The sequence below is a fragment of the Ambystoma mexicanum genome, chromosome 7q (genome assembly GCF_040938575.1).
Source record: "Ambystoma mexicanum isolate Mex_15411 chromosome 7q, UKY_AmexF1_1, whole genome shotgun sequence".
NCBI classification, from domain to species: Eukaryota; Metazoa; Chordata; class Amphibia; order Caudata; family Ambystomatidae; genus Ambystoma; species Ambystoma mexicanum.
In genome coordinates this window covers 857,113,054-857,257,232 of record NC_090941.1, presented here as the reverse complement: position 1 = coordinate 857,257,232, position 144,179 = coordinate 857,113,054, and positions in this window count along the sequence as shown.

The window sequence follows — 144,179 nt, the reverse complement described above, 5'->3', positions numbered from 1 at the left end:
ACCTCTCCTGTCCCCTCCCAGGCCCTGCACAGCACTGGCCTCTCACTTCATTTCAAAAACTCAGGACATCCTGTCCTCACTCTCCTCCTATCACCTCCCCTCCCCTCCCCTATTCCCTGCTCTCCCTCTGGCCTTTCTGCAGCCACCCTTCCTCCCTCCTTCCCTGCCTTTCCCCTTTTTTCTGCTGACGAGGTTTCGAGACAAGTCTGATCTATGAAAGTCTCGTCAAAACAGGTCCACCCCTGTTCCTCCAAAACTATCAAGGACCACATCTACTCCCTGGCGCCTACCCTGGCTGACTTCTGCAATCACTCCTTCGCCTCTGGAGTCTCCCTATCCCCCCTCAAGCACTCCGTTGTGCACCCCCTTCTTAGGAAACCCTCCTCCGACCCCTCCTGCCCAGATAACTATCGCCCAATCTCTATCACTCCCTTCCTGGGAAAGCTCCTGGAGAAACTGGCCATCTCCCAGCTTAATCTCCATGCTGAATCTGTTGGTAGTCTTCATGACCATCAGTCTGGCTTCAGAGCTGCCAGAAGCACGGAAACTGCTCTCCTGAACATCTGCAAGGACCTCCTCTCAAACCTTGACTCTAACATCCCTTGTGTTCTCATTTTGCTCGACCTCTCTTCTGCCTTTGACACTGTCAACCACACCATCCTGCTCAACCGTCTCCGTGATAACCTGGGTATCACTGGTCAAGCTCTGGCGTGGCTGTCCTCATTCCTCTCCAATCGACCCTCCTAGGTCCAACTGGGTTCCTTCCTCTCTGACATCTTTTTCTCTACCTGTGGTGTCCCCCAGGGATCTAACCTCTCCCCCTGGCTGTTCAACCAGTATCTTGCACTTCTGGCTCACCACATCGCCGCTCTCTGTCCCAACTTTCAGTGCTATGCGGATGATACCCAGCTCATTTTCAGGCTACCCTCGGCCTCCTCTTCCACTTCCCTCATCTCTGACTGTCTTTCTGCTATCCAGGAATGGTGTGCCGCCAACAACCTCTGCCTTAATGCCAGTAAGACTGAGATTCTACTTATCGGCACACCCACTCCCTCCTTCCCTGCAGCTCTCTGGCCAGCCTCCCTTGGCCCTCTTCCTGCTCCTACCTGCACGGCAAAAAACCTCATGGTCATCTTCGACTCCACACTCTCCTTCTCTCCTCATATCTCTGATGTCTCGAAGAAGTCACACTACCAGCTACACCTCCTCAGAGGTATCCTTCCTTTACTCTCCTTCCCCCAGAAGCTCACTGTCTCCAGAGCACTGGTTCTCTCTAGGCTGGACTACTGCAACAGCCTCTATCTAAATCTTCCTGCCTCCACTCTCCGCCCTTTGCAACTCATCCAGAACAGGACTGCGAGACTTGTACTTGGCCTCAAGCCCAGGGACCGTATCTCTCCAGGACTGAAATCACTACACTGGCTCCCAGTGGCTGCGAGGATTAAGTTCAAAACCCTCTGCATTGTCCACAAGTCCTTCTGGGGCCTTGGGCCAAAATACCTGCAACTCTCTCTCCCTAAATACCTTCCTTCTCGAGCTCTTCGCTCATCCACCTCCAACTACCTCAGGGTCAGCCGCTTCTCCAAGCAACGAGCTGGGGGTAGATCTCTCTCCGCAGCAGGGGCCCCCTCTGGAACAGCCTTCCTGCCTCCCTGAAACTTGAGGAGAACCATCTCTGGTTCCGGAAGCACCTCAAAACCTTCCTATTTGCCTCCGCTTTCTCTCCCTCTCTCCCTTGCTAAAATCACTGAACCTGCATTGAATCTGCAACTGGGCCACTCACCGATCTCGGTCCTTGGTCCAGCCACTCTTCCCTGCACTGCCACCTGCACTACGGGACTGTCTCTGTATCCTACAGCCCCTTCTCCCAGCACTTACCTTGCACTTGCCACCAGCTGGCCCTATTATTTATCTTGTATTCTTTAACAATGTACTGCACTTTCCTTGCACTTGCCACCAGCTGGCCCTATTGTTTATCTTGTATTCTACTAACCATTTACTGCACTATCCCCTTGCACTTTTCCCAGTCCTCCTACCCTTGCACTTGCACGATCTGAATGACACTTGGCCTAGTAGGATCGTTGTCTGTCTCCCCTTGATCCATGTCATGATCTCTGCTTCCAAGAGGTCAGGACTTGCCCAACTCCCTTGGAAGCAGACCCATAACCCAGGTTCCGAGCGCCAGCCGGTCCCAATTGGGACCTTTTGGACTCTGTCCTGGCGCCGGTGGCGCCAGGCTCATAAATGTGCCCAGTCCCAGCGCTGGAAGCGCCGGGCTCATAATGCTTGGGTGGACTTACCTGCGGCAGACCATGCTGCTTACTTACCTGCCAGTTGAGCCTCTGATCCTCTTCTGTTCGGGACTACTTTTCCTGTTGGGTGGGGCAGGAGCCACTCCCTAGGTTCAGAACCCTGGAACTCTTCTGGAAAGCAGGGACTCTTTTCTTTCCTAGGCGTGGCTGTGGAAGGAGACACCTAAGCACTACAGGAGGCTATTTAAACCACACCCGATGGATGAATCTTGCTTTGCGTTATTCTGCATCCTCTGCAGCAGAACGCTCATCGTGTCTTCTGCATCTGATCCTGGGCCTAAGGAAAAAGGCTTACCATCCTGAATCCAGTCTTCAGCAACACCTACAAAGACAAGAAAGAACAGGTTAGCATTACGGTCTTCAGTGACAGCTCTCCTTTTACCTGATCCATCGGTTGTCATCAACGCTCCACTGCATTCCGGCATCTGAAAGACAAAAGCTTACCAATTCTGCGCACGCTCCGGAGGCCTTCGGCGCTGCATCCCGCATCTGAAAGATAAAACAAGGTGCGTTTAAAGACTTTGGGGAACTTAAATACTCACGAGCCATTACTCCATTCACATCTAACCCAGTGGGTATTCCGGCACCCTGCAGCCACTCCGAACTTATACCTGCAAAGAAAAAAGACAGTTAGAGCGCGCCGTGAAGCAGGCAGCAAGCGCTTACTTACGTGCTTCAAGGCGGTTCTATTCATCACACGGGCTCCATCTTCGCCATCGCCGGAACCCTGCAAAACAAGATACAACATTACTAAAGACTTTTAAAGACATTTGAATTACTCGAAACTTACCGTGCGTGAAGAAAACGACGGACAGCAGTCCTCTGAAGTCAAGAGGCCTGCTTCCCTTATCCAGTGAGGAAACTGGTTTCAGCACCCTGCTCCGAAGCAGATGGAGAGCACGGCGTTCACTTACCTAAGGTGAGCGCGTTAACCTTTGGGGTCCTACAGGAGAAGAGAAAGGGAAGAAGAGAGAGACATTCAATAACCCAGTTCATTAATCCCATATTTTCTATCTGCAGACACCTTACCCTTCAAGTCAGCCATACAGTGCAAAGGGGTCCAGCCCAAAGAGCCAGCCGTGTGTTACACATCACCTTAGAAGATACGGTATACGCCCAGTCAAGACCGGCGCCTCTACGGGAATCAGGTGAGCGTTACAGAACGCAAAGCCTACCACAAAACTCCCGTCCAGGCGCTATGGTAACCTCGGATACCGACCAGCTAGCCCAGTTGCTTGGGGAACTAAGGGCAGAAGTGCATGCAGCCCGTCAGGAAACCAACGCTCTAAAAAGGGAACTGATTATTTCCAAGGAGCGAACAGATGATCTCGCTAGGCAATTGCTACAGTCACAAGCCGGACAGACCCCGTTACCTGCATCTGGGGAAAATCTTCCTTCTACATCCTCTATGAGTCCAGTGCAGATCAACCTACCTGGGAATGTACCTCTGGCTCCGCCCGAATGATTTTCTGGTGACCCAAAGAGGTTTGCAGTATTTATCAATCAGTGTCGGTTGCATTTCTTATGCCGGCCAGCAGCATTTCCAACTGATCAGGCTAAAGTAACTTTCGTGCTTTCGTACCTTAGTGGTAATGCGGCAGACTGGTCAATCCCTCTAGTAAATCAAGATGATCCGGTCCTCCATGATTTTCAAGCTTTTCAGCTCAGTATGGAAAAACTTTTCGCAAGACATTCACAGGGGCAGGCTTTGGACAATGAGCTTCTTTCGTTGCGACAAGGTAATCAAGACCTTTTGGCTTATATTGCATCTTTCAACAGACTGATAGTGGAAACTCAATGGCCTGAGGACAAAAGGATTACGCTGTTTTATAGAGGTCTACGTGGAGAGCTCAAAGATGTGTTAGCCCAAGTAGTGAATCCCCCACAAGATTGTTCGGACTATATAGATTTAGTTGTTCAAATAGATCACAGACTGCAGAACAGGAAGGCTGATCGTTCCAAGTTTGATGCTCGAGTATTTTCCAAACCGCCAACTCCTTCCAAAGGAGTAGACTCCGGGGAACCCATGCAAGTAGGGGGCCTAAAAGGTCCTCTAACACAAAAGGAGCGGGAAAGAAGAAAACAGTTGCAATTATGCCTCTATTGCGGAAACTCAGGGCACTTTCTTCGAGACTGTCCGGTGAAACCTGCCAAGAAGGCAGTAGGAGCTGCAGTTACCAAAGTTACAAACTCAGAGCAGGGAAACGACCTCGCCCGACAAGAATAGAGGTCCTCTTGCCGAGCGTGAAAACCAGTTCCGTGACCTCGCATTTCGTGATACCTATGGTCCTCATTAGCCCTGATAATCCGGATCGATTACATGCAATTGAAGCTTACGTCGACAGCGGTGCCATCGGCAATTATGTGGATCATGCAATGGTTTTGAGGATGAATCTAACTCTTTGTCCCAAGGCTGTAAAGGACGTCATTACTACGGTGGATGGAACGGAGATAGCCTCCGGACCAGTAACGCATACCACTCAAGAAGTGACGCTCGTAAGTCAAGATGGACACCATGAGAAGATCGTGTTCGATGTGATCAAGGCCCCTCAGTTTCAGGTTATTCTAGGAATTCCTTGGTTAGAGAAACACAATCCTCTGATCGATTGGCGAGCAAGAACGGTCCAGTTTCCAGAATGTGTCTCTACTTGTCATCCTCCACCTGGTGTTGCACTGGCAGCTACTTCTTCATAGACGACTCCCCAGTTACCTCCCGAATACCAAGAATACCAAGATGTTTTCCGGAAGGATCAGGCTAACTCTCTACCTCCTCATAGGTCTTATGACTGCCAGATAGACCTGATACCTGGATCTACTCCTCCTTGTAGTAGAATTTATGCCCTCACCGAGCCTGAGAACCTTCACCTTCGTCAATACCTGGATCAATACCTGGCAAATGGGTTTATTCGTCCTTCCAAGTCCCCTGCTTCTTCAGCTTTGTTCTTCGTTCCAAAAAAGGAAGGAGACCTTAGAACTTGTATAGATTATCGCTCCCTGAACCAGATCACCGTCAAGAATAGATATCCGTTACCTTTGATCCCTGAACTCCTGGACCAGGTTAGAAAAGCATGCACATATACAAAGTTGGACCTTAGAGGAGCCTACCATTTGGTTCGAATAAAGGAGGGCGATGAATGGAAGACGGCCTTCCGCACCAAATATGGGCTATTTGAATATCAGGTCATGCCCTTTGGACTTTGCAATGCCCCAGCAGCCTTTCAATATTTTATGAACGATGTCCTCAGAGAGCTCATAGATGTGTGTGTTGTTGTTTACATTGACGACATCCTCGTTTATTCTTCATCGGAATCTGAACATCGGAAACACGTAAAATTGGTCCTCGAAAGATTGCGTCAACACAAACTTTTCGCTAAGTTGGAAAAATGTGTTTTCAACGTGACTGAAGTTGAATTCTTGGGATTCATATTATCACCTAGCGGAGTACGTATGGATTCAAAGAAGGTCGATGCAATTCTCAAATGGCCATCACCATCCTCCGTAAAAGGTGTGCAAAGCATGTTAGGCTTCGCTAACTTTTACCGTAGGTTTATCCCCGAATTTTCTCGAATAGTCCAGCCCATCACTGCCTTGTTAAAGAAAAACAAACGTTTTGAATGGTCTACCGAGGCGGAACAAGCTTTCCAGGATTTGAAGACTAAATTTATCTCTGCACCAATCTTAAAACACCCTCGCCCCGAACTCCCCTACATCGTGGAAACTGATGCTTCAAGCCTTGCCATGGGGGCAGTTCTATCACAAAAGGACCCGGTAACCAATCAGTTGCATCCTGTGGCATTTTGGTCCCGCAAATTCTCGCCTCCTGAAATCAATTACACGATTACTGACAAGGAACTTCTGGCTATCAAGTCTGCTTTTAAGGCTTGGCGGCATTATCTGCTGGGGGCCCGACACACCGTTACTGTGATCACGGATCACCGAAACCTGCAATATTTGAAAACTGCAAAAGCCCAATCCTCTAGACAACTCCGTTGGGCATTATTCTTTGCCGAATTTGACTTTATAATTACCTATCGACCCGGTACAAAAAACGGTAAAGCCGATGCCCTTTCTCGAATGGGAGTGGAAGAACACTTGATCAACCCTAAACCTGTACCTATCATTCCCGAACAAAGAATCCTGGGTGTAATCGCCACACAATCCGTAGAGGAAGTTAAGGATAAAGCCAGGCAACTTGTAACTCCAGCAGACATACAGAGTTGGCATTTAAAAGGAAAGGACTTTGCAGTAAAGGACAACTTGTTGTATTTCCAAGAACGATTATACCTGCCCAGCACAGATTTACAGAAAAAAGTAATCTCTTGTTATCACAATTCTTTAATGGAAGGACATCCCGGTATGACCAAGACTTCAGAAAAGATCAAGCGCTACTTCTGGTGGCCGTCTTGGAAAAAAGATATCAGAGACTTTATAATGTCCTGCGGAGTATGCGCCCAAAACAAGAGTCAAAAGGAAAGACCAGCAGGCCTCTTACGCCCTATTGACATCCCACCTCGCCCTTGGCATACGCTTTCTATGGACTTCATCACCGATCTACCTCCATGCTCCGGATACAATACGATTCTAGTAATCGTGGACTTATTCTCCAAGATGGCGCATTTCATTCCGCTCAAAGGCTTGCCAACAGCAGCAACTCTGGCCCGTGAATTTCTGGAAAACATCGTCTGACTGCACGGTTTTCCTTCGGTTCTAATATCGGATCGTGGTAGTCAATTTATTTCTCATTTTTGGCGAAGTTGCTGTCGGTCGGCTCAAATTGATGTGAGACTATCGACCAGTCACCACCCTCAGACCGACGGACAAACCGAGAGGACCAATCAAACTCTGGAACAGTATTTACGCTGCATGCTGCAACAAACTGAAAAAACTTGGAAAGACATCCTTTGGATAGCCGAATATGCCTACAATAACTCTGTCCATTCGGGAACTGGGAAAACCCCGTTTTTTCTTTTATACGGCAGTCACCCTCGAACCTCGGAGTTGGATCCCCTCCAAGATCTTGAAACACCAGCAGTAGAATACCTGCATGCTACAATCACCCAAGCCTTTAAGGAAGCTGTTTCTCACCTTCAAAGGGCTAAAGAACAATACAAGAAAGGAGCAGATCAACATCGGAAGGAAGTCCCTCAATATCAAGTAGGGGATCAAGTCTGGTTATCTACCAAATATCTACCTCTAAAAGGGCCACGTACATTCAACCCAAGATACCTTGGTCCCTATTCCATCACTACCATAGTAAACCCAGTAGCGGTCAAGTTGGACTTGCCCCCGCACATGAAGATTCATCCGGTCTTCCACGTCTCTCTATTAAAACCCGTGCAACCTCAAACCCGACTAACTAAATCTCCAAAACCTATCCTAGTTGATGGAGAACTCGAGTTTGAAGTCAAAAGCATTCTGGACTCCAAGATCTCCAAATCTAAACTATTTTACCTAATTGACTGGAAAGGCTACGGCCCCCAAGAGAGATCCTGGGAACCTGCTGAATATGTCCACGCTCCTCGCCTAATCAAAAAATTTAATCGAACATTTCCTGACAAACCCAAACCCCCGGAGAAGCCCGGTTTAGGAGGGGCCTTGAGGGGGGGTACTGTCATGATCTCTGCTTCCAAGAGGTCAGGACTTGCCCAACTCCCTTGGAAGCAGACCCATAACCCAGGTTCCGAGCGCCAGCCGGTCCCAATTGGGACCTTTTGGACTCTGTCCTGGCGCCGGTGGCGCCAGGCTCATAAATGTGCCCAGTCCCAGCGCTGGAAGCGCCGGGCTCATAATGCTTGGGTGGACTTACCTGCGGCAGACCATGCTGCTTACTTACCTGCCAGTTGAGCCTCTGATCCTCTTCTGTTCGGGACTACTTTTCCTGTTGGGTGGGGCAGGAGCCACTCCCTAGGTTCAGAACCCTGGAACTCTTCTGGAAAGCAGGGACTCTTTTCTTTCCTAGGCGTGGCTGTGGAAGGAGACACCTAAGCACTACAGGAGGCTATTTAAACCACACCCGATGGATGAATCTTGCTTTGCGTTATTCTGCATCCTCTGCAGCAGAACGCTCATCGTGTCTTCTGCATCTGATCCTGGGCCTAAGGAAAAAGGCTTACCATCCTGAATCCAGTCTTCAGCAACACCTACAAAGACAAGAAAGAACAGGTTAGCATTACGGTCTTCAGTGACAGCTCTCCTTTTACCTGATCCATCGGTTGTCATCAACGCTCCACTGCATTCCGGCATCTGAAAGACAAAAGCTTACCAATTCTGCGCACGCTCCGGAGGCCTTCGGCGCTGCATCCCGCATCTGAAAGATAAAACAAGGTGCGTTTAAAGACTTTGGGGAACTTAAATACTCACGAGCCATTACTCCATTCACATCTAACCCAGTGGGTATTCCGGCACCCTGCAGCCACTCCGAACTTATACCTGCAAAGAAAAAAGACAGTTAGAGCGCGCCGTGAAGCAGGCAGCAAGCGCTTACTTACATGCTTCAAGGCGCTTTTATTCATCACACGGGCTCCATCTTCGCCATCGCCGGAACCCTGCAAAACAAGATACAACATTACTAAAGACTTTTAAAGACATTTGAATTACTCGAAAACTTACCGTGCGTGAAGAAAACGACGGACAGCAGTCCTCTGAAGTCAAGAGGCCTGCTTCCCTTATCCAGTGAGGAAACTGGTTTCAGCACCCTGCTCCGAAGCAGATGGAGAGCACGGCGTTCACTTACCTAAGGTGAGCGCGTTAACCTTTGGGGTCCTACAGGAGAAGAGAAAGGGAAGAAGAGAGAGACATTCAATAACCCAGTTCATTAATCCCATATTTTCTATCTGCAGACACCTTACCCTTCAAGTCAGCCATACAGTGCAAAGGGGTCCAGCCCAAAGAGCCAGCCGTGTGTTACACATCACCTTAGAAGATACGGTATACGCCCAGTCAAGACCGGCGCCTCTACGGGAATCAGGTGAGCGTTACAATCCCCCCTGCCTCGTCGCTCCTTGAAACACTTGTGTATAGGCGCGTTACAAATGCCATATCATATCATATCATAAGGATAGTCAGCTAAAGACTCTGGGTAAGTCTCTCATAAGCAGGACTAATGTGTGGCAGAGGGACTCCTAGGACCCCCTTTGTTAATTTGCTTGCATTCATGGAAGCCACACCAATAATATGTGTACTTCATAAAGGAATGCCTCTGAGTTTAATGGTACCACTCTCTGTGCTTTCTGACCATAAAATGCTCCAATGACCTCGCAAGCATTCACATAATGAATGCCTGGTATAGAACAAATTATCTCCTCCTCACTAAAAGAAATGGTCATATTTATTTTGCTCATCAACTCGCTCCCCAACATGTTCACTGTTGTTCACTGTTGTCTTCTGAGAGTACAACCATGGCATAGCCACCTAGTGGTCTGTAAAAGGAAACTAATGTCAAAGCTGCAGAGAATCCTTATTTGTCCATTGATATTCCTGGCATAGGGAATTTCCCCTCTCTAACACAGGATCTCGTCCACCCTGTGACTACCAAGAAGGAAAAGGTCCTGTCACCTATATTCACCCTGACACTCAGTTCTTTATGGGATTCTGGGTTAATCGATAAAATGGGACACATCAAATTGTCCTGTGGGCTGTCATATTGTGGATACATGTACAGTCCTGTTCCCGTGAAGGGATTCTCTCCCACTACTGTCACACCCTCTGCTCTGGGTGCTGCTGGTGCCTGTGGCAATACAATTGCATCCCACTATGCTATTGTATTCTGTGGTTCTTGTGGCTGTACATGTGAATGCTGCATCTGAGGCTGCCCCACCTGCTGTGGTTGTTGAATTTGCAGTGGTACCATCTGCTGTGGTTGTAGCAGGTGCTGTGCATGTGTTTGCTGATACTGCATGTAATCTTGAATGTTATATTCTGGTGGGGCATCATTATACTGTAGTAAACAGTCAGACCCCCAAATTGTTGCCAGTGTTTTTGCATAGCTCCCCTACTTCTGCAAACCTGTGAAATGTGTCCCAGCTCCCTGCATGTCCACAACTATGCCAGAGGTCCTCCAAATTGGGGTTGCCCTCTATTAAACACTCTTGCCTGTGGTGGTTAGAACCCAAACCCTTTTCCTCTGGGTGCAACCCCTCTCTCTGTAGCTAATAATTATATTCTACTCTTCCTGCAAAGTTTCCATTAAACCCTGGCTGTATCTACTGTGCCTCCTACACGTTTTGATTTTCCCCCACATTTGTTAACATGGCTCCTTCCATTGTCAATTTTGACCGTTTCATTTACACTAAATTTGCTTTTCTATCTTTCTCTTCTCAAACTTCTTTCTATCCTTCTCTTGTTTTAGCCTACAACGATGGACAATAGTTATTTGTTTCTCAGGCAATGGTTTTGCTTCAACCCCCACAATTTTCATTAATTGTCTGTGTACCTCTTTGGTGGAAACCTAGAATAAAATGAGATAAAAATGGTTATGTTTTGTCCTATGCTTCCACAGACTCTAAACGCCATTTCTCCAGCATGCCTTGCATGTAGGCAGTGGGGTTTTCGTCCGGTACCATTTCTTGCATCATTATCACGCTCATGCCAGATGTGTATGGACATTGTATTCCAAGTGCCCTCCAGACATCTAGTTGACAATTGTTAAATGGGACACAGTCATGTTGAGCAATATGTGCTATCACCCAAGGATACCCTACCGATTTCCAAATATCGCCTGACCGTTCACCTAATATGGCAGCATATAAGCTTTTCATGTCTCCTACAGCTAATATCATGCTAGCAGTCTCTCTTTCTAGCTCATAAATCCACTTTCCTGCACCTGCTATAAGTGACGTTAATTTGTACGTTGAATTATTTGTATCTATCTGTGTCAAGGTATGTACTGTGCTAGTCATCTACCTTTCTGTAATAAAGGAAATTGTGTCTGTTTGGTTCTTCATAAAGGTGCACCTCCCATTCTCTTTAGTGCTTCTGTCATGATTGCTTTCTTTCAGTCAGGTAAATCCCATAGTTTATTCACAAATGGGGTCTTCGTTTCTGCCCCCCTTGAGATCATCTCTGGGAGCAGCAGATATTTAGCAGGTTCTTGAGCTTATCGCTGGTTCCTCTAAATCTGACCATGCCACCTCTCTCCCAATGCAAGAGCACACAGACAGGGCTTGTATAGCTTCCTCCTCTCCGCTCTCCTCAGCATCTTCGTTGTTCATCAATATTTCTTCTTCTTCCTCATCCTCTACATCCTCAAACTCTAGTATTCTAAGGAGATTTTTCCTATGAGTCCTTGCTTAGCGCCTCTTCCAATTCATCCATGCCTTCCTCTTGCTGAAATGTTCCCCAACTTTCTCTAATACTGGTGTCACCCCTGCTGTTCCTTTATAGGCCTTCACTTTTTCTTCTCATTACTTCTTCTTCTGCTTTGTATAACACTGTGTGTCTACTCATGATAAGATACACTTTCTTGCAGCATCTCTCTAAACTGCTCGCCCTTTCTCTTTCCTCATGTCTTTTTTTTGTTCTGTTCTTCCTCTCCTTTCCTTGCTTTTTCCCTCTCTTCCTGTTTCTTTTCTTCTTCTGTCTTCCTCACATCTGCTATCTCTTTCCTTCTCTGCTCTTTGTCTTTCCTGTTTTCTCTCTTACTCCAACCTCTTAACTTGAACTACCTATTGTTTATTGCTGTGTCTCCTCACCTTATTTTTACCTTCATCATTGCTCTTCCATCAAGTTTGAATAAAATATTCCCTCCTATCCATTTGTCTGGCACAATCACAGTCGCATCTATCTCGTCACGTGTGCTTTTTGTGCTCTGACGCTCCTCATCCGATTGCACTCACTTTGCTTGCACTCAGATTCTTCCTATAATTCTTCCTGTAATAGCACTGGTCTTTGCTTGTTCACGGTTTCGCCTCTCATACTGTTTACATCACTGTATGCTGGGGCGCATATATGGGGTCAGAACAACAAGCCACAGCCTTTAATGGATGGAATGCCTGTACTATTGGGGATGGATCACTGGTTTGGGGAAGAAGAGGGGGATGAGCCATGGGCTCTGCACCCATTCCGTCATGCTGGTTAAGCATCCATTCTTTTTTAATTTTGCTCCTCCTCCCCTTCTTCCTCAAACATTGTTCATAGTCCTAACATACTTTATCTGTTCAGCAGTTGATTTCCCTTGTGTGGCATGTAAATATGTCCACACGTGTTGCAGCACCAATTTCAAATGAGTGCCCTCTTGAGGCCATGGCATAAACATCTTGCCAGACATATTTTTAATCTACTCGACGTGGTACTTAAGTATCTTGTTTTTATATCTTGGAATTGTTTTACACAAATGAAAAATTGGCATATTTGCCATCGTTCCAATATAAAACAGAACTTACCAATGATCAATGAACTTTGCTTCATCTCTCGCTTACCTTTTTTTGCTCCTTTTCAAACCTCTCCCCACAATAGTTCCCCCAATGTTACCACACCCATATCTTTCTCTCGGACCAAGTACCCAGTAACACAAAATCCTTCTTTTGAGCACCACCAAAAACACAGCTCACTCTCAGGACCTTTTTTTCTGGTCTACAACACCAATTTGCCTCTTCTACCAGCACAAAGGAAAAACAGTTCTCCAATTCTAAATGACCCCACAACACAAGGCTGGCTCCAGCAAACATTAACACAAATCAAAATACGTCCATCTTCCCTTACAACCGAGGGATTCCTCTCTTTTATCACTGCCCCCTAAATAGGCTTATCATATGATCTTCCTCAACCTTTCTCAAAGTGAGTAAATCCTTTGTTATCTCTACTTCTTATAAATCAATGACACCCAAAAAACCCTACTCCCCGATGTTGGTGTGCACTGTTCATACTCACATCCAGAGATCTTCTGTCCCCCCTAACTGCCTGCTCACCATCACACCCAGTGGTACGGCCTGGGGGGAACGTGCAGCACTTTTAGGTAATGGGGTACCTGGTGACCTTTCTTCTCAGATTCTCACCTGTGTGGTCTGTTCCTCTCTCCACAGACCACCCTTGCTGTCTGAGGCGACACCATGGGGGGCACTTGATTGTCAAGAAGCCCCTAGAAAACCATCCTATGCTACCACCTGTGGGCATGAAAACAATTGCAAGCTAGTATTGTTACAGAATTAAACCAGAAATTAAGTCACATTACACTTATCATTTTACAAAACCTACCGGGAAATAAAGTTGGTTAATGACTCAAACTATGAATGATATATAGGGTTTAGTCACTCAATTGGTGGATACCTATTTGATGGCTCCACCTGGGCCCATCCTACCACACTTACTATTTTGGTTTCATCATTATATGGACAGCTAATTGGTCAACACTATCTGCGATAGCTGGTGTGGCAAAGAAACCTTTCATTGGTTGGCATTCAACCTACCAACATTGGGCACCTTATTGAGACATCCAGATATAAGTGAGACATAGCGGGGGAAGAGAACTCTGTAGTCTGCCATATTTCTATTTTAAGAATACTCCTAATCATCCCGAGACAATGAGGCCTTCCCTGTCCTTTGAACTTAACCTTGTGTGCCAAGGCACCTATCCTCCCTCTCTTATGTCCTGAGGGAGGATAGCTCAGGGCCAATGCGTTTGTCTTGGAAGCGCATCCGAAGTGGGCTCCCAAGTGGCTGTTTGGCTGTGATGGACATGTGGAAGTGTGCCGCTACGACTGTTTACTCTGCCACAACTCGAACTCTGTTCTGCTTGCCATCTGTGAGAGGAATCCTCCTGTGCCGCCGTAACACGGACTGCTGTTTACCAAGTAATTGGACTTTCATTATTGGTGTAAAGATTCTTTTAGTGACTATTCTGTGAACCGCGGTTACACCGCGGTTCACTTTGCTTGAGAAGCCGTGCTTGCGAAGTACTTATTGGAGGCTTTCTCTCTCTTTCTTTTCTCTTTTGCTGCAGCTCTGCCTAATCCCCCCCTCCCAGCCCACACGGCCCGCCCCCAGCTCCACTTTCTATATCCATCGAGGGCACACGCATCCGCGTGTGCGCATCCAAAGTGGGCTCCTAAGTGGCTGTTTGGCTGTTCGGGTACGCCAGGGAGCGGGGGCAGCGGGACACTAATTCGGCAATTATCCTTGGGGTAAGCAGCATTTATCGTATTCCTCTGTATTTATATTTTCTTCTTCTGACAAAGTAATCTCTCAGGACATCATGGCAACTGCGTTGCACAATGGAAAAATATGTGCATTAAAGACCCCAGGGCCTACACTGACCCTGGAACATAATTCGACCTCTCAAGGCATTGGAATTGAGATAAAATCCTCTTCGGGTATGCATGAATTGCATGAAAACATTCATATGGGGGAGGGGCATGAAGCACAAAAACCTGTGACCCCTTCTTTGGCTACCATTACTAAAGAGGAAAATCTAGAGGGGGTGAACGTGGAGGAGAATGTAAGGGCAAAAATGGATGTCATTAAACAGGAGGTGCAATTTTCCTACATGCACTTGCAAATACAGACAAAAATGGGTGCCCAATCTTTGGGGGAAGAGGATATATCCTTCGTGGTGCGGGTTTGTACTTTGCTCTCAAATCCCAATTCAATCAAGTTTTTTGAGTGTAAGAGAGTCATTAAGTCAAAAACGAATTGAGGGAGTAGAAAACATGCCAGAGGAGATAAACCTTGATTTATCTATGATGGGGCAAGCTGTGAGGATGGAATTGGGGAAGCATGCTAGGCTCTCAAGAGGGCCATCTATGCCTGTAAATGCGGCTAGAAATGGGATTGACCATGTGCACCTATTTAATACACTTCCCCAATTGAGGACCTTAACACCATATAGAGTCTTCTCAGCAAATGCAAAATTCCCTCTACCATCTGCCGCAATGTTCACAAACACACAAGAGGGCTGGGGTGTGGAACATAATAACGAAATGGAGGAGCAGGGGGGGCATATACCAATGGAAAATTTGCTGAAGCCTGCATCACCCATTCACATCAATAATCCCCCAATTTCAGGGGTTTCTCTCACAAGCTCCCCGATTAACGACAGCAATGCTAAATTCGAGGAATCACTTCCAGTGATTTCTAGAATATTAAACCTTTTAGATAAAGGTCATGAGCTTACGCACTGGGAGATGAGAGATCTGAAAAGGATTGTGTTAGACACCCAACTAAAACTTACTAAAGTGGAAGGCTTCCTTATGGGTAAAGATGATAATAAGGTACCTCTAAGGAAGGAAGACAGATATCACACCAATTCTAAAAACAACTAAATCACAAGGATCCAAACCTTGGCTAGTGGAAAGGAAGGTTTGAGCTTTGCAAGTGTGATACCCCTGGGGATTGCGATGAATCTGTCGAAGGAAAACAATGGGAAAAATGCCCTGAAACCTGACTTAGAGGGGGAAAAAAGGATCATGGAGGCCCTCAAAGAGTTATCAGTGAAAATGTCCACATTGAAAAAGGCATGCAAGTGCTGATAGGGAACCCTCCCCCATAACGCCTTTGAGACTGGCAATGTCAGCTCAGGAAGAGGATTCCACTCCCACTGTCACCCCTGACAGTCCATGTGCCCTAATTAAAATAATGGACTACTCTAAAGGCATAGGGGTCAGAGAAGATGTAACAAAAAAGCAAGAGGAGGAGGGAAGTCTTAGTGGAAATGGTTTCTTTCTTATAAGGAAACAGAAACGATTGGCTTTAAAGGCAAAGAAAAGTCTGATGAAGAAGAAGGGACTGACCACCTCTAAGTCAGAAATTTCTAAGAAAGAAATCAAGGCGCCCTTGAACACAGTTCCACTTTCTGGCCTAATGCAACTTAATGAGGAAAGTAGGATGGCATTGCAACTAAACAGTGTTGATACTTTGAAATATATCCCGGGAGTAATTCAGGGAAATAACAAATAAAAATAAAAATTGAAAAAAATAAAAAATACAAACATGAAACAGGGGGAAGATCCTAGACCAAAGATAGATGATCAGACAGAAGGAATTGATCATGAGAAAGTACAGCCACAACAAATGGAAGGGGAAAACAAGGAGACAAAACAGTTACAACTTTCTAACTTCTACATGGTACTAGAGAAATCAACATCCCACCAGATGTTACCACAAGACATCCCCAATCCTATGGCCGAACGCCCAATGACCTCGGCAGATTCTAATAGACTGGGCTTTTTCTCTTTACCTTCAGCTCTAAATACGGCACCCACACCAACAGGGACCCTAAAGATCCGGGGGCAGATGCAACTGAGGCGAAAATGAAATCTAACCTTGAAAAGCCCAAGTCTGATGGAGCTATGATCGAGGGCTCTATACCATCCTTGAAGGGAGATCAACAACCCCTGAAAGGGATTGAAGGGGAACTTGTAAGTCTCCCTGATACCATAAAAAGGATCATGATCGACCTCCTCCCCGACCTGGCACGGCCGGGAAATAAGAATATGATGGGAGGGGACTATGAGAAAAAGGGAAATCCAGCTTGGGCCACTAATGAAATGTCCATTTCTTCCTTAACTAGGGGAGAGGGCATAGATTGGAGTTGCATCACGATCGGTGGGCAAAGAGGGAGGAATGTGAAAGGGGTCCTACACAATTGACTGACGAGCAAGGAAAGCCCAACTCCAAAGTCCCACAGGAAACGCGGAATACTTTACAATGTGAACCGGCTAGGCCCCTGCATGTTAAGGATAGTGACTTAAGGAACACAATATGGTGAAATGTCTCATTCCCGGAATATCCAAGTATCCTTCTCTATAACCTGTGTGACATTGGAGGACCATCCTCTTTGAATAGACCTTGTGTTTTGTCACTGTTTAACGAGATCCCCCGACTGAGGCTGATTGCATCTGCTGATATTTGTTTAGTGGATTTCATCCACCCCTCACGGCTTGATCATGTCCGTATTGTTCCCAACTCACAAAAGATATTTGACATGATAACACAGGAGACAGAACAATTTAATAGAATGGGTTATGATATCCTGATTTTTAGTAATGGTGGGAGAATGGTAATGCCCAGGGTATAGATAAAGGAAACTCTAACAAATCCAGGGAGGAAGCAGACATACGAAAGGAAAATACCCTGGCTCATAAGGGAGAGGAGGGTCAGGATTGGATTTGGATTGTTCAAATGCTTACAGAGTCAATATCCCATATCCAAAAAATGAAGCAAAAGCTTTAGTCTCACTAAAGGAAAAGACCATTGGAAATTGCTCTCATGGAACTCTAGGGGCCACTCGAATCTGGTGAACTCGTGGGCACTCTGCGCAAAACTTAAATTATTCAACCTCTTCTGTATACAGGAAATGTGGCTCACTTCCCCTATAAAACTTGTTGGTTTTATATGTAAACATCTCTTAGCTAAAATGGGGCTACGTGGAAGACCAGCAGGAGGTTTACTTGTTGCGGCCAAAGTTGTATCGGTTACACGAGTCCTGGAATCTATGGAATTAATGAATTTTGCACTTGCCGTTGTATTGGAACATGGAAGTGATTTACAATCTGAATTGATACTGGTGCTAAATATCTATTGGAACTCCCAAGTACCATTGGGTAATGTCATTTCGCACATGAATAATTGTATATCTGCCATGTTGCTCAAATGCAGAGGAATGGATATTATAATTGCGGGTGATCTCAACTCAGAAAACAAATATGGCCAAGGCATTGGGAAAAATGTGGGTGCTTCAGTATTAAGGTCTAAGCTGAACACAAAAAATCTGGTTGGGTCCCTGTAAAATTAAGCAAAAGATTATCAATGGTGAAATCTGGAGAAATCTGTTTGATTACTGCGGACTGGACCATATTAATGGTCTATTTAATTCCTCTTTATATGAGCATACATGGTCGAATGGTATCCAGAAATCGCATATTGATCACATTTTCATGTCAAAATCTTTATCTGCCCTATGTTTAGAACTTAATATAAACGATACAAACATGACCGATCACAGATTCCTGGAGATTAAAATGGCATCCAATACGGTACCCGCCAAACAAAGCACAATGCAGATGTAATCAACAGTTTCATGTGGCGAAAATCGTATAACCTGGCATGAGGGAAATATTAACAAATTCAACATCGTCTTTGTTCAAGACTACAATAGAATACTATTCTCCTCTAGACTCCAACTTTTTTCGGTATTGAATTTTACAGAATACATCAAAGATATTATGGGGAGATCCATAAAACAAAGTAAATATGGCACTATGAAACCAATTCATATACATGCATACGATCCTTTGGTAAGGCAAAAAAAAATCGTAAATTTGGACCAATACTGAAAACTAATTTGACTGAGATGGAAAAAAGAGACAAATCCAACAAATTAAAGAAACCAAAAATGAAAAATCACAAGATGGTTCTGTAAAACAATGATAACATCAATATGATAGCAGCTTTAAGGGGTTCTTCTGGTCGTGAATTCTGGGGCCTGATAAATGCACTTGAAAAAAGAGGTCATACATCAGTCGGTTAATGTACAGGCAGATACTTGGGGAAAACACTTTTCAATCCTCTATAAAGGCAAAATGGTAATGACGAATGAACTACTGTTCATAAAAAAGGTGTTCTGGGATTTTGATTTCTCGATTGAAGATATTGAATCCCAGATTAAGAGGGCAAATAATTCAAAGGCGGCCGGCCCAAATGGGTTGACAAATAATACCCTGAAGAAGACGCCTGAACACTGGGCAAAATCGATATTTATCTTCTTTAATTCCATCATACAGTTCAGGGTAATTCCTCAGTCTTGGAGGATATCGTATTTCGTGCCGATATACAAAAAGGGGCGTAGAACCTGCCCGACAAACTACCACCTGATTTCGATTATGGATGCTGACTCAAAGATCTTTGCGGAGTTGGTATTACAGAGAATAGAGGAGTGGGCAAATTCTAATAAAATCTTACCACTCCAGCAGTTTGGCTTCCGAAAAGGGATGGGAACCGAGATAGGGGGACTGATTATCTGTCTACTCTTGGAGAAGGCATGCAAGAAAACTGCAACCCCAATATACCTGGCATTAGTCGACCTTTCGCTTGCCTTTGATAAGGTAGACAGGGTGAGACTTTGGACAAAACTAGCCGAAATGGGGTTTCCGTCTCACCCCTTGACAGTCCTTATTAATCTCCATGAAGACTCTGCAATTCAAGTGAGATTGACTATGTCTGGTGATCTCTCCAAAACAATTCAGACTAATAATGGTCTCAGACAAGGGTGTTTATTTGCCCCAACCCTTTTTAACCTCTATACTACAGACATAAATGTCCCTCTTACAACCTTTTCTCTTGTTTCCCCAAAGATAGAGGATATCAAAATATGCTGGAACGCCTAAGCTGATGAGCTTCTTCTGGTTGATAACACTCCCGTTGGTTTACAACGAAAACTTACAGCATTGGTGATATATGTGCAAGATAACGCACTGGTTGTAAACGAAAAATAAAATCGGTTGTAATATCCTTCACTACCAGAAAGAGGAATCCAAAATACAAAAGGCGAATAAATGCTTGTCCCCTAGCAAAATTAAGATCACTTTGTTATCTGGGTTACACGGTATTTGGGAGCGCTTATATACAGTCTTACTGGAATTTCTATTTGGAGAAAGCAGATAAGCTTATCCTCCAAACGAGGAAGGTCTTTGGCAAATACTGCAAATTTTCTAGCACTACCCTGATCAGGTTTTATAATCTGAAAGTTGTGCCAAAATTACTACACAGCCTTGAAATTCTCCCATTTGAAACATTGCGTATGGTACAGAAAATGGAATCCAAAATATGGCAGAAAATCATCTTCTATCTGCCCCAGAGTGTTCCTTTATCTGCAATTCATTACAAATTAGGTCTTATCTCACTACATATGCGAATAAAATGCAAGAAAATTGCACTATATCACAATTTGGTAGTATCCAAAAACAACTCCCTCTACACTTTGCTGGGAGGTAGATTGAGAAGGGGAACTAGCGAATCAATGTGGATGCTGAAACTACAGAAAGACTGTGTAGATCTCCTTGAGACCATCAATGTATCACATGAAATGTTAATTTCTAATCCAATGGGAGTGAAAAAATGGTTACAATGGTTGGATTGGGCCAACACCACGGAAATGGTGGCCGCTTCTAAGATTTATAAACAACTTATTGCGGAGGGGAAAGAATTAGGCATGTTGGAATCCTACCTGACTTAATTCCCAGATCCCACAAGGAGAGCAGTATATTTCCGTTTCCGTTTCAATGTTCTCTCTACGGGGGAGATACTCTAAATTAGATGTGGTACGAGTCAAAAAATCCCCTGTCGCTTTTGCCATTGTAAAACTACGACTGAATCTCTGGAACACCTACTCCTACACTGTGTAACAATCGCCCCACAGAGATTGTTTGAGAAATTTGCCCATGACCCCTCGAGGGTATTTAGTAAACTATTACGGTGGTATATGCACCATGGTACGTTAAACGCATTCATGGAATTAATGTGTGCTGAAATTTTCGGCGCAAGCATGCGAAAGCGTGCGAATCGCAGCGCAAGTGCGAAAATCGCAGCGAAACCCGCGCACAGCGATTCATGGAAGTCTGTGTGGGTGTAAATCCCTGGATGTGCGCTAAAATTCTGCGTGGCGCACGTTGGCGCACACGTCTCCTAACAGCGTGCGCTAAGCGCACATAGCACAGCGCACACAACAAAAGTAGGCGGAACAGGGGGTGTAACACGCGGAATGGGGAACAATGCATGAAAATGTGGCCGTCAAGGGGGAAGTAAAGGAGGCAAATGCGCGCAACGCCCACACGCGCGTCTACAACACATATTCATGGAATCGAATAGGGCTAATGTGTCCGCCAAAAAAGACACGCTAATCTGTAAACACGTATGCCAGCAGGAAGCAGGCGTACGTGGACCCGCTCAGCATAAAAGTGCGCGCAAACAACAAACAAGCTCAGATGCCAAGATGAACATACCGTTCCTAGCAGCAGTGGTCGTGGGATACCGCAGGAGGAGGAGGAGGATAGTCAGGCCCAGAATTTTTACACCCAGAACCAGCCTTTTGGGATGCCTGATGACCAGGTGTATGGGAGGTACAGGTTTCCACCTCACGTAATACGGAACCTGGTGTGAGAGTGGGAGGATGACCTCACATCACCCACCCTGTGCTCCCAAGCACTCAGCCCCCTGGAGAAGGTCCTCAATGTACTGCACTTTTTGTCCACTGGATCATTTCAGCGAATAAGTGCTATAGTGGGGGGGGGTGTTACAGGCCACGCAGTCACGCTGCCTACACCAGGTGTTGGCCATCATGACTGCACGCCCATCAGTCCGCAGGCACATATACCTGCCCAGAACACCTGCAGAAAGGCAGGCCTGCTGTCCAGGATTTCTACGGGGTGGCACAATTCCCCAAAGTGCTAGGTGCCATTGATTGCACCCATATGGCTCTACGTCCCCCCAGGGCACCTGAGCACATCTTTACAAACCACAAGCACTGGCATTCCATCAAGGTGCAGGTAGTATATGATGCCAAGGGAATCATCACCTCAGTATATGCCAACTATCCAGGGTCCATCCACGACAGTTTCATTTACAGAATGTCAACCCTAAACCGGGACCTAGAAGCTGGGCGGCATGGCGATACATGGCTGCTTGGTGAGTATAAATGCCACTGCACATGCATGTATGTCAGATACTGAGTAATGTCACAACCCCAGTAATGATACCCATCACCACCTCCCCAGGGGGCAGCGCCTACCCTCTGAGCACCCACATGATGATGCCAATTTGGAACCCCACCACACCACCCGAGGTAAGATACAACACAGCCCATATTGCAACCTGGGGCATAGTGGAGCGCACATTCAGAGTGCTCAAGTCACTCTTTCGCTCTCTTGACCGTTCTGGTGGGCAGCTGTTATACGCTCCCCCAGTAGTGTGCAGGATAATAGTGGCAGCATGTGTCCTGCACAACGTTGCAACACGGCGGGGCCTGCTGGTGGACATGGTGGTGCCCCCACATCCCCAACCACATGCACGCCCGCTGCGCATGGGAGGGGAAAGGGCACATGGTGAGGCAGCCCGTACGCAGCTGGTGGCTAATTAATTCACCTAAAATCACACCCCTGTGGAGTGCACTCAGCCCTGGCACATACCAGCTGACAATCAATGACGATGACATAAGGGACAGTCAACTGTCACAACCATACCAGCCTGAGATTAGTCACCTGGAAGTATTACATTGTGTGCATCCCTACCTACCCAAACACCACCAATGCTGTGTCATCAAAAGACATACAACTATGCTGCTAAATTCCTTACCCCCTTGCTAAATACAACATGAGAACAGCGCCATGTCACCAAACCCCTCCCCAGCTCCACCACCAAACACACCATGGCATGTCATGCAATATGAAAGCAAACAAAGCAATGCACAAGACCTGACACAAGTGTCACAAAGTACACTGTCCCTAATGGAAACTGCCCACACACAATATGCTCCCAGTAATGTATAACTAACAGCACACATTACCAAATACTTACCACCAACACAATTCTGCAACACACCATGGAACAATGCAAAAACATGACAGTACTAAGTTCAAGTAGGGGTAGTCTTACAACCTGAATATGCCAGCACATCGACCCCTTCCAACTGTAGAGTGTTGCTGCCACGCAAATGTCTCAGTGTACTGCATACAACATGAACTGTATCTGCAAAGTAGATAGCCTTGTGAAGACATGAGGAAGGAACCTGCAAATTAGGAGGAAGACATGGATGCACAAGCACATATCAATACACCACGCAGTGTACAATACAACAAAAATATCCAGTAGGGATGTCTACACATTATTGACTACAGACTGCCCACACAGCTCATGGGAGCCCAACGTCACTGTGTAACTCACTGTCACTTGGCCACACCCTTTGCAAGCCCATGGAAACGAGAAGCAGGAGGGGTGTGTGTCTCACAAACCCAAGCATCTAACCCAAACTCAGGACAAGCCTGCATGTGCCCAGCCGGAAAACAGTGGATGCCCACGGGAGCCACACAAGGCAACACACTTAAAAAAAAAAAATCCAAAATCAAAAATGGCCATGTGGGGGGGGGGGGGTGGGGGAGGCCACCCAGGAGGTTCGAGGACAAAGTGCACACCAACACCCACCTGCGTGGATGTTGTGAAAAAAGAAATACCTCCTTGGTCTGGAGAGGTGCACCCAGAGACACCCCTGGACAGTATGGTCTGCAGTAACATTGGGTTTTCACCCACCACCACACCACATCCCCCACTGGTGCCCCGTTGTGTCTGAGATTCCTCCTGGGTCTGTACCATCTCCTCAACAGCATCAAGTGCGTCATCACCTGCAAAAACATGAAAGACAACAAATGGAAACAGGCATGAGCACCATAGCACACACATAGGCCGTGGCAAGCCAGAGATCCAGTACATGATTTACACATGTCCCACATGACCATAACCCTGCCATGCATGCACTGTCAAAAAGTTGGAAGTGGAGTAAAAAAGGCAGACACTGGGGAGAGCAAGATGGAAAAGCAACACATTTGCAGCATGTTGGGTAGCACTGGCATCACACATCAGGCTGTGAGTGGCATGTCCAATACACATACATGACACATGCCACCACACAGATGTCATGTAGCATAGCCACGTTAAATTACAAAACTACAGCAATATGTCAGTGAATGAGTACTGTCACACATCCATGTCACATCGACATGATGCGAAGATTAATGCGGAATAGTGTTGCTAAATATGCGTGTGCCACACACTGAAACACATCAAGTGTCCAATAATACAGTCATTGTGGGCTGATGAATGGTTGGTCACTTTAACATTACAGGAAACATCTGTCATGTTCCACATGCAAACATGCCCTAATAAAACATATCTACAGCCCAATGCTCCATCGGCCTGAATGGTGTAATCATTAACATAACCAGGTAAAAATAGTGGGCCAGTGTGAGCTGTAAACAATGACCGAAGCATATTACAAATGTTGCAATAGGGCAGAAAAATGCGAAGTAAAATTGGGAGAGTGGAAACAATCAGCCTGAATGAAAACTTACAAAATCTGAACAATGTAGTTGCAAGATGATATTTCAAGGTAAAGTGCACTAATGTGGGCCTAATTGGCAACTGTGGGCAGAAGGGATACAGTCATACCCAAATCCAAGGCACGTGAATGTATGGGAGGAAGCAAATGGGTGACCCATGACACTCAGAGTACACACCCTCACCTGGCAATCAATCAGAACCCGTCACCCAAACAACATACACATGGATTACACACACACACGCATGGCCACTCACCAGACAATGCGTCGTAATCAGGTAGATCTCCCACACCTTGGATCTGTTCCTCTGTGACGAAGGTCCCAGCAACAGACTCATGTTCAGTGAGTTTGTTGTCCTCTTGTGGAGACCCACCGGCAGTCACCAGAGAAGCGGCATGATTTGAGTCCAGCTTGTTCTTTGCTCTGCGTTTCAGGTCATTCCACCGCTTGTAGCAATCATCAGCTGTGCACCTCACAAATCCAAGGGCACTTATGCGGTTCGCGATGGTCTGCCAGTGTGCCCTACATTGACCAGGTGTGGTCTTGCACTCTGCAGTCACCAACATTCCACGGCTATGTGCCGACACATAGTTCACAAGTGCATCAAGTTCAGGGTCATTAAAGCTAGGCTTCCTTGACATGCCGGACTGTGTAGCCGTGTCTGGGGTCTCAGCCTGTAGTGCCAGAGCACCCTTCTTCCTCTTCTTCAAAGGTGGAGCAGAGAGTGAGTAGCTTGTGCTGCTCTGGTCAGTAGGGAAAGAAGAGCAGGTGGACTGGGTACTGGGAGTGTGCGAATGCACAATGACCATACGGCTTGGTGCAGGTATTGGCTGAAGTGTGATGTTGGCAAGGTCAACGTCAGTTTGATGGACCATGACCGACACTGTCCCGGCTGGGAGACTCAGAGCTGGGGTGGATAGAGCTGCAGCTGTCCCTGCAGCCTCTCCACCCTGCCTAATTGGGACAGCAGATGACATTGCTGCCCCAGATCCATGTGGCCTGGTGACACCAACTTGCACCGTCACACGTGGCTTAGACTTACTGACCTGGAAGTCAGCCTGGGAGTCATCCTGTGCCGGGTCAGGTGCCACAATGGGCTGGTCCAAGAAGGGCTGAGCTGGGATGGTGTCAGCTATGTTTCCCTCAACCATAGGGGGGCATGGGTGTCCCTGATTGGTCCTACACACATGGGGGTCTAGGGGCACCCTGCAAATCATGGCCACGTCCCCTACTGCGTCCATCACGCCCACCTTTTGGAGGTCGGCCACCTTTGCCTCCCTTACCGCTTGGTAAGCTGCCAACCATGGCACGAATGTTGTTGTGCGTATGGGAGTTGCAGTAAACAATTGTCCTGGGCAATTGGGGGTGAAAGGGTTAGGGTACTATATGGAATTCGGACCCTAGTGCTCTAGCAAAGCTGTCTGTGACCCCTGGGGGAAGATGACGGGTCACGCTACACACAGGCACCCCAAAAACAAAAGGTAACATGCACGCAACCCCTCGTAGACCACGTGCGTGGAAAAATGAACCCGCACTACGCTGTGGCACCCAGAAACACAAAAACAAGTGTACGCGTGTTACACGCAGCCTACAATGACCTCTGAAGGGATACGCAACACACGAGGCAAGCACAGTTGGTAAATGCGTGCGCGACTCACCGTCTGCCTGGAAAAAAATGTGAAAAAACACAAGTGTGCACGTAGGCAACACCCCCGCCAAAAGAAGAACTGTACGCTGTCTGAGGAGACAGGACAAAAGAAGAAGCGAATGCTGTTTGAGGAAACAGGCCCAAAATAAATAAAGAACGCTGTCAGAGGTAACAGGGAGTACAAACTTGAAACACTGTGATGTGAACCGACAAGAAGTACAGAATTCACCCACTCGCTCTCCACGAAAATCACGTACAAGGGAATGGGGTCGTACACATACCTTTTAAAGCGGCCAACACGTACAGCGTCAATTACGCGTGCACGCGCTAAGGCCCTTTCCTCCAATTACATGAGCTGACACTCGGACGTGCAGTTTTTGGACGTGTATGATGAACATGCACCTGTGTTGATGGAAACGCCCGCGCGCATCAAGTCACTTACGTGCATAGGCCCTTTCCTCGGATTACACGCATCCACACGCGGATGTGCAGTTCTTTCACACGCGCTGAACCACTATGCCCACGTCACGAGGGAAACGCTTGCGCGAGTCACGTCACAGAAGCGCTTACGCGCTAAAGGCCTTTTGTCCAATGAAACCGCTTATGTGTGCTGACGCGCTTACGTGCGAAGGGCCTTTCCTCGAATTACATGATGACATGCAAGATTTTCATGTGCCAAATCACTCCATATCAAGCTAGCCACGCAACAACATACGGAACACCACGCTCCTGCCCATAAGGCCGAATTACTGCCCCCAAGAGCCCCGAGCACGCTCCCACCTGCCATCTGCTGCTACCTGACTGCCTGCTGCCCACATGCCCTGCTATATGCTGCCTGCACGTCAGCCAGGGGTGCAGTTACTGTGACCACCCCTGCTGGAACCAAAGACTCCCGACTGGGATACCATCGCTCCACAGCCCAGCCCCAGGACCCAGTTGCCCACCCACTCCTGCCTCTGGGGTTGCCATGTCAGGCACAACACCATCTGGCACCAATGGCAACCCCCAGCCAGAGAGGCAGAGGCCCACCAGCTTCAGTGCCAGGAAAGTTTGTGTCCTGGTGGAGCAAGTCCTGGGGCAGTATGATGCCCTCTTTGGAAGTTCACGCGCCGACGATGAAGGACAGACCAGGATCTGGATGGACATCGTGACTGCCATCAATGCGGAGGGTGTGGCAGTCCGCAACTTACAACATGTCAAGAAGCGCTGGGAGGACTTCAGGTCCAGGACCCTCAACAAGGCCCGGCGCCTCTTGAAGGCAGCGGATGCCAAGGGGCGGCAGGGCCACCTGTCCTACCACCAAATGAGGGTCCTGGAACACATATGCCCAGCGCTCCACGTCCAGGTCCTTGAGAGGCAGACCTGTCTTGAGTCGAGCGATAAGTGTACATGCATACTGATTGGACGCTGTGCATGTGGTGGTGTGCCAGTAGTGTGCAGGTTGCACGTGTGCTTTCATAGGGCCATGTAGGGATGTGTATGAACAGGGGCGTGAGGCTGCCACATTTGAGTCCTCTTAGGTGTGAGACACACAGATGGTGTATGTGTTGGTAAGCATGCTGTGCAAATGCAGGTGTGGGAGCACACATGTTTGAATTTTTGTGTATGTACGTTGGCATGGTTGTGGTGTCGCACATAGATGGTGGTTCCTGCTGCATGTATCTGCACTGTGTACATGTGCATGTGTGTGTATTTGACAGGTGTGCAAATGTGATGCAACATGGATGCACGTGGCACTGATATGTGGAAGGCTGAATGCCAGATGTGACATGTATGGCGATCGTATCACTGCGACAGTTGGAGGAGATGTAGACATGCATGTAAGTGCTGTGGAGCACAGCGGCAGGGATCGCACCACCAGCCGGAGACGCAAGGCCTGGCTCCCCTCCCAGATTGTCATCTCGTCGGGGAGTGAGGAGCCTGGTGCCGCGTCCCAGGCCGCAGCTGCCGAAGGTAGGTCCAAGAGGCAGAGGTCAGAGGTGGACTCCTTGGCAGCAGAAGGGGCCGCTGAGCCCCCACAGGGTCCAACAGAGGAAGATGGCACGGAGTTATCCAAGTTGGTGGGGGTTTGGTGGAGGAGGAGGCAATGGAAGGGACACACACGGGGTCTGGAGGTGGGGATTCCACTGGTGCTAGTGGTGCAGTGCAGGGGCAAGGACAGGAGGCAGCACAGGCAGCCACGGAGGTGCCTGTGTGTAATCCTGTCCCTGATCCTATCACTGCATCATCTGGCACCAGCAGGGATGCCTACGTCCAGACCCGTTTTCAGGGAGGAGATGAGCGCACAACAACTGGCCTTCCTCCCCCTGCAGACGTGGCTATCTGGGACCGTGTTCAGCCTGTCCTGAGTGGGATAACATTGCGTCAACGGGGCATGCAAGGTGACCTGCAGTCTTTTAGTGGAGAGACTGCACGTCGTCTCGCATGCCTCTTTAACTGCGTTGACCTTCTGGGACGGGTCACTGGTGCTGGATTCCTCTGTGTGCTGGACCTTCTTGTGACCCCCTCCTCACCTGAACCCCTATGCGCCAGTCGACCTCCATGCCATCTTCCCACCCATGTATCACCTGGGGATCCTGTGGAGCTGCCTCTGACCCAACGGCCAGGCTGGTGGAGGACACATCCCTGCCACAGTCGGGAGTCGGACGTCCAGCAGGGGTGGCCACCACGACAATTGCACCCCAGCCGGAGGAGGACGTGCAGGCAGCAAGAGCCAGGGCGCAGGCACAGGAACAGCAGCAGCAACATGGTGGGAGCAATGATGGCTCGGGGCCTTCAACATCGGAGGGGCAGGCATTGGCCATAGGGCAGGAGGACCCCGGATTTCAAGTGTCTTCCGTGTGGCAGCGGTTGGGCCACGCCATAGATGCAGAGCGGCAGCGGGCGGAAGAGGCACGGCTCACAATGGTCAGGGTGGAGAACTCCATACAGAGGGCCCTGAGGCCGGCTGAGTGCCTCGAGGCAATTCGCAGGGAGTTGGAGGTGAACATGTCATCGTCCCTGCGAACCCTCGGGGCCATGGAAGAGGACCACCTCCAGGACATTGAGCGCGAGTTCGATGATGCCCTGGCCCGGGGCATCAAAAAGTGAGCCGTCGGACTAGCCCGCTGCCATTGTAAATAGTTAGATAGTGTTAGGTTTCCTTTCTGTTTTTGTTTATTTTGGGCCGCTTGGACAATGCACCACATTTATGTATATAGTTCTTTATTAGGTAGTGTTTTTTGTAGGTTTCATTTCAATTGTTGGGTTCATGGACCCTGGATTGGTGATTTGTATATAGTTGAACAGTGGATGTTTCTCGTTTTTATTTTAATTTCACCATGGCGCAATGGATTTCATATATTTTTTCCCTTGGATTTGCTTTGTTGGAATGAGACTTTGGACACATTTTCATTTGGATTTCTTTGGATTCTGATTTCATATATTTTGTTCTTTTCCGGACATGCTGCATTTTATTTCCTATTCCCATTATTGAGTGTATTTTTTTAATTACATTCATGTTGTGTTCGTTACATTTTTGTTTCATACTTCGATGTGTGGTGTTCTCTCATTGGTTTTATGCATGTCATGATATGGGTTTTTACATTCACTTGCACCCATTGTGTGTGTGTGACGGACATGTGTTCATGTAAATACTTGCCATTCGGGTTGTATCATGTAATGGCCATTTCTCTGTGGGTGGATGCAATACTTGGTTGGGTCTTTGGGCTGGGGTGGCGTGGGGTGTGATGTGAGTGGCCATGAGGCCCATGATTGAGGATCGTCATGACATGGGTGCTGGGGGACATGTGTGGGACATGAGTGGGGGCCTGCTGGCAGGTGCCCCTGACTGCTGGGGGATGCTGGGGGACATAAGTGGGGGCATGCTGGCAGGTGCCCCTGACTGCTGCAGGGTGCTGGGGGACATGAGTGGGGGCCTGCTGCCAGGTGCCCCTGACTGCTGCGGGTGGAGGTGCTGGGGACATGAGTGGGGGCCTGCTGCCAGGTGCCCCTGACTGCTGGGGGGTGGGGGTGCTGGGGGACATGTGTGGGACATGAGTGGGGGCCTGCTGGCAGGTGCCCCTGACTGCTGGGGGGTGAGGGTGCGGGGGACATGAGTTGGGGATCACTAGTGCAAGGTGACATGTGGCTTGGCTGGGGGGCATGTCCATGGTGGATGGGCTGCCTGCGGGACATGACCAGGGGTGCAAGGTAGTCCCCTGTGGTGTGGGCTGCCTGCAGGGGCTGTGGAGGGTGTAGAGGGAACACCTGGGAGGACCCACACTGTCAATTCACGTGTAGGACTCCCCGCACACCCCCGAAATTCACGTACCCCGCTCTGACAGCAAAATCGCATAAGAAACTTCCCGCAAAGCCCAGTTATTCACGTACCCCACTCACACAGGGCCAATCACGTGTGAAACTTCCCGCAAACCCCAGTTATACACGTACCCCACTCGCACAGGGCCAATAGCGTGTGAAACTTCCCGCAAACCCCAATTATACACGTACCCCACTCGCACAGGGCATTTTGCGTGTGAAACTTCCCTCGAACCCCAGTTATACATGTACCCCACTCGCACAGGGCCAATCGCATGTGAAACGCGCACCCCAGGAATACATGTACCCCACTCGCACAAGGCATTTCGCATGTGAAACTTCCCGCGCACCCCCGAAATACACGTTCCCGTCTCGAATTGCGTGTGAAACTTCCTGCGCACCCCAGGAATACATGTACCCCACTTGCACAGGGCCTATCGCGTGTGAGACTTCCCGTGAACCCCTGTTATACACGTACCCCGCTCCAATTGCATGTGACACTCCCCGTGCAGCGGGGTACTTGTATTCGGAGGGGTGCGCGGGGAGTTTTACAGGCGTTTTTGTGGTTGGTGGCCTGTGCACCATGTATGGGATTTGTGTGCTGTGCATGGCGCACGGGGAGGGGTTGGGGGCGTAACTGGCACTGCTGCAGGGTCACTGCGCCACTCTGTGCCACGGCTGGTTTTGGAAGCTAAAATCCATGAATACGCTGTGCACGGAAAAGGAGTTTAGCGCACGCGGCTGGCACAGAAATTCACTTGTGCGCTGAATTCTATGAATTACCCCCTAAAGCTAGCGGTGGTAAATTCTTTGCTAGAAGTATGTGGTCTGGCAACCCTAGGAAAAATAAATTAGCATTGTAGAGAACCCTCACTGGATCTCCAAGTACACTTAAAGACAATGTGTGGGTCTCTTTTCCTCCTTTTGCTTTGACCGTATGTTAACAACTTCAAAAATTTAAATTCCTGCAGAAGTTTTACTTGATTTATGAACCCAAATGAATGAAAAGGTGCCTCTCTTTTTTTTTTTTTCCATACAATGTCTTAACTTCAAAAATGTTAAATATTGAAAAGAGATTCTATGCGATCACAGATTGGTATATACTGAAGGTATACTGTATATTCGTTTTAACGCCTCTAATGTCAGATTTGTAATAATACTGCATATTATTTTAGATTGGTTAATATGTGGAATGATACTGTAATTTTCTTTTAACTCTTAAGTTTTGAAAATGTTATGTCAAATTTTGTAAAGGTTTAATTTGTATAAACCAGACACAAATAAAAAAAATTAAAAAAAGATAACGCAGTGCAACACAGGTTTAAATCCCTATCCTACACTTAGAAACCACTCATTGGTATTAAGCGTGTTATAAAAGAACAATTAAAAAAATAATGTATATATATTTGGTGTCTCTGTGTGTGCTGAGGAAGTTCTGCACGTGTCCTATCTTTGTTTGGCTCATAATGAATTGAATTGGATGGGGATGCAGAATAACTGACACCATATAATCGAATTAACTCAGGAAGATGCTAAAGGTGGTGTTTTATTAACAGTTATCTAAAACAGGTAGTCACAACAGACATCAACGGACGTTCGCTCGAGCTATCAGTGCCTTTCTCAGAAAAACATCCTTATATGCAAAAAATACATCAGACATGATGTCATACTACGAGGAAAATCATAGAAAACATATGAGCCATCTAAGTATACTTGCTATGAGGGCTGGGATTGTGATTGGCTATGTACTGTCAGGTAGACAACTTATGCCTACTTCTAAAACATGTCATCTTTAACACTATTAAGTCCACGGTATATCATTGGCTCTCAAACTATAAGGCCCTTTTTTATACTGCCTTCTACAATTGGTTGGCATGCTCGTGCCATGTCTGGAACATTCAGTTCATTTAGCAGCACGTAAGCGCATACCAAGGTGCCAGGAGGTGGACTTTACTTTACCTCCCCACCCAATTAGCCCAACATCTATCATCACCCAAGCCTTCTGCCATGCAGAATGTCTTTGAACTTGGCCTTGCAAAATATAATTGTCTGTGGAAATATATGGGCTTTCACTATTGTTTTTCAAGGACTCCACGCTGCACTCTATTTCCATCCTTGGTTCACATGACAGGAGACCATGATTTGGTCCGTTTTGCAGCATTTAAATGACTTAAATTAATAAAACTTGACATGCTTGGTGTTCTTTCTTTGCACCTTAACAAGGGATGATTCAGCTTCACATGTTCACTGCCTTCAAGAATAGATAACTGAACTTGGCTGCTTCAGCTTTTCATACCAGGTGAGACAGCCTCGCCATTCGTTTCCACAATCTCAGATTATTCTTGCTGCAACACTGTACCCAGCCTTTCCTCTTCATGGGTCCTGTCTTACTAATTTCATGACACTGATGTCCAGTTTCTATACAATGGCAGCTCCGCCTGCAGTCTGTTCACTACATATAATCAGCTTCTATAATCATTTAGCCTACTCGTGTTTTAGAGTCTGTACAATCATTGAATGGTTGCATATTCTGCAGTGCTTCTCACACGTGCAATCTTCTTTTTGCATATGAAAGTTTACTTGATTCTTAACTTCGTCATCAGTTTCTGTAAGATCCATTACAACATTTCAGCCAATATTCTCAGGGCGTCATGCTCGAATTCCGTGATCACACAAGCTCCTCTTTTTACTCTTTTACATATTCCTTCAGGGAGTTCCTCCCACTGATTGTCATATCTTCTCTCAAACACTCACTGCGTTATGGTCACAACTGCTGGTGTGAAGCATGGCACAATCTCGGGCTTCCAACATATAGTAGGTCGGGGTGCAGATTTCCTGCTGAGGCATGCAACTGCTCCTCCACAGAATGACTAGTGTTTTCCATATCTAGGTCACATGTTAGGGTACTGTGTTTGATACTGGATTTCCGTCTGTTTATTAAGAGTTTAGATTATTCTAATGTGCATGTTGTGTTCTTTGTGGCCACTCATGGCTCTAATCAGTTACTTTCTATTAATTATTTTGGCTTACTTCTCTTGTGCTACTGGACACCAATGATTTGTTTGGGCTCTTGTTAAAACTGATAAATCTGGGAGTCTACCGCTGCTGGTCCTGGGAACCGTTATCTTGTGCCTGCATTTCTTTCATCCACTGCTCCCTTCCTAGTTTCTGACCTTGGCTATGATCGTAAGCTACTGCTTGGCGACGGCCTGAGTTTCTCAAATACACATGTTTCTGTAAATATAGCATCTTGGGTTCTGAGGCCTTGCTAATTCTGAGACCCACTGAGGCCTGTGTGTTAGAAAAATGGCTGTGCCTTGGTTAATTATTCACCATGTTGTGCACTAATCTCCTTCATGTCAATATTTTTGGGGACTGCATATAGTCGTGTATATATTCTACAAGTCTATGTAAAAATACCTTTCATGTCTACATGCATATGTCCTTCATGTCTATGTATTGTATTGTATTGTTTATTTAGATAGTGCCTATACACATGATAGTGTTTCAAAGTGTTCAAGTTGGGTGGAAACAAGGGGAAAAACAACAGTCGCTCAGAGTCCTTGAATTTCTGAGACAATAAAAGCCTGTACATAGTAAGCGTAAACACAATTAACAAGTTCAGACACAACAAACAGGCCAAACAGCAATTCGGCCATTTTATAAGTGCAGTTCAGGGGGAAGACAAGTGAGAACAGACAGAAGCATTGCATTTAGGTTGTGCAAGTGCATAGAGGGTCAACAGGGCGGGAAGGTCTAAGTGCACCTGGCCGGTGAAGGTTGAGGTAAATGCAGAGAGTGCCATTCTCTAGTGTTATTCTAAGTGCAGTGAAGGGTGGTGGGAGTAGGGCCATGACACAAGTGTGAGAGGACTGGAGGGGGGGTTCCAGGGACTGGTGAAACTCTGAGGTACACCAGGCGACCAGTCAGCAAACTGTAAGAAAGAGGTGGGAGAGATGGAGAGAGTAGAGGGCTGGGTTAGCAGGGTAGAGGGAGTGAGAAGGAAAAGGAGAAGAGGAAGATCTTGAGGAGTTTCCCGAACCTATGAAGCTCAGGCTCAAGACCGAAGGTGGCAGGGAGGATATTCCAAAGGGAGGCACCTTCTGAGGATAAAGATCTCCCTCCAAATCTTTGCTTGGAGAACCAGCTCACCCACAGAAGATTGGAGGAAGATGAGTAGAGGGCTCATGGTGGACAGTATTTAGGTAAGCAACATTGCAGGTAGATAGAACCCAGGACCCAGAAAGCCTTGTGGACAATGCAAAGGGTCTTGAACTTGATCCTTGCAACCATGGGGAGCCAATGCAGTGATTTCAGCATTGGAGACGAGCTGCAGTCCCTGGGATTGAGGCCAAGGATAAGTCTTGCAGTTCTGTTCTGGATGAGTTGCAGAGGGCGCATGGCCAAAGAAGGGAGGTTGAGGAAGAGGCTGTTGCAATAATCCAGCCGAGAGAGGGCTCTGGAGACAGTGAGCTGCTGGGGTAAAGTGAGAAAAGGAAGGGTACCTCTAAGGATGTGTAGCTGATAGCTAAATTGTTTAGAGATATCATTGATGTCCAAGGAGAGAGTGAAGTCAAAGATGACCCTAAGGTTTTTTGCCTGGCAAGTGCGTGCGGGTGCAGGGCCAAGGGAGTCAGGTCAGAGCAAAAGTGGGAAGGTGGGAGCAGGGGTCCCAATGAGAACAATCTCAGTTTTACCGCCTTTGAGGCAGAGGTCGTTTGCAGCACACCATGACTGAATAGCGGACAGACAGTCAGATATGAGCGAGGAGGAGGTGGCTGAGGGTAGCCTGAAAGGCAGTTGCATGCCATCCATGTACCACTGGATGTTAGAGGTGAAAGTGGCAATCACACATGCTAAGGCAGCCATATAGATCTTGAAGAACCAGGGGGAGAGGTTAGATCCCTGGGCACCCCACAGCTAGAGAGAGCAATAGTTGAGAGAAAGGCTCTGAGTTCCACCTGGGATGAGTGGTAGGAGAGAAAGGAGACTAACCTGTGATTCCTGGGATGTTGTGGTTAACCGTGTCAAAGCCAGAGGAGAGTTCAAGGAGAATGAGGACAGAGTGTTAGTGTCAAGATTTGAGAGCAGGTCCTCACGGGTGTTGAGAATAGCAGTTTCCGTGCCTCTGGATGCTCTAAAGCAGGCTGATTGTCATGGAAGCAGCCAATGGATTCAGTGTGGAGGGTCAGCTGACTGATAGCCAACTTCTCCAGAAGTTTGCCTAAGAAGGGAGTGATGGAGATAGGGTGGTAGTTTGCCACGATGGTGGGGTCGGCAGAGGGTTTCTTAAGTAAGGGGTGCACAATGAAGTGCTTAAGGGCCTTTGGGAAAACTCCAGTGGAAAAGGAGAGATTGAAAAGATCAAACAAGGCTGGAGTGAGGGTGTCAATATTGTCCTTAATGGTTTTTGAGGGGCAGGGGTCCACCTGTTTGGATGAGACCTTCATAGACCGGACTTGTCTGGTGACCTCATCAGATGAGATGGGTGAGAGAGAGGAGGAGGTAAGAGGAGGTTGGTCCAAGGGAGGCTCCGGTGTAGGTGTATGCTGTGGGTTAGAAGAGAGGGTAGACAGGATGTCTTGGGTTTTTGAGATGAAGTTTGTAGCCAGGGCCGAACAAAGGTCCTGGGTGGGTGTGACAGAAGAAGAGGCTGCTGCAGGATTGGCCAGTTCCTTGCAGACTTTGAAAAGTTTGGCCATGTTGTTTGATGCCACAGAGATGCTGGCTTGAATATAGACTCTTTTGTTGGACCGGATGCAGAGTCGATATTGTCTCTGAAGGAGGCTGCAGGCCAGTTTGTCAGATGGTCCGCCCCATGAGTTCCATTTCTGTTCAGTTGCCCTACACTTGCGTTTAAGGGCAGCTAGGACAGAGTTTCTGTAAGTCTGAATATTCTTCATGTATATATGTACTTATGTCTACTACATGTACTTTGTGTATGTGTATAGTCATCTAGTTAGTCTCTCTTTATATATATATGTGTATAGTAACAACTACTTGTCACCCTACTTGTTACACTATCTATTATTATTCAGAATGGCAACTGCATAGTCTTAGTTGGTTCCGTCTTCCACCCCTAGACTCTTGGGGTGGTAGAGCTGTCTCAGATGGTATTGTTTCTCACCTGGATAGTACTCGCAAGGGCCAGGGATTGGAATCAGTACTTGCATGCTCAACTGAGTAGGGGCAGTGGGTATTACAAGCTTATTGATCTGTCCCATTGCAGTACACTCTTACAGCGCAGTACACTCTTACACCGCAGAGATGGTAGCTTTGGTTATATTGGGGTTATGATTTTGACCAGCTGATACAAAAAGGCTGTGGGTTGAATGCCCCTGTATCTACTGAGCAGTTTTTAAGGAGATGCCACAGTAAAAATATTGAATACATTCTTGTAGGTAGTGATTTAGATGCAAAGTGTATCAATTATGAAATTGTCAATGAGGAAGCTGTTCTTTCGCCATCAGTTGACTGGGTGGAAAGACTGCCATGTCGGTGCATTGCTGGGTGGAAGAATTTAATAATTTAGAGTTATAGAGGATGAACAGTCAATTTGAGGGTTACACAACAAGATGTTTGCGACTATAGATGACTTACTGTGGAAATACTAAACAGTGATGGCTTATCTTTAATAGATTAAAGCATGAGGTGTGCAAAATGCTGGTGAACAGTATTACCAAGGATATTTGGTGCAATTTTTTTCATAGGCCGGATACGATTCCAAAGGGGCACATTAGTTTAGACTTTGATTATGATGGCATTATAGATATAATTCAAGGTTTAAAGCACTCAAGAGCCCCTGCTCCTGATGGTGTTTGGAACGTGCTAATGAAAGCAAACCCTAAGATATTGGCTGATATTCTACATACCCTGCTGAAAAGGTGGTAAGACTGGGTGCAATTCCGAATCCTTTGAGGATGGTCCACCTCATCCCAGTATTGTAGAAGGGAAAGAGAGCAGAGCCTGAGAACTATAGATTATTATCCTTACTGGATGGTGCGAGTAAAATATTTTCAGTCTTCATACTACAAAGTATAAACAGCTGGGTACACAGCAGACAGACCAAAAAAACACCTTCCAGACAGGGTCCAGAAAAGGCCTCTTAACGACCAATAATATTTTGATCTTGAACACTTTAATTCATCAGGCTAGAACTGAGGATTCATCTCCATTGTATGCTCTCTTTTTTGACTTTTCAGTACCTTTCGATTCAATAGACAGAACTAAATTGTGGGCTAAGTTAGTGGCGTTGGGCATACCTGAGGGACTGTTGCTCCCCTGTAGATTGTTACATCATGAGGCAAGAGTAAGAGTGAATGCGATGGGGGTATTTTCAGTCCTGGGGGTCAGACAGGGATTTGTGCTGCCCCCCATGTTTTTGAACCTTTTCGTTTGTGATCTAGGAGATGCATTCACGGGTCTCACTATCTTTCCGCCTAGGTTGGGTCATACAGAACTAGGGTGGCTCACCTACATCGACGATGTTGTAATCTTTGACCGTATCATTCTAAGCATTAGCAGGTGTGCTCAAACAGTACTGGACTATTTCAAAAAAGGTAGCAGGCGCTCCTCTCCAGAAAGAACATGGCATGATAACCTGCTCTGAGATGAGAGTTTGCAGCACACGCTTTTTGTTCACTGTACCTTTCACTGATGGGAAATATTCATTTGTATATCAGTCTTTGTCCCGCCCACATGGGCAGTCCAGCACCGAAATGCTATGGCAATTGATCTCTGAACAAGAGTACCAACAGCAACCCCATACATGTGTTTCAGCCTTGTTGTGCCTCATCAGTGAAGTGAAGCTGTACCTCTCTGAGCACAGTGAGCAGGGAGTCCACGTCTGATTGTCCCCAGGTAACTCAGGGTGACCAACCCTAAGTTCCTTGCAAATATTTCAAAAAAGGTAGCAGGTGCTCCTCTCCAGAAAGAACATGGCATGATAACCTGCTCTGAGATGAGAGTTTACAGCACACGCTTTTTGCTCACTGTACCTTTCACAGATGTGAAATATCCATTTGCATATCAGTCTTTGTCCCGCCCACATGGGCAGTCCAGCACCGAAATGCTATGGCAATTCCTCTCTGAACAAGAGTACCAAGAGCAACCCCATACACGTGTTTCAGCCTGTGTTTGTGCTGCAAACTCTCATCTCAGAGCAGGTTATCATGCCATGTTCTTTCCTGAGAGGAGCGCCTGCTACCTTTTTTGAAACAGTACTGGACTATGCTAACATCAATGGGCTGACCTTCAACATGAACAAGACACAATTCATGAGATTTGGAAAATAAAACATAGACAGGAAGTAAAGTCATACCCTGGATGGTAGCATTGAAATGGTTGATAGAGATGTTTACCTGGGTTATGAGGTTGAAGCTACCAAGGGTGAAGTGGAATTGCTTCGAAAAAGAACAGTGAAGGCAAACGGAATTATGCTCACGATCAAACAGTGTGTTAATTAAACAGCCGACTATGGCCTTTCGAGTGTATTTATGCTTTACAGGCAAAAGCTGGTTGCACCAATGTTATATAAAAGAATCAGAAAGCACAGAAGACCCGAGCAACTACATACCGATATCCAACCTGCCCTACCCAACAAAGATCCTGGAGAACCATGTGTACAAAATCCTACTTAAATACATAAAAACAAATGGAATACTCGACCTGCCACAAGCTGGCTTCCAACTAATCAGAGGAACAGAATCAGTACTCCTGTTGATATGAGACAACCTGAAAATAAACACAGACAATGATGTCCAATCAATGATGTCCTTATGATGTCCTTATAGTATTATCATACTATAAGGCATATCAACGGCATTTGACACAATCAGCCACACAACACTAATAAAAAGATTGATGGAATGCGGCATACAGGAATCCGCACTAAAGTGGCTTACCTCATTCCTAACAAACCGAACCAAAAGAATCTACCTGCCTCCGTTCACCTCAAACACCAACAATATATCCTTTGGAGGCCCACAGGGATCCAGCCTCTCTCCTCTGCTGTTCAACATCTAAATGTGCCCACTGATGAAAATCATTTGAAACCCACGGATTTACCACCTACAACTATGCAGATGACACACAACTGATTGTGAAAATAAACAGAAACCAGGAACAAAATAATATACGCAACAACTGCCTCACAGACATCTACAATTGGATGACAACTAACAACCTTAAACTGAACCCGGCAAAAATGGTAATAATGCTCTCACCTGCAGGATTCCACAGAGGGAACCCACAACTGCACTGGTCCAATGGCATAGGAAAGCAACTAGAGACTACCGATGCATTAAATAACTTAGGAAATGAATGTACAATGTACTATCCTTGTAAACACAAGTCGACGCAATCATCAAAAAATTCTTCTTCCTCCCTTGACTAATGAGAGGATTACTCCCCTACCTCTCCTTCCCACACGGAACCCTCACAATCATATCCCTGATACTCACAAGAATTGACTACACAAATAGCCTCTACCTAGGAATGCCAGAAAGACTCACCAAGAAACTCCAAGGGTGCACAATACAGCAGCCAGGATGCTGTTAGGACTAAAGAAGGAGAGGCACATCCTCCAGCATTGAAACGCCTACAGTGGATACCAGCAAAAGAACACATCAAATTCATAGCACTCTGCATCACCCACAAAGCCTTGCACAGACAAGGAGCTGGATTCCTCCAAGACAAGATTAGCCGGTATCACCCAGGAAGGCACCTAAAATCCAGCAACAACCTACAAACAGAGGCAAAACATTACAAGAAAATGAATTTAGATGGAGCAGTGTTCACCCATCTAATTGCTAACATCTGGAACACCATGCCCAAGGAAATTGGAACCAAATAAGATCATATCACCTTCAGGAAACGACTCAAATCCTGGCTATTCAACAGACAATGACAACCTCGAAGGGACACCAGCAACAATAACACCACAGACCAACAACTAGAGAGGAGATGAGATGGGCCAAAGAACCACAACCAAGAACCTGGCTATATAGTATCAAGCAGCAACCAAAGAGCCGCAGCAGAGGCTCCAACAAACCAACCGATTTACTAACTCATTTCCACTTTCTGCTCCCCCACCATAACTGACGTCACTACACCAGACCTGGGCTAACTGCACTACACATAAACCAACCAAGAATGAATTCTATGTTCACACCCAGCATCTCTAGAGTGAACCACCCCACGTAGTCCATAAAACCATCAACATCACAATTACACACCGGATAATTTCACAGCTATGGACACCCATGACACCAGATCCCTTATGGACACTAATCAGTGCACACAACCAAACCCACCTCAACCCCACACAACACACTAATATCAACACAAAACACTTGTAAACTACCAGAGGCACTGAGTCTTACCCATACGGTTACAACACATGGGGCATCCTGCATGAACTCCCACATGTAAAACAACACTCACCAACGCCACTTCCTCTGGGTTCTGAATCTATCATCTCACCTTATCTTCATTAACCTCTCCACCTCACTATCTTGCAGAGCCACGCGAATACCTGGAGACTGCCCCTGGGTGGTAGCAGTGCGCGGTACAAATCAGTATAGCATTACATAACATGAAATATGCTTTAGAAGCAACATTTACTAACCTTGATTCCTGGGCAAATAAGCTTGAGGGCTTTGTGTGGCTTTAAAATACTGGGGTTAACAAACTCACCCCCGATTGGAGCGATAAGATTAGAGCTGATGTTGACATCCTTGGCCGTCATAGTTACGATACGCAGAGGAAACCTATATAGTGAATTAATGAAGCAAACTCTATTTTATCTGTACTTAAAAATGCTATACTGGCAGATTCTTGTCAATTACTGCAAGAATGTATGGCTGATAAAGAGAGATGTTTTTATTTGATTGCCTGATCTCCGGAATGGCAATATGGTGTGGGGGTACTGCTGAATTCGCTTAAAAGTTGTGCAGAGAAATGGGACTGGCAGCCAATCACGATTACGTGGGGATACTGAAATCCCCAAGCACGTTTTCCAGGATGGTTTTTCCATATAAGAAACCTCAGCAGTACATATGCCAGTTCCGATCTCCATATTTAAGAATAGTCTACAAGCAAATGAAATGAGGCTTACAAATTGAATGTGTTGGCAGTGAGAGGGGCATGGCGGGAATTCCAGTACAAAAACGCATTTGTAAACTGGGTGGGGATACATCTGAAGTGGATACAGCTAGGCAAGTGCTAACCTCTTGTCATGCTTTGATAAGTACGTGAGTGCTATACTATGAGAAGCATGTAAATGATATGAATAGTATCAGGAAGGAGTCCTTCGGGTTGTGCCATTATTAGAGCGTGGTCGGTGACGGAGGACATACTTGCTCTGCATCCTTTTGTGTGGATCCCTATTAGTGGTGGACACTAGTTGTAACTAGGTTACAATTTCCTGGAATGGCCATTGAGATGCTATTGTGCAGTTACGTGCTGTAGGTGTATTAACACAGGCAATGCATAGATGCATTAAAGGTGGATGATATGAATAGGATAAGGACGTTTTTAGGATGTATGGATTGAGGTGCTTTGTAACACTAAAAAGGAGGGGGATAAAGCACCCGGAAAGTTATTCTTGGCTCAAAAAAGCATGTGTAATGAGTGTTCTAGTCAGGTAGGGATAGATAGAAACTTCTCTGTCCGCCCTTTACCTTTCTTTTTCCCTCTCTGATTCATGACAGGACCTGATGAGTATTCTTCATGTTTGCAGACATTCTAGAAAGACACATCTGGCTTCTAGACATATCGCAGGATGTAACCAGTCTCCTCTGCTTTTCTCACTTTTCGAGACATCCCAGATCATAAGATCACTCATGAACATTTTACATGCTTTTCTCAGCCAGGAATAACGTTCTGGGTGTTTTGCCAGCCTCCTTTTTCGTTACAACACAGTGCTTGGGCATAAACCATTTAAACACTGTCAAGCAAGTTCACCCCCCTCTGGCCATTCAGTGGGTTGAGGCGCTGTCATGGAAATGTAGAGATTGGTGTTAGAGCAGTTAAATCGCACTGATAGGATTGTATATGGACTTGTATTGCATTTCTTTTGAATTATCTCTGTTTATTTTAATTATTTGCTATGGTTGCATGAATATTGCTATTAATATTGGATACAACGTGTTAAAAAACGGAAACAGACAAAACATTGGATTCATATAAAGACTTTCCCTTCAACGCGCTAAATGCCTCATGGCTTTAAGAAATACCATGGGCTTCCCTTCATAGACTTCACTGAGAAGTTGAGAAGGCATTATAGACAAGCCTCATTATTGTTTAATAAACACCTCTTGTTGTTCACAGCTGCATTCTTCTGCTCTGAATGCCCAAATACACTCGCATGCCACAAGGGAAAATTGCGAGTTACATGTCTTGTGTCCCTCAGGCACAGCTCGTCACACACACACACACTAAATTCATCATCGATAATATAAGGCGCGAAGGGAGTACACTTCCAACCGCATCAGGACGCACTGATGTCCATTGCAATATTCCATAGCAACTGGACAGCAACAAATTCTCCATAGGCGTAATTATTCCAGTCTCTGCAGAGTCTGAAGGGAATGCAGCACTACTTTCTCTACCCCCCTCTTATGGTAACCTCCTTTCTTACTTTACTTGCCTGCTTCATGTTTATATTATTCACACCTTCTCTGTGAAGGTCATTGTTTCAGTTTTTGTCATAGGTCCGGGAGGATAGCTCAAGGGCAACACGTTTGTCTTGGAAGCAAGCGAACGCCTAGCAAAACAACGCATAGCCGCACAGGTTTGAGTTCTGGTTTCGCCCTTAGAAACTGGTCTCTGGTATTAAGCGCGTTGTAAAAGAAAAATTGTTATGTTAAACGTGATCTTTTTGAAATATAACCTACCCCACATTACAATAGCGCCCAGTGCGTTTTGTATGACGTTGCTGGTGCTGTTAATAAGTGCAGTGACTTACCTAACACTTTAGACCTCCCATCCACATTTCAAGTATTAGTTTGCCCTGCTCACCTTTGCCCTGTCACTGTCTTTGTAAATTCTAATCAAACAGTAAAGGCACTATTATGAATTCTGGGTTGGCAGCTGCACACACAACATACCTACATCGTTGTGTTGGGAATCATTAATAAGACAAGGGGCCTCGTTTAGAGTGTGGTGGAAAGGAAAATCAGTCAGTTCTCATTGGGCCTCATTACGGGTCCGGCGGTAACCCTGCCGGTGCTACCAGCGGGTTGCCGCTGGACCTGTAAAAAATTACCAGCGCCTGACTTCCCGGTGCCACTGGGCTATTCCAAGCCCGGGCCGCCGGGAAGTCGGCCGCCGGTATTTTCGTTAATCCCCATTCCCCCAGAGTCCAGTAGGACTCTATGGGATTTGTCCACGGAAGCACCGGCACTGTAGTTAACGTTGCCAGTGCTTCTGTGACGGCTTTGCCTACCATGACCACTGTGCCCAGCAGGCTCAGACCTGTCGGGCACAGCGGCTCCGACAGGCAGACATGTAGTTTGCCGGTCCGGGAACAAGGGTTCCGGTGAGTTTACCGCACCCTTGTTACCGGACCGGCAAACTTGTAATGAGGCCCTCAAACTTATTAAGTTGTCTGGGACAGTTTAATCAGGGTTCATTTTTTTGCAAAAATAAAAAAGTATGTTTAAAAATACTTGTTTGGCTGAATGTTTTGATGTGTACATATGTGTAGGCATGTGTGTCTGTGGTAAATGTGCAGTGTGTGCACATTGAGAACAACACAATGCAGAACATGGGTCAGCATGTGCATATATTGAGATGGAATGATGGATTTGGATCGGGCACTAGCAGCAAGAAAGGTGGGCAGGGTGGGCCTATATTGTTAGAACACGCCTTTTTTGTGCACTAGCAGCCTACAAATGGGCTTTACAGGGGCAATTCTGGCATGCTTTTTTGAGACCACCCTCATTAATTTCTTTGGGCAAAATATGCTGACAGGAGTCCGAACTTACTTGGTTTGGTCAGAACCTATTTGAAAGTGGGGCAATGCTGACAATACATTGTTGAGAAGCCAACATCAACACCTGTTTGAAAGTGTTTTATGTGTGCCCTGCATAGCACAGTTTGCATTATATACTGTTGCTCAATTTAAAGTGATATTTATGCTGTAAAATGAATGATTTCAACTGTTTATTTAAAAAATGTTTAATGTAAAATGGCCAAAACCTTACTGGATTAGCTCGGCTGTGCATACCTGGTTTAATTCCGGGAACACATTTACACCCCTCCATTTTACAAATTCACCAGCTGCAATTACTTGACTGTAGTGGTATTGTCGAGTGGGCCATGGAAGCCCATGACGTTGGCTAGTTACATCTTGCTACCTTCCTTGACCACACATTGGGAGAACCTGATTTCCCCCACCAAATATACACACATCTGGACATTTCCCATAGCCCCCCTCCACTTTTACCATGCTGGATACTCCCCTGATCAGCTAACAATAGAACAACTCAATCAAATTGACTAATTTGGCATCCACTATTTAAATATTGCATGTGAACACAAAAGGTAATTCTCTAGACTGGTTGCTCCTTACAATGATTGATGTCTACATTTAAATGTTTACCTTGTTTGGTTTAAATCATGGACCTAGCTCGAGAGGAGCAGAGCTCTCTACAGGGTGTGGGTAGCCAGTGTTTGGACTGGCATGTTTGAACAGTAGAGCAGTAGTGTGATTTACAGGCTGTGTGTCCATTGGGATTTGTCCACGGTCAGGTGCCTTTTAAAAGAGAGATTTGCAAAATTGGAGAGTGGAAATTCTGAGCTGTCACCAGGATCAAGTCCCAGAGGGTGGATGTGTGATAATAGAAGGATTGTTTGTGGGTCCTTTCTTTGCAGGCTAGTTGTGATTACAGCCAGTTGGTGGAGATGCTGAACAATTAGATTTTGCCTCCAGATATGTGAAGCTTAGCTACCAGGTGTGCAGGTGTACTACTCGTAGCTGCTTTGTAGATTATACATGTAGTCTTTAACAGTATCCTGGTATAGAGAGCAAGCCAATGTAGATTGAGTGGGATGGGGATAACTCTATAGCATTTCCATGCAGCCTTAATATGACATGCTGCATGGTGGTGGAGTCCTTTTCGGGGAGCCAAGTCAACAGCTGGAGCACTGTCAGGAAGGCATGTCCCTGATCAATTTGCAAGCCCACAAGGGCCTGCGTTGTGGTCCGGAAGTCCTGTGGAGGAATGAAGGGTTTGGTTTTGCAAAAGGTGGAGATTTGAAGCCAGGCTGTTTGGGCCTTCTTGGCTATGTGTTTCTGGAAGGACAGGCTGCAGTCAATGGTGAAGCCTAAGGATTTTGCTGAATCCAAGAGTTTTGGATCAAATCCTTCTAGATGCATATATTTGAGCCATTTATGGACCAGTTGTTGTTTAGTGGGGAGATCGATGAGAACAAATTCAGCCTTGGCCCAGTTAAGTTTGAGGTAGGCAGTAAACATCCAGGACTAGATGATGGCTAGGTAATTTCAGAGATGACTGATGTCCTGCAGGCTTTTTTTCTAATGTACTATTGAGTATTGTACACATATTGGTAGATGGCTAGAGTCTTCCGGGAGTGTACTCACATGATCCATGTGAAGGTTAAAAGGATCTGTGAGAGAATGGAGACTTGGGGAACTCCAAAGGCGACTGGGAGTCGGTTAGAACACAGTGTTCATCTGAGTGGCTTGGTGTCTGCTTGAAAGATATGAGCTAAACCAATTTAGGACAGTGCCAGAGAATCCCATTGTGCCAGTGAGGAGCGAGAGGAGGATGAGATGGTTGACTATGTTAGGTGCAGATGAGTGGTAAAGGAGGACATCATCCACTATCTGGATGGGCACCATCTCGATGCTTCACTTACGAGAGAACCCAGACAGATAGTTGTTTAGGAGGCGTAGTTGTGTTTAATCCTTGGACTGTATTGACCATCTTCATTACAAAGCCAACCAAATTTTAACCTCTTCAGTTGCCACCTTCTTTAAAAGTGATGTGGCTTTTTAAAGGTCTTAAAATCCAAACTTTTTAAACTTTTCATACATAAATCTATCAAACACCTCCAGAAAATATAGCACAAATATGGGACCAACTATATTGAATTACCACATCTTACTGACAAAGTGAAAGCACTTAAAGAGCCCCGAAAACCTTCCCCAAAAAATGTTAGACCCATGAACTTTCAAGTTTATTTATCATGTTAAGAACACATTGCTGCTTAATTTCTATTCAGGAGAAAACAACTATCGGATGCAATATACAGCAGTCACTGTACATGCAAAACACTATTTCTCCAAAGTCAATTAGGATGATACCAGTCCTCTACGCAAGTCTTTTCAAATCTCATAAAGCTAGAAAATGTGCCCTTGCTATCCCATCTTAACCTATTATATTTGGTTGTCTCTCGGAATTAATGCTTTGTTTGAAGAGAAGAATGGCATTATTCGTAATAGGTTCTCAGCAGTAAGCTATTTGCTGCTTTCCATTCCACTTTTTAATCCTTAGCCTACTCCTGAACACCATCAGAATAAACACCCTTTCCTGCATGGTTCATTATTTTAGTTCAGTAAAGTCTCTGTGGGGGATATATGTTTGACAGTCACAAAAGAGAATGTCCAGCAAAACCACGGGCCTCATTACAAGTGTGTCGGTCCGGTAACAATGCCGGAAATTATCCCGGTACAACTGGCTGTGGCATTGTTACCGTACCGGCTCACCCCGAGTCTGCCGGTAGGGGCAGTAAACTACCGGCAGGCCTGACCTGCCGGTAGTTCAGGCCCCTACCAGCAGATAATTCACTGAAGTATCAGCACTGTTAATAACGGTGCTGGTGCTTTAGTGGTTCCCATCCCATGGAGTCCTGTTGGATTCCATGGGAATGGGAACTTACTGTTAGTCCGCCGCCCATAATATCCCGGTAACACCAGGATATTGGGCTGCAAAAACGGTAAACTGAGATTACTGGTAAACCGCTGGTACTACCATTGGCTTACCAGATCAGAAAGGCACAAAGGGGTGAAGCATGAGAATGGGCCTCATTCCGAGTGGGGCAGTAAGGGATACCGGGGACCGGTAAGGAGACCGGTGCCGGTAATCCCTTACCGCCCTACTACGAGTTCCCTTTGCGGGTCCCTCCTTTAACGCCTGGTTTTGCCAGGCGTTATGGACAGGACCTGTTAAGGGAAATCAGATCCAATAACGGTACCGCAAATTGCGGTACAGTTATTAGCTACTTCCCCCTTCCCATTGAGCCCTATGGGGGCTCAAATGGGAATGGGGAATGTTTTTTTCACCAGTAAGTCCCCATTGAACGGTGCCGGTACCGTTATTGGAGGCAGTCATGGTGCAAATAGCGCCATGACTACCTCCAATCATGGAATGAGGCCCAGTAAGTCTTAAAACCAGATGTGTGTAAATAAGAGGTGCGTAGCGGCACAGGCAAAACTAAAGACAGTGCATGCGGAGCATGATTTTGAAACAAGGAGGCCATGCAAGAAGAGACAAATAGAGTGCAGGTCATGCCACGTAGGTGCATAGACTATGTGCAGGACTGCATGTAAAATGTCATATTCCTTTGACCAGGCACTAACATCAATGCCATGCAAAGCCTGCCATGTACAGGTCCTGGCCCTAACGTTATAAACAGACCAGTTTAAGATACAGCGTGAGATGCCATTACTGCTAGGTGTAGAGTTATGTACCCTGCTACTGCCATCATATGCAATGTAAATGATGAAATGACACATCATTGGGGAGTGGCTGGGTGTGGGGAGCCACTGAGTGTGGGGAGCGGCTGAGTGTGTAGACCGGATGAGTGTGTGGAGCGGCTGAGTGTGTGGAGCGGCTGAGCGTGTGGAGTGGATGAGTGTGTGGACCGGATGAGTGCGTGGACCATGTGTGTGTGGACCGGATGAGTGCGTGGAGCGGATGTGTGTGTGGAGCGGATGAGTGTGTGGTGCGGATGAGTGTGTGGAGTGGATGAGTGTGTGGAGCGGATGAATGTCTGGAGCGGATGAGTGTGTGGAGTGGATGACTGTGTGGAGCGGATGATCATGTGGAGCAGATGAGTACGTAGAGCGCATGAGTAGTATATCAAGCGCACAAGTAGTATGTTGACCGGATGAGTGTGTAGATTAGGATGAGTATGAGGACCGGATGAATGTGTAGATTGGATGAGTGTGTAGACCGGATGAGTGTATAGAGCGGATGAGTGTGTAGAGCGGATGAGTGTGTAGAGCGGATGAGTGTGAGGAGGGGATGAGTGTGAGGAGGGAATGAGTGTGAGGAGGGGATGAGTGTGAGGAGGGGATGAGTGTGTGAGAGTGGATGAGTGTGTGAGAGGGGATGAGCATGTGAGAGGGGATGAGTGTGTGAGAGGGGATGAGTGTGTGGAGCGGATGAGTGTGTGGAGCGGATGAGTGTGTAGAGCAGATCAGTACGAAGAACCGATTAGCATGTGGAGTGGATGAGCACGAAGAGCGGATGAGTAAGTAGAGCGGATGAGTACGTAGAGCGGATGAGTACGTAGAGCGGATGAGTGTGTGGAATGGATGAGTGTGTGGAGCGGATGAGTGTGTAGACTGGATGAGTGTGTAAACTAGATGAGTGTGTAGATTGGATGAGTGTGTAGATTGGATGAGTGCACAGAGCGGATGTGAGTACAGAGCAGATGAGCGTACAGAGCGGATGAGCGTACAGAGTGGATGAGTGAAACCCCTGATCTCGAACGCCTGAAACGAATAAAAGTGCATAGCACGGACTTGATCATACCACACCCCACGCTTACTTTCTTCTTTACACCACCACTCAATTAGAACACAGAGATACTATGACACCATTCGGTATAACTGTTCTCATATCAACATCTCCCGCTCACTCCCCATCACTCTATGTAAACACTGCTGGTTACACACCCCCCAGCCAGGCGTTCTCCTCAGACCTAACGCAGGTACACTCGGTCTTGATAAATCCTGCCAGAGCGAACACATACTCCTGATCTCTCAACCACCACACCTACCGCTATAAAGCAGCTACTACACGAATTCCGCACCAGCTGCACACATACCTGGTGCACACACGCACCTTTGGACTCTCTCGACTCTCTCTACTGATCCGAACTCCGGTTCCCAAGGGCGTTCAACCTACCAGCGCCTTCAGACCATACCAATGGTATATAAGGCGCTATATAAATGCAAAATAACATAACATAACATAACATCATTAGCATCATATGCAGTGGGCTGTCTCATGTACCCATCTGTTGCCTTATGTACTAATAGGTAGCTTAATTTTCCTATGTATAGGCTCAAGCAATACTGAAGTCTCCCACAGCTCCTCTTACTTTAAGGATCTGCCTGTGCCCAATGTTTTTAATGGTGATGGTGATACAGCTATACACCACCAAGTACATGAGTCCCAGAGTTGGAGGCAAAGAGAGAGAAACAAAGTGTTATCCCTTGAAATACACTAGGGCACATTGTAAAGATCCCATGAATTGTGAAGAAGGAACTACCTACGTTTGTACTGAATGAAAAAAAAGTGGAGTCTGCTGCAGAGTCTACAGCAGTTGTTTTTGTGTTCGAGCAAGCAGTCTTTCCTTGCTGGCTGCTACTATGAGGAGGTGGCTTAAAAACCCCTTTCCTAAGCGGAGCGCTGCCGAGTCTGCTGCAGAGTCTGCTGTAGTTATTGGCATGTTGGAGCAAGCAGTCTTTCCTTGCTTACTGCTATAGTGAGGAGGCGGCATAAAAACCACTTTCCAAAGTAGAGCGCTGCAGAGCCTGCTGCAGAGTCTACTGCAGTTGTTGGCAGTTTGTGGCAATAGTGGCCATTGCCCACCTTACCGATTCATTGACTTACCAGTGGGTTGCTTCAGGCCACAAAGCTCTGTAAGATACAGAATGAAAGAACAGATGGAGGCGGAGCCAACAGGAACACAGTCACGACAGCAACTGAAAACCCTAGCATCAGCTCAAATGCAAACGCCACGCCTTGGACGCCTCAGACGCCTCAGATGCTGGAACCCTCATCGGTGACTGGTTCCAGCTGCAGTCATAGAGGAGAGTGCTGACCCCTCTCCAAGCTGTCTTTAAATAGATCTTCATCTGTCACTTAAGAACAACAGGTAGATGCTTACTTGTTGGATCTAACTGACAATGAGATGTTGGTGGTGGCAGTGGGGGGATTCCTCCCTTGCCAGATTGAGGCACAAGTCGGGGTGGACGGTGCTGAAAGAACTGGCCCGGTAGCACTTACATCTGACTGCTGGGTGGACAAAATGAGCATCATAGATAAAGGAAAAGATACAAATACTAATGTGCGGCTCCTCTCCACGGCCTCAGGTTGTACTTCACACCCGATTGCTAGTAAAGACGCCAGGGGGGATTCAGCGCCGCCTCTAATCCTAGCAAAGGCAGCAAACCCAGATGCGGTTGTGAAGACTATTGGTGAGGACCTGGAACTTCCACCCCTTCCACCGATTCTTCATTACCCCCAAAACTCTGAGGGTCAAAGAGAAGGAATAAAAGAGAGAAATGGGGAGGAATCTTCCATGTCTATGCTGGCATCCAGACTATCACAGGACATACATAGCCTGTATTCAAGTGACACTGAACAAAAATGTCCAAAGGAAATCCGAAAATGTATCAGCCTTGGACCAGAACATCTTATCAGGCTCTGTATCTAATCTAATGATCAACAGAGGGAAACACCAACATTGACACATTCACCCACAGGAATGTATACACAAGAAAGATTGTGCGAGGAGGTGATGTTCCTTGAGGAGCCTCCAGCGCTACATGCGTCTGTGGACCCCTCTTCATCTACACCAATCTAGAAGTAGTGGGGAACTGCTAAGGACGTCTCACCCTGCCCTCGGCGACCTCACTAACTTCAGCATCGACTTCAATCTCAGCAAGCCTGAATGACTCAGTTTTTTCCCTGGGCGGTCCAGGTAGGGAATCGCAGGAAAGGGTGCTAGGGCAGCTCAAATCCAAAGTATGATCATGTCTGCGCTTACCATCTTGCTGTCCTCCTTCATGAAACTTTATGAATCAATCAATGAAGACTGCAAAGATCAGGCTATCCTTCTAGCTGTGGTACACTCGAAGTTGAACTATTTGGAAGCATTCACCTCAACAGCTCAAACCAGGTTAAATCATGAAGCGCAGCAGTCTGGCCTATGGCAAAATCGCCTATGTGATATGATATGATATGATATAATATGGCATATAAAACGTGCCTCTACACAAGTGTTTCAAGGCGCGATATACAGCCCAATCAGAACTTTCATGGCAATGATGGAGGCTATTTTAGACCCACAGAAATGGATAAGCAATGTCTAACCTTGAAAAGAAAAGGGATCCAAGAAGTAATGCTACCTGCGAGCGGGCGTCCGAAAAGGAGTTAGTGCGATATACAGACAGGCTTCAATACACAAGTGATTTGTGTCAAAGCTCACATAGCAAAAAGCCATTTACTGCTGCAGGAGATCTTGAAATTGCAAGATGGCCATCTCCGTGACAATCTAGAATATTTCCCCATGACTCCACACCTGAAGATGAAGAGATGTCTAACTCTACTTTTACACCCCACCACTGAAGAGAGAGCCACAGAGGAAATCCACTTGCCACCTGGCAAGGTGGCCCAATATAGTATTGTGGGTGACAAGAAATCTAACACGGGTTGCCAGGAGACAACCTTTGCCATATTTGAGAGAAAAAAAACGATACCCACTCATTCAGAACCCATGGTCCAGCAGAAAAAAATCAAAAACTGTGGTGGCTGGAAGCAGGCCTAAATGAAATGCTTCTAGAACATTCAGAATTTGAAGACCCCCCCACCAGCAGTAAGACCGTCGACCCAGCTGATGGAAGGAGGTCGATCATCACTGGCTCATAACTGCCTTGAAACAACAGGGGGAAACAAATCGGCCGAAAGAAGTATGGGTGAGAGAAGAGAGAATAGCTAGCACCCTGACAGATTAAAATGAAGTAGTCTCAGACCTAGAATTTTAACTCTACCCAGTGGAATCTACAAACGTGAAGCTGAAACGGAAGCAGGGGTCATGTTTGGAAGGCCCAATCGTAACACAGAACAGATGACCTCGGGAAATAACTGGGGCAGGGTGATTTCTCCTTTAAAATTTCTGGAGGAGTTATTTCAAACACTGGCTCAAAAGAGAGGCAGGCAAAAAAAAAAAAAAGAATCTCTCAAAGAGAACCCTTGATCTTCCACCCAAGTCTTAGCTCAGACCACTTCTAGTAGAAAACAGCCAATAATAAAATGGAGACAATAACCGATATTGAATAGAAGAAATGTAATGTCTCTACTGCACCATATGCCAGTTCCACGTTCTATCTCTTCAGATGATATCGAAAGTGGTTGTATTTGTTAAAAAATCTAGGTTGGATAGGTTGGATTGGGTACTGCTGCACTTAAAATCAAACTTAATCAAAAACACTGTGGGAGGTAGCTGCAATGTTCTTACCATAAGGGTTTGAATTGACACAAGAAATTAATGACCAAGGAGCATTTGAGGAGCTGGAGTAGAAACAGAGGAAGGACCAATACATGGAGCAAAGACCAAGTAGAGAGCAGTCTAGAAAACCCTTTCCATCCTCAGCGGATCTGAATAAGGGAAATCTAACTATGATTCAAGGTTCAATGAAACATCATAAGAATGTTAGCCCTCTGAGCGTTACCTTCTCAAGACTTAAAACTAACAACAGAACGGTAGAATATTCTAAAAGCTACCACATGGACGAGGAAAGAAGTGAAGACTGGGTCTAGCTCCAGAAAGCTTTAGTTATGGGTCAGGAGGAATAGAATAAGGCCATGGATGGAGACGGCCGACTTCTGATAGGCTTCTGGAACAGGAGGGGTTTTACCCATCTATTCAACAACAAGGAAGTGGATTTAACTCCATTTGATATTATGTGTTTTCAAGAAACTTGGCTGAGAGAAGTACCGACCTTTAGGACTTTTTTGCCATTTTTAAATTCGGCATTAAAGGGCCCAGCCGGTAGGCTCTCCTGGGCCTCCTGACTTTAATGAAAGTGGGTCAGGGTATACAAAATTCAGAAACACTACTCACCTAACCCTTGGACTCAAATATTGATAATGATGTTGGTTGATAATATAACAGCTCAGATTTCTCCCCTGATTCTCCTTAATCTGTATTGGAATCCGATAAAAGTCGAATCAGAAGATTTTATGACCGTGGTGTTGGATCTTACAGATCAGGCTAGGATAGATTTTAACACCCCGCTTATAATTCTTTGTGGAGACTTTAAGATCAGATGCATTAATATAACAGACTCCTCCAATAAATCTGCAAAGGAGTTTATTGCCCCGAAAGGACTGAGGGCACAGAGATGGATGGAGGAGATGCAAGCGAGGGAACTACTCATGCTGAACAATAAAACTATAGGTGATATTCCTGCCAAGTGTACTTGGAAAGGGGTGTGCTTGGGGGCTACTTTAGATTACTTTTTTGCAGTGGTAGAAGTGTACCAAAAAAAGTAATGGAATTGAGGTATCGGCAGGAGAGAGGGTAGGTGGAAGCCTAGTGAAACATGTGACAAGGTGTTGCAGCTGGGGCATTGCAATAGTCTAAGTGACTAGTGACTAAGCTATTACAACTTTAAACTTGCAAAGGGACATTAATGGACAAGTTCCCTATATAGAATGGTGAATATGGTCGTAAAAAGTAGAGGAACGGTAAACAGAAAAAAAAAGTAGCGGAACACCTCTCCCGACCGTTCCACCTCACTTCGATCACTGCTTTTTTGCCTCTGGGAATTTTCAGGATGGGTGAACCCACTGGAGGTGGTGGAAAACCAAGGCCAGTGACCACATGCTCTTAAAGCGTACCTGTTTGGGCCACCGGAGAGTACATTTAGAAGGAAAACACATTGATGTGCTGCGGATGGCATTGAATTTGAAAATGCAGGGTAATCAGAAGGAGTAAATTCCTAAATTATATGCCACTTTTAGCACATTTCCAACAAATAAAATGGAGGGGAGGTATTCCTGACTTTTATCCAAAATATAGGTAAAACAGTCGTCTAGTCTAACAAAGGAAGACGCTCAGAGCTGATATGAAACCTCTGAACAGCACTCCATGGATCACTCAGTCCCAAAATAAGAAAAAGCGTAAACAACAGTACAAAGACTAGCTTGAGAACTTCTGCGCCGCGGGCATTCAAGCTGAAGAAGAAGGTATGCTTGAAACCTTTTGTAAAAAAAACTCCCGGCTGACATGGGAATGGATTAACAAGGTGGACACTCCACAAGAAGTGTTGCAAAACCCTGTGGTGGAGGAGTGCAATGGGTTGAGTATTTCGGAGTCCTGTTCACATCCTCTGGGAGTGAAGCTGCAGACTTCCAGATAACTAACCAAGCACTGTGGTCCTGGCAATTTGACCAACACGACGTCCTGGACCTGATCTCTAATTTTAGTGCCTCTAGAGCTCCAGGTCCAGATGAACTGTCTTAATTACATCTTGAAGCAGGCCCCAGTTGAATGGTCAGAATGTACCTACACACTGGGGGTATTTCATAGAATTCAGTGAAGAAGTAGCGCACGCGGGAAGCGCAGAGAGGGAGTGTGCACCAGCCGTGTGGGCGACACAGCATTTTGGCGCACCGTGTATTCATGGATTTCCCAAGCCATTTGCAGCCGTGGTGCAGCGAACATCCAGTAGCGCTAGTTACGCCCCCAAGAACGCCCCTTGCGTAAGAAAAAGCCATAGAAATCTCCAATACGGCGCAAAGGGCCGCGCTAACCCTGGACCAGCTTACAGGCCCCCTACACTGTGATCGCGTGAAAAACTATGCGTACCCAGCTTGCGGCAGCCAAAATGCATGAAAATCAACTTGCGCACCCCCTTGAATATGCGTACCCCGCCTGCGCCAGGCAAATTGCATGGAAAAAGTCCCCCCTGTGGTGTGGGCTGCCTGGGGGTCATGGTCAGGGGTGATGGGCTGGCTGTGCGGCGTGGTCAGAGGTCTAGGGGGGGCCCTGTGGTGTGGGCTGCCTGCGGGGCATGCGCAGGGGTGTAAGGTTGTCCCCTGTGGTGTGGGCTGCCTGTGGGGCATGGTCAGGGGTGTAGGGTGGTCCCCTGTGGTGTGGGCTGCCTGCAGGGCATGGTCAGGGTGGATGGGCTGCCTATGAAGCATGTTCCGGGGTGTAGGGGGGGCCCTGTGGTGGGGGCTGCCTGCAGGGGGTGCATGTGGCTCTTCACCACACTGGTGCGTGAATCTGGGAGTATGCGAGTGAGCTGTCCATGCGATTTTGCTGGTGGGAGCGGGGTGCATGTATTCCGGGGTACGCAAGTGAGCCTTTCACGTGATTTTGCTGGCTGGAGGGGTTTATGTGTATTACGGGGTACGCGAGTGAGCTTTTCATGCGATTTCTCTGGCGGGAGCGGGGTACGTGTATTCCGGGTACGCTAGTGAGCTCTCCATGCAATTTCACTGGCATGAGCGGGGTACGTGTATTCCGGGGTACGCAAGTGAGCTTTTCACGCGATTTCGCTGGCGGGAGAGGGGTACGTGTATTTTGCGGTATGCGAGTGAGATTTTCATGCGATTTCACTGGTGGGAGAGGGGTACGTGTATTCCGGGGTATGTAAGTGAGCTGTCCACACAATTTCGCTGGCGCGAGCTGAATACGTGTATTCCAGGGTACGCGAGTGAGCTTTTCAGGTGATTTTGCTGGCGGGAGTGGGGTACGTGTATTTTGGGGTACACGAGTGAGATTTTTAAATGATTTTTCTGGTGGGAGAGGGGTATGTGTATTCTGGGGTACGCGAGTGTGCTTTTCACACAATTTCGCTGGCGGGAGAGGGGTACGTGTATTCCAGGGTATGCGAGTGAGCTGTCCACTCGATTCTGCTGGTGCGAGCGGGGTACATGTATTCCCAGGAACGCGAGTGAGCTTTTCACGTGATTTCACTAGCGGGAGAGGGGTACATGTATTTCGGGGTACACAAGTGAGCTTTTCATGTGCTTTTGCTGGCGGGAGAGGGGTATGTGTATTACAGGGTACGCGAGTGAGCTTTTCACGTGATTTCGCTGGCAGGAGTGGGGTACATGTATTCCGGGGTACGCGAATGAGCTTTTCATTCGATTACGCTGGCACGAGCGGGGTGCGTGTATTCCGGGGTACATGAGTGAGCTTTTCACGTGATTTTGCTGGCTGGAGGGGTTTATGTGTAATACGGGGTACGCGAGTGAGCTTTTCATGCGATTTCTCTGGTGAGAGCGGGGTACGTGTATTCCGGGTATGCGAGTGAGCTCTCCATGCAATTTCGCTGGCACGAGCGGGGTATGTGTATTCTGGGGTATGCGAGTGAGCTTTTCATGCGATTTCACTGGTGGGACGGGGATACGTGTATTCCGGGGTATGCGAGTGAGCTGTCCACGCGATTTCACTGGCGCGAGCTGGGTACGTGTATTCTGGGGTACTCGAGTGAACTTTTCACGTGATTTCGCTGGCGGGAGTGGGGTACATGTATTTCGGGGTACACAAGTGAGATTTTCACGTGATTTTTCTGGCGGGAGAGTGGTATGTGTATTCCGGGATACGCGAGTGAGCTTTTCACGCAATTTTGCTGACGGGAGCGGGGTACGTGTATTCCAGGGTGTGAGTAAGCTGTCCACATGATTTTGCTGGTGCGAGCGGGGTACGTGTATTCCGGGGTACACGAGTGAGCTTTTCACGTGATTTCGCTGGTGGGAGTGGGGTACAGGTATTTCGGGGTACACTAGTGAGCTTTCCACGCGATTTTGCTGGCAGGAGTGGGGTACGTGTATTCCGGGGTACGTGGGTGAGTTGTCCACACGATTTCGCTGGCGCTAGCGGGGTACATGTATTCCGGGGTACGCGAGTGTGCTTTTCACGTGATTCAGCTGGCAGGAGAGGGGTATGTGTATTTCGGGGTATGCAAGTGAGCTTTTCACACGATTTTGCTGGCGGGAGCGGGATACGTGTATTCCAGGGTATGCGAGTGTGCTGTCCATGCAATTCTGCTGGTGCGAGTGGGGTACGTGTATTCCGGGGTACGCGAGTGAGCTTTTCATGTAATTTTCGCTGGCGGGAGCGGGGTACGTGTATTTCAGGGTAAACGAGTGAGCTTTTCACACGATTTCGCTGGCAGGAGTGGGGTGCATGTATTCCGGGGTACGCGGGTGAGCTGTCCACGCGATTTCGCTGACGCGAGCGGGGTACATGTATTCCGGGGTACACGAGTGAGCTTTTCACACAATTTCGCTGGCACGAGCGGGGTGCGTGTATTCCGGGGTACACGAGTGAGCTCTCCATGCAATTTTGCTGGCACGAGCGGGGTATGTGTTTTCTGGGGTACGCGACTGAGCTTTTCACGCGATTTCACTGGTGGGAGCGGGGTACGTGTATTGCGGGGTACGCGAGTGAGCTCTCCATGCAATTTTGCTGGCACGAGCGGGGTATGTGTATTCTGGGGTACGCGAGTGAGCTTTTCAGGCGATTTCGCTGGCAGAAGCAGAGTAAGTGTATTTCGGGGCATGCGAGTGAGCTTTTCATGCGATTTCACTGGTGGGACAGGGGTACATGTATTCCGAGGTATGCGAGTGAGCTGTCCATGCGATTTCGCTGGCGCGAGCTGGGTATGTGTATTGTGGGGTACGCGAGTGAACTTTTCATGTGATTTCGCTGGCAGGAGTGGGGTATGTGTATTTCGGGGTACAAGAGTTAGATTTTCATGTGATTTTTCTGGCAGGAGAGGGGTATGTATATTCCGGGGTACGCGAGTGAGCTTTTCAAGCAATTTCGCTGGCGGGAGTGGGGTACGTGTATTCCAGGGTATGCGAGTAAACTGTCCACGCGATTTCGCTGGTGCGAGCGGGGTACGTGTATTCCGGGGTACGCGAGTGAGCTTTTCACGTGATTTCGCTGGCGGGAGCGGGGTACATGTATTTCGGGGTACACGAGTGAGCTTTTCACGTGATTTTGCTGGCGGGAGAGGGGTACGTGTATTCTGGGGTGCGTAAGTGAGCTTTTCACGCGATTTTGCTGGCAGGAGTGGGGTACGTGTATTCCGGGGTACGCGGGTGAGCTGTCCACGCGATTTCGCAGGCACGAGCGGGGTACATTTATTCCGGGGTACGTGAGTGAGCTTTTCATGCGATTGCGCTGGCGGGAGAGGGGTATGTGTATATCGGGGTACGCAAGTGAGCTTTTCACACGATTTCGCTGGTGGGAGCGGGGTATGTGTATCCTGGGTTACGCGAGTGAGCTTTTCATGCTATTGCGCTGGTGGGAGCGGGGTACGTGTATTCCGGGGAACGCAATAGAGCTGTTCATGTGATTTCTCTGGCGGGAGTGGGAGACGTGTATTCCGGGGAATGCGAGTGGGCTGTCCACGTGATTTCGCTGGCACGAGCGGGGTACGTGTATTCCGCAGTACGAGAGTGAGATTTACATGCTATTTCGCTGGTGCGAGCGGGGGATGTATATTTCGGGGTACGCAAGTGCGCATTACATGCGATTTGGCAGTGTGTGCCCTCCCGGGTGTGCCCCCCTCCAAATGCCCTGCAGGCAGCCCACACCACAGGGGACCACCGTACACCCCTGACCATGTCCTGGAGGCAGCCCACACCACATGGGACCACCTACACCCCTGGGCATGCCACGCAGGCAGCCCACAACAGAGGGGCCCCCCTACACCCCTGACCATGCCCTACAGCCAGCCCACACCACAGGGGACCACCCTACACCCCTGACCATGGCCCCCAGGCAGCCCACACCACATGGGACCACCGTACACCCCTGACCATGCCCCACAGCCAGCCCACACAGCAGGGGACCACCCTGCACCCCTGACCATACCCTGCAGGCAGCCCACATGGCACCATGCACTTGTGACCCCCAACTCATGTCACCCCCACCAGTGATGGGCACCTGCCAGCAGGCCCAGACTCATGTCCCCTGACCCCCATTGATGGCAACCTTGAAGTAGGCCCGACTCCCCCCACCACACCTGGACTGCACCACTTGCACCAGGGGAACCACCCCCCTCCAGGCCCCATGTGTGGAGCTGATACGGCATCCTCCTCAACCACATCCCCCACCAACCTGGATGACTCGGTGCCTTCTTCTTCAGTACGCCCTGTGGGGGCTCAGCTGCCCCTTCTGCTGCTAAGGAGTCCACCTCCAACCATGGGCTCTTGGACCTCCCCTCGGCAGCTGCGACTATGGACGTGGCACCAGACCCCTCACTCCCGGAAGATATTAGAACCTGGGAGTGGAGCTGGGCCTTGCCTGGTGGTGGCATCCCTGTCGCTGGGCTCCACAGCACCGTCTGCGCCCTCTTCATCAGTCGACGCTACAGACAGGGAGAGACAGAACACAGGCATCAAGTTACCGTACAATGGTCTGCTACACACATGACAGTTGCACATGAGTGTCAGTGTCAGACATCACAGATGGCATCACACTCCCCAACACTCATGTCATTTGAACCCACACACATGCACAAATAAACTGGGATCATGCAGCAGGCATCAGCATCCATACACACGTAACTGCGTGAACATCCAAAGGTTGGCAGTACATCACAAGCAACATAGGGAGTGCCGATCACATGCACACATGCCACCAGACAGACATGCATCTGTACATCTCCACCACCTGTCACAGTGCAATCATCTGCAACTATTTCACATCTGCCAATCAGGCACCCAGATGAACGGGACACATGCATCCATGATGTCTCACAGTCACACACATGCCAAACAGACACACGCACATGTACACCGTTCACATACATGAAGGTGGGACCAGCATCCATGTGTCATACCCCAACCATGGCATAATACATACACGGAAATGAAAACACGTGTGCATCTCCACATGCAGTTGGGCATCATGCATTGGAACACATACACCATTGATGTGCATCACACATGACTGGACTCACATGCAGCACTGCACACACACATCCATACATGGGCCATGTCAGACATATGTCCAAGCTGCACACTCCTGCCACACCTCAACATGCACTGTGTGGAATGGGATAGCCCAGACACTCACTGCTCGACTCCAGACGGGTCTGCCTCTCTAGGACCAGGTGGTGAAGCACTGGGTTGTTGCGTTCCAGGACCATCATCTGGTCGATGGTAAGTTGGACCTTGCGACCCCTTGCAGCCGCTGCATGCAAGAGGCGCCGGGCTTTCATGAGGGTCCTGGACCTGAAGTCCTCCCAGCGCTTCTAGATGTGTTTCAGGTCACGGGTTGCCACCCCCTCCACGTTTATGGCAACCATGATGTCTGACCAGGTCCTCTTCCGTCTATCCTTGTCGCTGCACGGTCGTCTGAAGAGGGAATAATAATGCCCCAGGACTTGCTCCACCAGGATGCCAACTTCTGTGGCTGAGAAGCTGATAGCCCTCTGCCTCTCTGACTCAGGGTTGACAGTGGTCTCAGATGGTGTGTGCCCCGACATGGCAACTCCCGAGGCAGGTGTGGGTGAGCAACTGGCTCCTGCGGCTGGGCTGTGGAGCGATGTAACAGCAGTTGGGAGTCTTTTGTTCCATCAGGGGTGGTCTCAGCAACTGGACCCCTGCAGATGGCTCATGGAGGCTGCTCAGGGTTCTGGGGGGCAGGAAAATGGCCTTCTGAGCAGGAGCGTGGTCTTCCATGTGTTGTTGCATGGCCAGCTTGATGCAGAGTGAATCCGCATGTGAAAATAAGCACGTTTGTGTGAAAATCGAGGAACGGCCCTTGGCGCAAAAGCGCGTAAGTGACGTGGCACGCGTAGGTATTGCTATGCGCAGGAGTTAAAGGACTGCGTAGGACACCATTTTCTTGTACGTGTTTTTTGTGGAGAGTGAGGGTGTGGTTCTTGTACTTCTTGTGGGTTGACACGTGATTACTTCACAACGGTTGCAGTGCATACTCCTTGTTTACTGCAGCAGAGCTCAATTCTTCTTTTGGCGGGGGTATTCCCATATTTTTCCACTGTGGTTGCCCCTGTGTGTCACATACCCATTCAGAGGTCATTGTAGCCCAAGTGTACCACGTGTACGAATTTTTTGTGTTTCTGGGTGCCACAGCGTACTGCGGGTCCTTCATTCCACGCACGTGGGCTACCGAGGGGTCGCGTGCATGTTTGTTTTTGTTTTTGGGGTGCCTGAGTGTTGCGTCACCCGTCATTTTACCCCAGGGGTCACAGACAGCCTTGCAGGAGCACAGGGGTACCTATTCCATCTAGTACCCTGCCCCCTTCACCCCAATTTCCCCGGACAATTGTTTTCTGCACCCCCCATTCGCACAAGTACATCAGTGCCATGGTTGGAAGGTGACCAAGTAGTAAGGGAGGCAAAGGTGGCCAACCTCCAAGAGGTGTCCGTGGTAGGAGACGTGGCCAGGATGAGCAGGGTGGCCAGGGTAGCCAAGGTGACAGTGGTGGGCAACGTGGGCAGGGTGGCCCAAGGGGGCAGTGTGTCCAGGATCATTCAGGGACACCTATGCCCCTCCCAGTGGGTAAGGGAGATGCAGATGACACCATCCCAGCTCAGGCCCTGCTAGTCCGCCCGGATTGGTCACCGAACAGGCATGGGATGACTCACAGGCCGACTTCTGTGTCACAAAGTCCAAGCCACGTGTGGCGCTGAAAGTTGCTGTCACCAGGTCATGTGGATCTGGGGCAGCAATGTCATCTGCTGCCCGAGTAGCCAGGGTGAGGAGGCTGCAGGGGCAGCTGCAGCTCATTCTGCACCGGCTCTCGTGCCACTTGGTCCTGGCAACAGCACCCAGCAGCCAATGCCTGCAGTGAGACCTTTGGTCATCATGCCATTGCCTACTTCCAGTGGCCAGTCCACTTGTGCTTCAGCCCCTACAGACCGGAGCGGCGTAAGCCACTCAGGGTCCGCACCAACTCTCAAGAGGAAGAAGCGTGCTCTTGCGGAACAGGCTAGACCCCAGACACGGCTCACCCCTACGGCACGTCAAGGAAGCAGAGTTTCAATAATGTGAAACTAGACGCACTTGTGGGCTACGTGTCGGAACATGGCCGCGACATGCTGGTGATGGCAGGGTGCAAGACTACGCCTGATCAGTGTAGGGCCCACTGGCAGTGTATCGCGGAACACATTAGTTTCTTGGGATTTGAGAAGTTCACAGCTGATGATTGCTCAAAGCGTTGGAATGACCTCAAACGCCAAGCAAAAAACAAGCTGACTTCTAATTACGGCTCTACTCTGGTGACTGGCAGTGAATCACCACCAGTGGAGGATAAACTCACAGAACATGAGGCAATCATTGGAGGTATCATCGCAGAGGATCAGATCCAAGGTGTGGGAGACCTACCAGATCTTGAGACAGTGGGGGTCATTACAAGGTTGGAGGTAGCTATGGTGCTAGTAGCACCATGGATACCCCCTTACCGCATACCGGGTCCGGGTTCCTCGAATGAGGAATTACCGGACCATTCCAACCTTGGAGGACCCGGTAATAACTCATTCAAGGAACCCAGACCCGGAACCTCCCCATTCCCATTTGAGCCCCGATAGGGCACAATGGGAATGGGGAACATGCTAATAACGGGCCCGTTAATAACAGGCCCATTATTAGCATGTTGGTCCTTTAGCGGCTCCCACTAAGGGCGCTGTTAACCCCTTACCACCAAGGTTGTAATGACCCCCAATGTCGGGTGAGTGCCCATGCGTGTGTGTCCAGAACATGTGTATGTTGCTTGGATGATATGCTGTGATTGAGTGCCAGGTCATGCTGTGCAGTCATAACTGCCATATGTGACCCATGTAGTGCCTCCAAGCCATCCCCCGCCCTTGGGTTTGGGGTTCACTTTATCCCTACTGACCACTGCAAACACTTTGCACATGATGACTGCACTTGCCCTTAAACTGCCATCATGCCACGACATTGTTATTACAGTTTTTTCTCTTTATTCTGCCAGATTGATGTAATCATTTGCATGAAAAATGCAGATTTGTGTGCTTTTGTGCCCTAAAATCATCATACTTCAGACCGGGATTTTCAACCAGAAAGGCGCACAAATGTGCGCTTTTCACCCAAATGATTCCATCAATCAGGCTGATTGACTGCTGCGCACCTACACATTTACTACATCCGCTCACTTCTGAGCCCTGTTTGAACCTTCAACAAGACAATCGACTTGTGTCATGTTGAAGTGACCTACCATTGATGTATCCATGTGCCTCCCATCACTTTATTTGAACACACTGGCGTTATTGCAGAGTGTCACACATGTGTGTTTTGTCCCACTCTTTTGCATGTTTTGTTTGATAATGTGCGTTTTACATGGATGATGGGCGACAGTAGTGATTAACTCCCATCTGGGTGTCCTTGTCAGTTCTGCCATGGCTATGCTACGTGCCATATGTGTGCTGGCATGTGGCATGTTTGTGGATGGTCCATGCCACGCACAGGCTTATGTGTGATGCAGGTGCTATGCACCATGCAGCACATGTGTTGCTTTTCCATTTTGGAGTCATCAGTGTCTGCTTTCAGGGTCCCCTTCCACTTCATTGCCACTGCATGCATGGCTGAGTTTGTGTCATGTGTGACATGTCTGATTAACGTATTGGATGTGTACATTGTGATGCCTATATATGTCGGCTATGCTGTTAATGCGTGTCTTCATGACTTCTATTTTCATTTTGTGCAGGTCATGAGGCACTTGATTCTGTGGAGGAGGAGGAGATGGTGCAGAGGCAGGAGTACTCAGAGCCCCAACTAAGCACCAGTAGAGGATGTGGGGTGGTGCTGCACAAAAATCTATTGGTCCTACAGACCATCTTGTCCAAGGGTGTCTCTGGGTACACCTCTGAGGATCTATATGGCTCAGGTGCTGAATCAGACATTGACACAAATGTCACGTCGCAGGTGAGTGTTTCTGGCAGGGATGCTGTTCTGTCCAACGTACCTGTACTGGGGGTAAACCCCTCATTGGCCCATTCAGTGTTGGAATGTCTGCCTGTGGCGGTTACGGATGCAGGGTCACACTCCTCAATATTTGCTCCTGTTCGTGGGGCAGCAGATCAAAGGAGGAATACAGTTCTGCAGCCTCAGGCAGCACCAGCACAGCAAGGGTCACATCACATTGAGCTGACAGGTGTCATATCCGGCAACGCGGTGGCCATGCTCCACCGGGCAATACTGTGTGGGAGAACTCCATGTATGCAATTGCACAACGACATGGGGCATCATGTGAGATGATGGCTCAGGCCGTGGATAGGGTGGCCACTTCCATTCTTCCCCTTGAAAGGCAGGTAGAGCTCCAGCAGCAGTCAACGTGGTCCACATGCCGCTCACACTGGCAGGTCATGTTGTTCGTCAACAGCATCACATGAGGCCTTACAGGCAGAACTCTGTGCTACCCATGACATGCTGAATGGGGACCTCCAGAACATCATCCTGCAGAACCAAACCTTTCAAACCAGCATGCTTGCTGCCATGGAGGAGCATCAAGGGCTTTGCATGGTCTGCCTCCCATACCACACACACCTTTTAATTTAGCACCAGAGGGTGACAACAGAGACAGCAGTTCTCCCACTATTGGGTAGCCGTGTGGGCCATGATGATTTTTTTTCTCAACATCCTCACATGTGGGTGTTGGGGTTCACCCTGCACCTTCTCCCTCCTGGGTGCCCCCCCCCCCCCCGGTGAACCCATTGCAATTTTTGATTTTTTTAAAAACTGTTTTAATTGTTGTTGTTCCTCCTTTTTTGTCTATTGTGCATTCATATTACAGTGGGCTGCTTTGTGTGGCACCCATAGGAATCCACTGTGTGTTCCAGCTGGGCCCATACAGGCTTGTCTTGTGTTTGTGTTTGAGGCTTGGGGTCCAGATTCATATGCCAGTCCTGCTTCCCCTTCCCATGGGGTCGCAAGAGTGGCACTGTGTGACAGTAACTTACATAGAGGCATTGGGCTTCCATCAGTTGTGTGCCCAGTCTGCAGTCCAAACTGTGTATACACCCTGAGTGGGGATTACTGATGATTTCTCCACTGCATGGTTGATTTGTATATTGTATTCAATATTGCTAATTATGCATATTTACATGTAGCTTCTTCATGTCTTACCTTGCCTGTCTCCATTGCAGATGCAGTTCATGTTGTATGCAGTACCCTGCCACATTTATCTACCAGCAACACACTGAAGATGGGAGGGGTCGATGTGCTGCCTTTATCAGGTTGTCACACTTGGACTATTGTGATTGGTCATTGTCAGGTGGCACTGTTGGGTCCTGTTTTCATGTTTTGTCATGCTGGTAAGTATATGTTCATGTGTGCAGTTTCTTTTTCATATGTGAGAGGGAATTGTCTGTGGCCTGTTTCCATTTGTGACGGTGCACTTTATGACAGTTGTGTCATGTGTTGTGCATTTATTTCATTGCTTTCACATTGCATGCCACGGCATGGTGTCTCGGGCGGGTGACATGGGGTTTGGGAGGGGTTGGGTGACATACCAGTATTTAGGTGTGCTGTTTTGCAAGGGGGTAGTCCTTTATGCAGCATGAATGTACTGACACAGCATTGGGTCTGTTTAAGTAGCTAAGGATGCACACAAAGTAGCATTTCCAGGTAAACAATCTCAGGGTGGTATGGTTGTGACAATTGACTGTCCCTTTGTCATCATTGATTGTTACCTGGTGTGTGCCAGGCCGATGTGCACTCCGCAGGGGTGAGATTTCGGTGACAAATGTTGCCACAAGCTGGGTACAGGCTGCCTCGCCACGTGCCCTTTCCCCTCCCATGCGCAGCGGGTGTGCATGTGGTTGGGAATGTGGGGGCACCATCATGTCCACAGGCACACCCCGCCGGGTTGCAACGTTGTGCAGGACACATGCTGCCACAATGATCCAGCACACTACTGGGGGCGCATATAGCAGCTAGCCACCAGAGCAGTCAAGGGAGCAGAAACGTGACTTGAGCACTCCGAATGTGTGCTCCACTATGCCCCGGGTTGCAATATGGGCTGCTTTGTTTCTTACCTCGGGTGGTGTGGTGGGGTTCCGTATTGGTGCTATCATGTAGGTGCCCAGAGGGTAGGCACTGTCCCCTGGGGCGGTGATAATGGTTGTCATTAGTTGGGTTTTGCCATTTCTCTGTGTGTGACATGCATGCATGTGTATAGGCATTTGTACTCACCAATGAGCCATATGTTGCCATGCCTCCCAGCTTCCAGGTCCCGGTTTAGGGGTGACATTCTGAATATGAAACTATCATGGGTTGCCCCAGGATAATTTGCATAGACTGAAGTGATTATTACCTTGGCATTGCATACCACCTGCACGTTGATGGAATGCCAGTGTTGCGGTTGCGATAGATGTGCTCATGGGCCTAGAAGGACGTAGAGCCACATGGGTGCAATCAATGGCACCTAGCACTTTGGGGAAGTGTGCCACCCTGTAAAAGTCTTGGACCACAGCCTGCCTTTCTGCGGGTGTTCTGGGCATGTATACGTGCCTGCAGACTGAGGGGCGTGCAGTCATGATCGCCAAGACCTGGTTTAGGCAGCTTGAGTGCTGTTAGGGAGAATTCTCTGTTAAGGCTAATTTCCCAAACCTAGTGAGTCCCCCAGCAGCTTTGCTGGATTTTTTTGGGATTTATTTTTTTCTCCTGCCAAGAGTGAGACTCTTTTTCTCCCACTCTTAGAAATGATTTGAGTATGTCCTCTGACTGTAAATGTGTTTTATGGGCTATGGGGTCTTTCACTCCATAGGGCTTCATGTGTTTTTGGTATGTGTGTTGCACAGCACCTTCAGTGCAGTAACACAGGGGTGTCATAGTGACCCCCAAACATAGACTCCGTACCCTGCGACTGACTACTGTCTTCCAGGGCATATAAAGTCACCATTGGCTTTACTAGTCTCAAATTGTGAACAGAACCAGTACAAACCATCATATTGTGGAAATACTGGTAGGGGTCATTCGATTGCCCCTGGGTCTGTTTTCCAAGGGGGCACTGTCCAGTCCCCCCTTGTTGAGTTTCTGGCTGGTGGCAGTGGATACCACGCGAAATATTCCACCAAAATATTTCCTATGGGATTTTCCCATTCATTTTAAACGCACCACTTTTTGATGCAATGTTAAAGATACCGCTGGGTTATTTATTTAATATTTATTCCCCGGTTGGGTCTTTTTGCCAGGACTCAGTTTTGAAATGGCATTTGTGTTCGCCTCTGAAACTCTAACCCAAGTCAAGCCCTTTGTTCCACTTTTTGGCGGGCTTCTCCACTGAAGCCCTCCATATGGTGCCACTCTGTCTGGGGTCAACAGGATGTGTGGGAGGGGGATTAGGCACCCTGGACTGAGTTGCCTTGGCAACTCAAGTCGCACTCTTGTGTGATTGGCCCAGTGGTGAGCCGCCCGGCTCACCACTTAGCAAGTTTGAGTGACAGCTAGGCTGTTGAATGGGGGTTTTTCTGCATAAAAGCAGGGCTTTGAGGACTGTAACTTCAGACGTCGCCACAGGACCTAAAGAATCCAAAGAGGGGAGAAGCTGAGCTATCTACAACGACGACACCACCGGTGGAGCCCTGCTGTACGAACTCACCACTTCCCCGACGACAGAGGAGATCTTCCAGGAGAGTCTTCTTTCCTTTGAGCTGGTGGGACCAACCAGTTCGCCTTTTTCCCTTCCTGGATTGTCTTGTGTTCGAATCGCCCGTGCCAAGCACCCCGGCGGCCGGATAGCCACGCTTCACCACTACCTCGAATAAAAGGGTTGTACTTTTTAACCGGGAAACTCTGCGGCTGGTTTCTTCCCTGGCAGTGCAACGACCTCCAGCTTTCTTCCTCGTCAAGATCCTCTCTTCCTCTGGTTGAAGCCACGACTTGCACCCGCTGCCAGGAACAACTGCCACTGCTGGAGCTTTCTCACCATTTCAGGTACTGTGTCCCGCCTGGTCTCCCTTGCAACAGATTGTCCAAGGTGTCCCGTAAATCCTTGACTTTCTATCTGGGTTGACCTCAGACCTGCTAACTTTACCTTTCTGAACTGATCCAACCTCTTTTGACTTTATTGCAAAGACTTTGAGTGCATTTCCACTGAGTGATCTTGGGCACATTCCGTCTTGCTCTCTCCAAGAGTGGGCATGGCCTATGAACTTTTTGCTCCACAGTAGACTCTGCCTTTCTTGACTTGCTGTGGTTTCTTAAAAGTGTTGGTACTGTGTTATTTTCCTATTCTGCCTTTTCTCTCCCTTTTTAAACAAATTATTGGAGTGCCATGTACGGTTACACGCTCACCTCTGTTTTGCTAAATAAGTGGTGTCTTAACCTAGACTTGTTGAATAATTAACTAGGGAGGTGTATACACTTATAGTGACTGTGTTTGAACTTGCTTGATATATTAGTGCCAGTGTATTTTCATAAGGGTGTTTTTAAATAAATAATTATATACTTTTATACCAAAGCTCTGGTAAGTGTTTGCTTGTTCTACTGTGTCTTTGGCCCTATTGTGTATACTCTATATACTGCCTAACTCTTCTTGAGAGAAGTCTGACTGCTCAGCCACAGCTACCAGGTAAATCTGGGTGGTGCAGACTGCTACTAATTGGGTTTACTGCTTACTCCTGAAGTCTTAAACTTTTTGCAGTGGTCCCTAAGGGAACTTCACAGGTTTCTGCTTAACAAGTGTGTGGGCTGTGAGACGCCCCCAACTATGGCACTTGTCTGCTGAAATGACCCAGTGGCCAAGAAATGCAGTACATTGAGCACCTTTTCCAAGGGACTCAGTGCTTGGGAGCATAGGGTGGGTGATGTGAGGTAATCCTCCCCTCAGCGACCAGGTCTAGGATGATATGGGGTGGAAACCTGTACCTGCCATAGACCTGGTCATCAGGCATCCCAAAAAGGCTGGTCCTGGGTAAGAAAATGTGGGGACTGGCTATCCTCCTCCTCCTGCAGTGTCCCACAACTAGTGCTGCGAGGAACGGTACATTCATCATAGCAGTATGAGCTTGTTCGTTGTCTGCACACACTTTTATGCTGTGTGGAGGTGCTTCCATCAGCTTCCGCCTGGCATACGTGTTTCCGGATTAGCGCATCTTTTGTGGCGCGCAGGTTTCCCCTATTCGATTCAATGAATACGTGTTGTTAGCATGCGTGTGGGCGTTGCAAGGATTTGGCAGCGGTACTTCCCCCGTAACGCCCACATTTTCAAGTGTTGTTCCCCATTACGTGTGTTCTGCCCCCTTTTTAGGTGTGAGCGCTGGCCTGTGTGCGCCTTCACTGGCCCTCTCACGCACAGCCTTCACGATGTCGCAATTTAATGTGTGCCCCACGCGGATTCAGCACACATCACACGTAAGCCACGCGCAGCGCCTTCCATGAATCAACAAAAGGGAGCTTGCGTGGCTTTCGCATGCGTGCGCTGTCATTTTCATGCTTGCGCCCCGTTTTCAGCGCACATTTATTCCATGAATTACCCTGACTATATTCCCAAATTATAAAGAAAAACAACAGTTCTGTCCTCTTGGAAGAAGGTTATAGTTGTAGCCATCTCTAAGAAAGGATTGAGAACAGACCCTAAGGTCTGATTGCCCTATTGAACTCCTTGGGGAAATACAAAAAACGTAGCAGGCTCCCCTCTCTCGAAAGAACACGGCATGATAACCTGTTCAGTGGTTTTTAACCACTTTGAGAGTTCGAAGCCATCTACTTTTTGCTCACTGTACCTTTCACAGATGGGAAATATCCATTGCATATCAGGCTTTGTCCCGCCCACATGGGCAGTCCAGCACCAAAATGCTATGGCAATTCTCCTCTGAACAAGAGTACCAACAGCAACCACATACGCGTGTTTCAGCCTTGTTTGGCCTCATCAGTGAGGTGAAGCTGTGCCTCTCTGAGCACAGTGAGCAGGGACTCCACGTCTGGTTGACCCCAGGTAACTTAAGCTGACTAACCCCAAGTTCCTTCCAAAAATACAAAAAAGGTTGCAGGCGCCCCTCTCTCGAAAGAACACGGCATGATAACCTGTTCAGTGGTTTTTAACCACTCCTTGGGGAAAGTCTTTGCATCACTGGTTCTGAAACATCTTACTAACTGGGCCAGTAAATCTGGTCACCAAGATCCTCTCCAGGCAGGCTTTGTTAAGGGAATAGGTACCTCCCTCAGTCTGTTTCTGTTGAGCCTGATCAAACTCTAGACTGCGAAGGACAAAACCAAACTGTACATAGCATTTATCAATCTGGAGCAAGCTTTTGACAGTGTCAACAGGGACAAACTTTGGTCCAAATTGAGGAAATGGAACTTTCCCTCACATCTCATTGAGTCCATGAGAGAGTTGTCTATTGGAACAACTATGCAAGTTAGACTAAACATGCAGGGTCTGCTATCTTAAAACAGACAACTCAATCAGGGTTCAAAGCAAGGTTGTGACTTGGCGCCAACAGTGTTCAAATCTATACATCTCAGATCTGGCACTGTCCCAAAATTCAATCAGGGCATTCCCTCCTAAATTTAATGGATCTCTGGTGCCATGCATCATATACCTTATTCTGCTAGATAGAACCCCTATTGGTCTACAGCAGAGATTATAAGCACTGCAATCTTATATGAAGGAGAATGACATAAAAGTCAATATCAAAAAGTCTAAAGTTATGATCCTGAGTGCTAATAATAGGAGTCAAAATCCTAAATTTAAATGGTTTGTGGACAAAGAGCTATTAGAACGTATATGCTCAATCTTATATCTGGAGATTTGTGGCAGTCAAAGCTTGGTTGAGACACCTTGGGACACACATCTGAGATTACAAGTAAAAAATCTAGCGGCCCAGTGGATGGTCCTCCATAGGAGATTTGGGAAATTCTTGTTAATCCGCCTACTTACTTTCTATATTCAGAAAGTTAGTTCCATTCTCTCCAATGGGTTGGAGGCGGGTCTCAATCCCCCTTGGTAATACTGGGAAGTGCTTGAAGGGGGGCATTTGGAAGAGAGTTTTGCTACTTCCAAAGAGCCTGCCGATGGCTTGCATACAATTCGAACTAGGGTTGCAATCCTTCTATTCAGTGGCGGTTTGGAAGTCGCTGATGCTATTTAGGAAATCCCTTATAGCCCATAATGTCCCCCAATTAAACATCTTGGGAAACACATTGATAATACTAAGAGTTTATTTATTGAAGCGTTGGACTGAGAAATGCTCTCTCTGCTTGACAGAGCTAGATGCCACAGTGGATCTTGTGCTATCCAATCCTAGGGCTTTGAAAAAGAAGCTGAAGCAGCAGGATTGGATGTCGACCATCGAGAAAATAAAAATCGGTTGTCCCGGATGAAGGACTATCTTGGAGAATCTAGAGCACTAAAAACAATTCCTAAGTACCTGACGGAATTTCCCTGCCCAGTATATAGAGGGTTCTTTGTGAGAGTGTGCCTTATCCTCTATCCCACTAAAGAGATTCTGGTGGCGCGGAGGTAAGTGGATAAGCCCTGCCCAGTATATAGCGGGTTCTTTGTGAGAGTGTGCCGTATCCTCTATCCCACTAAAGAGATTCTGGTTGTGAGAGTGTGCCTTATACTCTACCCCACTAAAGAGATTCTGGTGGCGCGGAGGTAAGTGGATAAGCCCTGCCCAGTATATACAGGGTTCTTTGTGAGAGTGTGCCTTATCCTCTATCCCACTAAAGAGATTCTGGTGGCGCGGAGGTAAGTGGATAAGCCCTGCCCAGTATATACAGGGTTCTTTGTGAGAGTGTGCCTTATCCTCTATCCCACTAAAGAGATTCTGGTGGCGCGGAGGTAAGTGGATAAGCCCTGCCCAGTATATACAGGGTTCTTTGTGAGAGTGTGCCTTATCCTCTATCCCACTAAAGAGATTCTGGTGGCGCGGAGGTAAGTGGATAAGCAATGTAATACACGTAGGTTTTGCTCGAAGGAAGGGGAAGTGGAATCGCCAAAACATCTAATAGTATAGCGCTAATTCTCCCTAGAACCCATTATTTTGGATTGTTTAATGATAACGCTAGCTCCCTGACAGTGGAGGAATGGCAGTGATGGATTTCACTAAGAGAAAACTACTCAATGGTATTTGCAGTGGTAAAATGTTTAAAATAACTGTCTAGGGAGTACTGCATATAAATTAAGATCTATGGGGATGGTCGGAAAGAGGGGGAGAGTTTGGATGCTTCTTTATTTTTATGAATTTTATTGTGGTTGATTTTATGTTTTAAGTTATGGAGAAAGATGGAATTTGTTAAAGGTTTGAAATAAACGAATAAAACAAAAAAACATAAATATGCAAAAAGGTTCCCACTCTGCAATTTTCATCAATTGCACTTCAATATTTAATAGAGAGATCAAACTGCAGGTGAAATCACCTTTATGCCTCCCTTTGAAACCTTGCGGTAGAAACTGAGTAAATGCTGCCTACCATTGATGCATATCAGGGAACATTTAACATGCATTCCTACTGTTACAACTGCTTTTTTTCTAGTGTAGAAATCATGCAGGTTGCATAGGAATCCATAGCATTTGCACCAGCATGAAAAGGTAATGCTGGCATACATGCTGGATATTCGTATGACAGAGAGGATGAAGGATGGAAACGTGATTGCATTTTGTGGCCCCACCGTGGTATGCATGTAACACTATGCCATTCCTAAAATGCACTCACGTGAATTCCTCTATAAAGTGTTATTTTTGTGCAGCTTTTTTAGTGATTTTGCCAATGGGGACTACTGCCCTAAATGCAATGCTATTTAAATGAATATTGACCTTAGATAAATATAAGCAAAGATAGCCAAGCACAGTCTTCTGTGTGCAGGGTGGAATCATCCTAAAAGCCCCAATACCTTTAGCCCTATGCTCCCCGTTCCATCTTATCTGGGTATCACCAATGTTGACCACAGCAGTGCCGAAGTGAAGCTGGCTCCCATGAAGCCAGCTGCCATGCCCACATGAAACCCTTCTTCCCTTCTTGGGCCCCTCCCAGGTTTGTGTCTAAGTGTTCAGTCGAGGCAGCTCTCATACAGCTGGAAAATGCACCCTGCTTGTGAGCACTTCTCTACACCTTTTGATTCCAGATATGTGGCATCAGTTGATTGCTGGCATGAAGCACCCTAATAACTCCAGCATAATTCAGCCCTGGCTGGCAGTGTTTTCAAGATCGGGGATTGCAGAATCATTTATCGTAAACTTTATAACCCTTTCTAGTCACAATGGCATTCCGAGAATAATATATATAATGCACTATTGCTCTTTTGCAATTCAGTTTAGTAGATCATTTTATATGCATGCAACAATTTCTCACGCTGCATACATTTCTGATTAAATCAATTAACAATTTAACAACTACTGCATCCCTTATTTGAGTCCACCACCAAACTATGTGTACACATCGTGAATATAAAATTAAAGGTATGTAAAAAAAAAAAATGTAAAACTTCTTCTAAAAGTCTTCCATGCATGTATTGGGAGATGTTTTACATGTTTAAGTCCTATGAGTTAAAACCTCTTCATTGGTATAAGATGAATGTCTTGACTTAAACATTGGTATAAGGGACATTGTTACATTTTCAATAAAATGACCAGCTCCCCAGCAGTCACTATAATTGGACAACAGTGTCAGGGGTACCAGGAGAATTGCCAGGGGTAGCAACTGCTATCCCTGCCAACCTGCAATTCATGTACCTGCCAATGCACGATATTGTAACATTGATGGGAGACAGAATAAAAGGTCAACATGCCCACTGACCTGAGGAGGATTACCAGGCTCAACACATAAGTGGTTTGTGTTTTATATGGTTTAAGGCCATCTAAATGATGAATTTCCAGAAAGGTGAAACATTTGTCGGAGTTTAAACCATGGTGTATGCTGAACTAGTTTACCCAGTACTGGATGAACTGCTGGTTTCATGCAGGGAAAGACAGGTTTGTTCATGAGCAGTTTCCCTTTACAATGCAGAAGCCGGATTATACAAGAATGATGGTGCTGAATGTTGTGTTTATAATACCCCTGGGGGTTAATGAGCGCAGGTTCGACTATCTTTGCTGTACTTGTTTATGGGATGCCTTTATTACAGCCATAGGACCTCATTATAGGTTTGGTGGTATCCCGCTGGTAAATCTGCTGAGAAGCCACCAAACAGTAATACCGTTACCAGCGCCTGATCTGCCTGAATTACTGGCAGATTACAGGTGCCGGCAATGGTAGGGTAATCTCCATTCCATGGGACTCCATGGGGAGATTACTGGTATTGACAGTAATGCCAGTTTATTTTTGATGGTGGGGTGCCACCCCACCAGCAAACCTGTATTCTGCTGGTCCAAAAATGAGCTGGTAAACCTAATTACCCGCACGTCAATTCCAGACCTTCAGGGTTATAGTGAGGCACATAGATGTTATGCATTTGAACCTTTTTTTAATAAATCAGCACCCTTTCCCTGAGATTCTCTACTAATATTTGTTTTACCTCGTGTATTTAAAATGTGCATTTTCTTCATACCAATTCCAATCAAAGGAGCAAATATGTATTTCTATGCAATTGCAAAGTACAGAATAAAGCTGTCTTGTTTAAACATTTGTTATCATTAACTTCACTGGTTGTGCATCTGCCCCTGAAGCAATTCATGAATATACATAGCACTGCAGAACATTAGCAGTTGTTAGTTCCCATTAAATCACAGCCTTAAACAACAACTGAAAGGAATACAAAGCAGGATCTCACTAGTGTGTGCTGGAATTATGGGAGGTTTATAATGCTCCAGAATGTTACATCTGTTCATGCTTCAACATAAGCTTAGGCAGTACATTTATTTTAATAGGAGGAGCTGAACTGCCAAGTGTTGGCCTAATAATCTTGCAACTGAATCTGTTTTTCACATCAAGTATATGAGCATCTTAATAACTGTGAAATATCGCATATTTACTGATTTTCATGCTACATACTATATGTATGCATTGGATTTCTATTGTGCTATGATTATCTAACAAGCTGAAGAAAAGAGTACCATTAATGGGGAGAATAAAGAGAGTGAAGGCTAGGGAAACCTGGGCGAGTGAGGGAGGCACACAGGGAGAGCGGTGTATGTCAGGGGGTCAACAGTTCTGTGAATAGAAGTATCTCCACTTCCATCCTGAATTGCAGGAGTGCTGGGGGTTGATGAGTGTATGACCCAGGCAGGATGGAACTATATTATCAACCTTATATTTTGTTTATAATAAAATACCAAAATAGATGCTCTTGGTCACACGAATAAGAGGATGAAATGCTACAACATTGAATAGATCAGTCAGGCGGAATTTACCAAAACATGTGTAGGCTATAAAAGTGCAATGCGTGATGTTACAGAACACATCCCTACCTATGACCTTTCATTGAACTCCCGGAGAACGCCCCATGCCATGAAAACGCTCGAAAAATTCCTCTGAGCACTATGCCTCGGCAGTGAGCACTACACAATACAGGGTAGAAAGAAATAAATCCTTTCTAATTTATTGTCTGGGCACTGCTGGCCAGGAAAGGGTTTTGATGGTGCAAATTACAGGGTAGAAAGAAAGGAATCCTTTCTAATGCATTGCCTGGGCACTGCTGGCCAGGAAAGGGTTTTAATGGTGCAAATTACAGGATAGAAAGAAAGGAATCCTTTCTAATGCATTGCCTGGGCACTGCTGGCCAGGAAAGGGTTTTAATGGTGCAAATTACAGGATAGAAAGACAGGAATCCTTTCTAATGCATTGCCTGGGCACTGCTGGCCAGGAAACGGTTGTAATGGTGCAAATTACAGGATAGAAAGAAAGGAATCCTTTCGAATGCATTGCCTGGCACTGCTGGCCAGGAAAGGGTTTTAATGGTGCAAATTACAGGGTAGAAAGAAATAAATCCTTTCTAAGGCATTGTTTAGGCTCTGCTGGCCAGGAAAGGGTTTTAATGGTGCAAATTACAGGGTAGAAAGAAATAAATCCTTTCTAAGGCATTGTTTAGGCTCTGCTGTCCTAGAAAGGGTTACAATGGTGCAAATTACAGGGTAGAAAGAAAGAAATTCTTTCTAAGGCATTGTTTGGGCTGTGCTGGCCAAAGCATGATGACCTCCCTGATCTCACTCCTGAGGAATCTGAAGACCTAAATGGATAGGAAAAGTGCATTGCCAAAATGAATAAAGAATACACAACCAAAACCAGTGTCATTTTTTAGGGATACAGGTTGAGTAAGCGAGCACAAAGGGAAAACGAATCAGTGTAACAATTCATCACTGTATTTCGAAGTGCTTTAGAGCATGACATTTCGGACATCAGAGAGACAAAAGATTCAGCAATCAAGTTATGCTTCAGTGCAGAGACAGCAAGATCAGAGAACAGCTATTCTTCCAGGGAGATCCCCCTTTGGATCACATCCTGAAAATAGCCACCGAAGTTGACCTCCAACAGAAAAGACTGAAAATTAAAACTAATCCCAATGCATGTGAGACTGTGATGTACTGTGAGGTTAGTGAAATCAATACAATATACATCAAGAAAGCAGGGTGTTTGAAGGGATTTGCGTCCCAAATCAGATTACAACAAGGTTCTGGGACTGTAGTACACAAAGCCAGGAACATTCCTGTGTCCATTAGGGAAAAAGTGAAACAAGAGCTGTGTAAACCTGAAAACAATGGTAACATCGAGAAAATCAAAGCTTCTAAGTGGGTTTCCCCATTGGTCATAGTATCGAAAATGAATTGATCTTTGAAGATCTCTGCTCCCTCAACAAGGGTGTATTCCCGATGTCCATCCCTTGCTGAATATTGCAGAAATGTTATTTCACCTTAGGAGATGCGTTGTATTTTCATCCTTAGACCTCACATCTGTTTATCACCGAATAAGACTTCACCGGCTTTTTAAGGAACTAACAGCAAATGAAATAGGAGAGGACTAATTAAAAAAAGAAAGATAAAATTGATCAGAAGATTAAATATATATATATATATATATATATATATATATATATATATATAAAGTTGGAGAGATACAAAAAAGAATGTATAAATATGTTTCTTTTTTAGAAATATGTGAACATTACCAATTACATGTTCTTTAATTGTATAGCTTCGTTTGATTGAATTAACTGTTAAAATAAAGGTACAATAGATATTTTCTGTGTGCCCAAGATCACATAGGTTTATTGAAGCAAGGATTACTGCATGTTTTCTTTTTTTCCTGCAGTGATTTTGGATATGTCCCAGCAGAATAAAATGAGGGGAGTGTAGGGAGAGATGACTCTGAATTTCAAAGGTGACTCCACATTTTAGCTAGGGCTCCACATTTGAATAAGGATAAAAGATTGATTCCTGTAGTGAGCAAAAGTGTGAGACTCAGGTGTGAGACTCAGGCTGAATCTAGTAGATGCCAGTATTGGAAATTCATAGAACACATGCCGGAAAAATTAAGGTTTTCAATTTGGCATTACCAACAGGATGGATGCTATCATTTTGCACCAATACACCACGGTTGTGGGCTGAGTTGCACTGAAAAAAACATATGAGACTTGCATACGTTAACCACTAATACCCCCTACTAATATTAAGAGCAAGTCAGTTCATGACTTTTATATAAACTTGGTGCAGATTGACAAACCCAATGTGCAAGGCCATAGGGGCTGTGCAAGGTTAGCGTGAAAATGCAATAATTAAACCGTGCAGAATTAAGGCTACTTTATGTCTGAATAAAGACGTAACAAGGCAGAATTTTGGAATGTGAAATACATTTAGCTCAAAAGTAGTTTATTGTTTCAAATACTTTCAGAGCAGGAAATAGCACTGAGGTGGATCTATTTGCTTCCATTGCTACCATTCTATGCAGTCAGGATGAACATGGTCAGAACCTTCAAGAGGGTTGGCTGAGTTTCAAGGGAGCTGGTTCTGACTGACACGTTACATCAAAGAAAAAGACTGGCACTCTTACATTTCATATAGGTGCAGCTTATACACATGGGTAGGTTTAGGAAGATAGCTTAAAAAGCTGACAGGAAAAGGCTTGCTCTCTTTTGGGCTGCTGGGCTGGCAGCTGTCTCAGAAAGGTTTTCAGTCTCTGGTACTCTTAATCCTTGACTGATCCTGAGAGAAGCGTGTTCAAGAAAAAGTTTGGAAAGGCTGGTAGAGAACGTTGTGGGCTTTTTGAAAGCACAGAGGGAGTCAACCAGATAAAGAATTTGTCTGTTCGGCAACTAGACTGGGGTCGTTGGCAGCCAGGGACACATGCACGATCAACTATTATTCTTGGTGAGTTCAGTTAATTGAGGTGCGAGGGAGTGAATGATTTGTGATCAGCTAGTGTAGGGTGGGTAATTCATTGCTGCACTGTACATTTTAAATGTAGATAACCATGTATATGTTTTTCCATTCATGCAATAAAACTCAGATGTAACAGAAGCTCATATTCTGCTAAGTTTAGTTGCAATGGCCATGGTCAGTTTTAATAGGACTTTGGGCAGTTATCAAAAAAGGGAGGATTTATAGCTGGTTATGAGAAAAGCCAGCTACTGTGAGGGAAGTGTCATTAAGAAATATAAAGCACATATCACGGGGAAAGTAACTGCAGATGAGTTGCATTTCTGTATGTTTCAGTTTCATTTTGAGTCACAGATGTAAAATATTCTGAGAGAACACTGTTTTGGTTATTCTGTTTGAATGTTCTGCATAATTCTAATCTATATAAAATAGAAATGAGTATATTGAATTAGCCTCAGTGTGCTTATTATGTGTTATGGTATGTGGTGGTAACATAGAGCACAGTGAATAACAAATAGTGATTTTTTCTTAACACCTGAGATAAATCATTTTAGCCCGTGTGACAAGATAAAATCTAAACTGATAGTTGTGTGCTGGGTTTTCATAGGGGCTATGTGTGTGAATGACAATATCCAGTTTACATGATAAATGTATTCTGAAACACTGTCAAAAGGGCATAATGTGGTATTGTAAATAAAATACTGCAAGGGCATAAATTTATCATCTATAGTGTCTAGTCTTTGCTTACCGTTAGTGATGCCAGTATAAGAACAATTATTAGGCGATACTCTGAAATTAGGCTCACCACTATACCATGAAATACCAAAAATACCACTGTACAAAAATACGACCAACAAAAAATACTGCCAGAATACCACAAAAAGGGCCCTGGAAATATGGCTTGGATGGCGGATGAAAGTAGTCCTACTATCCACGCTAGTCTCCTGAGTGATATCATCTCCTTTTTGAGACATGCTCTGTAAGAGGATTCAATTCAACACTACAGCTAAGTCAACGCCTAGTCTAGAATACTGAATGAAAACCCTTATTGATATATCCTTATGTCCAGTTCATGCGTTCTGGATGACTACCCCTATATAACACCCCTCTCTTGGAATCCCCCTGACCCCGCTGCGCCAAGAAGTAGTTCTGTTTTGCAAGTTTAAAAGGTTTATTTGATAATTTAAACAATAGATATATATATCACACTTTATAATAAATTAATAATTGAATTTCACACTTAATCTGAGCAGTAATCAATAATGGATAGTCTGGCACTAGCACACTTCTTTATAATCAATGATGAGTGGTTATAGTATGGATAAGATAGCAACAATACTTTGATGGTTTCAAATGGATGCAATGTGGAATGAAATGCAGTACAGAAAATAACTTGATAGGATTTCAGCAAAAGACAATGTAATCACTTTCTTGGACAATTCACCCCCCCCTTTTATGCAATGCAAGGAAATGGAAGGGAAGCACACAGTTCTCAGAAATGCAATCAAATGTAATTCAGTTCACCCCAGCAAGCTTAGACTACAGAAGTTTGAAACACAGGCCCAAAATGCTTTTATATGTGCTGGCAATGAAGTGAAAAATATGCTAAAATGCTTTTAATTCCCTCTAGAGGTTCAGGGTGAGTGGTATCAAGTTAATATTAGTCCAGGCTCACTCTAGCAATGATTCAGGGATGGTTCTTAAGAGGCAAACGAATTTTTAGCAAGGAAAGCAAGGAAGCTGCTGTTTTCACACGTGGAGAAATTTGCAAATCGCGGTAAAATTTGCGAGTGCGTTTTTCGCGATTGCGGCAAAAGTAAAGGGAATAGGAATGCGGTCCTAGGTTCGTTGAAAAGCCGAGATTCCCAGCCTTCAGAGGAAAGTTACTGCAAGACTCTAAGACAAACGGTCACAGAGATATGAGCGATATGGTAAAGGTCGTTTTTCAGATTTGAAATTTTAAAATTCAAAGTGACAAGTGACAGCTAGCAACTAGAAATGACAGGTGACAGCTTTACAAAATGGCAGGTTACAGTTAGGAGGCAGTTCTGGTTAGATTAAAATAGATTGAATTATATTATTTTAACTAAGAGATTGGTTCTGCACAGTTCTGCTAGGTACTCACAATATATTAAGAAATAGAATGGGCCTCGCCACGGATCTGGTCAGGTTTTCTTCACTCGCCACGGACGGTCTGCGCAGAGCGATCTGGGTCAGCTCTCTAGTTCTGCGAACAGCGGTCTGGGTCAGCCCTCTGGTTCTGCGAACAGCGGTCTGCTTTCTCTGGGTACAGCACTGCTTCTGGATCTTTCTGCACAGCTTTCTCTGGACCCAGCGCTGATCTGCACGGCTCCTGGATGCTGCTATCGCTGTTAGGTTTGCTGGATGCTGAGGCCCACTGAGAAGAGTTCTCAGTTTGTGGGTTTAGGCCCTTGCTTTGAGTTCTGAATCAAGTTCTTTGGAGTTTTAAAGTCTAAGTGTTGAATCTAGTATCTTCTGGATGTTGTGTGGTCCGGCAGAGCGTGTTGCAGCAAATGGAATTGAATGTCCCTATCTGTCCTGACTGTCTGCTTTTATCTGTTTTGAAAGTGGGTGTGTGTGCAGCATCACTAGCCAGCCCCTCTCTCAACTGCCCATTGGCCCAATTCTCCCTTCTCCCATGATTGGGGAAGGAACTGTGAGTCAGGGTGATGCTGTAGGTTTTATGGGTCAGAGGATCCTCCCCTGGTCAGTTTGCCCACAAAATCTATATTTGATCAAAATGCACACTTCATAGATACACAGTGGTTTGAAATAACATGCACCCATCATGCATTTACTGATGGTAGCCCCTGTTCAAACTCTGCTCTTCCTGGGGGCTTGCATTCAGAAATGGCAATATTTTGCGCTTTTTAGTGGTTTTGCAACATCAGATTTTTCTCCAGATTTGTACACATGTACACGGCCTGTCCATACATACTCCAGTAAATTAACATGTCTCTAGCTTAAACACAGAGTCTCTAGTATACATAAATAGCAGGGTTTTGCCCCAGAACATCACACAAATTGGAGTTTGGGCTTGAATTGAAGGTACATTTTTTAAATTAAGGCTCTCAAAGTTATACATTTCTGTCATTTGATTACAAAGAGTTATCAGTGTTTCTGTAAAATATATATTTTGCTTTCAATTCAGTTCTCAGAGTGTTGGAGTCGGCCTCCAAGACTTGGGTGGGTCAGTCACATGTGTCTTCTGGCAGGCAGGCCTTTGTTGACAGGAAACAGTCAAAATCAACATATCCTATTCAATTGCAAGAGCCTATTGTGTGGTCTCCAGGAGGCTCCCAGCCAGTCTGCCTTCTATCAATCAAGAGGTCATGTGAGATTCTAACTCCTGGTGTGAATCTCTGGAGGTGAGAGGGTTTCCCAGGCTTCAAGCCTCTGGGAACAGCAGGTGGCTAATTTTTAATTAAAATGCAGCCTTTGAAGTCAGCTGAGTCAAATCCCTTTGTCAGCAACTGCACTCAGTTCTCCTGTCAGAGTTTAGACCGCTAGCGCCGCCTTGAGGATTTTGTTGGTACTGCATCCATTTTTGGGATCTTTCTTGAATAAATGCATTCCAAACAGGAATGGTTCTTACATGGTAGTAAATAATCCTTGCTTAACATTGTTTTGATGGGGCTCCTTACAGTAAAATGGTTATGTGGAACCCCACAAAAGGGTTGAATCTTTAAAGTGGTCCGATGAGCCACGATTTCAGCAACTTTTTGACATCAGTAACAGTGGATTTTGTTAACAAAGATCTTTCTTTACACTGGTGGTTGGCAAGTTAGGTAACCATTTTGGTGTGCGCACAAACTGCGTGGTTCTCCTGGATTCTGGCGCACTTGTGGGCTTTTTGGCCATCTTGGATTTTCTAAGCCCACAGCACCAAATGTTGCAGCATGATAGCTCAAACGTGGGTCAGGACACCCAACAAATCCCCCCACGTGACTGCCCTTTGAATTTGAGTCGATGGGGAGTCAGGTGCACAAGGGTTTTGACCCACGCACTGGTCTTTCGGCATAATCTTCTTCCAATTCTGCAAATGGCACAGTTCAGCATCTTTTCCTCCATCCGGTACTGATCGATCGGTTCTCCTCGCTGGTCCTGATGGGAATATTGGGCGGTACCCTGGGCCCCTTGCGTCTCTGCTCCTGGTCTCCGGATCGTCCTCCTTGGCCAGTCTCAAGGTTTTCTTTCTCCTAGGACGACAAAGGAAGAGCGGCAATACCTATTCATAGACATTTTTCCCCACCATTGATATAGTGGGGTGGCATATAAATTTATAGTCAAAACATATGGACATGCACATTTCTTTTTGCATTCAAAAACGAAAACACCCACATTGAGAAACTCAGAATTTGATAGGCGATATGTAGGATATTTTAAGTTAGAACTGAATTAATCTGAGACAGTACCCTCTAGGATTCCAGAGGATTCCTCCAGTTGTTGCAGAGTGTGCCTGGGATGGCAATACTTCAACTGGTTTATGTGGACCCACTTGTCTTCCCCCTCTGCCAAACCGCCTTTGGGGATGCGGATCTTGTAGGCCACAGGGGAGATTTTGTCTATAATCTCAAAGGGTCCCTTCCATGTAGGTAAAAATGTTCGCTGTTTGGCCTGGTTCCTTTGGAAATTGTATATATAGACCCGGTCCCCCACCTGATATTCCTTCCTGGAAGTCTTCAGGTCATAGTGGGTCTTCATGCTATCAGCTGATCTTTCTAGATTCCGCTGAGCATAAGCAAAAGAATGTTGAAGGTGTTTCCTTAAATTCTCCACATACTCATGAGTTGTGGAGGCATTTATCAGTGTCTGCTGTTGGGTCCTGTAGAGCAAATGCTGAGGAAGCACCATCTTGCGCCCAGTCATCAACTCAAATGGTGACATTTTGGTTGCAGATGAAGGGGTAGATCTGATGGCCATTAGGACCAGAGGTAATCGGATATCCCAACTTGGCCCAGAATCTGCCACAAACTTCTTTAATATGCTCACAATGGTTCGGTTATATCTCTCTACTGCCCCAGAAGAAGCTGGCCGGTAAGCAATATGCAACTTCCTTTTGACCCCCAGTATCTCCCACATCTTTGTCATTACTTCACTGGTGAAGTGGCTACCCCTGTCTGACTCAATCCTTTGAGGTAGACCGAAACAGGAAAAGATGTGGTAAATCATCAAGGCAGCTGCCGTTTCTGCCTTGCAGTTTGGGGCTGGGAGACATTCCACCCACTTGGTAAACAAGCATGTCACAGTCAACATGTACTTATTCCCCCTAGCAGAGCGAATCACGAGGCCTACAAAGTCGATTTGCAAATCTGACCATGGCAGTGTCATCCCCCGCTTTTGGAGAGGCGCCCGGTGTGTGAGGTATGTTGGCTGAAATTGTGCACACACAAGACACCCCTTCAAGTATTGGTCAAGGTCCTGCCCCATGTGTGGCTAGTATGCAACCTCTCTTAAGATTTCCAGTGTTGTGTGAACCCCCTATGACCGGCGGTGGCCGCATCATGGGCGTGACTTAACATCAGGCTTCGGAATGAGGTAGGAACCACCCACTGATCGTGGCCAGCTTTGGATTTCCTTACCAGCAAACCGTCTTGGATTCGGAACATTTTTGGACATTTCATCAACACTCTTAGGTCCTCTTTCCCAATATAATCGGTATCCGTCAGGGGAAAGTTCTCAGGGTCCTCAAGGTGTTGGTAAAACTTACCAATAATTGGATCCCCCTTCTGAGCGGTAATCAAATCAGCATCAGGGGTCTCCTTACTCCATTGTGCAATTGAAAGGTCTTTGTGAGCATTTATCTGGGACCTAGTGATAGCAGTGACCTGGATTTCCCCCAACAGGGACTCAATCTCAATTAGATCCCCTTGGATGGCCCCGGTTTTGGCCAGCTGATCAGCTAAGTCATTTCCACTTTTGTCTGGTCCCTCTACTTTGGAATGACCCTTGATCTTTTTCCAATAGATGGTCATCTCATTCGAGGTGACCAGATCATCAATGTTTTGGATCAACTTCCCATGTTTCAAGGGTTTGTTGTTAGCACATAACATGCCTCTGGTTTTCCAATTAACCAGGTGCTCCACGAACCCGTTCCGTACATAATCCGAATCTGTGATTATGACCAGTTCGTGGAGTTGATGCTGGACAGCAGTGAGGATGGCCTGATGCACAGCCATCAATTCTGCCACCTGACTACTTTGGGGACCAATTTTGTATCCAGCGGAGGGTTCTGGGGACTCATTCACCTATGCATTCCCTATGCCGGCCACCAGTTCTTTCTCCCCGTCGTTGTCAACATGGTAAGAGCATCCATCCACATATACAGTGGGCATTCCCTCACACTTGTCTTCTTCAAAGACTTTGTGGGGGGAATTAAGGTATGCCTCCATGTTGTCCTTTATTTTTAGACTTTCGTCCTCGAGACAGTTTTCTCTGGCACAATCATGCAAGTCAGCCAGACCTTGCGCGAGGGGACTCTTCTTGTTTTGGCCATATCTGACCTCCACAGGAAAGCCTTGCATTGATAGAATCCAGGAAGTAATTCGGGAATTACTCACATTTCCGGCCCGGATTCCGTCACTTTGGAGATATTGCAGAGGCTGGTGTGGAGTCTCCACTATGATGTGTTCCCCCTGGATAAACGGGCGGTAATTCTTCAATGCCCACACCGTTGCCAGGAGTGCCTTCTCACAATCGTTGAATTTTTCCTCCACAGAGGATAAAGTTTTGCTCGCATAGGAGATTACTTTATTGACCTTGTCATGCTTTTGGTATAATACTGCCGTCAAGCACGTATTAGAGAACCCCGTCTCCAGGAAGAACTCCTTGTTTCTGACAGGGTAAGCTAGGCAGGGCGCTTTTGAGAGGCTTCTTTTGAGTTGTTTTACTGCCTCAGCTTGTTCTGGACCCCATTCAAACTTGACCCCCCCTTCAGGAGATGAATCAGGGGTCTGGTGATCTCTGCGTAGCCCTCAATGAACTTTCTTCTGTAATTAGTCAGTCCAAGGAGGCTCCTTAGTTCCCGCAGAGTTGTGGGGTCTTTCAGTTTCTGAAGTGCTTCCACTTTCCTTTCCTGGGGACAGAGACCCTGAGGAGTAATCTCATGCCCCAAGAAATTAACACGGGTTCTACACCACTGTGCTTTCTGAAAGGAAAGTTTTGCTCTGGCGGCCCTCAACTGCGTCAGAACATAACGGATCTCCGCTATGTGTTCCTCCACAGATGAACTTTTGATGAGGACATCATCTACATAAGCCAGGTTACCCCTCGCACCCAGGTCGGGCATGGCCTTATGTAGGAAAATGTTGAATTCATTGCCGGAGTTGAGGTATCCGAAGGGAGTCCGGGTCCATGTGTATTGCTTGCCCCCAAAGGTAAAAGCCAGCTTGTATTGGTCCTCCCTACTGACAGGCACAGTCCAGTATCCATTGGTCAGGTCTATTGCAGTGAATACCTGTGACCCCTGGATCTGGGCCAGCCCTTGGTCAATGTAGGGCAGAGGCCATCGGGAAGTATCGACCCGTTTGTTGAGCTCCCTGAGTTCGGCGCAGAGTCTCCACTGGCCGTTTGGCTTCAATATTCCCAGCATCGGATTATTGAAGGTGCTGTGGACTGGACGGATTATTCCCCGGGACTCAAGGTTCTTAATTATTTGAGTAAGGGACTCCATTGATGCGAGAGGCAAGCGATATTGCGTCACAAACACAGGAGTCATGCCAGGGTCCGTGGGGATTGTTGTTGTGTGGATGTCAGTGCGACCACAGTCATACGAGTCTACCGCAAAGAGATCTTGGAAATCCAAGAAAACTTGTTTCAACTTTTGCTTTTGTTCCAGAGTCACACAGGCATCAGCTAGGTTGACTCTCTCTTCCACCATCTGCCTGAAGCCTGGAAAGACTTCTGGTTTGGCTATTTCAGCGGCCTCCTCCAGCTGGGTGGAGAAGTCCCTGGTCAGAGTGCTGATTTGGACTGGAGGCTTCAGGTGGGAAAGGCAGCCCTCATGGACCTGGAAAATCACCTCATCCCTCCTGAAGTCACAAGTCACATCTTCCTTACCATAAGGGCAAGAAGTGTACACCAGGAAGTTCCCCCCATGCCGGGTAAAAATCCTGTCTGGTGTTGTATTGTCATCACTGTCACTGTCAAAGCAGTCCTTGGGGATTGGCCCTAACAGTTCATTACCTAAATCTATGGAAAAATGTCGGTCATCAACCGCCATTCCAATAATGGTGCCTGCGGCTAGAGTAATACTCTTTAAGTCGCTGTTATCCACCTCTATTGGAATGGTGTCATGTTCTATGTTGACTAATGGAGTTGGGTTTACCCCCAACCCTTGCTGTTGGAGAGAAGCGTTTAGATGTATGTAAGCATCAGGGTTTTGCAGATATTGTCCTCTTTTAACTTTCACTTCCAGGGAGAATTGTCGGGTCCTTTCTGGGATGGTGACTTCCTCTTTGATCTGAATTTCAACTGCATAAGGTAGCAATAGAGCTGACCTAAATGCTTTTTCTGGATCATCAAAGCCCATGGGATTATCCGCTAATCGGGACCAAGCTTTGAAGTGTATTAGGTCCGAACTAATGGCAAAGCGATTGAGAATGTCACTGCCTAAGTAAAAGGCGGCAGTGACGTCTCGCACGACCCAACAATTATGGACTATGCTCTTGTTGCCAATGGAGATTTTGAGCATACACCTGCTTGGCAGGAGCTGTTTGGAATTAGGTTCTTCCAGGTCCATTTCCCATTTGTCTATCAGTTTGAATGTGGTAATGGCTGGATCTTTTGGGAGTTGGCGGAACATGGCTTCGCTGATGAAGCTCCTACCGTTGTTCACACACACTCGAGCGAGAACAGAGTCCTTCCCATCATTTAATTGGACAGGGATGAACAACTGCTCTTCAATTTGCTGAATATCAGCCAGGCTCTGAGCTGATTTCACATCTTTCTGGACTATAGGAGTGGGAGTTTGTGATTGTGGATTGGTAAAGAATTTCAGGGTATTTCCTTCCAGTGTGGAATACCACGTTAAACTGGAAGGAAGGTTGATTTTCAGAAATAGAGAGGACCCCCCATCACCAGTCTGTTTTCCTACTGCTATTACTGTCATGTCTGGAATTTGGCTATTCTGGAAGTGAAATTCTACTTGGTCAGATTTTTGTTCAACCATGTGGCAGGTGCCGTTTAAACTAACATGGTTGACACTCTGTTTTAATTTTATTGGTCGGCTAGTCTGGGTCCAGAGGACCTTGTTTACGCAATCTATTAAGGGTGACAACCTCCTCAGGAGGTCATTCCCCAGTAAACAAGGGGTACCCGCTGGAGTCACTACTATGACCGGGTGTTTCACCTTGTGTCGCCCGATCTTAATGTCCAAGTCTGCAGTCCCCTCAACTGGAATTTCCTTCCCGTCAAAGTTCTGCAGTTGTCCAGGAAGAGAGGTGAGAGGAATTTGGTAATTCTCTCCCCTTCCTGCATTCAGTTCGTCAAAGGCCCTTCTGGACAGAAGGGTAGCTTGAGATCCAGTGTCCACCAGTGCCAAAATTGTACCCTGCCCCTGTACTTGTACCGGGGCATAGTATCTTCCCTCCTTCTCCTCAAGGGGGCACAGATAATGCACATTTTTGGACAACTGGTGGGCTGACTTTCTGGTTTTGGACATCGCTAGCGAAGAGATTTGGCCAGAATTCTGTGGAGAGCTTTGGGAATCTGAAAGAAAAAGTTGGCAACTGGAGATCAGAGCCATTGTGGGTTCCCCTGGCTCCGGTTCTGGGCCACCCTCCCCTTTTTGGAGGCAGTCATCAGGATGGGTTTGAACCAGGGGATTTTCTTGCTGTTGGTTCTGGGATGAGATGGTGGGCGGCGGTAGCTCAGTCTCCACATCTCCCCAGTCTGGATTTGCATCCCTGGGGACCCATTTTTCTTTGGGAGGAGTTCCCCCCTCTCTGAAGGAGAAGATCCTTTTCCCAGGATCCTCTGAGGATCCCTCTCCCTCAAATTGGAAGATCTGTACCTCCTCCTCAAACTGAGTCTGTTTGGGTCTTTTGTTTCTCCTACCCCCCCTCTGCTCCTTAGGAGGCAGACTTTCAGGGGCAAGAGATTTTGTTTCTGGTTCCTGGGTTTCCAGGGGCTGTTTACAAGTTGGGAAGGAAGCTTCCTCCAAGGGTTTACACCCCCCTTCCCCTTGTGCCTCCTCCCTGGGAACCGGTGTGTTATTGGGGTGCTGCCTCCGTCATTGTTCTGGAGCACCAGGTCCAGAGTTTGGGGCATTCTGCGGTGGCACGCTCATCTGAGGGTTCTGTTGAGCCCTCAGTATGTGACCCAGATCCCGTGTCATATTTTGGACCTGGCGCTCTAACTGGGAAACCCGCTCAGGCTGATACGGGGCCCTGTTTTCTCCCCTGGGCTGATCCCGGGAAGGGTAGCTATCCCTTCTCTGGTAGTACCCCTGGTTGGGAAGATTTTGGTACCCCTCCACCCTTGGCCTCCCCTCTCCCGGATTAGGTTGTCTGGGCTCAGGGAATTGGGGAAAGAAGGATGGATGATTTTGGGGCTGGAAATTGGGTGGATGCCTGGGGAAAAAGTTCTGCCCAGGATTTGGAGAATTTCTGCCCTCCTGTGGGAAGTTGGGAGGGAAGTTCCCTGGGTTAGGTGCTTGGATGGATCCCCCCCTTGGACTGGAGGAGTCCACACATAACCCAGGATGGGTCGATTTCCCTTGTAACGGGGGCTTACATAATCAGGAGAGCGAGGGACCCCATTTGTGGGGCTGCCTCCCTGGCTCCCTGTCTGTGACTGGCCCAAGGACCTTCTGGGCCTAGCATTATTAGGTGCAGGTAGGTTTTTAGGCCCCCCCATCTCCAAATCTAAAATGGGGGTGACCTTTACCTCTGCCACCTTGGCAGCAGCAGGGGTGTTGTTGGCTTTGGGGTTTTTGGGCGCATTATTTTTATTTTCTATTGGCTTCTGCACCTCATAGATCCGGGTCGCCTGTTCAATGACCCAGTCTAAAGATCTTTTCTCGTGAAAATCCCTCACGAGCTGGGTCATTATGTATTTGGGCAAGGCATGGAAAAACGTATTAATAAATTCTCTGCTATCCGTGCGCACCCTTCTTGTGGTCTGTGCAAAAGCACGCTTTAACTCCTGCACAAATTCTTGTGGGGCCTGATCCTCCCCACATTATAAATTGTAGGCTGCCTTGCGAGCCTGTTGAGGATTTCTATGAGTAGAAAAATGTTTCAAGATGGCTGCCTTATAGGTGGACCATCTTAAATGATTTTGGTCCTCCAGCCCCGCAAAGAAACTGGAGTATTCCGGGGAGAAGGTCCACTTTACATATTGAATACAGCTTTGGCTGTCCTTCAAATGGAATGTCTCCATCATTTGCTCAAACAACTCTAAGTGCTCCCAAACAGAATACTTGGCGTTCTTATGATAAGGCGTGATGACGCTCCTGATTGCCTTAATCTGCTTTAAGGGGTCCTTAAGCAAGGCCCTTTTTGTCTTATTGGCCCTTTTGGTCCGGGTAACCCTGGTCCAGTCATCTTCTGACTCAGAGGCACTGCTCCCAGAGGTTCCCGTCTGTTCTTCCAGGTTTTCCCGGATTCTGCGAGCCTGGGAATGTGTAACGCTCACCTGATTCCCGCAGAGGCGCCGGTCTTGACTGGGTGAATGCCGTATCTTCAAAGGTGATGTGTAACACACGGTTGGCTCTTTGGGCTGGACCTCTGTGCACTGTATGTCTGACTCGAAGAGTAAGATGTCTGCAGATAGAAAATATGGGATTAATGAACTGGGGTTATTGGGTGCCTCTCTCCTCTTTCCTTTCTCTTCTCCTGTAGAACCCCAAAGGTTAACGCCCTCACCTTAGGTAAGTGAACGCCGAGCTCTCCATCTGCCTCGGGGCAGGGTGCCGTAACCAGTTTCTTCACTGGATAAGGGTGCAGGCCTCTTGACCTCAGAGGACTGCTGTCCGTCGTTAACTGCACGAACGGTAAGTTCTGGGCACTTCAAATGTCTTAAAAGTCTTTTGTAATGATATCTCTTGTTTTGCAGGGTTCTGGCGATGGCGGATGGCGGGCTGATGAGAGTTGAGGATCGAACCCGCGTGAGGAATAGAAGCGCCTGTAAGCACGTAAGTAAGCGCTTGTAGCCTGCTTCACGATGCGCACTAACTGTCCCTTTTATCTTGCAGGTACAAGTTCGGAGCTTTAGAGAAGCTGAAGGGTGCTGGAATACCCACTGGATTCGGCGTGGGAAGGAGTAATGGCACGTGAGTAATAAAGTTGCCCAATGTCTTTAAACGCACCTTCTTTTGTCTTTCAGATGCGGGATGCAGCGCCGAAGGCCTCCGGAGCGTGCGAAGAGCTGGTAAGCTTTTGTATTTCAGATGCCGGAATGCAGTGCGAAGACCTCCGGAGCCTGCGAAGAGTAGGTAAGCCTTTGTCTTTCAGATGCCGGAATGCAGCGCAAGGCGTTGGTGACAGCCGATGGGTTGCCAGTCATTTGGTCGAAATCAATTGGTCGACTGGACAACTGGTCGAATCAATTTGGTCGAAAACCAAATGGTCGAATTTTTTTTTTTTTTTTTTTTTACCCCTTTTTTTTTTTTTTGGGGGGTCCCCCCCCAACCCCCATTTTTTTTTTTCTTTTTTTTTTTTTAACACGAAAACGCACAAAACACATATATAAATTAAAAAAAAAAAATTCGACCATTGGGTTTTCGACCAAATGACGTCGACCAAATTGCAGTCGACCAGTTTGTAGTCGACCAAATGACTGGACACCAGCCGATGGACCAGGTAAGAAATGCGCTGCCACTGAAGACCGTAGTGCTAACCTGTTCTTTCTTTGTCTTTACAGGTGCTGCTGAAGACTGGATTCCAGGATGGTAAGCCTTTGTTCCCTTAGGCCCAGGATCAGAAGCAGAAGACACGATGAGCGTTCTGCTGCAGAGAATGCAGAATAACACAAAGCAAGATTCATCCATCGGGTGTGGTTTAAATAGCCTCCTGTAGTGCTTAGGTGTCTCCTTCCACAGCCACGCCTAGGTAAGAAAAGAGTTCCTGCTTTCCAGAAGAGTTCCAGTGTTCTGAACCTAGGGAGTGGCTCCTGCCCCACCCAACAGGAAAAGTAATCCCAAACAGAAGAGGATCAGGGGTTCAACTGGCAGGTAAGTAAGCAGCATGGTCTGCTGCAGGTAAGTCCACCCAAGCATTATGAGCCTGGCGCTTCCAGCGCTGGGACTGGGCATCTTTATGAGCCTGGTGCCACTGGCGCCAGGACAGGGTCCAAAAGGTCCCGATTGGGACTGGCTGGCACTCGAAACCGGGGTTATGGGTCTGCTTCCAAGGGAGTCGGGCAAGTCCTGATCTTTTGGAAGCAGAGATCATGACAGAATGGCTGGCAGAATGTGGGGACCTGGTCTCCTGTGTCCTGTACCGCTCAGAGGAGTCTTCAGATCCCTCCTTGCTGCCAGGATTTGATGGGTACCCCCCCACTGACCTAACTGGGCAGAGGTTTTCAGGATGCCCTTAATGGGCCTACTCTCCTGGGGTTCCCCATTAAATTGCACTGTGCTTGGGTGCCCATACCCGGATGCCCGCCCCTCGATTCCTGGGTGGTACTGGCCTATGAGCCCCATTCTTCTGGCTGGATAGTAATCTGCCATCCCTGTGGCTCTGTGCTCATGTGCGCCAGGGGACATGGGGGTGGCAGAGTCCAGGGACTGAGAGAGATAAAGGCCTCTGGTACTAGGGCTCCTGGGGTTATTCTCAGGAGTTTCTCTTTTCCAGCGAACCTCATCTCTATCCGCTCCTGCTCCCTGTTGCAATGCAAGAGCCTGCGCCTTCAGTTCCTCAGTTAAGGCCTTACTAGACTCTATCAGTCTCTCCTGCATCGCTACCTGTTGTTGGAGTCTATCATTGTGCTGGCAGAGAGCCTCATTCTCTCTCTGTGCTTCCTGATTTGTCCTGGAGCACTGGGCCAGTCTTTGCTGCAGGAGGGTTACCTCCTGAGCTGTGTCCCTATTGGCCTGCTCCTTTCTTGCCAGAGCATCCTCCACCTTCCTGGTGTGCTCTAACAAGTTATGGTGTTCTTTTTGGAGGTCACCCAGTCCCTGGAGGGCCAGTTGATTTTCTTCCATTTTCTTTTTTAAGTGGCAGACTTCCTGGCCTAAGGTATCCCTTTCCTGACTAAGAGCCTGCATCTGTGCCGCCAGGTCGTCCCTTTGCCTTTGGAAAGCACCAGCTTTCTGGCGCTCCTGGTCAAACTCTGCCTGGGTATCCAGGTCTTTCAAAATCAGTTTATTGCTCTCTGCCTTCTCCCTATCTAGGTGGCTTTGCAGGGTGACTACCTGCTCAGCACATGCCCTATTGAAGTCTAACTGTTGCTCCAGCTTTTTCTGGCTCTGCAGTAGGGAGTCCAAACCTTCTTGGTACTCCTTCTGCAAGGCCAGAAATCTGGTATCCTGGTCAGCCTTTTCCTGTTGCAGGATGTCCATATCCCTCTTTATTTTAATGTTGTGCTGTCTACTCTCATTTTCTGACTCCTGGCTCCCCTGCAGCCTCTGCTCAGAAGAGACCAGGTCAGATTGGACCTTCTCTAACGCCATCTGTCGCTTATTCGTCAGATCTTGGCTTTCAGTACATTTATCCTGCATGTCTCCCATATATAGGTACAGGTATGCCACTATCCTAACCATCTTGTCTTGTTCATCCTTAGCTTTAGGAGCCATGTATAGTTCACTCAGGGCCACATGTAAGGGACCCTGATCTCTCCATGTATCTGACCCTGTTTCCGTGACCTGTTGCGTGATGGCCTGCAACCAGACCATGCGGTCCTGGTGAGTCCACTCACCTCTCACAAATAACTTATGTAAGAAGTGCTCTCTGGCTATTTTCATGTCTACAAAGGTCGTCATTCTGGAATTTGAGTTCCTTCTTGACTTACAGAAGTTTGTATTTTATTTTTGCAAAACAGACCTTTTCCTTAGAGCGTTCCTTTGAGGAGTGCTTTACAGCGTAACACAGCGTGGTGATCCGACCGGATATGTGTATCTGGTCAGCTTGCACACTGTATTAATCTGCACAAGTGATAGATCTAATCCGGAATCCCCGGCTACGAGCCCCCAATTTGTAAGAGGATTCAATTCAACACTACAGCTAAGTCAACGCCTAGTCTAGAATATTGAATGAAAACCCTTATTGATATATCCTTATGTCCAGTTCATGCGTTCTGGATGACTACCCCTATATAACACCCCTCTCTTGGAATCCCCCTGACCCCGCTGAGCCAAGAAGTAGTTCTGTTTTGCAAGTTTAAAAGGTTTATTTGATAATTTAAACAATAGATATATATATCACACTTTATAATAAATTAATAATTGAATATCACACTTAATCTGAGCAGTAATCAATAATGGATAGTCTGTCACTAGCACACTTCTTTATAATCAATGATGAGTGGTTATAGGATGGATAAGATAGCAACAATACTTTGATGGTTTCAAATGGATGCAATGTGGAATGAAATGCAGTACAGAAAATAACTTGATAGGATTTCAGAAAAAGACAATGTAATCACTTTCTTGGACAATTCACCCCCCCTTTTATGCAATGCAAGGAAATGGAAGGAAAGCACACAGTTCTCAGAAATGCAATCAAATGTAATTCAGTTCACCCCAGCAAGCTTAGACTACAGAAGTTTGAAACACAGGCCCAAAATGTTTTTATATGTGCTGGCAATGAAGTGGAAAATATGCTAAAATGCTTTTAATTCCCTCTAGAGGTTCAGGGTGAGTGGTATCAAGTTAATATTAGTCCAGGCTCCCTCTAGCAATGATTCAGGGATGGTTCTTAAGAGGCAAACGAATTTTTAGCAAGGAAAGCAAGGAAGCTGCTGTTTTCACATGTGGAGAAATTTGCAAATCGCGGTAAAATTCGCGAGTGCGTTTTTCGCGATTGCGGCAAAAGTATAGAGAATAGGAATGCGGTTCTAGGTTCGTTGAAAAGCCAAGATCCCCAGCTTTCAGAGGAAAGTTACTGCAAGTCTCTAAGATAAACGGTCACGGAGATATGAGCGATATGGTAAAGGTCATTTTTCAGATTTGAAATTTTAAAATTCAAAGTGACAAGTGACAGCTAGCAACTAGAAATGACAGGTGACAGCTTTACAAAATGACAGGTGACAGGAGGCAGTTCTGGTTAGATTAAAATAGATTGAATTATATTATTTTAACTAAGAGATTGGTTCTGCACAGTTCTGCTAGGTACTCACAATATATTTAGAAATAGAATGGGCTTCGCCACGGATCTGGTCAGGTTTTCTTCACTCGCCACGGACAGTCTCTGCGCACAGCGGTCTGGGTCAGCTCTCTAGTTCTGCGAACAGCGGTCTGGGTCAGCTCTCTGGTTCTGCGAACAGCGGTCTGCTTTCTCTGGGTACAGCACTGCTTCTGGATCTTTCTGCACAGCTTTCTCTGGACCCAGCGCTGATCTGCACGGCTCCTGGATGCTGCTATCGCTGTTAGGTTTGCTGGATGCTGAGGCCCACTGAGAAGAGTTCTCAGTTTGTGGGTTTAGGCCCTTGCTTTGAGTTCTGAATCAAGTTCTTTGGAGTTTTAAAGTGTAAGTGTTGAATCTAGTATCTTCTGGATGTTGTGTGGTCCGGCAGAGCGCGTTGCAGCAAATGGAATTGAATGTCCCTATCTGTCCTGACTGTCTGCTTTTATGTGTTTTGAAAGTGGGTGTGTGTGCAGCATCACTAGCCAGCCCCTCTCTCAACTGCCCATTGGCCCAATTTTCCACTCTCCCATGATTGGGAAAGGAACTGTGAGTCAGAGTGATGCTGTAGGTTTTATGGGTCAGAGGATCCTCCCCTGGTCAGTTTGCCCACAAAATCTATATTTGATCAAAATGCACACTTCATAGATACACAGTAGTTTGAAATTACATGCACCCATCATGCATTTACTGATGGTAGCCCCTGTTCAAACTCTGCTCTTCCTGGGGGCTTGCATTCAGAAATGGCAATATTTTGTGCTTTTTAGTGGTTTTTCAACATCAGATTTTTCTCCAGATTTGTACACATGTACACGGCCTGTCCATACATACTCCAGTAAATTAACATGTCTCTAGCTTAAACACAGAGTCTGTAGTATACATAAATAGCAGGGTTTTGCCCCAGAACATCACACAAATTGGAGTTTGGGCTTGAATTGAAGGTACATTTTTTAAATTAAGGCTCTCAAGGGTATACATTTCTGTCATTTGATTACAAAGAGTTATCAGTGTTTCTGTAAAATATATATTTTGCTTTCAATTCAGTTCTCAGAGTGTTGGAGTCCGCCTCCAAGACTTGGGTGGGTCAGTCACATGTGTCTTCTGGCAGGCAGGCCTTTGTTGACAGGAAACAGTCAAAATCAACATATCCTATTCAATTGCAAGAGCCTATTGTGTGGTCTCCAGGAGGCTCCCTGCCAGTCTGCCTTCTATCAATCAAGAGGTCATGTGAGATTCTAACTCCTGGTGTGAATCTCTGGAGGTGAGAGGGTTTCCCAGGCTTCCGGCCTCTGGGAACAGCAGGTGGCTAATTTTTAATTAAAATGCACCCTTTGAAGTCAGCTGAGTCAAATCCCTTTGTCAGCAACTGCACTCAGTTCTCCTGTCAGAGTTTAGACCGGTAGCGCCGCCTTGAGGATTTTGTTGGTACTGCATCCATTTTTGGGATCTTTCTTGGATTAATGCATTCCAAACAGGAATGGTTCTTATATGGTAGTAAATAATCCTTGCTTAACATTGTTTTGATGGGGCTCCTTACAGTAAAATGGTTATGTGGAACCCCACAAAAGGGTTGAATCTTTAAAGTGGTCCGATGAGCCACGATTTCAGCAACTTTTTGACATCAGTAACAGTGGATTTTGTTAACAAAGATCTTTCTTTACACTGGTGGTTGGCAAGTTAGGTAACCATTTTGGTGTGCGCACAAACTGCGTGGTTCTCCTGGATTCTGGCGCACTTGTGGGCTTTTTGGCCATCTTGGATTTTCTAAGCCCACAGCACCAAATGTTGCAGCATGATAGCTCAAACGTGGGTCAGGACACCCAACAGCTCTGAGCTCCTTCTTGGTCACTCTCATGTTCTGTGCTTTCCTGGTATCCAACACAAATCCCAGGAAGACCATTCTTTTTGTGGGGTGCAGCTCTGATTTCTCCCGATTGATAAAGAATCCTAAAGACTCTATGAGCCTCTGTAGCCATTGGACCTGTTCCTGTAACATCACCTTGTTCACAGCTGCAACTAGGATGGCAACTAAGTAAATTAACATTTGGATGCCCCGCCCTCTGGCCGCTGCTACCAGAGGTTGCATGAGCTTGATAAATGCCCATGGGACTGAGGAGAGGCAGAATGGCAGTGTCTTAAATTGCCATGCTTGCCTTCTTCACATGAAGCACAGGAAGGGATGGTCCTCTGGTCTTACTGGCACCATGGGGTACTCATCCTTCAGGTATATCCTCGCCAGCCAATCCCCTTTCTTGAGGTTGTCCCTGAGGACAAAAATGCCCTACATCTTGACGTGACTTTAGTTAATCCACCCTTTGAGGCTCTTCAGATTTGTCACCGGTCAGAACTTGTCTTTCCTGTGGACCAAGCGCATGGTGCTGGGAAATGTGTTCCCCCTATAGTCGATGGCTCTATCACTCCCTTGCTCGTGACATACTTGCGCTTCCTGATGAAGTCTAGCGGTCTGCACGTTCCAGGCATCGCTTGATAGCTTGTGCCATGCATTCATACACTCTGCTTTCCTTCAGCCCACTGGCAGGACGTATCCCACTCATGCGCTCATCTGCTTGTGCAGATGGATATCTGGAGTACCCTTGCCCTCTGTGACATCGATTGGCTCTCCCTCTCATGACAGAGGCCTGTTGCCTAGACTCCCAGCATTGGGCCCTGAGGTCAATGGTGACAATTGTGCTGACCGGCCACTCAAACTCTGTAGCGGCCAGTCCTGGCAAAAACTCGAAAAGATTGGGCCTTATCCAGGGCTATGTACGCCCCAACAAACGTACTCATTTATTTCTCAAATGCCTCAGAGAATAAAAGGCATTGGGTGCCTTCTCCTGCCTTGTATGTTGCGAGATCCCCTAGTCTGCTGTCAATTTTTAACAGCAGGCCTCTCCTACAGTCTGAAGACAAGGGCACAGTTAGGGTTTCCCAGTGGGAAACCGCTCTCTATGTCCTCCGCATCGACTGGCTCCCCATTATCTTTTGTCCTCCCAGCTAGGTCCATTATCTTTGTTATTGGCCCTGCTAGTTCCAGGACCATCTCTTGACAGTTCTTCCATGACCTGTCCATTCCTTTATGTACGTCCTTGGATGCCTTTGTTACAAAAGTTATCCTCTGGTTGATCTAGGCGGTCTCTGCCATCTTTCCGGGTAACTTGGTTCACAGACCCTCTGATCTCATTCTCAACCTGGTGTCCTTCTCTAATAGATTGCGAAACCTTTGCACCATTCACTTGGCCACTCTGTGGAGGGCTGCCAGTGTGTGGACCTGGGGTGTCCGATTGCATCAGGGTCAAACATGTCCATCATTTCTAGGTTGGACTCGCCAGTGTTATTCTCCCTCCTTAGCTTCTTCTTCCCCTCAAGGGGTTGGGTCTCTGCAACGGCCAGCTCTGTCATCACCACGGATGCGTCCGTGTCTGTGTCCGGGTCCAGTTCTTCTGTATTCTCTTCCCCTGAGGCCGGGGGTAGGAGGTGCGACACTATCGACTTCTGCATGAAGGCCTCTTTGAGCTTCTCAAAAGAATCTTGCACCTCATGGCTACTCCTTTTCCATCACAAGCTTGGGGGAGTCGAAGAGTGTTTCCTCTTCTGAGCTGCTTTACTCCCATGTTCTTGCACCTTTATATTAGTGTGCAACTTGGCCATGCTCTTTTGGTCTTTTCTCTTGCCAAACAGGGTTTCCAGTGTGTCTAGCTGGTCTTGTAGGGGCATAACTCCTTGGTCTACTGCATGCACTAAGGAGTCACCAAGGACTTTCTTAAAACTGAAAAACACTCTATGCTCCTGCTCTTGGTTGTCCTTGCTCCAGCAGTCTTCTTCTATATCAGACATGGTGCACTGTAGTGATCTGTCTGTTGTGCCGCTAAGCCTGCACTGGCAGGCTGAATCAAGCGCCCGTGAGAGGTTGCCAGAGCTCAGCCAAAAGTGCAATGCTGCAATCCTTTCCAACAGCTCTCTGTAGCTGTGTGTTTAAAGGCAAGTCAGCCCACAGCTGTGTACTGCCACACATGCCGCTACACTCTATGAGCGCAAGATGCATTAGTAAACATGAGTGCTGCCACTCATTAAACTAACGCTCTCTGCTGATTGTACAGAGATGAAAGTCTTTGTGTGCGCTCTGCTTCCTCCTGTGCAATGGTCGCAGAGTCGCCCATGCACAGGAAGCCTTTGTCTCCTCTGTGCTGCAGGTGCCTTCGCAGCTCATAGTTGGGTGGTGCAGTAATGCATTGGTAATGCAGTTAACTGCATCACCAAACTCATAATGAGGCCCTGATTGCCACGGGGAGAGTTCTCTTTAGCCACAAGAGAAAAGTTGCAGTGCTGCCTATTGATCAATTGATATTTATAAAAATGAACAAGCACTTCTTTGCGAATACTATGGAATGAAATCTACTCATTGCCAACACACCACCTCAGATAAAGATGATTATGATTGCTTATTCAGTATATGTCAGACACTGAAAAGTAGAGCAAAGTTGTTTTGTGAATAGTGTGGTTGGGAAACGGATAGCTGAAGTAGTGACTTTGACTCAGAGGCCCTAACTATTTCCTGACGTTGTGTGACAAAATTGCACATAATGCTCGCCCTCTTCACATGATGGCTCACCTCCAGTGCATGATCCAGCTCTCTTGTCTATTCTAATAAAGTCCCCACAATAATGGCAGTAGGTGGCTCATGCCACACGATGTAGCCTAAATGCCTAATGACACACAGTGCTGGTGGCAAATCACCTCCAATTAGGATCATACAGGCAGTAGTGGTCTTCCACTTGCCACAGTTGCCAGCATAACTGGCACCAATTGGGCAGGCTGAAAGGGACTTGAGCATAGAATGGCCAATTCCACTGTGCTGCACCCTGGCTCTGGGATTCGCTAGCATTTTCTTGCTCCGTAACAACATTGTAATGTCAGTGATGGAAGCCGGCTTGCTAGTGGATTCTGTGGATACATTTACCCGATACACCTTCCTGTGCCACCAGGAAATGTGGTTATTCATTTTCTTCATCTATAGAATGTGGCCCTTACCTCTTTCTTTCGTCCTTCTATTGACTCTCATCGCACAGTCTTCTACTGTACAGAAGACCTCAGGCACCTTCTCCTAATGGTCTTACCTAGAGGCATGGCATTCCAGCGAAACACCCAGAATACTGTAGGCTGCGCGTGGTGTTTTTGGTAACTCCTCCAGGGTCTGGCTTGCCCAGTCTACCACAAGAGCAGCAAAGATCTCCTCCTCCACCACTCTCTCATCTACCTGGTCCTCCTCCTACCCCGACAGTAGGTAAACAACCTGCTGCATTATCTCTATAGGCTGATCCTCCCCGTGAGGCTCCTGCTGATGGACCCCCTCCTTGTACGCAAAGCACCCTTTATCAACAGGGTGGAGATTACTTCCTGCTCTACCCCTATACATAAAAAATGAAACCATCCCAAACTCCACAACCAGACTTCTTGCAGCCTTTACCCCTTCCTTTCGGCCTTCTATTGACTCTCATTATAAAGACTGGAGGGGGGTGTCTGTACTTCTGCTCTCTATATGGCAGAGGAGAAGTACAGAGGACCCCAGCCAAGATTCTCTATTTGGTAAAAGTGGGCGAGCAATCAAGGCCTAGCTTCTCAGGAGGTGATGCAGGCTGGTTCTTAAGTACAGTGTAGTCCCCAAGCACCCACAAAGGAATGTCCACACACTGTATTAGTGAAAATACAGTCTTTATATAATTAAGGTTCAAGGTTATAGGCACAATCACAATAATTCACTTTCTGCTCAGTTAATCTACAATGGCAGATATATACAGTTCTAAGTGGTATGACAATTATTATCAGATTTCATTAAAGTGCATCAACTGTACTCTGGTCAAATGTCACTCCAATCAATTAATAAAGGTAACCAACAATAGACATAGGAGGAAAGCAGTTGGTTAGAACAATTGGCAGAATACTGGCCCCTACCACTAGACACAGTTCTGTGTGGAGATCCCCCCACCTGGGCAACCTGTAAAATAAAGATATACTACAAGCCCAGTCCATATATTGTTCAATGAGTCTTATTCCCTTCTAAAATGTTTGTACCACCGCAATGTACCTGAAATAGCATAATTCCTTGAGGAGGCGTCGATGGATTCTTCTAGAGTGACTCCCTTTAAAGCAGGAGCCACGGATCGTCGATGGACCTCGAAGAAGTGAACTTGGCGTTGAAGATCCTCGATGAAAAGTTAGTTGGGGTCGAGGCAGCAGCTTCGGTCCTGGCGGTGCTCGTCGACGATGAGTCGAAAAACCTCCTGCCAGGATGAGGGATGCGGGACACCTTGATGTCGATAGTTTGGGACTACAAAGAGCCTATGAAGAACTTTGGCCCAGCAAGGGCGTCGAGTCATCCGGCGTCTCTGCGGTCTTACAGTGGTGGGAAACCCACCGGCGGATTCTCCTCAGCGCATCAGCGGCTTCGACTTTCTCCAGCGGGGCAAATCAGTCAGCATTGCGGTTGAGAGGTTCCTTCGATTCGAATGTCTTAATCAAGGGAGTGTTCCTGCTCTAGTTGTTGATGACACAGCGTCAAGCGGTTCCCACTTCTGGCAACACTGCTTCGATGGGCCTCCAGTGGTTATAGCAAACCTGTGAACCCTGTTCGACGACAGTGAACAGAATGTCTGGTGCTTCTCTTCGATCTCCTCGGTGGGACTGTCTCCGGTCCTCAACCTGTCGAGGGTCTGACTTCCAGGGAACTTCGGCAAAGGTTAGCAGTGCTCGAGGGTCCCTTGGAGCTCAGGAAGAGGGCGCCTAACCAGGTCCTCTCTTGGATCAGTCTCAACGTCACAGCAGCTTTCAGATTGCAGTGAAGGTAACACAGTCAACCTTCTTCTTCGGGCTTGGCTTCAAGATAAAGCATGAGTTCCGACTTCAGCTTCTGAACAAATTCAAGCATTGAGAGGCCCCCAATATACTGTTGATCTCATATTCATTCTGCTGGGCCACACTCAGGCAACCAATCACTCAGAAGGGCATTCAGCAGTCAGTCAGCCAATCAGGCATACAGAGCATTCAGGCCATTCTCCTCCCTCTCAGACACTCACAACAAGGAATGTGTATCGAGACAAGTACCCAACCATTCAACACTACACACTGCATTCATGCCAGTTTCGGGTAGGCCTGTCTCAGACATAGTGTTTCATACCAGAAAACAGACATCCACAACAAGAAGTGCATATTGGTCACACACTCCATTCACCCAGGTCCCACCCACAGGGTGTACCCACAACATACAGTCACTGGGAAGGCTCCAGCCAGTCTGGCCTGGACTTCACTACAATACCATATATGGCACTTCCACCCAACAGCCAGTCAGGGGGAAGGGACAGTGTCAGGGCTTCCCAGTTCTTTGGGAAAACAAGGTAACAGTCAATAGAAAGCAAGAGGCCACAGGGGCCATCTTGTTTCCTATCAGGAATCAACTGATTCCAATGGCAGGGCCAGGGTATCCCAAAATGGAGGATACTCAGAGCACCTGTCAAATTCAGCATGGAGATGCCGCCAGCCCATACCCTGCTCTGTGGGCCACACACAGGTGCCAAAAAACTAGGGCCACAGGGTTGTACCCCCACCCATGGATGCCATAAGGGTATTGCATGGGTCTGTACACAGAACCAAAAATAGGAAGAGCTGCACTGCCAGGAGTCCCAAATGGACAGCTAGGCAGAAAACAATACAGAACACAAATGAAAAAGGACTACAGGACAAGGACAGGGAGGCCCTGTCCCTTCAATGCATTTCCAGCATCACAATCGCCCCCCAGACTGAAGTTAGGGTACCTAATCTCCCACGAGATAGACACCCTCATCCAGGCTGTGAACATACCTTCTGGAAGGGCCAACTGCATTATTGTGACTATTGCATGGTCTATTCTCTAAGATGACGTGTAGCCCTTGCAGGATAATGGACCACCTGAGCAGTTTTGGGTTCTCACCCTTCATCTGCATAAGCCACTTCAGTGGCTTATGATCTGTTTGGACCTTGAAGGTAGACCCCATAAGGTAGGGCCTAAAATGCCTAAGGTTCCAAACAGTGCTAAAACATTCCTGTCAACAGCAGCCCACCTAAGCTCTCTACCCTTGATTTGTCTACTGATGAATATGATCGGGTGTTCCCTCCCTTTGTCATCTAACTTGGACAAGACATCTCCAATTCACGTGTTGCAGGCATCCGTCTAGACGATAAAGGGTTTGCTGCAGTCAGGCGCACACAACACATGTGCCCTACACAGACTTTCTTTCAAGCCATCAAAGGCTCTCTGACACTCTTCAGTCCAATTAACCTTCCTAGGTTGTTTGGGTGAAGTCAGAGCTGTCAGAGGTGCAGCTATGGTTCTATAGTCCGCCATGAAATTGCGATAATACCCAGTAAGGCCCAAAAAGGCTCTCACCTGGGTTTGAGTATTGTGAGTCTCCCAGTCATGTACATCCTTTACTTTACTGGGGAGAGGTTTGACCCCCTCTTACCTCATGACCAAGATACATGACTTTCCTCTGTGCTATCTGGCACTTGGTGGCCTTGATAGTGAGGTTAGCCCTTTTCAAGGCCTGCAACACCTTATCCAGATGTGTCAAATGCTCTTCCCAGGTGGAACTGTAGACAGCAATGTCATCTAGGTAGGCCACAAAAAGGACTCCAGCCCACTGAGCGCATGATTGACCAATCTCTGGAAGGTGGCAGGGGCATTCTTCAACCCAAAAGGCATGACCCTATACTGGTAGAGTCCTTCAGGTGTTGATAACGCTGTCTTTTCCTTGGCATGGTCCATCAGAGCTATTTGCCAATAGCCTGAGGTAAGGTCAAAGGTGCTCACAAATTTGCCAGCAACTATGGTGGCCACAAGTCATAAGCCCTGTGCAATGGGTGTGTGTCAGTTTTGGTCATGGCATTGACTCCTCGGTAGTCCACACAGAACCTCCAGTCCTTGGTACCTGCCTGGGATCTTGTTCTGGAGACAAGGATGACAGGACTGGACCAGGGACTGGTTGAGGGTTCAGTAACACCCAGATCCAACATCTTGGCGACCTCAGCCTGGATGTGGTTCTTAATAGTATCTGACATACATTAGAACCTGCTTTTGACAGGCACACTGTCGCCAGTGTCAATTTCATGCCTACACCACGGTGTAAGGTCTGGTGTCAGTGAGAACAGAGAGGCATACTGCCGGAGCAAAGCCCTGCAGGCCCTCTGCTGCTCTGTTGTCAGATCTGGAGAGGAATGTACTCCCTCCACTGAGCCGTCCTGAGGGTTGCGCTGCAGCAAATCAGGAAGGGGCTCACTCTCAGCCTCTTCTTGCTCTGAAGCTAGCAAGAGACATGAGACCTCTGCTCGCCTATGGAAAGGTTTGAGCCTGTTGATGTGGAAAACTTGAGGGGCTCCACCAGAGACTTCCATGTCAACCAGATAATTGACTTTGCCAATCTTGGAGATTATCCTGATGGGTCCAGTCCATTTGTCTGCCAAAGCTCGAAGCTTGATAGGCTCCATCATAAGGATCTCCTGGCATGGAGTCCATTCCACTTGCGAGGCTTTAAGGTCATGCCAGTACTTATTCAATTCCTGGCTGGCCTTGAGATTCGCTGTCGCCTGACCCATCATCTGTATCATCCTCCGTCTGAGGCCTAACACATAGTCCCCCACTTGCTTGGCAGGACCTGGAGGGGTGGCTTTCAAACCTTTTCTGATCAAGGCAAGGGGCCCCCTCATGGGATGTCCAAAGAGTAACTCAAAGGGGCTGAAACCAACACCCTCTTGGGTACCTCTCTGTAAGCGAGCAGCAGGCATGGCAGGAGGAGATCCCATTTCCTCCTTAGGGGCTCTTCCAAAGTGCTTATCATGCTCTTGAAAGTTTTATTAAATCTCTCAAACAGAACATTGGTCTGGGGGTGGTAAGAGGTGGAGAATGTGTAGGTTACCCCACACTCTTTCCACATGGTTTTCATGTAAATAGACATGAAGTTGGAGCCTCGGTCAGAGAATACCTCCTTAGGGAATCCAACATGGGTGAAAATGCCCAGGAGAGCCCTGGCAACCACCTTGGAAGTAACAGTCCGAAGGGATATATCCTCAGGGTACCTGGTGGCATGATCAACCAAGACCAGGATGAACCGATGTAAACCTGAAGTGGGAGGGTCAAGGGGACTGACAATGTTGATGCCCACCCTCTCAAATGCTGTGCCAACCACTGGCAATGGCTGCAGTGGGGCAATGACACTGCCTCCAGTCTTGCCAGACAACTGACAAGTTGGGCAGGTCCTGCATTGGGACTCCACTTCTACCCCCATCCAGGGCCAGTAGAAATGAGCAGAGATCCTCTGCTTAGTCTTCTTGCTACCAAGATAACCAGCCAAGGGCACCTCATGTGCCAACTGCTGCAGGAAGGGCCTGTAAACCTGGGGTACCACCAAGCTCTTGAGGGCACCAAGTTCAGGCTTAGTGGGCTCACTAACAAGGAGCTCACCCTTCCAATAGATCCATAATGTCATATGAGCTTCTCCTTGTGCCTGGGACAGGGCCTGTTTCCTCAGACCCATGGGAGAGTGGCACTCTCTCTGAGCCTTAGAGAAGTCTGCCCGGGAGGGTCCCCCTTCAGCCAACAGACATTTAAGGTCGGGTGGTCCTATGGGTTGGGCACCTCTCCCGCAGAAGGGTCTTCTGCCTCTTCTCCCTCAGGAGTTGAGTTTGTGTTTTCCAATGAACCCAACCTGTCCAGAGCATGGATCCCAATGGGTGCTGTAGGAACAGCTGGAAGCGAAGGAGCCCCCTTCACAGAGGTGGACTTTTTGTTCTTCCGGCTTTTAGCCTTAGGCCTCGCCTTTGGCTCAGGTACCTGACTCACAGCCAGACCCTGTGTCACCTTTGACCTAGTGACTGCAGCATCAGTCATGGGGAGATCATCAGAGATCAACCCCAACTCTACTAGATCATTTCCTAACAGAATGTTAGCAGGGACATTGTCCTGAACCAGGACAGGAAGCTTTGCTGTCTTGTCATCAAACATGAGTGTGACTACGGCTACAGGCGATAAATTGGGAGTCCCACCAGCTAACCTGGTGGTTATCAGAGGAGCACCTACATAGTCCTCTGGCTTGAGCAGGGTCCTGTCCACCACTGTCATGCTTGCCCCAGTGTCTCTCAAGCCAGTGGAGGCTGGCCATTCAAGGGGACACTTCAGGCGTTCTGTGGGATTGTCGCCAGTACTTCTGCGTACTGGTCCCAGGCCCCAAGGGACACTAGGGAAATCTCTGCATGAGCACTGAATGTGATCCCTGTGGAGGAGAGGAGGACTGTGGCCTTCACCTCAGGCATGGGGTAAGGGTAGCTCAGGCTGACAGCCTGGACTCCGAGTGTCTTACCTTTACACTTGGAGTCACCCTTCTTGTGATCCAGAGCCCCACATTCCCAACAAGTGACAGGAGTGTGGGGTACAGTACTGGAACCACTGGGAGCCTCCTTTGCAGCAGGTGGACCACTATGCATATTCCCACCCACAGAGGACTTATCCCTACTAGATTTGTGAGTCTTAGGAGAGGAAGGTTTTGGTTTACCCGACTGTGATTGCTTTGGGGACTCCTCAGCTTTCTGAGAGGTCCCCTTTTCTTTGTCCTTGTTCTTCCCACTGGAGTCCTTAGGGGACACCCGGTGGGAGACCCACTTGTCAGCTAGACTAGCCAGTTTAAAGGGATCCAAAATATTCTGGTCAGCAATATACTGACGTAGCTCTGGTGAACAGGCATCAGAAAAATGCTCAAAAAACAAAAAGTGGCACAATTCAACAAAGTTTTTCACCTTGCATCCCTCAAGCCAACCCATCATGTTCATATGTGCTGCACTCACCCAGTAAACACAAGACACATTCTCTCTTTTCTTGAAATCCCTGAACCTTTTAAGGTATTGGGTAGGTGTCTTGCCAAACTTGGCAATCAAAGCAGACTTCACACACTCATACTGACCCCTTTCTTCCACACTCAGTTTCAGAATACAGTCATACCCAGTCTGAGGCACTCTGCTTAGCAAACAATGGGCCTCATTACACGGACGGCGGTAAGGGTTAACGGTCACCGTTAATGGCAACGGTGACCGTTAACCCTTACCGCCGTACTACGAGGTCCCTTTGCGGGTTGGAGGAATCAACGCCTGCTTCTTGCAGGCGTTAGGTACCAACCCGCTAAGGGACGTCGGAGCTAATTACGGCACCGCAAAATTGCGGTGCCGTAATTAGCGCCTTCCCCATTCCCATAGAGCCCTATGGGGCAGAAATGGGAATGGGGAAGGGCAATGGCGGAAGGGGGATTTACCGCCTCTCCAACCTTGGAATGGGGCGGTAAATCCCCTTTCCGCCAAGGCGGTGCCGGTAATTTACCGGCATGGTCCAGGGTGCTAATAGCACCCTGGATTACCGCCTTCCGTGTAATGAGGCCAAATATCTCTTATCGACATCATGAATTGCACACACTATTTCAAACTCTTCAATCAATTGGAGGATATCAGAACCCTCCACAAACACACCAACCAAATCTTTCATAAACTTGGTGGCTGGGACCTGACACTCTCAACTGGTTTGGCTGAAGTCTCCACTCTAGCTTTCTCTAGCTGGATTCACTGACATTCAGTGTCCTTGTCTTTGAGTTCAAGATCCCTGTTCTTGAGTTCCACTTGCTGCTCCAACTCCTCTTTATTAAGTTCAGCTTCAATTTCTAACTCTCTGTATTCAAAGCCCAATTTCATCCTTAATAACTAAGTTCCAAGGCATTCCCTGAAGAAACATTGCTGGAGGTCGGAACAGAGGCAGCAGGAATGGTGGCATTCCCAGAATCAGATTCAATGGCAACCCCAGGGGCAGGGGCCTCAATGGTTGCATCACCCCCTTCAGGAGCTTCACAATCAATCTGTTAGTCCACACGGCAGCTATCAGTTCAGCCCTAGACTTATCCAAAAATTCTAACTCCCTAGCTTCACAAGCACTCTGGAGAGCCTCTAAGCTCATCCTAGGCAATTTACCATTCGCAATGAATTACATTGCTTGTAATGCAGTTATCTAGTACATAACAAAACCTCAATTTAACAAAGTCTTGATATTTTGTAAGTGGCAAGGTTATACACTGATTCTTAAAACCATAAGCATCCCACCTCTGCCACCAGTGTAAAGACTGGTGGGGGTGCCTGTACTCCTGCTCTCTGTATGGCAGAGGAGAGGCACAGAGGACTGCAACCAAGATTCTCTATTTGGTAAATGTGGGTGAGCAATCAAGGCCTAGCTTCTCAAGAGGTGATGCAGGCTGGTTCTTAAGTACAGTGTAGCCCCCAAGTACCCACAAAGGAATGTCCACACACTGTATTAGTGAAAACACAGTCTTTATATAATTAAGGTTCAAGGTTATATACACAATCACAATAACTCACTTTGTGCTCAGTTGATCTACAATGGCAAATATATACATTTATAAGTAGTACCACAATTATTATCAGACTTCATTACAGTGCATCAACTGTACTCTGGTCAAATGTCACTCCAATCAATTAATAAAGGTAACCAACAATAGACATAGGAGGAAAGCAGTTGGTTAGAACAATTGGCAGAATACTGGCCCTACCACTAGACACAGTTCTGTGTGGAGATCCCCCCACCTGAGCAACCTGTAAAATAAAGATATATTTCAAGCCCAGTTCATATATTGTTCAATGAGTCTCATTCCCAGAATTCCTTGAGGATGCGTCGATGGATCCTTTTGGAGTAACTCCCTTTAAAGCAGGATCCACGCACCGTCGATGGACTTCGAAGAAGGTGAACTTGGAGTTGAAGATCCTCGATGAAAAGTTTGATGGCGTCGAGGCAGCAGCTTCGGTCCTGGCGGTGCTCGTCGATGACGTGTCGAAGAGGTCCTGCAAGGATGAGGCGTGCGGGGCACCTCGATGTCGATAGTTTGGGACTGCAAAGAGTCTATGAAGAACTTTGGCCCAGCAAGGGCGTCAAGTCACCTGGCGTCTCTGCGGTCTTTGAGTGATGGGAAACCCACCGGCGGATACTCTTCGGTATGTCGGCGGCCTCGACTTTCTCCAGCGGGGCAAAGCGGTCGGCGGTTCGGTCGAGAGGTTGCTTTGATTTGAATGTCTTAATCAAGGAGCGTTGCGGCTTTGGTAGTCGACGGCACGGTGTTAAGCGGTCCCCACTTCTGGGCAACACGGCTACGAGGGGCCTCCAGCGGTTATAGCAAACCTGTGAAGCCTGGTCGACGATGGTGGACGTAATGTCCAGTGTTTCTCTTTTTTCTCCTTGGCGGTCCCCGTCTCCGGTTGGCAGCCTGTCGAGGGTCTGACTTCCAGGGAGCTTTGGCGAAGGCTATAGGTGCTCAATGATCCCTCAGAGCTTGGGAAGAGGGCGCCTAACCAGGTGCTCTCTTGGATCAGTCTCGACGTCACGGCGGCTTTCAGATTGCAGTGAAGGTAACAGCAGTCAACCTTCTTCTTCGGGCTCAGCTTCGAGATCAAGCATGAGTTCCGACTTCAGTTTCTGAAAGAATTCTAGCAGTGAGAGGCCCCCAGATATACTGTTGATCTCACATTCATTCTGCTGGGTCACACACAGGCAACCAATCACTCAGAAGGGTATTCAGCAGTCAGTCAGCCAATCAGGCATACAGTGCATTCAGGCCATTCTCCTCCCTCTCAGACAGTCACAACAAGGAATGTGTATCGGGACAAGTACCCAGCCATTCAACACTACACACTGCATTCATACCTGTTTCGGGCAGGGCTGTCTCAGACATTGTGTTTCATACCAGAAACCAGACATCCACAGCAAGAACTGCATATTGGTAACACACTCCATTCACACAGGTCCCACCCACAGGGTGTACCCACAACATGCAGTCACTGGGAAGGCATCAGCCAGTCCGACCTGGACTTCACTACAATACCATATGTGGAACTTCTACCCAACAGCCAGTCAGGGGGAAGGGACAGAGTCACGGCTTCCCAGGTCTTTGGCAAAAGAAGGTTACAGGCAATAGAAAGCAAGAGGCAACAGTGGCCATCTTGTTTCCTATCAGGAATCAACTGATTCTAATAGCAGGGCCGGGTATCCCAAAATGGAGGATACTCAGAGTACCTGTAATATTCAGCATGGAACTGCCACCAGGCCATACCCTACATGTGGGCCACACACAGGTGCCCAAAAACATACACTAGGGGCATAGGGTTGTACCCCCACCCATGGGTGGCATAAGGGTATCCCATAGGTCTGTACACCAAACCGAAAATACAGAACACAAATGAAAAAGGAATTCAGGACAAGGACAGGGAGGCCCTGTCCCTCTAATGCATTTCCAGCATCACACTCATCCCACAGTCTTCCACTCTACAGAAGACCTCAGGCACCTTCTCCTAATTGTCTTACCTCGAGGTATGGCAAAAGAGTGCCACAACCAGAATACTTTAGGCTGTGTCGTGTAGGGGGTTGTGGTAACTCCACCAGGGTCTATCTTGCCCGGTCTATCACAAGAGCAGGAAAGGTCTCCTTCACCACTCCTTCATTTACCCGGTCCTCCTCCTACCCCAACAGTAGGTAAACAACCTGCTGCATCACCTCTGTAGGCTGGTCCTCCCCCTGAGGCTCTTGCTGATGGACCCCCCCACCCCTTTTTCTCAAAGCACACTTTACCTGAAGGGTGGAGATTACTTCTTGCTCTTTTTCACCTATCCATAAATAAGAAGCTATTCTAAACTCCTCAACTAGGGTGCTTGCTGCAGCCACCAACTTCTCCCACATGAGGAACACACCCTGCTGCTCCTGTAATGCCTATGGGGCAAGTCCGAATGGGGCTTGCTTCTCCTGTCTCTGTGGGGTTGTCTGCCAGGCACTCCTCCGATGGCTGTGCCCAGTCTTCCACTCCAGAGACCTCCCCCAATTCCCCATACTGCACACTGACTCAGAGGATTGGTAATGCTCTGTGCCCCTGCGATGTGAACACACATTCACAAAGAGTACTGGGTGGCTCACTGTTCATTCATCATTGAGAAAACCTTCTCTTCTGTGAACAATGCTGTTGCTACTCCTCCACCCAGGCTTCTTCTCATCTGCTTATCAGCATCTCACCCAAAATGCCATGATAAATGCAACGTATGGCAATGGCAAGGACTGTGCCTTTTTGTTTAACTGGAGAATCCAAAGGTGTGTAACCCCTGCAGAAACAGAGAGAACCAAGACACATCCACAAATGACCCAACAAGTGAAAAAAAATTGGAACAATCAATCATATTCCTAAAAGCTACAAACTCAACTAAAACACGACTAAAAATCTGAACAAACACAATACTACTACTTGTACTATACTACACAAAGCAGTACATGGCAAAACACACACAGGGTAAAGTGTAAACATTTTTTTAAAATGTGTTCTAGAGGGATTTAAATATATGTAGGAAACCTTTTTTAGCTTTTTTATGTGGGCACAGAAAAGGGAAATGACACAAGAGGAAAAGTTAAGCGTATTTTTCTTTTTTTATATTGAAAAATGCACACATCACACTATCACACACTGAACAAATAGTAAGGCACGTGGGCATAAATAATTTACAATAACACTCAAGAAACTAGAAAATACACATAGGACCAAAAGAAAAACAGATACAACTCACCCAGACTCCTCAAAACACTTCCGGATATTTCAAAATCCAACCAAACACAATGCAAGAGTAAACACTCCCTTTGCAATACCTTCTTTGAAATCCTAGCAAGATCCACAAAGGCACAAAAAGTCATCTGGGCCCTTTAAAGGGGGATGATCTGGCTTTAGAAGATTTGTGGGTTCAACTAATGCATAATACCCGACAAATCACAGGAGAAGGCCTTGATTGGCTGGAAAATTCATCAAACATCATGATCCTCTGCTCCTGATTGGACGACTAATAATTGCACAAGACCCAGCAACCCACTGTGAGTTCATTGGGGATTCGTCAGTACCAAAATGATGTCCCATTCTTTCAGTATGGGTGACTCTTCAGCAAAAGATGTATTCACTACTGCAAGTCTCTTTTGTGGGATTATGGGCAGGCTTACAAACAAGAACCAGCTTGCTCACTCCACACATAAGCTTCCCTACTGAACAGTAAAGAATCTTATAGAGTGCACTTTATCATCATCTTCAAATGTTGCTTAATAATCCTTGGACAGAATGCAATGATAAATGGTTTCCACCAGACAACTGCTTAACACATAATTATGTCAAGTAATGTTTTCTACCTCTACGTAATAAATTCATCAAAACGATGTGTCAGCAATGCTTTAAAAGTTAACCCGATTTACTCATCATCCCGAGTTTGCTGGTAGCCCCTAAATGTGGTGGTAACAATATTACCGTTGCATTTAAGGGTCCGGCGAATAACAGGTTTGGCAGGATTTACCCCCAGCTCCGAGATGGAAGGAAATCTGCTGCAAAATTGCGGATTTTCCACGCAATTACCATGCGGCAATACCGCTGACGGTAGTCGCGCCAAATATTCCTCTTTGGGCCCAATGAGGAATGGGGAATTCGAGAATGGGCCCAATGGGGAATGGGGAATTCCTGTTCCGCCAAACCCGTGATCCAGCGCTAATAGCGGGGGGTTTGGCCGTAGTGCTATTAGCGCGGGTGTTATCCCGGTGGGAATACAGCCGGGATACCACCCAACCCATGATGAGGCCAATAACTGTCCGTCCAGCAATGCTGGAAGTAGGGCTGCTGGGGTTGCTGCAGCACCCGCTGAAATAAGTTCAGTGGCGAAATGGGAAGTAAAGATACCTATGATGCATGTTACCACTCTAATTGTAGACTGTGAAAGCGAAGGGTAGAAGTCTTTAAACAGAATTCAGGGAACATGTGTGTTTGCCGCCAAAACTGTGTTTCATTTTTTTGGCTACATTCTGAGGACATTCTGTGTGTAAATCTAATGGCACTCTTCGAAGAACCATCAGTGTTTGAAAGGAAAGGGCTATGTTGAAGGTTCTTTACCATACATGCAGAATCCTCAGAAAGGCAACGCTCTTTGGTTTCAAGCCTCCTTAATGGAGTATGAGGATGTGCTGAATACATACTCTTGATAGAATTATTTTTGCTTAAGGATAAGGGCATTGTAACATCTGTGCCTAAAAGCTAAGGATGGACTAGCCATGCAGTCAGAGATCTCTTTGTCCCATCCTGACCAGGTATACAGTACAATAGTGAGCAGTGTGCGAAACCAGCAGCACTTCTGCGCACTATTGTTAATGGCACAGTGGCCTCATTTTTTATTAGTGATGCTTTGCCTTCATTTTGTTTAGTTATCTATTTATTTATTTGCATTTATAAAGCGCTCAAACAGCCCAAGGGCATTGAGTCGCTGTTACAGGAATATGTCTTAGCTGCATTACACAGGTGGGCGATTGGTTACATTAGTGTGCATATATGCATTATTAACAACATTCAGGAGAGTGGCTTGATTACAATCGCCCTTCATTGGTTAGATAAACGAGAGTGGTTCTCGCATTACAATGTGCAGGCTTGGATATTTTGATCAAAGCCTTATAGGAGGCCACAGGGTTACATTTGTTCTGCGATCATACAGAGTCCAATTTTAGATAAACAGTTTAAATGTGTTACCACTTGAGTTTTTCAGAAGAGCACATGCCCTGTGAATTGGACTTTCCTACCACTCCTTAGAAGCGTTCCCATAATTGTAATGATTAACTGGGAAACATTTTGGGAACAGCATCTGCACTTTTTAAAAGAACTGCCATACTTTTAATGGCACAATGCCAACACTTGTTGAAATCTCAGCAGTTAGTGACATGACTGAATGGTCCTAAGGGCAGAGCACCCTTCTTGAGCAGGCATGGTGTGCAGTGTCGACTGTCTGTGAAGTCTGAATCGGAGCGGGTTGCATAAGATCAAAATGCTCTCAATCAATTAGCTTCCATAACCTCTCCCTTCCCAATGACTAACGCGTGTGTCTGTCCCTGCTCCAGCCCTACTAGCTTACAGAGGTACCCACCTGTTTCTAAATCTCCCAATTTTCAGGTGGGATAGTGCATATGAACTACGGTCAGACTGTGTCTGAGCCCGTCGAAAGTCAGAAAGTTAAGTACGTCTAAAATGTTACTAACACTCCGACTTAACCCATGCACTTAACACACAGTGACCCTGTGACTGAGTCATCAGTGCGGAGGGCAAGGACAGAACAAACATCAGAAGAACACGTGTATGGAGGTTGCAGCAGGAGCCACAGCCACCATCACCAAAGATGGAGTCAAAGAGCAGAGGCACAGGTTTATAAAGATATCCATCTCACAGGGGTGCCAGCCCAGATAACACCAATCTTATGCATTCACCCGTGTCCTCGAGACTGTCTGGCACATCGGTACCCGTAAGCTACATCACAGAAGACAGCACACAGTGATCCGCTGCTTTCACAGGAACCCTGAACCTGGGTGATGCCATAACGCTGCTAGAGCACAGCCATTGTGGACCCCCGTTTTCTTTCTAGTGCATGCCATCCTGTCAGGCAGCAAGACAATGCCAGAAACAAGGTGAGGCTTTTTTCGTTTTGCTGATCTGTTTTGACCAGACGGCGAGCATAGAATGGTACATCTCTCTTGGAGTCTGATGCCACCCCCAGTCCTCTTATTCTTCAACCTAGAAATGTACCTTCTTGTGGTCATTCATCCTGCCTGAACATTGCCGCCCTATTGTATTACACTGATCATCAACAACCTGATTCTGTGTTCTACCTGCCAATCCCCCAATCGTTTCCCCCACTCTCCTGGATTTCATCTGCCACTCACTTCAGTGCCTAGCACTGTCCTTGCCTCATGTGGATTGTGGGAGGCTATGTTCCTGGCTGTATGAAACCAGCAGCCCTTCCGGCCTTCGCAGTAGAATCCTTGGCTGGGGCAAGCTTCACGCACTATCATTCTCACTGAGTATGAACTAGTAGAACTTCATCATGGTTCCACAGGAATGCTAGAAAGTAAGACACGCTGGTATGCATTGCACTCCGAAGCACATCTTGGCAGTAGGTGCCAGGGAGGCTAGGAGGACATAGACAGTATGGCAGGAGGGGAGGGAAACAGTAGATGTCAGAACCACCAGGAGGTTTAATGAACAACACCAATAAAAGAAAAATAAAGCCGCCTGGGAGAACCCTCGGCAAGTAAGGGGGTTGGGTGCAAAATGTGGACAGAAGCGTAGCTCTCCAAATGATTGGGACATTTGCATGCGTTCAATAACGACTAATACATCAATCTATAGCAAGAACATGGAGAGACCATTGTGCCAAACTCTGTCAATCACAGCTGAGTATTTTCTCCACTTCCGGGGCTATTATCTTGGACATCGGGCACCCTTCTTTAAGCACATGCAGAATTGTGAACTCATGTTATCAATACCGAACATGGCTCAATTCACTCTTCGATATACGTATTTACAACATATAAATGGAAAAGCACACCAGTTATTGTGTCAAATCTGAGGCCTCATCTGGACTGTTTTCCTGTAACTATACATGCACTAACACGCTTTTACCATATACCAAATAACCCATATCAAAAGCAAAACACCTTCACACAAAGTAAACATATACTGATAGCATGTTTACACTCCCACTTCACAACAAGATGTCACACTCATCACTAGTTCACTAAACAAATAACACCATTTCTAGAAATGTCAATACCCCACTCAACCAAAATCACATTTTAAGCAGATCCACTCACACAAACTCAATCTTACCTTAGTCTATAAATAATATGTTTTCACTCAAAAGACAGACTTTCATGGGCTGCCACGCATCAATCTCGTCGATTATACGTTCTCTTAATGCTTATTTGTATATGTTCATGACACATCGTGTGCTTTTTTCCCCTGGCTGTTGGCATGGCAAATGGCAGTGCTTAATGTATGCATTTGCTGAAGAAACTATTGTGATATGTTGTGGTTTATGCCATGTCAACCCATCAGGGCTTGTTATACTGTATGTGTGGCAGTCACAGGTAATGCCTTTGGAAGGGTTCTCTCTTCCCGGGAAGTTGCTAAGCATGTGGGTGCAGCTCTGCTTAGTGGCCAGTGCTCTGTCCTTCCGGAGTCACTGGCCCGGTCCCCTTCCCTAGGCTCTCAGTGTCCTCTCAATGTTCATCTGTCTGAGGAACTGAAAGTACTTCCCCTTTGTCATTACACATATGATGGCTTATTGCATGCTTCTGTTTGCTTTTAATGTCATTTATTGAGTGCTTTCGACAAAGCGCTTTACAAGGATATTAAACAAGAGTGGTTCACAATAAATCTAATGACGGATGGTATCGATGACAGAGTAGGGTAGGAAACAGACATCACGAATTAGACAGAGAAGAGAGACGGTGAGTTTTCAGAGAAAGGCTTATCATAGAATGTGAAGGCAGATGCTCCATCATGCAAGCCTCGAATATATCTATACTGTATTTATATATGTATTTTGTACCTATATTGTATTTCACTTGTCAATTTATAATGTTTGTCATTATGTAACCGTGTAAGCTTTGCATCTCCTTTGCTGCACCCTGTTACCTTTGGGTCTCGTGCGCTTTAGAAATTCAATAAACAAACAAACAAACAAAAAAAATACGCCCTCGAAGATAGTGACAGTATGAATTAAGGGCAGGGCTTGATATCATATGGAATATGAGAGCAAGAGTTCCATCCTGGAATTGAAAGCCACTTCTCCATCATGTGGAACAAGGGGAACTGCAGCTCTGAGTGTATGGACTCCATCATCCAAGCTTTAAGGGTAGTGGCATTATTATTTGTGCTCTAGGGGCCAGGAGAGAATTCACTAGGCTTCCGGGAAAGGTGTTCTCCTAGCTCACCATGTATTTGTCCACCAACAGGACCTAACTCTCCCCTGCTACCATAGCTAACCACACCCATCTATCCTAGCTCTCCCCTGCCAAATAGCTGCCCCTTGGATAAGATAACCTTGCTGCTAGTTACAAGTACCCACGCACACTATTTTATCCCTGCCTATCCCATCCATCCATCCACAAATACTCATCACTGCATGCAGACACTTTCACAACCTAGTTCACTCCTGCCTACAGGTCCATGCACACACCCTAGAACACTGCTGCCATGATGCACCAATTCACTCTATATCACAGCAGCCTACTGATACCATCTCACCCTAGCCTGCCCTTATACACCCACCCTAGCTCACACATACCCACCATAGTTCACCCTGTCTCATGACACCCACCCAACATAGGGCATCTGAGCCCACCCCTACCCTACTACCCACCCTATGAGGCTTGTTGCACCTGCACATGAAATTGCGAATGTACACAAAGTCCCCAGGCAGCAGCTGTTGTGTGTTCTTGCACTCAGGATCTGTCGCCATCGTGGTTGCTACGTCCGGTGTGTCTGCTGGCTCAAGTCTGGGAGGTGCATTCTGTCGGGAGACACATCAATTGCACGCGTTACTGTGGTAAAATAATCTTTGAACTTGTCACCTAACACCGCTGCTGTCCTATGTGCGTCTGAGGCTTTTCTTACAGGAGATATGGGGGTGTCCATACACTGACCAGTGATGACCTCGTGAGGTGACAAATGGTTGTCTTTGCTGGGCTGTGTGCTTCAAATAGGGCATCTGACCCCACCCCTACCCTACTACCCACCCTAGGTTACCTTAACTGACCCCTGCTGTACATCCACCGTAGGTCACACCTGATCACTCCTTATCACACTCACCCATCCTCCCTAGGTTATCCTAGATCACCCCTTCTCCACCCTTTCATCCACATGAGCTCACCCATGCTCAGCCACCCACCTAGTTTGCCCCTACTCATCCCAACTCTCCCACACTAGGTCACCCTATCTCACTCCACTCGTCATCTCAAGCTCACACCTGCTCATGTTCATCCACATCTACTCACCCCTGCTAACCACAACCTACATCGAAGCTTACCCATGCTCACCATCAGCCAGCCATCATAGAACACTTCTGATAACCTCTACAAACTGCCACCAATTTACACTCATTCAAACCCCCTCAACATCACCCACATACCCTAACTCATCCTCACTCACTACCACCCACCCTACCTCAGCCATGCACACATCCACCGCTTCACCCTCTTTGCTTGCCCTCACCCTCCCGCATTTCGTCAGCCCTGCCCACCGAAACTCTCCCATTCACCATTCCACAGCCCTGAACAGACCCATAAACACACAATGGGCCTCATTGTGACTGTGGAGGTATGGTAACAAGTGTGCGGTAAAGCCTACTGGCACTGCTGTTACTGGATCGGCACAGACCTGGCAGGCAGAATGGCACGCCCCTGCAGAGTTTCACAGAAGTACCTGCACCGTTATTAAAGGTGCCGGTGGTTCTGTGGTCCCCATTCCCATTTGAGTCCTATGGGACTCAAATTGGAATGGGGATTTAGAATTACAGGCCAGGTGCCGGTAAAATTCGCAAGTCCGGCGGCAACCTGCCAGTTTTACCGGCACAGCTACCGCCGGATTTGGAATGAGACCTAATATCCCATTGATACCTATCCCAATTCACCTGCTTCCTTGCAACGCATATCAGATGCCAGATGCCCTTGATTCATTCACTTAATTTAGTGCTTGAACTTTCCTTTTCATCTTGGGGACCAAGACACCTATCTGACTTTGTGAAGCACTCCTTGACCATGTCCTTTATACCGTCCCCCCTTTTCAGCTATAAAAATGGCTAAGCTTGAAGGTATCATTTACAACCAACTGGAACTTGGTCCTCAAATTAGAACTTGGGTGCTCAAGATTCATTCACACCTTGTCGTACACCCCGGTCTTGTGAACCAGGAAAACGTGTAGCCATTTGTGTCTCAGTTTGAACATATTTCTATTGGTGAACATTGCTTGCATTGCATCACAATGGCAATTTCATTGACAGCCTTTAAAATAAATGTACATAGGTTTTCTTTAGGGGATTATGTCCAACTCATGGGTGCTATTTAAAATTAAAGAGGCTTGATTTTAATTGTATTTAGCTAATGAACATGTTCACTCTTATTTTTCGTATTGTTTAATCATTTACTGACAATGCTGCTGGAGTTGTTAGGATCTTATTGCACCTCACGCCTAAATGATTAGGTAGTGACCTTTCCCTACATTGAGAGAAGCTGTACCGTTGGGGTTTGTTGGCTCTCCCATCTAGAACTCTCACCAATAAAACTGCTGATTTCTTTTACATTTGGGAAACGATTAAGCATACTCTAAACCTCAAACTACATAAGATATCCTTCAGTAAATTCTTCAATGAACAATCTCACAGGCATAACAGAAAAAAGAAAAAAGGACAAACAATCTGGCCTCCATCCCAGGTACAACCATCCAGGTCATCAATGATTCCCGGGGGAATCCAATGATCTGCGCATGTGTGCATGCGCATACACATTGGGCCTCATTATAAGTTTGACGGTCCGGAAACAAGGGTGCCGGTAGGCTCACTGGCACCCTTGTTTCCAGTAGATATCCAAAGATTGGATCAGTAGGATGGAATGACACTCCTTAATAGAAATTCATATTTTATTAGATACATTTATCATATGAAATAACATTTTCTCAATAAAAAATTCATAAAAAACATTTCATATCCACATTCATAGCCACATACAAATCTCATTCATACATTTACACAGAACACAACAACCCATGATGTTTCACTTATCATTGGGTTTTAAGAACACAGCTTTACTTCATATATTGAACAATAGACCCAGTTCCTAACATTAGGTGTCGTGCTTTATCTAACCCCAGATTTGTGGGTCAGGTATTTGTCACACAGAAACGTCGATACCTGTTTCGGTCGGAGACCTTCCTCAGGACATAAGGCAAAGCAAGAGTTCTTCGCCCAGTTCTTAATAAGTAAGGGCCCGTGACCAATCTAAAAACAATCATAAAAACAGAGTGTCATCCCAATTTCTTTAAATCGGTGACTGATAATGTCACAGTGTGTTATAGATTTCTCAACACATTAAATCCCTACTCACCCCCAAGTTCCAATTCGAGGAGAGGTGAACGGGATGTGGGATATTAGTCCTCCACTGGAATCAGTGCAAGTACTGAACCTGTGGAACAAATACAAACATATATTTCAAAATATGTGTCAAGCTCGAGATTTTAGCTTCAACCACTAAACTACATTACCTTCAAAACACACACAAAAAGCCACACTTACATGTGTTCATGGTGTAGCTCGAAACCATTCATCATGGTGTCACCACTGTAAAACGCAGCGTATGAATCGCTAATGTGACATTATTAGTCACCTATTAAAAAGAAATTGGGATGACACTCTGTTTTTATGATTGTTTTTAGATTGGTCACAGGCCCTTACTTATTAAGAACTGGGCGAAGAACTCTTGCTTTGCCTTACGTCCGACTGAAACACGTGTCGACGTTTCTGTGTGACAAATACCTGACCCACAAATCTGGTGTTAGATAAAGCACGACACCAAATGTTAGGAACTGGGTCTATTGTTCAATAAATGAAGTAAAGCTGTGTTCTTAAAACCCAATGATAAGTGAAACATCATGGGTTGTTGTGTTCTGTGTAAATGTATGAATGAGATTTGTATGTGGCTATGAATGTTGATATGAAATGTTTTTTATGAATTCTTTATTGAGAAAATGTTATTTCATATGATAAATGTATCTAATAAAATATGAATTTGTATTAAGGAGTGTCATTCCATCCTACTGATCCAATCTTTGGATATCTATTCACTATACCTGAAGGATCAGGGTTTGAAGTGCAGGTCTACCCCTTTATTTTACCCTTGTTTCCAGACCAGCAAACTACATGTCTGCCTGCCATGGCTGCTGTGCCTGACAGGTCTCACCCTACCGGGCACAGCGGCCATGGTAGGCAGACTCCTCACGGAAATTCCCGGCACCAATAACAACAGTGCCCGAACTTCTGAGTCCCCAATCCCATAGAGTCCTGTTGGACTCTATGGGAATGGGGACTTACATTTTACCAGTGCCTGACTTCCTGGGCTGTTGGAGTTGTAATCTCCCGGTGTCAATGGGAAATCAGGCGCGGGTAAAATATTAAGAGTCAGGCGGCAATGAGGCCCATTGTATTTACATGCCTTCATGATGGCATTTTGAGAGTGGACGCTCGAATAAGGAACAGAGCTTCATGCCCCGACACCAGGGAAGCCTGAATTCACTTGGTTGCCATCCCCATATTGAAATCAGCAGAGGCAAATGATTTGTACTCTACGGGGAAATCAACATCTGAGGCACAGTGGCTCCAGCCTTTGAACCAGTGACCAGCTGGGAGGTATCATTCCAAGCTACCATTGGGTCCTGAAGAAAGTGGGATAAAAGTAATTAAATAACCCACTGAAACCATAGATTACAATGGGATGCTCAGTTAGCTACTGGCCCCCTACCCTGAATAAACACATTTACATTTTCTTTTACATAGTTTCTGAGGATATACGTGGGAGCATTAAAGTGTACTTCCTTCCACTCTCACTTGGTGTCTGGATGTTCTCCCTTCCAGACTTTTATTTTAGCATATGTTTTGTGAAACATTCATATGCTCAGACTTTCTAGCCTTAGTAAAAGGGGGCCAGTCTCTTTTATGTCCCTTCTCCCCAGCTAGGTGGCTCATCACCTCTGGCTATGGATAATCCTCTCTTATGGTCAGTTAGTTACAGTTGGACGGTCATAAAGGTTATTTGTGAGCAACCTTTGCATGGCAGAAGCAAACATCATGGACCTGTACCTTGTGTGTGCCCATAAATGATACTCTCCACCTTCAGGGCAGGTATATATACGTCTTCTCCTACTTCTTGACCTCTCCACTGACACAGTTGACCACAAAACACTCACCAACATTTTGGCCTTTCACACAGGATTCATTGCAGATGACTTCAATTTGTTGGCCTGCTACCACGACAACAGAAACCAGCACACCCAGTTAGCCACCAATGCCCCCCCTGAAGCATATGAAAATCAACAGGGTTCCATCCACTCACCCTCATTGTCAACCTCCTAAATGAGAAAAACAGTGCTTCTCATGAAATTAAGATACACTAATGCACTGAGTATTTTTTGTATTATAGTTGTAATTATTAAAATACATCGTATACCGTACATTTCATGGTACACTGTTGACATAACATTGCAAAAATACATCTATAATATTGTGAAAGCAGTTTCAATGTGTGCATAATTTTTGACACATAACCATGCACGTCACCAAGCCCATATGATGTCCCCTAAATAATACCTATTTCATCTTTGAACATATGATCAGCTACACAGAAGCAAGATGCAATGACCCTATAAAACTATCATTGCTAACAAGTCACCTTAACAAAGCCATTGTCTGGCCTTATCCCCACAGGTGAACAACTCCAATGCTGACATGTATTACCAGAACTCTAACACCAATTAATTTAGTCACACCTTCCAGCTCATTCAATATTGCCTCAAATTGATTATCTTGCAGAGTGAAACCGAACTTTCTTGAAAACCCTGTATCCCAGAGCTCATGAGAGAGAAGCACTCAACATAAAATAGGTTCAAAGATCTGGTACGTCCCAGATGTTAAAAACCATGAATTATAGGATTCAGATCACATAATCCAAAAGCCAAACTTGAAACCCTGCACAGATCTGAATCATGAGGTGGGAGGAGATGCAAAGAGACAAAGGCTGCAACCCATACTTGAGTTCCACCTCCCGTTGAACTGCCAGAGAAAAGCATAATCTGAGACATGAGTCAATTCCTGTTGGATAGTGTACACAAACAATACAAGTGAGTATTGACAGTGTAAGCATACTCTTCATAGAACAGTGCAAAGCATACAGTCTTTGAAATGAACTCACATACAATCGATATTTAGTTGATTGAACAACAGACACATGGATTCCCATCAAGCAAACAAGGCCCTTGAGCATACTCCACTGTACAACAATACATAATGTATTCAGGCTTTTTCACCTCAGTGTTTGTTTAGTCACATGTGGACAACTGCAAGTCAAAGTCTCAATGCATCTTTTGCAAGTATTCCTTACAGGGATTCGAAATGGACTTTGTATGAGGCAAGACTGCTGAATTCCTGAAGACCCACATCTTCATCATATGAATGTTGCAGCCTGAGGTCCACCAGGATCTCTATTTAACCTTAGCAGGAACTTTCCACACAGTTGAAATAACTTTCAAATTGAAAGAAATCAATATGATCAGGAGTTTCCCTCCCACCATGACAGTGCATTTCCCCCTATGAAGATCATTTTCAGTGATAAGGGTATACGTATCTTGAAAATGTTTTTAATCCGCATGCAGACAAGCATTCCAAATGCAAGAAATAGCAGACATTCAGCCATCATATGTGCTAGACACACCTTGAGCCCCACAAGCTCTACATGTGAAGGCAACCCCTGAATGCTCACACCAGAGAGTACAACCCTCTGGGGAAGAAAGGACCAATTCGATCTTGTAAGGTAACACGTTTTAATCTCACACAAAGATGAGAGCAGCAGCAAAGAACTCTTCTAATAATAATAATAATAATAATAATAATAATAATAATAATAATAATAATAATAATAATATTGCTGCCAAGAACGTTCTGCTGGAAAAGGGTACTAGCAGAGGCTTAAGAGGAGACATATCATCATCATGATGAAATACCATACAGTAAAAACCTGCAGGGCTGGTTGGTGTGCACCTATACAGGGTCTGCCTGCTCCATATGGGATGCCAGGTCATAGGTTCCAACCCAGTCTGTCCGTCTTCTAATACGTGGGTGCTGCAGAGATCATTTTCCTCTCACCGACAAAGGTCAAAGAACAAATTAACTACACTCCTAACACAATGCTTCTTCATCATTATACTGTGCACCTAGCAGGCTTTAAGAATGGCACATAGGAGGTTCTGGGGCACTCTCACCTCTACACACACATTTCACTCACTGCCCTTGCTGCCACCCGGCTCCAAGGTCTCCACCCTCGTTTTGAACTAGAATGTATCCCTCCCAGCACCTAGCAATCTAAATCATATGATTGTAGCTCACAGACGTTCAATGACCGCTCTCTTTGAACTTTCAAGACTTGTTACTTTAGGGGTAATGGTCGAAGGTCACCTGGGGCCATGGAATTTAGGGATCTTGGTGGCTTAATCAGTTATATGGGCTATAACTCATGGTTGCCTTGGGGTGGGCCGGGTCAGGCTTTGGCCAGTGTGACATAAGAGGCACACAAAGCACCAGTCTATGATTGCGGCCTGGTAAGGCACATTCCTTTCGGATAGAACATCTTTGCAACACTGTTAGAACAAGGAATGAGCATTATGGCTGTTGGGGGTGAAGGTCGTCCTTATGGGAGCTTGGGAATAGCTGGAAGTTTCCCTTGTCTCGCAATAAGGGCCTGGTGCGTGAAATTCTGCATTCGCCGTACGCTACACTGTGTGGGTTGATTAAATCGGGGTGGGGTCCTACCAACGCCCCCCCCCAACCCTTGCCCATCACAGTGCTTTGAATGCAGCTTGCCTTAATCTAAAGCACTTAGGGGGGTGCGACGGGGTCGCCCCCTTCCTAACACATGTATCCAGCTTCCATTGACCTTTGAACTTCATTCCCTCTGGGTACAAAGGGCTCCATCACAAATCAAGTAAAGAGTTTGTGTTACACTGGTTGACAAGGAGGCTTTCTGAATTTGAAACCACATACTTCTCCAACCTTCTCCAGGGATGCAACTGCCACAGTTAGCTTTCTGCAATGGCTGCACCTTTTTATTCTTCAATCCCCACTGTCTTTCTCCCATCCAGCTACATAGAACGGAGGCTGTTGTGTTTCAATTGAGTGCCAGTAGATCAACCCAAGCTACCGTATCTCCTTCTTTTAATATATGTATTTGTATTTGGCACAAGTACCTTTAACAATCTTTCTTCAACAATATATAAAATACATATAAGAAAAATCAAATGTTTCCTTTACAAAGAAAAACACAACAGAAGCATATCATCTAAAACAGCTGACATATTTACATATTTATATAAAAAACAATATATCTGCTTCGTAGAGTATTACTTACTCGATCTTATTGCATGAAAGCATGCAGATTACCTTTTGTTAAATAAACATAAGGACAAAAGATAATGGGCCTCATTACGACCCTGGCGGTACGGAGTGAACAGCGCCGTAAAAGGTGTCGGCGCCGTTCACCCCGTACCGCTGCATTACGAGTTCTGCTAGCGGGACACGGTAAGCACGCCTGGTTACCGGGTCCTGCAAGGGGAAGAGGGAGCAAACAACGGGCCATCTCGTAATGGCCCGTTGTTTGCTCCCTCTCCCATTCCCATTCAGCCCTTTGGGGTCTGAAATGGGAATGGGGAAGGACCGTGTCCGGGTCCTTGGAGGGAGGAATTACTGGGCCTTCCGAACTCGGAATGGCCCGGTAAGTCCTCATTCCAAGGACCCGCACCCTGACGCAATTTCGGCGGCAATAGCGGCATGGTTACCACCAAACTCGTAATGAAGGCTAATGTCTCATTGATTCTTTTGAATGTCCTTTTACTACATTTCAATGTCCTGTTCCCACATCTTTTGGATCTCTTATTTTTCTTTCTGTTCCATTTCATTTAGATAAACCTTCAGAGCAGTTAAAAAGCAGGTTAGAGCCAGAATCAGGGACTGCCTTGTCCCCCACATACACTGTGTCCCTAGGAGTTCTCTAGAAAGTGCAAGGTCTACATTAAGGAACGTCCCTAAGTGCATGCTACGGAGAACTTCAAAGAATGCATAATAGATAACAAGATGTTTCAACGTCTCTTGATACTCTTTTACAGAATCTACATCCCACAATTCGTACAGCATTTATATTATTAGTCCAATATTTCATTTTTTCATGTGTATGGAAGAGATTAAGCTTGAATCTCAGGTAAGTTCCTTGCTTTGTTCCATGGAAAAACTACCAAATATTGCAGCCTTGGAAGCTGTTTATGACTGAAGCATGTGTACTCCAAGTACAATTTATAGGAGGCATTTTGCTCAATAATTCTAGCCCAGTCATATCGAAACCATCTCTTTTTTACAATATTTGTTCGTTCATGCAAGTATTTTTGGTCAGTAACAATGAGTTCCAATAATATTTTAATCTTCTTGACATACCTATTTGTTGAAGCTGAATTGGCTTTCACAATCATTTCTGCAAGGTCTTCATAAAAGGAATTTGCTGGAGGACAGAGCATTTTCCCATAATTCACCAACATTCTTCAGGCAAATTTAGCTTCCAATGAATTTAGCCCAATTTCATGCAAAATCATGGTATTCGGTAATGATTTAGGTAAACCCAACAGGTGGAACGGGTAAACGGGCTCCGCTATAAGAGGCGGACCCGTTAAACCCGTTCCGCCTCATTACAAGCTACCCTCGCGGTACCCGTAAGTAACGCCTGGTTAAACCAGGCATCCTTACTGGGTTCCGCGAGGGGAAGAGGGAACAAACAACGGGCCGCTCGTAATTGGCCCGTTGTTTGCACCCTCTCCCATTCCCATTGAGCCCTATAGGGGCTAAAATGGGAATGGGGAAAGTCCGGGCACAGGTTCCTGGAGGGAGGCATTACCGGGCCGTCCGAACTTGGAATGGCCCGGTAATTCCCCATTCTGGGAACCCGGACCCGATTTCGGCAGCAGCCATGCCGCCAATAGCGGCATGGCCACCGCCGAGGTCGTAATGAGGCCGAAAGCTTTAATTGTATCAGAGTTTAATCTGTAAACCGGGACTCAGATATACCAATGTATCGCCCGGATAGAAGAAATACTGATTTAAAGTGGGTAATGCAAGAAATAAAATACAGATATGGGTGGCCCATGTCAAAATACGTGTTACTGCAGAAGCTGCTTGTCATATAAACAGCCATTGAAATAATGTTATAAGTGAAGCCATGTTTATTGGTGCTGAGCCATAGCAGGGCTCAATAGTGACCGGAAGTGGCACAGCCCATAGGGCGCTGCAGGGAGATGAAGTATAGAGTGATATATAGCAGGTGACGAAATGGAACAAGGTTATGTAAGCAAGATACATTTTCTCTCGCCAGCTAAGTGAAGAATGGGAAAAGTTGTAAGCACAAAACATTTCTGTGTTAACAAACTGCTCCCTATTCATTCGCCTACTTCAAATAAACTAAAATGTGTAAAAGCAGGCAGCTTTCCTTGCGAAGGTTTCATTTAAACAGACATGGATGCTCTGTATGATTGTTTCATTGCATTGCTTCAAATTGAAACAAACTGACTCTGGTCCTGTCCCAAAACCTAAATCGCAGAGCAGACTTTGTTCCTATGTACAGAATGTGTTACACCCTGAAAAGTGACGTTGCTCGCTGTTCAGCACGCAAAACTCCTTTCGTGGATTCATGGAACCACCTTTGCGTGCCTATGCGGGACCATTCGTGGACACTGTGCAAGCCCGTCACAGGTTTGTGTGCAATCGAGCACTTTGTACAGCACTCCATGCAAAGTGTGGCACAGGTCTACTTAGAGAAATAAATAGGGGGCAGGACATGCATATTCCCGATGAGGATGAATGTGGTTGTGTTGAGGGACAGGCCAGATAGTGTAATTGCACGGCCAGTCAAGTGAAAAACCAATCCAAATTCATGGAACCCAACGTGCAACCTGACGTCGAGAAAAGTTACATTGCAAACCTCGTGGACTCACTGCCACATGGTCGGAGGCACAGAGCACTGTGTCCATAAGATCCAATGCATAGCGATCTGGTTCATGTAGCAAGTCAGGAGGGACAACATGTAGCTGAGGTGCCAATTGAAGTTAGGGGCGTGCGTATGCAGATTAACAGGGTTCAGCGGTCATTTACGGGGGTTTGCACGCAGATTTACCAAGGACCAACTTGAATTACTTGATCTGCAACACATTTTTTCAGGTTGCAGTTAGGAGTTACAGGAGACCATATGGAGTGTCAGCGGGGTGCTGCCTTGATTGCGGGAGGACGCCCCACAGTATTGACGGGGTGTCATGATGGCGAGGGACAAAGATGCAGACTGAGGAAAGGTTGGTATATGTGGCTGGATCTGCTTTGCGTGGTCATGTCGGGGGCGTTCCAGCCGCTACCTGTTCCTAGTGTTACTTTGCAGTTGGAATTCCAAGAAGACGTGGAACACGCACAACATGCTTTTTCATGCAGGTACGTGCAATGCGGTGTTACGTGCAGAGTACTTTGCGGGATCCATGCGCTTTTTCTATGAAACGGGCCCTTTGATTTTACAATGTGTTGCCGTTCACTTGGATGATAACACATGGCAGAGGCAAGAGCAGAGTTGCTGATCGCTTCCCTCTGAACTCCTGGTGCCAAACCCAAGAGGTAAATTACCTTTATAAAATCTATAATGGGGTTATCGGATAGATTCTGCCCGGTGCCATGCCTGCTGCTTAATAAGCAACAGGAGTCAGAAGCAGATCTGAGTGGAGGAAGCTGTTACCTCCTGTACTGGTAAAAGTTCAGGTGTGGTCTGGACAGAATATATATACAGTGTAGTAAATCGGTATGCCAGAAAGAAACCCCAGTAACAGAGAAAGTGGGATCAACTGAAGGGCATAAATAGACGAAGAAGCGATGATGATGAACATATGGTAATATTGCTCACTAGGTTCAGAGCTTAGGCTGACTCCAGTCACCCCAAGGCCTTCCCATATATGAAGGGTCACTGGAAGTTTGAATGCTCTAACAGCACAAAGCAAGCCCTTTCAACCCAGCACCTAGCCCTACTTTGAGCCCTAGCTTAGTTTTGATCAAGAAGGGCCTTATCTACAGTGTGTGATAGAAGGGCAAACTGTGCCTTGCCTTTTAGATGCTGCAACCAGTTGGTCAGACCCAAAATTAGGAAGATCTTCCTACACCTCTATCAAGACTGTTGGCATCTTTAAGCAAACTCTTCTGCGTTTTTTTTTTTAAGTCCCTCTTTCCCCATAATTTGTGTGACTCGAACTATACCTTTTACTGTACACCCTAGGAGTGTTGCTTTATGTCTGATAAAGCAATTAAATAAATTGGTCTTGTGTGACCTTAAAATTGTTAATTTCATCAAGGAATGTATTAAAATGATTTCCCCAAGTTCTGGAATGGCTCTTGTCCTCCTCTCCTCTTGCCTCCCAGGCTCTCTGCAATGCCCTTGCCTCGCATTTTATCTCTAAAACCCAGGACATCCTGCCCACCCTCGCCTGCATTCCCCCTCTTATTCCCTCTCAGTCTGTGCTTGGAGATCCCCCTTTAAGCACCCCCCACCATCCTTCTCTTCCTTTCCTATTTTCTCCCCTGACAAGGTCGCTAGACAAGTCCGATCTATGAAAGCCTTGTCAAAACAGGTTCATCCCTGTTCCTCCAAAACCATCAAGGACCACATTGACACCCTCGCTCCTGCCCTTGCTGATTTTTGCAACCACTCGTTTGCCTCAGGATCCTTCCCCTCCCCTCTGAAGCACTCCCTGTGCATCCTCTTCTCAAGAAACCCACAGCTGATCCTTCCTGTCCGGCAAACTATTGTCCAATTTCCGTTACCTCCTTTCTGGGCAAACTCCTGGAAAAGCTGGCCATCTCTCAGTTTAACCTTCATTCAGATTCTGTTGATTGTCTCCAGGACCACCAGTCTGGCTTCAGAGCGGCCAGAAGCATGGAAACTGCTCTCCTCAATATCCGTGAAGATCTGCTCTCCAACCTTGATTCTAACATTCCCTCTGTCTTCATCCTTCTTGATCTCTCGTCTGCCTTTGACACGGTCAACCACACCATCCTGTTCAACCATCTCTGTGATAATCTGGGTATCACTGATCAGACTCTGGCCTGGCTGACCTCTTTCCTCTCTGATCGACCCTCCCAGGTCCAACTGGGGACTTTCCTATCATCTATCTTCCTCTCCACCTGTGGGGTTCCCCACGGGTCTAACCTCTCACCCTGGCTTTTCAACCAATACCTGGCAACTCTCGCTCACTGCATTGCCATTTTCTGCTCAGATTTCCAGTGCTACACTGATGAAACTCAACTCATTTTCCGGCTGCCTGCGGCCACCTCCTCTCCCTCTCTCATCTATGACTGCCTAACTGCCATTCAAAATTGGTGTGCCGCCAATGATCTTTGTCTGAATGCCAGCAAGGCGGAGATTCTCCTCATCGGCACACCATCTCCATCCTTTTCCCTCATTCTCTGGCTGGCCTCCCTTGGCCCTCCTCCTACCCCTACCTGCGACGCTAAGAACCTTGGCGTCATCTTTGACTCCACACTATCCTTCTCGGCCCATATCTCTGATGTCTCTAAAAAGTCAAACTTCCGACTGCACCTCCTCAGAGGTATTCTGCCTTTCCTCTCCTTCCCCCAGAAGCTCATGGTATACCAAGCTCTGGTTCTCTCTAGCTTGGACTATTGTAAAAGCCTCTTTCTAAATCTACCTGACTCTACTCTCCGCCCTCTACAACTTATCTAGAACAGGACTGCGAGACTTATCCTTGGCCTCAAGCCCTGGGATCGTATCTCTCCAGCTTTGAAATCTCTGCATTGGCTCCCAGTGGACGCAAGGATTACATTCAAAACCCTCTGCGTTGTCCACAAGGCTTTCTGGGGTCTGGGTCCAAAATACCTTCAGCTATCCCTCTGCAAATACCTCCCCTCTCGAGCTCTTTGCTCCTCTACCTCTAACTCCCTCAGGGTCAGTCGTTTTTCAAAGAAACGAGCTGGGGGTAGATCTCTATCTTCGGCTGGGGCCTCCCTCTGGAACAGCCTCCCTGCCACTCTAAAACTTGAGGAGAACCATCTCCGGTTCCGGAAGCACCTCAAAACCTTCCTCTTTGCTTCTGCCTTCACTCCCCTTCTCCCCTGCTGATCTGCTCTCTTGGCACTGTGCACCTGGCCACCCTCTGTCCCCTGGGCCCAGGTACCTGCTCACCCTGGCTCCTTCCTGCACTGCCTCCTCGCCAACCCTTGCACTGGGGACTGTATCTGTACCGATACAGCCCCCGCCCATTTTTCTTCTTTTTCTGCACTTATTCAGACTTACCCATTCTGCTGCCTTAAACACAGCACTTGCCACTTGCTGGCTGCACTACCACAGTTTGCCTCAATTTTCTATTTATTTTATTTATCTGCGCTCCTCGGCTTCTGCACTTTCCACTCTCCTTCTTCCATGCACTTTTTCCTTTTCCCTTTCCCATGCACTTGCGCGTTCTCAATGTCACTGGGCCTAGTAAGATCGTTTTTATGTTGTGCTGTGTTCTCCCTTGTTCCCCTCCCTTGCCTAGTCGCGCTCTGAAACACTTGTGTACAAGTGCGATACAAATAAAATATCATATCATATCATATCATATCATGACAATGAAGTAAATCGTATATGAAACATACAGGCTGTCATGTTCTGCGTATATCCCTCTAAAACTCTTCTGGACATCCCTCAGTACTCATTGCACCCCAAAAGCAAAGAAGGGAACTGTTTTGAATCCACTATTACAGCAAGGAGTATTTTCCCAACTACCAGCCATTTTATTGCTCCTATTTTACCTGTTAATAAAGCTGGTGCGACACTTACCTTTTTGTCGCAGGACCAACCAACCATGAATTCTGTATTGCTGCCCTGTTTCCTCAGTGGCTCCAAATCCTACTACCCTTCTGTCTTGCATTCTGCCTTCAACTACCTTCATGTTCTTTGTTAGTCTGTGTTCTTGTAGAGGAGGTCCCAGACATGGCCTGCACCCCTTCCCCTCATTTCGAGGAATCAGGAGCGTACTCGCCAAGGTATGTAACGTATGAAGAGCAAATGAACCTACAAAGAGCTGCACTTGGACTCTGCCCAGTATACATCAGAAGGTCCATACTGGTTGAAGCACCCATAACCAGACAACCCTGGGCAGCACAGTACCCTATCAGACAGCCATACCAGCCGCTGATACGAAACGAGGAGTACCTACAGACGGTCCATGAAGAGACCCAAAGAGCCCTAATGGAAGGCCAGTGGAAATGACTTAAGGGCCTGAACAGACTCGTGAATGAACAAAAGCAGCTATCTAAGATAACACGCCAGTGCGAGTAATTACGAAAATAAATGTAATGGACACAGAGAAGAGACAATGATAAAACGTGAGGACACGGTGCTACAAGACAAGATGGAAGCAACCGACCTGTTATACATGTGTAAATAGGCTTGAAATGAAAGATGCTAAGAAATCGATACTGCTTGCAATGCTTAGTAGAAGATAGAGCAGCAAGCGCCAACCATATATCTACCTCAGTAAGGCACATTATACAAGAGCAACTCCATTTTGTAAAAGCAGAAATGTACCCAGGCTACCAGAGGCATGACATGCCAAGTTTCATAACCCAGCCAAAGGCAAGAGAAGGAGCGGAATTCAAAACTCAACAAAGAGCGGCTCATGCCTATGAAATCGAGGTCAACCAGAGAAAGGGAGGAGAGCATCAGCTAACAAGACTCAAACTTCAGAGCCTACCAGCCTGCTTCATGAAGATCAATATAAGGGGGGCCCATGCAGGCGGCGAGGCTGAAACAGAATTAAATGCGCTAAAAGCTGGAAACTGAAGCAGATTCATGGTGAACTAACACGTAACCAGCCAGGCGCGAAGAAGTACCGCCACCTGATGTCATCCAGGACCCGAGGATGCCATAACCTTTCCCGATAAGAGACTACAGTTTTGAGGCCTTCCTTAGCCAACTAATTGACACATCGCCCTAAAACACTGATTGATGGAAGGGAGGCAGGGTGAAACTTGGGACACCAGGCACATGGGTGTCCATTCCGCATGTTGCTAATTAAAAACGGGGATTTATGTCTAGGGATGTAACCTGCCCAATCACAATGGACCAAGTTATCTGGAGTCCTATAGATAGTAGAACCAATAAGACGTTGTAGTTGTAGTGACGTCTATCACGTGTGATGTAGAGGGATGGGCGTAGACGCCCACCCGATAAGAGTTATCCAATCTGCATGCCCTATTATCATATACAGATATAACACCTATACTTAAGTTACCTTTCCTAACCAATTATATTGCATGATGATTTTTTTATAGAATTAGACGTCAGTGATGATGAGTTTTGCCTATAAGAAAGACTGTTCGACTGAAGTTCGAGGAAGTCGGAGCGAGACAGGTGATCGAAATGCTGCTGATCTCCATTTTTTTCTCTGTTTGATGCACTTGCTAAACAGACTTCCCTTTGCCAACTTACTAAGTCCTCATTTTTGAGTCCTGTTGGAGTAAGTGAATCCTGCACCCCCTTTCCTCACATGGTGCAGCTATCTTGTGTTACAAGTGCTAGAGGGTGAGCGCTGACCTATGGGCCCGTCAGTGATTTCCTCTCCTCCGTAACACTTGGTAGCGTGAGGACGGTTTCGGCCATTAATTATTGATTAAATAATATTAAGACACCTTTACACCGAGGGCACAAAGTAACTCTAGGCCTTCGGCAAGATCATGGGTCCTTTTGCCATTCCGGCTGAGTAGACTGAGAAGCTCCCCGTGGACAATGATAGAGTAAAATTCCAAAAATCTGCAGTGGGCCTGAAGGAACCCACCTTTCCAAGCATAACCCTTCTCATTCCCATGGGCAGCCAATTGGACTAAAACCTTAAAAGCTGGAAGATGAAGGGGCGGCGATCCCGAAATTCCAGAGAGGAAAATATGCGATCGGTGAGTGAAACAATAAACTCGTTACTTTGGCAAATGTCTTGTAGTCATTAGAGTAAGTAAGGGAAAGGTAACGGAGGGTGGCAGAAAAAAAGTAGTTAGAAGCAGAGAAGACTGTATATATATAGGGGATAATGACTTGAGCATAAGAAATAAAGAGTGGATACCGGGGGGACACCCGAGATAAAACATGAGGATTATCAGGGGGGCACCTGAGATAAAATGTAAGGATTACCAGGGTGGGCACCTGAGATAAAACGTAAGGATTCTCCTTATTCCTGCGCTTTAAAACAGCGGTCAGAAGAAACTTGAACTCATAGCCCGCAGAGGGGGGACGATTAGGCTACGGTGACAATTGAAGACGGCATCAAAGGGGTTCATTTACACACTATGTCGGGGTATTGATTAGAAGGCAGGTATACGTGTGTCCAGCTGGTGTTCGTCTAGCCTGTCAAGTGTCTGTAATACGTGTCTTGTTGTATATCAAATGTAAAATAATTGTTTGAAATGCATTTTGGCTTTACGCAATTCTGTAACTAAGAGGGAATAGCCATTCAATTGATGGGTTTAGAGTAAATTGTTGGTATACATTTTGGCAGGAAAAGATTGGATTGGAGCTTGCGTATGTGGTGCTCGCTCATACCATTGAAAGGTTAAAGAACTATATAAATACTGTTAGTGACAAAATTAAAAATGGAGGAAGTTACCCCACTTGCGCATTTGTGCATGCAACTTCCCAAGCATGCACCAAAACTAAAGAAATACAGCACAGAGTGGGTTAGGGGTACCGCCAATAAGATGTTTATGCAGTGGCCCCAGAACGGGTCACTCTCTAAAGCCGTCTTACAGCATATGATGACTTTCCTGCATGCCACATATACAGGCAAGAATCTGGAGAAACGTCTTGCTGTTCTAGAATTGTGGAAAATGTTTGAAGAAAAGTTGGAAGAACCACCCACAGACTGGATACTAAATGTATGTACGGAGGGGGGTGAGACGCCTACCACGCCACCACCCCGCCTGAGCCAGTCATTGAAGGAAGTAAGTCAGATGGTCTTTACCCACTAAGAGAATTTAAGGCAGCCACGGGGTACAGCAACCCCGCATATGAGTCACCAACGTACAGTAGTGACGATAATATGGGAAAAGAACAGGAAAACAATATCGTCTCTGTGGTCCCAAGGGACAAAGAGAGATGCGAAGATGAAGGGAAAGATTGGGCACGGAATTGTGCACCTCCAGATAAAGAGAAAGAGGGAAATAAATGTAAAAGAAATGAAGGTAGAGGTGATGAGATAGCATTCGCGAAAGATGAATGGATGGGAGGTCAGATATTACTGAAGTTGGATGGAAAAGGAAGTGATGATTTGAGGTCAAGGGAGAGGTTTGACGAGACGCAAAGGAGAGAGAGAGAGACAGGGATGGAAGAAAGGGATGAAAGGACAACAAAGAAAGATAGGCTAATGCGAGAACAATTATATCGCAAAGAGCAAGGAATACCGCTCAGTCGCACACAATATGCAGCCTATAAAAATTACAGGCAGAACATGTTAAGATTAGAGGAAGAAAGGAGAGTGCACGAAAGGAAAGTAAAAAGCACGAAGATGAGGAAAGTAAATGAGGGAAGTAGATAAGGCTAGAGAAGAAGCAAAGAAGCGAAAGGAAATAGACGAGGAAGTAGAACGTAAGCACAGACAGAGGGCACGGGATCTTAAATATTTGGAGCGGGAAGTGATTAAACCCAATCTTGCAGTAGAATGGGAAGACACAGAAGAATTCTTTCCTCCAAGTGATGCGGTACCAGGTACAAGCGGGACAAATATTGAAGATGACTTCGACACCAGAAGCATCGGGGAAACGATTGATAAAATCTACGACGAGATGGGGCTAGAGCAGATATCCGATGGGGAAAGGGAAGATGAGCGCTTAGAAAGCGCTCAGCTATATGACACTGATGATGTCACTCGAAGTAGTGGTAGCAGGGGACTGTCTCTAGACAGGCTGGTGATTGGGCAGAACGAAGAAGATGCAAGGAGTTGTGTAAACTGGGAATATTCAGGATCTGACTCCGGTGGGGAAACGGAGGATGTGGCACATGAAGAAGGGAGACGGTGAGAAAAATGGCTCCCAGTGGACCAAGGGGTGCGATGGTCAGACGCTAGCGGGTCCGTAACGAGGACACCAAAGTCTGCCGGACAGTCCAGCCGACATGAAGAAATACCCCACGGTCAGAGGGGGGCATCAGCAGCAGCCTTTACAGATAGACTAAGGGCATTGCCAGGTAGACGGCAAGGCGGGAATGCCACCCCTGAGATAGACCAGAGAGCTATGGGGAAAGAGAAGGAGGACTGTGCATTCCAATTCCCATTGCTAGAAAAGGGGGAGCAAGACCACAATATATTCCATGGCCACACATGTACCGAGAGAACCTTAAAAATAAGCTTCCAATGCTGACATCGAGAGCCGGAAAGTGGATACATGAATTAGAGAAAGTGACGGGGGTGTCACCTTAGCTATAGGGGACATTAAGGGCCTCCTAATTGCCATACTTGGTGAAAGAGCAGATGATGTAAGGAAACAGGCAGGCTATCCTAGGGTAACCCTAATTAACACCTCCCATGATAGGGCGCCATTTAATAACTACAGAGCAGCAGTGTGGAAAGCGCTACGAACGCTATATCCAGACACGTCTGATATGGGATCTATAATGACTCGAAAAATGAAAGAGTCAGAGGATCCTTTGATTTATATCCAGAATTTTCAAGATGTGTGGGTGCTCGAAATGAGTCTTGGATGAAATCTATCTCTGTATTCTACCACATATTATGCGAGGGGTTGCCTGAACCGGTGCAGAAGCAGCTCAAAAAAATGGTAGGAGTAGAAGCAAAACCATGGGCCGAAATACAGTTGACAATTGCACACTACTGTAGATTGTTGCAAGAAAAGAACCGGAAAAAGGAGGCAACTTGTAAGGGAGAGGAGGCGAAGCTGGTGCAAAAGAAGCTCTCAAAGTATGCTCTCGAGGGAGCCATGCTCACCAGCCCAGCCGAACCAAGCGCACAACAAGCGACCAACCCATCGCAGAATAATCAGGGTAACGCAGGATTTTGCCCAAGAGGAAGGGGTTTTGGAGGAAGAGGATGGCAGAGTAATCAAGGAGGGTTTCAAGGTAACCAGGGAGGATTTCAGAATAATCAAAATGGCTTTCAGAACACGCAGATGGGCGGTCCAGCTATGCCAGATGGACAGATGGCCCGACCAGCACCAGTGTGTTGGCTTTGTGGAATGTCAGGACATGTGGCGCGTATGTGCAGAAGCCATGGAATGTGGCAAAATAGCCAAGGGATGGGGGCAGGCATGGTGAACAAAATTACACAGTGCAGCCATAGGCGTCAGGCGTGCAGCAAGGTGCACAGCAAGTGGTTCAACCACCGAACATGGGGAACTTGCCACAGTGTCAATCCCAGCAGGCATCACTGCAAATGTCACAGGGCGCTAGCTCCGGAGAGGGAGTCAACCCTGGGGCTGAGGGAAATCAACAAGTATACAGTGGGCCGAACTTATATATGAAATATGACAGCTCACAGGGGACTCTGATGTGCTCTATCCTATCAGTGACACCAGACCCTAACAGGGAACCGAGGGTGAATGTCACCATAGGGGGTAAAGAATATTCCTTCTTAGTTGACATGGGTGCAACGTGCTCGTGCATACGAGAGGGCAAAATTTCCGTGTCCAGCGAGGCAATAGATACTCAGAGTTTCACCGGAGCTCATAGTAGAGTTCCTTTTACAGACGCACTCCCAGTCTCAGTGGGAGAACGCAAAATGAATGTACCCCTACTATATTCACGTCAGACCCCAGTAAATATTCTGGACCGAGACCTGATGACTAAATTAAACATGACCATCTCGTTTACCGAGAATGGTACAGTGTGCTCCACTCCAGGAATGCATCATTCAAACGTGTGCGAAATGATCAGAGCATACTCAGGACGTATATCCATGAGAGCTGTACTGTTAGAGCCAGAAGTCTTTGCATATGTCATGCGGGTGCTTATGGCGAGACTGCCAGGCCTCGCAGACAAAACTATGAGAACCCCTGATGAGTTTCTGTTCAGACCAAGAATACCCATGCACGAAGAGGACGGACAAGTATTTCCCTTAATGATACAATCTGCCGCAGTGCAAGGGAAAGTGGTATTGGTCGAAGGATATGATGACGAAGGCAGACAATGGTGTGCGATTATTGCCATCGAAGAAGGGTAGCGAGTGACTGACGTCACTGATGACGATCTGTTCGAAGAGCACCCTGACCTAGAGGAGACAAGAGTGGAAGTAAGTCTCACATTTTGGGTCAAAATGGTCAAATGGGAGGTGCCACAGAGAATGATGTTGGCGCTGGTACGTCCAGAATACTTTGATGACGACATGGCCCAAGTGCCTGCCGCAGTATGGACTACAGGGCCCTATGACGTAGGTCTCCTGAAGGGGGTAGGTGAAGTGAAAATTAAACTGAAACCAGGAGCAATTTTACCACGAGCGGGTATATTGAAGGGATCGCGAAGACAATTTCCACCATGATGGAGCAGGGCATCCTAGTAACGTCAGAATCACCTTGCAATAGGGTGATTTTCAGCTTCAAAAAATCAAAAGGAGGGTCTTGGTGTTTATTCTAAGATTTATGAGCATTAAACAATATAGTTGAAGCCAAGTTCCCTCTAGTCCCTAATCCATCCACAATACTGTGTAACATACCCACTGAGGCAAAATATTTCACTATGATCGATTAGAAAAATGCGTCTTTCTCAATCCCGTTGCACCATGACTCTCAAGACCTGACGTCATTCATTTTAGACAAATGCGCCTGAAAAGTACGAGGTTGCCACAGGGGTATTGCGAGTCCCCGTCTATTTTCAACAGAGTCCTGCAAATGGACCTAAGCAATATTGCGGTGGACAGTGTTGTTTTGCAGTATGTAGATGACATTCTGATCTGCAGCACCACTGAAGAGCAATGCAGGTGTGACTCTGTCCAGATATTGACTATACTGGCTGAGAAGGGATACAAAGTTGATAAGGAAAAGTTGCAGTGCTGTCAACAGGAGGTGTTATACATAGGGCAACTGATCTCTCATGAGGGGAAAAAGGTAACCCCAGAAAGGGCTGAAGTCATCATGAACACGGCCAAGCCGCGCACGATAAAACAAATGCAGAGCTTCTTAGGCCTGTGCAATTAAGTCAGAGCATGGGTCTTTGACTACAGCTCGTATAACAAGCCCCTGCTTCAGGCTTTGAAGAAAGCCCAGGCAACAAAAGGAGAAATTGAATGGATTGAGGCAATGGAGAAAGGGTTTGCAGAACTTCAGGGGGCAATTTGTAAGGCCCCAATTCTCTGGATTCCTAATTATGCAGAGGAATTCTGCCTGTTCTCACACTCTGATGGTACTTTTATGACGACAGTGCTCGTGCAGCGAACCTCGCTGGGGTACAAGTCCCTAGCATACTACAGCGGGAGTCTGGACACGGTTATATAGGGCCACTTCCCATGTGAACAAAATCTAGCTGCTGCTGCATTCGCTATCGAAAAGGCGTCATCCATCGTGATGGGGTGCTCCATGACTTTGTATGTTGAACATTCGCTGTTCGCCATACTGGAGAAGCCAAAGGATACACTGACATCTCAGAGAGCACCGCCTGTGAGGTGATTATCTCTAACCCATCGATCAAAATAGTGCGATGTAAAACTGTAAACCCTGCTACGTTCATAGCTGAGCCAGTCACAGAGTGAGAACCTAATCATTCCCAGACCGAATGGCCCATTCCAGCACTTGCATATCGACTACGTCGACATGATTCAAGTGTGCAACGGGTACAGGTATTTGATTGTGGTGGTGTGTCCATTCTCTAGATGGATAGAAGCAGGACCCTGTAACACCCCGACGCTACCTGTGCTGCCAGGTTCCTGGTGAGGGAAGTGTTCCCTAAACGGGGGGTGTGCGAAGTAATGAGATTAGATAACGGGGCTCACTTTGTAAATTCAGTTTTTGAACAGATTAGCTTGTTGCTTGGTATAAAGCACAAATTCACGTCGGCGTATCATCCTGAGGGGAATGGGATATGTGAACGGATCAACGGCTTGCTTAAGGAGAGGATAGCCAAGTTGAAGCTCACATTAAAGAAGGGATGGCTGCACTGTCTACCATTGGCATTGTATGCACTTCGGAACCAACCCGGCTCCGACCATCATCTCACGCCGCACGAGATAGTTACAGGCAGAAGGATGAGGACCCCTCTTACCCCCAGAGATAGAGCTAGATGTGATGCCCAGAGGACTAGGGAGGTTCTGGGAACAGAGATGCAGGACTACGTAAGCTGTATGACATCCAGTGCCTCTGTCATTACAGGCCAGCTGCAGCGACAGTGAAAAGGGGACGGCACAGCACGAAACACAGCAGGAAGTGCTGAAGCAGACACCGAGCAAGGTGTACATGCGCCCCTCGTCCTCCCTGGTGACAGCATGCTTGTGAAGAACTTTACCAGGAAGAGGTGGGACAAGCCAAGATTTAATGGCCCTTTCATCGTAGAGGACTGCACCCCCTCCTCCGTCAAGCTCCAGGGCAGAAGGGCATGGATCTTCCTAAATGACATTAAACCCTATATTGGAGAGAGCCCTCCTGCTGCATCCAACTACAAAGAAACCACAGACAACAGGGAAGAACCTCAGCACATGCAGACAAGATCCATGGCGAGGAAGAAGGACGCATGAGCAGAAAACCAAGACAGAGAACCCGGATGAAAGTTGTGGCATAAAGCTGGACAGGTTCCCCAAGCAAAGGGGAATAAGGACATAACGGACACTCTGTGCATGACAGTTGCAGGGTAAAGAGAAGCTATCTAGAGCCACAACAATGATGAAACTAAGACTCTGACGAACTACAAATAAGACTTTCTGAGAACCAAACGCAATATTCTGTAGCAACCAGTATCAAGACTTTGTTCATAGAACTTATCGTATCCCCCACTAGAAATATCACAAAGGATGTGCTTTCCTGTTTCCGGCTAGTATTGGAGACATATACATCACTTGTAGGGAGAGTTACCAGTATAACAGACTTTATTGAAGATCCGGCCAACAAGAAAATGATCTGGCAACTAACGACTGTCATCACTGAAGCCTTCATTGTACTGCCTGAGTACGGTGATAAGGGTACAGATGCTTCCACCACAAGTGCTTTTCTGTCACCCTTCTAAAAGTAGCATTAGAACAACTACACTACCCCATCCATATGACAAAGAAAATCTTGCTGCAACACTCGCAGAAGACTGGTTCACACCGAATTTAGCAGTGCATGTTGCATGTTTCATGGTGAACTGCATTATCCAGCAATTGCCAGCAATTCACCGCTGGGCACACATTAAAAGTAGTGAGAGGAATCATTCCCAGACCGAATGGACCATTTCAGCACTTGCAGTGTTGGCTCGTGGTTGATGACGTCGGTGATACTGTGCCCTGCCTGTCAGCCGAGGAGCCTGACCGGTCAGCGCTCCCAGTGCCCGCAGAATTGTGATGCTTTGCCTTTTGTTGGGCCCCCGTCGCCGGAGCGCCCCCAAAGGTCTTAGAAGACCACTCGGATTTCTTCTTCTTCTCACCCACTGTTGGGCTCTTCCCCTCCAGACAGTTGGTGAGTCGAGTACGATGATCCTTCATTGTCCGTTCAGACATGTTCTTACACAGCCCTCTCCATGCTCCACTCTGCTATATCTGACACTCTTGATGTCCTTGCCCCCGTCATGAGAATCCGCCTGAAGCCCAAAGCCAAATGTAACTCCTGGTATGACTCGGATCTCGTCACCCTAAAACGCAAGTGCAGGGTGGCTGAGAGGAAATGGCCTGCTACGTGTTCATCCTCTGACAAACTGGCCTGCCGCCTGCTCCAAAGGCAATACCGTCTCTCCGTTCTCACCAAGAAGAGAGCCCTTATCCAAGCCCGCATCTCTGCGGCATCTAACAACTCGGCCGAACTCTTTAAAATCTGCAAGGAGCTTGCCAACCCTGCTGCAGTCTCTACCTCTCCTGTCCCCTCCCAGGCCCTCTGCACTGCTCTGGCCTCTCACTTCATCTCTAAAACTCAGGACATCCTGTCCTCATTCTCCTCCTATCACCTCCCTCCCTCCCTCCCTCCCTCTCTTCCCGGCTCTTCCTCTGGTCCTTCTGCAGCCACCCCTCCTCCCTCCTTCTCTGCCTTTCCCCTTTTTTCTGCTGACGAGGTTTCCAGACAAGTCTGATCTATGAAAGTCGCGTCTAAACAGGTTCACCCCTGTTCACCCAAAACTATCAAGGACACCATCGACTCCCTGGCTCCTGCCCTGGCTGACTTTTGCAACCACTCCTTCGCCTCCGGAGTTTTCCCACCCCCCCTCAAGCACTCCCTTGTGCACCCTCTTCTTAAGAAATCCTCTTCCGACCCCTCCTGCCTGGCTAACTATCGCCCAATCTCCATCACTCCCTTCCTGGGCAAGCTCCTGGAGAAACTGGCCATCTCCCAGCTTAACCTCTATGCTGAATCTGTTGGTAGTCAACATGACTATCAATCTGGCTTCAGAGCTGCCAGAAGCACGGAAACTGCTCTCCTGAACATTCGTGAGGACCTGCTCTTGAACCTCGACTCCAACACTCTGTGTGTTCTCATTCTGCTCCATCTCTCTTCTGCCTTTGACACTGTCAACCATGCCATCCTGCTCAACCGTCTCTGTGATAACCTGGGTATCACTGGTCAGGCTCTGGCGTGGTTGACCTCTTTCCTTTCCAATCGACCCTCCCAGGTCCAACTGGGGTCCTTCCTCTCTGACATCTTTTTCTCAACCTGTGGTGTCCCCCCGGATCTAATCTCTCTCCCTGGCTGTTCAAGCAGTATCTGGCACTCCTTGCCCACCGCATCGCCGCTCTCTGCCCCAACTTTCAGTGCTATGCGGATGATACCCAGCTCATTTTCAGGCTACCCTCAGCCTCCTCCTCTCCTTCCCTCATCTCTGACTGTCTGTCTGTTATCCAGGAATGGTGTACCGCCAATGACCTCTGCCTTAATGCCAGTAAGACTGAGATTCTATTCTTCGGCACACCCACTCCCTCCTTCCCTGCAGCTCCCTGGCCAGCCTCTCTTGGCCCTCTTCCTGCTCCTACCTGCAAGGCAAAAAACCTTGGGGTCATCTTCGACTCCACACTCTCCTTCTCTCCTCATATATCTGACGTCTCTAAGAAGTCACACTACCAGCTGCACCTCCTCAGAGGTATTCTTCCCTTCCTCTCCTTCCCCCAGAAGCTCACTGTCTCCCGAGCCCTGGTTCTCTCGAAGCTGGACTACTGTAACAGCCTCTATCTTAATCTGCCTGCTTCCACTCTCCGCCCTCTGCAACTCATCCAGAACAGAACTGCGAGATTTGTCTTTGGCCTCAAGCCCAGGGACCGTATCTCTCCAGGACTGCAATCTCTACACTGGCTCCCATTGGCTGCGAGGATTAAGTTCAAAACCCTCTGCATTGTCCACAAGGCCTTCTGGGGCCTGGGGACTAAATACCTTCAACTCTTTCTTCCTAAATATCTTCCTTCCCGAGCCCTTCGCTCATCCATCTCCAACTCCCTCAGGGTTAGCCGCTTCTCGAAGCAACGAGCTGGGGGTAGATCTCTCTCCCCGGCAGGGGCCTCCCTCTGGAACAGCCTTCCTGCCTTCCTGAAACTTGAGGAGAACCATCTCCGGTTCCGGAAGCACCTCAAAACCTTCCTCTTTGCCTCTGCTTTCTCTCTCCCTCTCCCCTGCTAAATCCTTCACTGAAACTGCATTGAATCTGCAACTGGGCCACTCTAGACAGGATTGTGAATGTTAGCATGTACCACACTCAGACATAATTCCCAACTTGGGCCTGCACCGGATCTAGACAGGATTGTGAATGTTAACATATGCCACACTTAGAGTTGAGAACGGAAGCCTGCACCGTATCTAGACAGGATTGTGAATGTTAGCATGTGCCACACTCAGACATAATTCCCAACTCTGGCCTGCGCCGGATCTAGACAGAATTGTGACTGTTAGCATGTGCCACACTTAAAGTTGAGAACATTAGCATGCACCGTATCTAGACAGGATTGTGAATGTTAGCATGTGCCACACTTAAAGTGAAAACATTAGCCTGCGCCATATCTAGACAGGATTGTGAATGTTAGCATGTGCCACACTTAAAGTTGAAAACATTAGCCTGCTGTTACGCTCACCTGGTATCCTCAGGGACACCACCCAGCCGGGTTACTCGCTGGTATGCTTCTCAGCTTTGCCCTGATGTGGTCTGCAGGGAAGGTTCTGCTTGAAAATACAGGAGGACTGTGTTCAAGACTGACCGACTGGGGTAAGTATCCTCCCTCCACCCCGTATGATTTCAGTCCCTCTGGCACCCTCTCCTCACCTTGTGGTAGAATTAAGCATGTTCTCCGTCCTGCCTTCTTTGCAGGGGCGCGTTGTCTTTCTTGGGCGAGTGCGGTCCAGTTACTTCACTGACACCGGCCCGTTTGATATTGTTCAGGTAGGTCTTATTGCTGTTGTTTAGTTTTGTTCCTATCCTGC